The sequence below is a fragment of the Aphelocoma coerulescens genome, chromosome 9 (genome assembly GCF_041296385.1).
Source record: "Aphelocoma coerulescens isolate FSJ_1873_10779 chromosome 9, UR_Acoe_1.0, whole genome shotgun sequence".
NCBI lineage: Eukaryota > Metazoa > Chordata > Aves > Passeriformes > Corvidae > Aphelocoma > Aphelocoma coerulescens.
Genome location: NC_091023.1, coordinates 20005418 through 20144122, shown reverse-complemented (window position 1 = coordinate 20144122; position 138705 = coordinate 20005418). Strand labels below are relative to the sequence as shown.

General features: G+C 41.9%; 5 protein-coding genes across 15 annotated transcripts; 3 read left to right on the top strand and 2 right to left on the bottom strand.

The window, feature by feature from the left end:
- Positions 1-12805: 12805 nt before the first annotated feature.
- ZMAT3 (zinc finger matrin-type 3) lies at positions 12806-28658 on the bottom strand. 4 transcript variants are annotated; one of them, XM_069024136.1, is made up of 6 exons: positions 28492-28658; positions 22861-23186; positions 21272-21391; positions 19361-19527; positions 19149-19249; positions 12806-18150 (listed from the first exon to the last, which is right to left on the bottom strand). In XM_069024136.1, the coding sequence occupies exons 2-6, from the start codon at positions 23128-23130 to the stop codon at positions 17939-17941; spliced, it is 870 nt and encodes a 289-aa protein (XP_068880237.1). In that variant the 5' UTR covers positions 23131-23186; positions 28492-28658; the 3' UTR covers positions 12806-17938. The 4 variants fall into 4 exon arrangements, with proteins under 4 accessions (XP_068880237.1, XP_068880239.1, XP_068880236.1 ...); XM_069024138.1 differs by lacking the exon at positions 28492-28658 and adding an exon at positions 28339-28361; XM_069024135.1 differs by lacking the exon at positions 28492-28658 and adding an exon at positions 26957-27005.
- Positions 28659-28908: 250 nt separating this feature from the next.
- Positions 28909-73582, top strand: PIK3CA (phosphatidylinositol-4,5-bisphosphate 3-kinase catalytic subunit alpha). 4 transcript variants are annotated; one of them, XM_069024727.1, is made up of 21 exons: positions 28909-28962; positions 45628-46029; positions 47591-47800; positions 48471-48721; positions 50264-50509; positions 51347-51432; positions 53236-53341; positions 54383-54535; positions 54640-54774; positions 58384-58508; positions 58869-58950; positions 59413-59577; positions 60140-60243; positions 60943-61114; positions 61448-61554; positions 62064-62185; positions 62717-62795; positions 63614-63784; positions 64021-64138; positions 64305-64456; positions 65622-73582. In XM_069024727.1, the coding sequence occupies exons 2-21, from the start codon at positions 45678-45680 to the stop codon at positions 65890-65892; spliced, it is 3207 nt and encodes a 1068-aa protein (XP_068880828.1). In that variant the 5' UTR covers positions 28909-28962; positions 45628-45677; the 3' UTR covers positions 65893-73582. The 4 variants fall into 4 exon arrangements, with proteins under 4 accessions (XP_068880828.1, XP_068880830.1, XP_068880827.1 ...); XM_069024729.1 differs by lacking the exon at positions 28909-28962 and adding an exon at positions 29356-29406; XM_069024726.1 differs by lacking the exon at positions 28909-28962 and adding an exon at positions 36673-36764.
- Positions 73583-78332: 4750 nt separating this feature from the next.
- On the top strand, positions 78333-83215 carry ZNF639 (zinc finger protein 639). 2 transcript variants are annotated; one of them, XM_069024735.1, is made up of 5 exons: positions 78333-78421; positions 78815-78891; positions 79433-79528; positions 80336-80476; positions 80748-83215. In XM_069024735.1, exons 2-5 carry the CDS (start codon positions 78834-78836, stop codon positions 81893-81895), a joined length of 1443 nt encoding a protein of 480 aa, XP_068880836.1. In that variant the 5' UTR covers positions 78333-78421; positions 78815-78833; the 3' UTR covers positions 81896-83215. The 2 variants fall into 2 exon arrangements, with proteins under 2 accessions (XP_068880836.1, XP_068880835.1); XM_069024734.1 differs by lacking the exon at positions 78333-78421 and having other exon boundaries at positions 78797-78891; positions 80336-80470.
- Positions 83216-84343: 1128 nt separating this feature from the next.
- On the top strand, positions 84344-107384 carry MFN1 (mitofusin 1). 4 transcript variants are annotated; one of them, XM_069024730.1, is made up of 18 exons: positions 84344-84486; positions 85767-85888; positions 86691-86826; positions 87878-88040; positions 88686-88810; positions 90233-90341; positions 92592-92699; positions 93358-93511; positions 93635-93702; positions 98027-98148; positions 99561-99687; positions 100017-100121; positions 101204-101306; positions 102279-102508; positions 102995-103150; positions 103669-103865; positions 105055-105189; positions 105876-107384. In XM_069024730.1, the coding sequence occupies exons 1-18, from the start codon at positions 84425-84427 to the stop codon at positions 105943-105945; spliced, it is 2292 nt and encodes a 763-aa protein (XP_068880831.1). In that variant the 5' UTR covers positions 84344-84424; the 3' UTR covers positions 105946-107384. The 4 variants fall into 4 exon arrangements, with proteins under 4 accessions (XP_068880831.1, XP_068880832.1, XP_068880833.1 ...); XM_069024731.1 differs by lacking the exon at positions 84344-84486 and adding an exon at positions 85212-85350; XM_069024732.1 differs by lacking the exon at positions 84344-84486 and adding an exon at positions 85401-85419.
- Positions 107385-107538: 154 nt separating this feature from the next.
- Positions 107539-138118, bottom strand: GNB4 (G protein subunit beta 4). The gene is made up of 10 exons (XM_069024736.1): positions 138040-138118; positions 122159-122257; positions 117849-117887; positions 117052-117158; positions 116440-116503; positions 115510-115672; positions 115260-115326; positions 114948-115149; positions 113559-113775; positions 107539-112368 (listed from the first exon to the last, which is right to left on the bottom strand). The coding sequence occupies exons 2-10, from the start codon at positions 122213-122215 to the stop codon at positions 112262-112264; spliced, it is 1023 nt and encodes a 340-aa protein (XP_068880837.1). The 5' UTR covers positions 122216-122257; positions 138040-138118; the 3' UTR covers positions 107539-112261.
- Between the last annotated feature and the right edge of the window lie 587 nt (positions 138119-138705).

Genomic DNA, 138705 nt, shown 5'->3' with positions numbered 1-138705 from the left:
ACACTGGACTGTGCTGGAATGGCTGAAGCATGTCCTTCAATGTGCAGCAAAGAAGTTAATAAATGAGACTGAGATTGCTCTCCAGAAGGAACACAGGCCAGCTCCATCACACTTAGATACTTCTGTCTTTTAATTAATGCTAATAGGTTCATTCTGATCTGGAGCAGCCTGCCTTACCTACACGGACCAGCTGCTGGCAGCCCTTGCAAACCCTCTGGCAGAGGAGCACTAGCTGCACTCCTTCTTCCAGATGCTCACTGGATCCAAGAAAGAGAAAAATATAAATTAAAAGGTCACTTTTCCACATGGACAACTGCTATCCTTGCCAAGAGGGTCTTCTATCTACTCAGATAAGGAAAATGGAGAGAGGAGGTGAAGTATAGAGCTCCAAGGGGAAATACTCCTCTCTTCCAAAGAACAGGTTTCTGTCCGCCTCTCTTTCCCACATGCAGAATTAATTCAAATGTACCACGTGGTTGTAAAATACAGTAGTATAAAACACAGTCAGGAGTTTAAATAGTGCAAATGTAATATAAGCTTTGGGGACAGAGGAAAATAGGTGGCAGTCTGAGTTTTCAGAGTAGAAAACAGACCTTTCCAGAGGATAATCTCTATTAGATTGAGGAGGGATGTTACAGTAAATTGCCAGTGCTAAGCAATTTTCTGATTTAAGGCATTGGAGGTTTATAACAGCCCCATGTGCTTTGGTTTAGATCATTCAGTCTGTTTTGCTAGCAAATACCACCATGTGCTGAGCAGCTAATTTTCAGCAAACCTTGGTAGAGTCATCAGGGAGCCAGGTTTGTTCTGTGCTTTAACTTCATCAAAACACTTTCGTTCTTTCCTTTTTTCTTTTTTTCTTTTTTTTTTTTTTTTTTTCCTTTTCTTGACTGAAGCACTGCAAATACTCTGATCCCAATCTGAAGAAACAATCTTGCACAGCAAACACAGGCTTCAGCCCCTGGAACCTGCATTGCAGCGTCCCAGGTCCCCCTTGGCAGGTGCTTTGGAGGAGTCATGATGACACATCAATCATTTCAAGCTCCCTTGGTGCCTCCTCAACATCTACTTCAGTTCCTTGATATACAGCCCTTGGAGCAGAGTAAACCAGCACTGTTATGGCCTGGCTTTCCAACCTGCAGCTTCCCAGCCAGTTATCCTTTGCTCCCATGTGCTGTAATTGGCCTTAGAAACCCCCATGTCTTAATTTCTGGGCCCCAGTCCAGCTCTTAGGGAAAGTTCACTGCATGCCAAGGTTGCTTCAGCCCTCAGCATCCAGCACGGACAAAAAAGGAGGAATGGCTCCCTTTTCTGTTGATGTAATCACATTTCTGACACTTTTAAGTTATTCATTTGATTGGAACAGGGCAATTAAACCAGATGTGCTGTGTCCATAGTTTTGGTAGGGCCTCCCCCTGCTCCTCCTCCTCCAGCAGCATTTGGAGAGCCCATGACCATCAGTGGATTCCACCCAAATCCCTGGGGTCTGGCTCCTGCCCATGATCCCACCCAGCCTCTGTGGACCTGGCTCACTTGGAAGAATTCATACAAACAACAGGGCAGGGCTGTGCTGTGCCTAATTGATAGTAATGTTAAAAGACTGATCGTAATTTGAATGCTAATTAAGGAAGATAGTTATTGATTTTAATGGGAGACAGAGCAGGCTCTTGCACATCTACCACATAATGAGAAAGTGTTGGGGTTGCTGTCAGTGCCGGGGAAACAATCACAATAATAATGTGCTGAGAAAAATGCAGCTTCCTCTTGATAAACCATTTACAGCAGCAAGAGTGGCATTAAAGAAGAAAGGATTTTCTGTTCCCAGCCCTGAGAAGTTAACTCATTTCTTTCTGTAGAATTTACCATAGTTATGACAGCACTTACAAACCCCAGTAAACACAAATATGGATGTTAGGTGGCCACCCACCACTAAGTTATATGGAAAACTGGAGCTTTTAAGATGTTTGTGTAAAATGTCATTCTCTCCCCACTCACAGCACTCAAAATTCTCTTTTTCTAGTACAAAATTTTGATTAAAAATTTCTTTACTTCTAGTGGGTTTAGTGTGAGCTGAGGTCAGCCCTCTGATAGTATTAATTAATGCTTCAACACCCAGCATCCAAAAGTCAGCACATGGTCCATGATTTCAGGGAAATTTAGAGAGAACATTATTTTACAGTGACATTTGGAACTATTTGGTTTACAAATATACTTCCCCAAAATTCAATGCCATAAGATTTCTCCTGAATGTCATTTTTACTTCTATCAATTAATCTTTAATTTATTGCCCCCTTTTTTAATAGCGGGGGGGAGAGGAATGAGGTGTTCAAATTCCATTCTATCAAGGCCCTCACAAATCAATAAGAGCTCAAAAATCCATAAAATTGGCCATTGTCTTTCAGCTGCAAAATCCACATTGCATGCCAAGAATTACCACAATAAAAACTTCTCTGTCTTTATTGCTACAGAGCTTATGATTCATTGCAAAGTTTCCCAGGAATATTTGTATTTATGCACATGACTCCATGTTGACCAGAGAGGGTGGAAAATCTCCAAGCCCCCTCTTTGGCCAAATTAGATTTCTCGGCTGAATCATTGAGATTATACTTCGATTTTCAATGTTGGTGTTGGCATTTTTATGACAGTGGCTCTGGCTTATTAACAGAGCATATTGAAACCAGCTTGGTGATTTTCCCTTCCTTCTTTTCACTCTGTTATACCAAAGAACATTTATTACTTTTTGATAAAAGATGCACACTCCTCCCTTAGGAGAGGGGCACTGAAGCAGGATGAGATGGCTCCTGCCTTTGTCACTGTCTCCAGAGTAACTGGGGGAGGGCAGGAACTGGAGCGTAATCATTCAACAGAGTGACAAAATCCAGGGCTAAAGGAAAAAAGCTTAGATTAAATAATTCTTCGGTGTCCCTTATGTCTTCATCTATTTCTCAAAAGGCATTATGTGCAAAGCAGAAAATGGTATTACTTTTTTGTGTTAATAGCAGAGATGAATCATCTAATGCCATTCAACATTTGGAGCTAATATCAAGATTCAGGTTTCACCGTTGGCTTTGAGAGAGACAAAGAGGAAAAAGTTGCATAGATCAAAAGACGTTCATGTTTTGGGGAAGGTCCCTCTCCAATCACTCAGACTGTGAATTCCTCTGATCTTGGAAATCGAAGCTCTCCCCTTAAAGCCTTCAAATTTAATTCTTGCTCTGAGTGCTAGACATCCAGAGAGCCTTTTTGGGATATGCAAGGAGGGCAGTGTGGGCTTGCTGCCGTTTAGTTGGTCCCCAAAACTGCAACAAAACCGTTGGAAGGATGATGACAGGGTCCTTCTGGGCATCCAGAGCACCTTGTCAGGCCAGCAGCAATCTCCTGGCATCACCATGAAGGTTCCAAAGAGCCAGGTGGCTGCTAAGGGTGCAGCCTACCAGCCCAGCCTGCCAAGGACTCACTGTCCAGGGACCAGCTTCCACAGCCCACCGGCCCCAAGGACCTGGCATGGTCTCCATGCACCTCTGTGAGATTTGCAGGGAGACTGGGGTGAAAATTGGCTGTGGAGCAAGGCATGAGTAGGTCTTCTGGTAATGTCATGTAGTTTCCAAAGATCTGTGCTTTTTGGGATGTGCACTCAGGGTTAGAGACTGAGGTGGCTTCACCCCATGAATAGTTCTCTCTCATTTAGATTCTGCCTGGCCTCCATCTCCATCCATGCCCCACCAATCCCCGAATAACCATGTGAAGTGGCACCAATTTGTTGGTACCAGTTTGGCTAACAAATGAGACCATGAAGCACAGGGAAGCAGGAGCTGTTCCACGTGAGGTTCAGCTGTTCCTGCTGCACAGGTGGCACTCCAGGTACAAACTGCCACAGCCAACTGTGTTTAATCCACCTGCATAACCAGTCAGCTTTTCTGTAAAAAGCCTGGGTGTGAGTCCACTAGGACATTATGACTAATCATGAGAGGGGAAATAGAGGGAAGAGCACACAAGAGTGGTATTGTCTCCAGAGCAGGAAGAATTAATTGCTTGCATCTCAGTTCTTTGCAAGTTGTAGAAGTCAGTGTGAGGGAAGGATGCCCACACCTAGCAGAAGGAAGGTGTGTAAAGCCAGGTCACCTTTCACAGAAAAACTTCATAGAAATTAGATGACAGCCCAACCATGCTAAGAGTTTCTTCACATCAGAGGTTTTGAATTGAGGCAGAATAATTCCAGCATCTGTAATTAGCGCTTCCATTAAATCCTCATTGCTCTCATATTAATTTCAGGAGTTTGGAACTGTCAGGAGCGTTATTAAGGGATGCTATCCTTGTCAGGAGCTGCAAATAATATTTGAGCTTCTGATTAAAAGTTTAGGGCAGCCCTCATTATTTCCTGCATCAGAAGAACAGTCTTTTTGGGCTACCCTTTCAGTCAGTACAGTTTCATTATGGAGGGTCTCTAATTATTTCTGCCTTGGAGCTATTTAAAAAAAAAAAAAGGCAATTTGTTTTTCACATGCTCCTTGGTGCAGCCAAATACAAAAATTCCCTTTTGTTTTCAGAGCTGGAAGGACACAGTGGCACTGGGAAGGTGCTGGAAGAAGTCACTGTTGAGTTTTCCAAATTACCTACCAACTGGACCAACGAAGGCACTGGGAATTGTGAGTCCCACATGAATGGGGATTAACTGTCCCTCTCATTAAGAGCCACGTCCAGGATGTGGCATCCAGGAAACACTCAATAGACTGGGGGCAAACACATCCAGGATGTGTTTCCATGGGATTCAGGACAATTATTTTGGGTTTAAAAACAGACCCAACTTCCTGACTCTGGATCCAGCCACAGCCCCGGCCTTGGGGACGTGGGAGAGGAGATTGTGGGTTTTGCATGGGGAACAGGCATCGTGTGGAAAATCAGGTATGGGAAATTTCCTACAGAAAACCTGCCTGTGCTACAAGGCTGCACTGCCTATGTGCTGTTTGCATACACTGAAAAATAGGTGTACAGGCTGAGAGGGCAAGGCAGGCTGGGGCTGGTGCCAGAGCAGGGATGCTCTGGGGCTGAAATCAGGGCTCAGGGCTGCACACTAGATCAGCTCCATGGTCCTCAGCCAAATATTTGCCAGGAAATAGGGACTTGGATGGAATTAACCTCACTGCAATCTCCTGTCAAGCTTGTGTAATTGTTAACAGTGGAAATGGACATTTGAAAAATTAAAATGCCTTCTTTGGGAAATTACGAAGAAAGATTTCACTCCAGGATGATCTTTTGGTTTGGAATTTATACATTTGGTTTGGAATTTATACATTTGTTGTTTAATACAAACTCTTTCAATTAAAAAAACCCCATGCATTTGGGGGATTGAAAAACATTTACTAAACCTAATTTTTCCAGATTTTTCCATACATACATACACAGTTGACAGCAATTTTTTTTTCCCCGCGGGCAGTAAATAAAGAAATTGACTCTTAATCCAGTGAGCTGAAGATGCTTTTTACTCTGTCTGAAGCTGAACATCTCTGAAGACTGAGTTCTGTATTCCCTTGGTTACTTTTTAATTACATTGCAATAAAATTGCAAGGAATCTAATTTTGCCAGACAAAACCCAGGGACTCTGTGGAAGGTGATGGGGTCCAGCTATTTCACACACTAATTACACCAGCACAGGCCCTGAAATACTGTGCTATTTTTATTCATTCATGGAAAATAAAAAGCTCTCTCGTCTAGATCTGAGTGACTGCTATTTCATTCTCAAAAATAGTCAATGCACTCTTCATTTCTCAAAAAACAGCTACCCTCTTCTGTTTCCAGGGAATATTACTACCTTTCAAAATCCTAATGTGTGTGCTGTTGAAATCAAAATAAAATGCCATCACTCTGCCTGCCTCAAAACAACAACCCAATCTCAATAAAACACTGCCACCTTTCTTAAAACCTCTGAAAAGGAGGCAATATTAAATAAGAGCTGGAAATATGGGTCTAAGGAGGGAGTTGTTCTGGATTTCTAAAAGTATGTCTGCAGTGCCATCAGGAGGTGTGATCACAGCATAGGAAAGCAGGGCTGAGCTGAGGCCAAGCCGGCTGGGTGAGGCAGTACAGCCACCAGGGCAGATGGACACTGGAGCATGGATGTGGGGAGAGGCATCCCACGTGCACCTTTCCAGGGATAACAGCATCCTCAGAGCTCCAGGCACCTGGAAGGGTCACCACCAGGTGTTGCCACCTCTGTCACACCTCTCTGGCTGCATCCAGAACTTCAGAGCCCCGACCCAGCTGAGGACTGATGGGAATTCTGCATCCAGGAGGCTCAAACACATGGAAACATGCAGTCCTCCAAGGGGCTACAAGACTTTTGTCATTTTTTCTCTTGATTTTCTGGAAGCCAATTAGAAAACCACAGCCTGAATCTGCCGTGGATTAGAGGTTGGTCAGTACTGCACAAGCAGCACATCACAGCCCACAGCAAAGCTGCTGCAAGGAGGTGGCAAAACAGGAGCCTGGGAAGGTGGGTACCAAGTAATATGAGTTATTTTTGAGTTATGAATTACTGTGACCCATTTCCTCCAAAACTGGCCTCAGTTCTCTATTGTTCTCACTTTTCCAGCTACCAAAGCCATCCCTCCAAGGAACAAAGATTAAACACTTGTTAGAGAATTTTAGGAGGGTGACTTGTCACCTCACACTATGATTGCTCATTCATCTCCTCTGCCCCATAAAATGCATCATTAAAATGCCTTCTTTACTGCCTAGTAAAGAAAGTTCAAGTACATCACTGCATTTACATAAACGTTCAGGGCAGTCAGATTTGCCACTTATGTATTAGACCTTGAATATTATTTTATTGCCTTCAAACAGGAATTAATCCAGCCATCCCACACTTGCTCTTTCCCCAGAGAGACAGGTAAGATTCCACTGAGACAGAAAAACATAATGATTTCACCAAGGTCTCATTAAAAAAAAAAAAAAAAAGCAGTGGATCAAATAGGTGAAGGTGGAGCAAACAGCTGTTCCCTGTTCTATGCTCCATAGGAAATCTGGTCATGAAGATGCTGATTAAAACCAGCCTTTTCTTGTCCAGGTGGAAATCTTTTCCAGGTAATAGAGCCTGAATGGACTTAGGGCATCTAGCCTTGTACATGTGCCCTAAATGAACAACAACATTGCCCCCCAAAATACTGCATTTCATGGCCCATTTAACTTCATAGCAAGAACCCCCAGTGCAGTTGGTGATTTAGGTTTAGAAAGGTAACAACAGAAAGACACAAAAAAGGGGAGAGAAGCCAGGTGGCTGCACTCCTGCCCAGCTTGGCTCTGGGCTGGCACAGCCCTGGCATCTCAGAGTCCCTGTTTTGTTTTTCCTTCCATGGGTTCTCCATCCACACCACTTAACTTTGCACATTTCCCTGTCAGCAATACATTTCCATGCTTTGAGGGTGTAAAAAACTCTTTGGAAAGATCCTCAAAGAACACAAAGCAGATGAAGAGCTAACACTCACTTCAACAGTTTAGTTTCTGCAAGGTGACAATTTGCTTTGGTCATACAGCAAGTCTGTGGAAGCAAAATGCTGCAGACAGGATTTTTTCACAATGCTGTAGGTGGAACCAGCTGTATTGGGTTAAATGCAGCACTTCCAACATAGATAAGTCGTTTCTAATAAACAGAAATTGGAAAAGCCTCCAGCATTGAAACAATATTAAAGATTGAATCCTTCTGGGAAATACATGTGATATTTGTCTGGCAAAATTGCTGCCAGCCATTCGACACTATAATTGTGGAACATTAAGTTTTATCCCAAATGCCAAGCATTAAGTGATGCTCCTGCATGATGTGACACAGCTTCACTTCCTTCTGGAGGAAATCTAGATCGACTTCAGCAGGACCTGCTGAGCACCAGGTGACCTCAACCAGTCTCCAGAAAGACACTCAAATATTTTCAGTCTGACTGTGGCACTGCAGCATTGAGATGATGGGTTTCTCTATGGAACATGTAGCTTGAGACTGGAACCAGTAATGTACCCTGGCAGCAGCAGGGAACTGTAGTCCTTAATTTTGGTGTAGGCAGTTCAGGCAATTCCAGCTTTCTGCAGGGAATTGCCCTGGAGAGTTCTAGCCAGGCTCAAGGGCTACAACTGCACCCACTGCAGTTGCACAGCCACATGCTGATGACTGTCCTTGTAGGATTAAATTCTGTGAAAGACTAACTCACTTGGGGGTTTAAGCCTTGTTTTCAAAGACAACTTGCAACCAGATATACAAAAACGCTACAGCAATTTAAAACATCCACTGGGGTTGATGAAAACACCCAAGCAGATTAAGGTGCCAAATGTTTTTAAATATTACTCATTACCTATGCTGGTCTTGTGTCCCAGGGTTGGTAGGATCACCCAGGGGAACTTCAGATTTTCTTTTTGTTTCTATTCTTGTTTCTTCCACTGATTATTACTTTCCTTCTGGGATGTGTACATAATACTCTCTCTTGTAAGTATGACAGCCTGTGATCTGGACCCCAAGGTGTATCTTTGGGTCCTGATATTTTAGGGACTCCTGCACTGATTTGGAAGACCTGTGCTGTATTCACTGTGGGAATATTATGTTGTATGCCAATGACAATAAATACTGGCTGGCATTTTCCAGCCTCAAAGCTCTCATGAACCATTGCAGGGAGCTTGGCTGCTCATCCATTTACCACACAGTTCGTTAAGTGGGCAGCCTAACAGTGGCAGTACCACAGCTTCATTTTCTCCTAACAGCTTTAGGACAGCATTTCTTAAATCAAGACAAAGCCTTTGAAGTCAGTGAGCGGAGAAGGCAGCGCTGGCTTTGTTACAGCAATCAGAAATACAAGTTGAAAGCATGTATGCTAATTGCCAAGACTGCTGCCATATAATTAGCATATACAATCTGTACCCAAATTAAGAAGAACTCCCTTGAAAGCTTATTATGCCCTAATATATCCCCAGTATGTCTCTACATATAGCTGTGCTCTGCCCCACCTTTGCATTTCTCAGCAGCTCTGAGGAGCTGTGTGAAGATCAATGCTAACCTAGCTTAACAAGGTGCCTGCAGAAATCTGTCCCATGTGTTAGACACTGGGCAATGCATGAAAAGACTCCAGGCTGATGTACCTGACTGTCAAGAAACCTGTTAAGAGAAGAGATGTTTCTCCCTGCACCCACCCTGACCTCCCGGTGCATCTCTTCGTGTTCTGCTCACACGCAGCCTTCGATGCTTCAAGGGTCCAGGTATGTGGCTACATCTTATGTTTTAATAATGGTTGTCATGTCTTCTGTGCTGACACCAGGCTAACAACAGCCCACCCCAAGGACAAGGGCTTTACCCAGCCTGCTGCTTTTGGCCTTAGTGGCAAGAGAGGGAAGGGGAAGGAGCAGCCTACTTGGCTCTGCAGAATGATCCCGAGCCTCCTGCACCTGCCTCTTGTCTGCAGCTGCAGATCAGCCTCGAGGAAATGCTAATTCAAATGGTCAGCAGTGCAGCTTGGATTTTATCAGACTTTATTTCAAGGGTATAATTGCAAGTATGGCACTTGGGACGGCAGGATTGGCAAAAGACAGATTGGAACTACCCACTGTCACCTCCCGTTCCTACCTCCTCACTTTTGTGTGCCTAGAATCACCACAACCTTGAAAATCTCACTTTTATTTATACTCTTCTTCTGTTAACACTTTTCTTCATACTTTTCAATAATATCCACCAGAAATTGGGGTTTGCATAATAAAAATCTGTGCTTCATGCAAGTAAACGTTAAATGGAGGAGGTGTCCTGTTAACTGCACTTCCGTGACTGTGACGGGTAAATCAAAGACAGACCAGTCAAAAACAGACCCTCAAAGACACAGTCACTAAGAGCAGCCACAATAGGAGGCATGAGAAGCATTCAGCCCTCATGCCTGGGTACCTTGATGCCCACTACAGACCAGCAGAATGCATGGCAGCCCATAACCCCATCTGACATAAATAAATGCAATATCCTGGGGATGAATGACACCATTCCTCTGAGTTCAGAGCTGCTAATCCAAACATGCTCCAAGTATCAGCAGCTTTTACAAACAGAAGCTACTTGTCCAAGACCTCATGTATTGGGTGGTTTGGGCATTTCCTAATTAAGCTGCTGCTGAGATGCTGTGAAGTGTTAGAGGAAGCTGCAGTAAGGAGCTACTGGAAAATGATCTTTAAAAATTAATGGACAATACAAGGAGGAAGAGTCCTTAAAAGGATGTGCAAGCACATACATACATACAAGGCAGAACTTGCCCCTGGAGGCTACTGAGACCATGGCCCTGCCTCAGACAGGAGCTGCCACCTTTGCTGAAATAATCCCCACCTACACAGGTTCACACAGAGTCAAAGGAGCTATTGTCATAAATGACATCTCAGCCCCCAAACTCTCCAGTCAGCTGCAATCAGAGATTTTTGGCATCACTATGTTGTTTTTACAAGTTCCTTAATTCTGAACTATTCTTTCCAGACTCCCCAAAATATCAGGTGTTAATTTATGTCATTGGTGCACAAGGATTTGGCCATTTGACTTTCCTTTTTATTCATACCTATGTTTTTTTTGGTTTTCATGGTGTTGGTCATGTTGCATTTAGTTAAGTACATAGTCTGTCTTCTTCAGGTAATTCCTGCACAAAATTCCACAGAAACACCAAATGCAGCCTATTTTATTTATCATGCAACTCTGTTCACTTCTTTTTAGAACCCTACACCTCATTCTTTCACTCACAGTATCTTTGTACCTTGATACTGCAAAACAAACCTTAGATTAAAACTTTTTTAACATCTTTATACTGTACTGCAAACACCTGCCACGTTCCCTAGTCTCAGATAATACACTGTGGATAATCTTCCTATCTCTCTTTACCCTCATGTAATTCCAGTGACTTTACACAGCTCTGCTCCAGTTTCACACAGGTAGAGAGGTGAAGGAAGCCCAGTGGAATAAGGCCAGTCGAGAGCATGTCATTCCCTGAAGGATAGGCCAATGAATCCTTGATACTATCTGTTAACAGCAGCTCATTACTATTCCAAAACAGAGAAGCAGCCTTCAATCCAAATGCTTTAGAACTATAAGTAGGAATAAAGAGAATTTATGGGAAGGGGATGTAAATAAATACAGAAGAGCCTCCAAACCTGTGCTTTGCAAACCTGCATCCTTTACAATCCTCCTAAAAGCTGTTGTTTTTCCACATCTCCAGTAATTTTTAATGGCAGAAGCAATATTGGAAAATCTCTCTGCCAGGATTCATTATTTTTAAACCACATGCTGAAGTCCTAATGCTTTATAAAGCCACTATATGAACAATGAAAATCCAACTATTATTAATCAAATTGGTTTTAAAATCCAGTCATTTTCATCATTCTGGGAGCAGGGAGGCTGGATGGAGATGAGGCAGGGACAGCAGCTTGGGATTTAAAACCCTTGAGTTCGATCCTCCTTTTTAGCCATAGAGTTTTTAGAGAATTCACTTTTTTTCCCCCCCAAATTTTACTTCCTCAATTGCAAAATGTTGCAGGCCACTTATGTGAAATCCTTAGACACCAGGGTAATTGTAGAAGCAGATGGAGGGCTATTTATGCTTTCAAATTATACATTTAGTCTTTGATTTTCATCTCTTTTTTATCGTACTTTATTTACTGAGTGATTCAGCAAATGCCTGTGACTCTCAATTAGGTTGCCCAGGTATCTGCATGTCACTATGGTTTTTGACTGTACCAAATTGCTATAGAATTGGTAGAAAATACAATTACTACATGTAAGTATTAAAAAGGCAGCGATTTAATACCTGATAATGAGCTGCTTTGTAGGGGTTTGGTTTCCAGGATGACCAAGCCTGGATGAACATAAACAGTGAAGGGCTGAGGTGAGATTTAACATTAAACTGTACTTACAAGTTTTTATGACTCTATTTACTCTAAGTGAGAACACATAAAGCCTCCAGCATCTCATTGTTAGCACAGAAGAAGTCACCTAAGCACTGAGGCAGCTCTCATCCCAAACGGTAAATCAGGATAATTCCACCAGTGTCAGTGTTCTCTGTAAGGGTCCAATGCCTTGGTAAGAGAGGACAGGGGACTGCAGGGACACATCTCTGTTCACAGCTGCTTTTACACCCAGAGCTGTGCCCCAACAACAGTCACACCCCCTTTGGTGTGTCCCCAGGACACTGCCCTTGAGGTCAACAGCTCACTGCACCAACAGCATGGCTGCAGCACCACAGAAGGGCTGTGCTTTGCTCTTACCTGAGCTGAACTCAAAAAAACCCAGATTTTCTCCACTTCCAAGGCCACACTCAGAATGTCCTTTCTGTTTGGAAAGTCACTTACACTGCTTAAGCATATGCTCTTCTGGAGCCCTCAAGTAATGAAAGGGGGAAACAGCACTCTGGTTAAAAAAAATGTATAAATGTAAGGACCTGGCTCAGCTTGTCCCACCTTTTCACAGTTCAAGTTGAAAGTCAGTCCATGGTTCAGTCTGGGGCTGTTGCAGAGCTTGTGATGTCCACTCAAGGGGAAAGCACAGACAGAAACCGAGCCTTTTGTGTCCCTCCTGGCTCCTGTCCTGCCAGACACTGAGCACTCCCAACCCCTCCTGAAGCCAAGACAGCTCTCAGCTGGCTTTCAGTAATAGCTGGAAGTACACTGACCCTCCTCCAGAGTAACAAATTCTGAGTTGTACTCCTTTATCGGTGTGTGAAAACATGTTCACGTAGTTGCCATCAGTGCTGGGCTAAAATCAACTCAGTCATGCCCAGTCCAGCCATGAGCAGTAGCAATACCAAACACTAGGGCTGTACAATGGTAAGAGCAAGAATGGTTTATTATATCATGAAGAAGGAAAAAAAAAAATTCATTTTCATCAAGTATTCCCTCACAGGGGTCAGTACAATATAAAGGAAATAAGGAAAAATGTACAAAACAACCTGACAAGAAGGCTCTAGATGAAACATGTTCAAAGCACTTGCAAATGATGTTGCTGGACAGATGCAGAAGGAAATGAAATCAAGTAATTTTTCCCCTACAAAACACGGACTGAAAAACTGATTTTATTTTCAAAAATTCAATTCTGTCTTTATCTGCAGATATTTCAGGTAAGACAACACAATTTTAGCTGTGATACATTTTTTAAAGGATAGATTCCCAGAACTACTATTTATTTCAAAGTGGATTTTATTTTCCCTTCCAACTTTATGCAGGTGGCAAAGCCCACATCAAAATAAAAGAAGCTTAGCCATTAACTTCAAAGAAACCAGGTCCATACTTCTCCATTTTCTTTTATCCTTTGGCAACCATGGCATTTGTTTTTCCATAATCAGCAACAGATCTCCATCTCATCCAGAGCATCCTTGTATATGTGGTTGTAAAATTAAAAAACAAAAATTCACAAAACAAAAACCCCATATAAAACATCAGCAGTGAGAAATTCCTGAAGGTTTTCAAGGCTTGCTCCTAACTCAACTCAATTCAACATACTTCAAACTATTTTAGCTGGAGCAAGATCAAATCCTTACAGAACCAGATACACGGCCCTCAAAAAGCAAAACTGTAAGAGTGTTGTAATCCAGATGGAGGAGTAAAAAACAAACTTTAGCAATGTACCTTGCCTGGCCCCAGACAACACAGTATCTTTGCCTTGGGTATTTCATTTACTCCTGACCCTGGCAAGATTCCCATTGGTTACAGTGAGAGCATCACTTAAGTAATGCAGCAAAAGGACACCACGCATTAGTAAGCTAAAATATGAATCCATGCTTATGGCAATAGCTTTCCCTTCTAATGCCCTATAATGGGCATCTAGGAAAGGAAGTAAGCAGCTTTACAGAAAAAAAATCTGCGTTTTGTTACACTGGTGACCATCCTAAGCAACTCCACGGAAGTTTTCAGAGTTCCTTTCAATGTGCATGAAGAAAGAAAAAGTCAAAAATAGACCAATGTTAGGCAAGATTATAACAGATTTACTCATTAGTGCAGAATGCAAAACAACAGCTAATTCTTAATACAAACAAAATAGTATCACTTTCATACTCCTCACAAATTCATGGATGCCACATGTTTACTTCCTTGCCTTAAAAGAAATGTTTAAATGAAGCAAGAACTTTGCATCTAAAAATAACATCCCGAGTTAGCAAAGGAATCACTGGAGGAAAAAGAAATTGGAAGTGGACATTTAATAACAAGTTGCAAGGAAATCCCCGTTTTGTTTAGCATGAAAAGAAACAAAGAGTGTTTGGGTTGGATTTGGTTGGGGGGTTTTCGGGTTTCGTGGTTGGGTGTTTTGCATCAAGGGAAAGAAAACAATAGCTATGTGGGAGGAAAAACATTTTCACAAATATAATAAATAACTGTTCTGATCCAAAAGCAAAGTGCGATGCAAAATTTTTCCACTTAAACAAAAACAACCTACAGCATAATGCCTTAAATATTAACAAATCAATTAGTGGTCAGCACAGTAAAATAAATATGAACATATTGATTTACATTTTGTTTCTAGCAGCAAAGGTCATTAACCTACTGGCCAATGTGACAGCTTCACAGAAGTCCTGTTTCTTGGGTTTGGTACTCAGTTTAACATGAGAAAAAAATGAATTGGGTCTGGAAACTGGCACTTCAGCTGCACAGTGTTCTCCCCAGCCCACCTATGTCAAAAGGGTTTGCCCAGGATGTGTTTTCAGTATTTTTTGAACAGTGATTTGGAGAACACCTTTCACAAAAAGAAATAAAATCAGGATCCACTCAGTATCTAATGCTGACAAGTATGAGTTTGGATTGTCCTGAACCCTAAGGATAATGGGGAGGTTGGGTGTTTTCTCTTTGCAGTCAGCAACTTCCTGTGCTGAAGGGGAAGTGGAAGGATCACAAACCATTAAGCAATGCTGAAGAGGGAGAGGAAAGCCTTGGTCGCTTGTAGAAAGGGCCACAACAGAGCACTGGGCCAAAGTGAGTCTCAGCCGCTTCTTCCAGCAAGACATCCTTCCTCCCATGGAGGAAACCTGTCCTATCTTGTCACCTGAGTCCCACTGTCTACTGTACACCTGCTCTACAAGCCACCACTCTGAAATCACCAGCATGACCACATGCACTTGTATTCCCTTGAACAGAACAAAGCAGATTCAGGCCTCTCTGTTCAGGGCAGAACGAAGCCACCACTCCAAACCAGACTCAGCCCCAAGCAGAGAGGAGCCTGCAAGAACAGCCCCCTGCACATCCCTCACACACCCTTTCAAAAGCACTAGCACACAGCTGTGCTGTCACACATCTACACAGCTGGAGCAAACCAGGGTTTGACACCTCCAGCAGCCACTGGAAATGCCAAATGAGGAGTAGATGGCTGGGCTGGAAGCAGGAGCAGCAACCAAAGCTAAGTGGTGAACAGCTGATTTTTGGGACACATGAAAACAAGCAAAAATACCTCCTCATCCCTAGCAATAAGCCAGACAGCACCAGTACCTACAGCTCCTCCAGCTCATATTTCACAAAGGGTTGCTTTTCTGCTGCTAATTGCAGCCTGTGGGAAATGCCACGCTTTAATTTACAGCCAGAGGGATGCTTAACCATAATGCAGGGATCATTGTGCTGAAGCACGCTGTGGTAAGGCTCATCTAACTGCCTCTGTCCCTCTGGACAGTGGTGTCAGACTGGCAAACCAAAGGACAGGACACAAAGAGAAAACCAGAGCCCTTCTGTCAATGCAAACAATGAGGGGGAAAGTCTGATGAGAGATTTTGGAAAGGTAAATGTTCTTCAAGGCTACACAGAGGGTGAGGCAGGGGCAGGAAAGCACAGAAGAAACAGACTTAGGAAGCTGTCAGAACCATTCAGTGAGTGCTCCACAACATGAGCACCTGTTCTACCTTCTCACGTGCCCCAGGGCACAAACCCCATTTAACTGAGTTTTGCACAAAGGAGGGGAGGGAATCCCATTCATGAGGACACCCATTGCTCTGCCTCTATCTGCAGGGCAAGGATCAGCATGGAATGATCTAGGGAGTTTTCAACTACTTTGTAAGCGCTCACCTTGCCTGGATTTAGGAAGGCTGCATTCAGGTTGTATGACTCCCTGATGCTCACTCAGGTAGCTGAAGAAAATAATACCCAGTTTCTGAGGAGCAGCCAAGTGCAACAAACCCTTTGAAGGAGGACTAGAAAGAGGAATAAAGACTATCTGGATTTTTTTTTGTTAGTTTACTCACTCTTCATTTTTTAAGGCAAGCAGAAAGTCCTTCTGGAATGCAAGAGGCAGGATCAGAATGGCAATAAAAGGAGGTGGGGGAAGCTACCTTCAACACCATGCACTAGGTACAATTTATCCCTGGTAAAATCCTACTGAAACTAATGGAGCTGCATCTAATTCCAGCTGCCTGAAGAGGGGTGAGAGATGAGCCATGGTGCTTCCTTGACCCTCTCTCTGTATCTGCCACTGAAGACAGTGAAGCTACACCAGTGCACAGCTCCAGCAGCAGTAGGGGATCAGGTCCAACAAAAGCCACCTAAGGGCTGCACTTGCCACTGGAGACCATGTTTCAATGACACTGTAAACTGGACTCCAATCACAGCTCCTCACATCTACCCAAACAAGCAGAAGAACAAATGTCAGCCCTACTTCTGCTCTTTATCCCCTTCCTACTTTTGCTAAGAAATATCAGAACAAACACACACACCTTTTGAGTTTGTCTACAATTAAAAAGTTGCTTAACAAGTTTCTTGAATACTTCCATGTGGCCAAAAAGCTGTTACTCAAACAACCATCACCCCTAACATTTAAATCCTACATAACTTTGGATTTTTTGATGGTCCCTAGAACAGTCAAGTTCACATCAAGGAATGGAATTAAAACCCATCCTGAGATGGAAAAAGAAAGAGAAGGGAAAAGTCATCCAATATTGGTAGCTCTAGTTCAAAGGAGCATTTCATCTTTGCTCTATAAACACCCATTAGGCTTTGCCCAGGGAATGGCATGGCAGTGGGACACACCAATATCTGCTACCCACAGTCCAGGCAGCCCTGTTCTTCCAAGCAAGGGCTGCAGCCCAGAGATCAACGCTTGCTCTCTTCTACATCAATACGCAAGGAAATTACAGCTGACAGCTCCTTCCATCTATTCTCAACCTGACTCAGTCTAAGGCATAATCAGAGCACAGCACATCTCACCTGAGCAGGTTTGCTTTCCAGTTCATTTCATTAAGCCACTGAGATCCCCAGAGACTCTCTTCAGGGAGATGAGCTACACCCACGGTATATTAAGGTGTCCAGGCAACAATATCAAGAGCAGAAGAGTATTTCTGAATGGGGCTAATCAGCTGAAATCCATGTCAGATGTTCAGAATGGAATCTGTAGAGGAAGCAGTAAGAGGCAAGACCCTCCAAGGAGGAGGGGTATGCACAGCCTTTCTACACAGATGTGGGAAGAACCTACTCTGGACTGTAATGGGGGCCAGAAGCAGCAAAGTGTGGACAAGTACACCACCTAATTCACACATTCACAGGCCCTACTCCTGCCCCTCTTTACAAGCTGCCCAGAGATTCAGTCTGCTGTAGGGAGGCATTCTGGAGCACTGCTCTGTGGTGTGCTAAGAGGGGAGTGGGCTTTGCACATGGTCCACCCATGTGGTAGAACCACAGAAGTTCCCAGCACTTCTTGGGCTTTGCATATTCATGCAGAAGGCTGGGGAGAAGACACAGTTCCTCCCCGCCACTCAACACAATGAAGAGCCTTAGATAATTAGCAAACAAACACCAAAAACACTTCATGTCCTGCACAGCGTCATCCTGCCGACTATGACAGAAAAAAAATCTAACCATACCAGTAAGTTTGCAGGTGTTACATGTACAGCTCGAGAGCATACTCCTACCCAATGGAGCACAAAGCAGGGCATGTGGCAAACAGCAGGCGAGAGACAAGCTGCTCTAGTTGCAAACTACTACCGAGGGTGGAGCGTCATTGGACGTAGCCCAGGTTCTCCATCTCGTTCCTGTACCGCTGCTCGGACACTTTGCTCTTGTGCTGTTTGCTCTCCAGGTGCTGCCTGAACTCCATCTCCTCGCTGGCGCCCGCGTTGCACATGGAGCAGTAGAACTGGCCACTGGGCGTCACACACATGGCCAGGTCACGGGGGATCCTCTGGCGCGAGCGGGGGTTGAAGTAGGGACCTGGGGAGTCAACACAAAAGCCTGGTTTATCTGGGAAAAATCAAAGCTTCAGGCAGCTCAGTGACAATGCCTAAGTCCAATGAACGACTGAAAAGCAGACAAAGATTTGCTTCTTTACCTGCTTAGAGTCAACCCTTATTCTCCCCACAACTGCTCTGCTGATTTCCAGATTTACAGAGGTGCAGCACACAGGGCAGCACTTGGAATTTTATAAAGTAGTAGAGTGGGCTTAGTGACCCAGTCTTATTGAAAATCCAGAGTTTAATCATTTAAGTAATGAATCAATTCTTTTTTTTTCTTAACCGTCTAATTCCAGAATTAGAACAGTCTTTTGATTATAATAAGCTGCCTCCGTTTAAAACTCACAAAATGATATATATAATAGAACTTTAGAAGATTTATCTTTTCCACATGACAGTGATCAGAATGACATGATTAAACCAAGTTTCACCAGGAATCAGAGTTTCAGCTAATGTGTGCTTGTAAAACAACTTAAAATGAAAAAGAGAAATAGATGTCTGGCTGGAGACTGTAATACACTCTTTAAATCATAGTAAAGAGGCAAAGTTAGTATCTAACACCTGAGGAAGGACTCTATGCTAGGAACAGATGGTCTTAGAGGGAGGCTAACATGCTCTCTCATTCTGGTCATGAGAATGCAAGTACAGGTTGATGTGCCACAGTAGGAGTCAAAGCACCTGGCCACCTGCCAAGAAAATAAAGCAGGAAAATTGTCACCACTTAGAGCAGCCTTAGAGACAGGCAGATGGTAAATTAAGTTACAAACTGAGAAAAAGAACTAACAAGCAGGCTGACAAAACAAAGCAACTTTAGCAGCTGAGAAAAAAACCATGCAGACATGAAGGATCAGCAGAGCTTGGACCAGCTCCTTTCACAACCTGGCTCTGATAAAATAGACCTCAGAAACAGAAGAAAAACAAGTCTGTTTATTATTAATTACTATTCCAACTACAGAATAGATGCAAGCTCCAAGTTACCTGTGTTGTTCTGAACCGTGTACGTGTTTCTTCTGTTCTGCATCATCTTATACTCATTCCCTTCTTTCCTTGCCCTTCGTTTGCCCAGTTCTGACGCATCCCTGCAGATTAAACAAATATGAACAGCTGCAATTCAGAGTTTTCTGACAAAAGGACTGCCAGAGACACTGCCACACGCTTTCAGCCTGAGCATGAGGTTGAACAATACCTACGAGAATGAGTTATTCTGTGCCTCTGCAAGACGCAGCCGCTTGGCGTGATTTTTCCCTTGGTAGTGAGCCTGTGCCACAGCCGGAGAACTAAATGAGGCATCACAAAGCTTGCAGTAATCATTCTCTGTAGCCAAGATCACTCGGCCACCTGGTTTACTGGATCCCATCTAGCAGCAAAGGGAGAGACAGCATGTGAAACACAGGAAGGTTATATCGCTGAAGTATTTCAGTCACAGGGGCTGAGACCAGTGTCATCTCCATCAGACAGCAGGAGAGCTGGAATTAAAGTGCATAGATTGGACACTCTCAAGTTCTCCCCAAACTGTTCCTAGAAGATCTTCATTTTTCCTGCCTCAGCCTCCAGGAGAGCCTGCAAGTTCCTGGTCTGAGGTGGAGAGAAAAGCAATCTGAACAAACAGCTCTGCAATAGCCACAGAGGCTTGTTTACATCACAGCAATGATTTACTCCTCCTGACTGCTGGGAGCTGATGAAGAGTGACTTTCATACTGATGAAGACCCAACTGAAAGGTAGAGGTGCTCCTCTCTCCTATTTACAGTCCACCTAATCTCTCCACAGTACCCTGTCTTTACACAGCTCCCTGACCACAGCAAGAGAAAAAAAAACCAGCAGTGAAGCTGCCAAACCTCTGGTCCTTAACCTTCAGGTAGGAGGACACCTGGATGCAGACTTCAAAGGAAGGAGCCACTCTCACATGAGTAGCTCCTGCTATATGAAGGACACCTTGTCTGTGGAATCAGACCACATACAGTGACTCAGGCAGGAACCATGCCTCCTCAACATCCAGGGAACAGTGTTTTGTAAACAGTGCAGCACCAGTGATTCATGCAGCCATGTCACTGCAGCACTTGACAAGCCGACTTTCTTTCACATCTCCTTTGATACTGCTCAGACTTAGAGACACTCGTACACAATTCTGACTTCTAGCTCACAACGTGAACCCTCACGTGGCCCCAGAGTGGTATTTTATTGCCATGGGCCGTTTCCCCATTAAAAACCACACCATCAGATACCCCAGCACGTACAGCAGCCACGTCCCAGTGCCCGGGGCCGGACCCCACCCCATCCCAGTTCACATCCCTGAGCTGCAAAGCCAGATCACACAGGGCCGAGTCTCCCTCTGGCGGCTCCGGCAGCCCCTGGAAACATTTTCTACTCTGCAAATTTTCTCTGCTTCCCTACAGACAACACAGGCTTATGTTGTGGGAACTGACAGGCACAGCTTCAATCCCCGTGGCCCAGCTGTGCTTCCTTGCACAGTCACAGGCAAAAGCCAGGTTAGCTGTCACATCCCATGACAAACCCAAGGGATGAATTCTAGAAGGAGAAAGCAAAAACCATCTCTTTTGCCTCTAACATGCCCAAAACAGAATTAATCTGGATCACTGAGGGAACAATCCATTCACTCTCCACACAGGAATGAGCACTTCAAAAGAAGCAACAAAAGAGGAATTAGCTAACAGCCCTGGGCAATGTGTGTAGGAGCACCAAAGCACTTTTTCCATGTAGGCTTCCCTCACACAACAGAGGGATGAGTGTGCAGAGCGGATGCCACACCCTCACATCCAAATCCAGTTTCAGCAATGTTGTTTTATACCTGCCCTTAAACAGATATAATCAGCAGCACATCGGACTTACCTAGGAATCAAAGTATTTGCCAGGCAGAAATAGAACATTTGAAGTCCAATATTGTGCTGCAAGGGCAGATCAATATCTGCATCTTCAAAGGAAAGCAAACAGCTCACAACAGGCCATTTCCACCATCCTGTGCCATCACAAGGAAAATTCTTTCCCAACTCCTGTGGTAATCCTCAAAGCCTGAGATCTGGTTATTCTTACTGGGAGTTAGGTGACAAGAAAGCATGATCTCAGTCCCCTTCCCATGCCTTACCTGAGTTGGAAGGGAGACAACCTGAGGTGGGGCAGGCTCAACAGAATTACTCATCCTGGCAGGTGCTGGACAGCTGTTGGCAGCATAGTAATTCCGCAGTTTCTTACTGTGGTTTTTACCCTGCAAAGATAACCCAGATTAATCACTGCCCTAATACCAGGATCTTACTCTGAAAGACAAAGGATCCAGAGATTGAAATGAGAAAATGCCCATGAAGGTGGAAGCTCAAGTAAAGGAGCTGTCAGTCAGAAAATAACACCTCTGAATTTAAGAGATGCAGGCATTCCTCCCTTTCTTCCAAATGCTCATTTATTAGAATGACTGGACCTCATCTTCAGCTGTTTTTCTCAATAAGGTTACACTTAGTTTCTCAATCTGTTTGCCATTTCACTTAAAACCAGTATTTTGTATTTTAAGCTTATCAACTGCTTTGCAGTTTCTTGATAAGCCTGAGCACACACACACAGATTTAATGAGACTGCCAGCTTAAGTTAAAACATGATTGAACATAAAAACCCACTTCATATTTTATTTTCTCTTAAAAAACATATGCCACAATTCTTTCTGGTGTTCTGAAAACTTCATAGAGCAATATGAGACTATGTATATGCATTGTGGATGCAAGTTATGTAAAAATTCACTTTCTGTCCCCTCATGGCAGAAATTCTGCAGCAATAACATGTTAAAAATGTAACACCAATTCAACCTACCCCTTCACTAGCAGGATACCACTTTTTCAGGGCCAACAGCAATTCTGAAATCTGGGTCTGTGTGTCCTGAGGATATGGACATCCACCCTTTTGCATTCACTGGTGGAGAAAGTCACTATCTCCAATACTCAAGCACTAGGCAGAGAGGGTATAGGAAGATGGGGTAATGCAAGACTGACGTGTTCTATCTCTCAGCAAAGCATATGCAGAGAGTCCCTAGCAATTTCAGACAAGTCAACAAGATCAGCTCAAACAAAATTAACTTGATCTGAGCAAACCCAGCTGATGAGACTGTTTGCATAAAAGGCCCCACCAGATCAGTGGTGTGCATAGCGTAAGAAAGGAGACCCTGTCCTAATGGCACAGCTGGATCCAGCAGAAAACACCTGTCAAGGCCTCACAAAATCACGTCTGGAATCAGAAGGTCAACTTTCCTGAACTAGTGTAGATGTGAAATACAGGTTGTATAAAACAAAGGAAAAAAATCACAAGTGTCTGCTTTTTCACCCATGGCACCACTTCTCTGTTCCCGTGGACAGAGTTCTTGCAAAAAGCTCCAGTAATAACATCTTAAATGAAAGTACTGCAGCACATCTGGACAACCAGAAAATCCAAGCAGGGTGAAGACATGTCTACAGAGCAGTTCCAGTGCATGAGGTGGTGCAGAGGTAGCTCCAGATGAGCAACTCGAATGCTACTGCTGGTGTGCAGCACCCAAAACCCCCTCGAGAAGCTGAGTTAGTCCTTCTGCATTAGCCCACACTTCCCTCTGTGCTACCACAGCAACGCTGCTGGCAGTGCTCATGCTGGCACGGGAATGTCTCCACAAGCTGCAGATGCAGCAGCCCCAAAAGCTGAGCCTCCTGCTGCTCTCCTTACCTGGTAATGAGCCTGGGCTTGCTGGGCCGAATTCAGAGTGACATTGCAAAGCTTACAGCACAGGGGCTTACATAGTTCCTCCAGCATAGGGTCCTGCTCCACCACCTTGGCAAGTTCCTCTTCTTGTGTGTGATGAAAGGAAGGCCCCAGTCCAAGAGACTTTGGTGGGGACAGTGGTGAGCTGGCTCTTGGCCTTGTAGCCACTGACATAGGAAGGGATGAAGGCTTCTCAGGATGAGGAAGAAGTCCTGCTTGCTGTAGAAGAATCATTGGCTGCAAAGACTGTGGGCATGCTACTGTTGAAGGAGGAGTCTTCTTCTTCAGATCTAGACCAGAAAGACACAAATGCTGAAACAAGCAACAGGAACAGGAACATCAAGGATGCAGGGGCAACTCCTGTAACTCCACTGCCTCTACTTCACGCCTTTTCAAAACGCCATGTGGGATAAAGTCAGTTTGCAACACTTTACCGCCCACAGGAACGGCAGCATCCCAGACAACCAGGGCCAGATTACAAGACACTTATATAAGAAGTGGGTGCCCTGGCACCCTCCTGCAGGTGAAGATTCCTAACCACCCACAGCACCTGACAACAGCACACACTCCCCACTGCTCTATGACCATGAGAAGTGGGGACATACAACATGCACAGCACACAAAGCTGTGTCAGTGGGGGTATACGACCTCTATCCACATCCTCTTTTGTCCAAGGACAAGCTCACTTTCCAAGACCTAAGCAAATATTACAGTGGATCACTGCAATGAACACTTAAAAAGAATCCAAATACTTCAGAGGAGATTTTTTGTATTTAGGTAGATACAAAATACACAAAGACATCTATCCCTCAAATACTCACGAAGACTTTCCTGAGGAAAAGCTTTTCTCCAGTGAGACAATGAAAGAGAAAAGAGTGGGAATGAGCTGGAGCACACCTTGTTGTACACAGTCAGCTCCCAAGGGCTTTCTCCCATGGTCTTCTTGAATGACCTTGAGCTATTTTTCACATTTCCATTACTAACTACAACCAATGCAACATTTAAAGCTACATCTTCTTCTGCAAAATGGAGAACTTATCTCATATTAACCTTTATTCAATTATTTCTCAGTTAATTCATGTTATTAGAACTAGCCTTACATTCCCAACAAGAGGTTCTGAGAGATTTATTTAATTAAAGTTTATAAATCACATCTACAGCCCAGATGAACATCCCTAGAATAATGCAGACTAGTCACATTATGAATTAAGGCACAGCTACTTTTGTTAATGTCTTATTAGCTTCTTATCATAACAAATCCTGTTCAGTGCCACACTGGGATCAAGAGAAGCATTATCTTGGCCTTTGCAGATCATTCCCAGCTAGGGCTGCTTTGGTAGCAACCATGTTTATGCTCTGGGCTTTGTTCATTTGTTTAAGCAAATAATGAGACACATCTGCATTTTAAAACAACACTTGTGGAAAATTAGGGAAACATAAATGAAATGCCACCAAGGAATTTTGTTCCCGAGTCGCTTTTGAAAATAGGGACTTCAAAGGCATTTAGGAACCTGGAGAAGCAGATAGCATTTATCTGTGATAACTTCCGGGATTTTCTATCTGCTAAAATTAGCTGAAGATAAATACCTTCTACACTCAACCTATGGAAAATCCCAGTTGATGCCTGCAATTTTAGGTACTGTATTACCTTTGAATCACTCTTCCCAGAGAGATCTATGTTCTATTAGGAAAAATAAAATATAATTTACAAAAAAAAAAAAAGAAAGCCAGCAGCACTAAAGCATTCAAGTAACAAAAACATTTCTGAAATGCTTATCTCAAACCCAAATTTACACTAATACAAGATTGGAGGCAGCTCAGTTATTTCTAGTAACTACAGGTAAGGAAAAAATTAAAAATTATTTTAAAAAAAGAACAGCATGGACTGGCTTGGGCACAATGTTTTGAGGCAGTAACAGAGCCACCAGGAGTTTTCATGTTTATAATAGTCCTCCAACACCAAGGCTCTGCAAAATTTCAGAGCTGGAATCCACCACAAAGAAGGAAGAGAACACACAGGAATGGTGCTGCAAATGATCCATCAGCAGTGTAAATTCTGTAGTGTTACCTAACCCCTCTCCTGCTTTCAGCACACATGACCCTGGTTAAACAGAACAGAAGACAACTTTTTTATCTTTATTTTCCTCAACTAGGACTCTGCAGACAGTCTAATTAATTTCTGTGGGACTACAGATGGAACAAGTTCACATTCACGGTGCTTAAATACATCATAACACGGGCCTATCAAGGCAGTTTAAATCAACTATGCAAGCAGGTAAGCATGCCAGCTAATTTCAGAGTTTTATTACACGAGTATAACGGGCCTCTTACCTTAAAATGAGAATAAATTATAGCCAAATACTTCACAGAGCAACATAAAGAGATGTACAGTAAACAGCAATTGAGATTCATCTGCTTAATTTTGCATTAGTGTTTGTTGCATCACATTTTCTTGCAACTGTCACAAATGGGATTTGTCATATACAAGAGGACAGTGCTTTACAGGATCTGTATCTACAGGGGAAAAGGTATAATGTAATATCCTTAGAAAATCTTTAATTGTAAGGCCACTTAGTGTTTCTTAAAGTAAGCAGTTGTCTGAAGATAAAATTAAAGCTGCATGGGTAATTTCAATAGTAGGACTTCTTGATTTGGCTTATGCAATATATGTAATACTGATCTTCCTCTGACAGTGATCTTTAATCATTGAAATTACTCAAATTGTGTCCATTTCTCTCTTACTAATATTATTTAAAAGAAAAAAAGAAATCACTCTTATTCAGCTTATTTACAGGTCCCCTTAATCCTCCACTGCTGGTTGTTACAGCTACCCTGCCCAGGAAAAGGAAAAAGGACATTTTTAACTCCTCCTTTCCCTTCACACGAGAAGCTGTAAAATCTTTACCCTACGACACAGCAAAGGAACAAGGCACATCCATCACCAAGGACCCCAAACAGCACAGCCCGAGGCTGGGTAAGGACCTGCAGCTCTCCAGGGTGAGCTGAGGAGCCAGTCTACCTCAAGACAGCACCTCTCAGAGCTCAGCCATGCCTCCTCTGACATCCTAGGATACACTTCCATCCCATGCCAGTCATCCTTGAGTGGATGAAAGCGGGACAGGTGCACAGCCCTTCTCCCTCCTTTCAGCTGGGGCATCCCAAGGGCAGCATTGAAGGGAGAGACCCAGGCTCCATGCCCCGAGTACCACAGCCTGGTACTGCCCAGGTAACAGGGAGCAACCTCCCCAGCTGACAACAGTACAGTGCTGGGAAAGGAGCTGGTCCAGCCTCAAATCTAGGGATGGCGAAGGCACAGTGTGACTTTCCTTGGTGAAAAGCATAAACCACAGCAAGAAATCTACGTGTTCCCACCAGAATTGTTTTTTTAAATGCAGCTGAAGCAACTAACAACAGTGATGAAATCTGTAGAAATGATGAACAAGCTGTGAGCTTCACTGCTCTGTCTTCAAGACAGGAAGCGTTTCTTCTCAAGTTCACTTGTCTATCAATACATGGACATCCCTTAATGTAATTGTGCCAGAAAGTTTCCTTTGGCCACGGACTGGGCCTACACCCTTCAACCTGAAAGGCAGGTTGTTTTGTAACGCTGCAGGGACTGAAGGCAGCACCTAACAAACACACATCACGCACAGCTCTACCTTAAGGTGCACTGACCCTCCGCTGATCAGGATACACATTTAGCAACTCAGAACCATCCCTTACGTCAACGGGGGGTATCAGAAACCACGGTGTAAATCCCGACTCCTCGCAGGCATTCCCGCGAAGCTGCTTGCCTGGCAGTCTGGGGGATGGAGAGCAAGGAAAAAAAAGCAAGCCCTGCTACCTTACTGCCTGGGAATCACCGCAACCTCACGGCACCACCGCACCATTCCGGGAAGGCAGAGACCACAGCGGAGAGGCAGGGACAGGCATCCGCATCTCCCGAGAGGCTCGGAATGCGGCGGCGGCACCAGGGCGAGATCCCCAGCACCGCCCCGACCCCGCGGCGGCCCCAGCCCTGCCAGACCCCCGCGCACATCCCCGCATACCCCGCACCTACCGCGGCCCCGGGGCGAGCGCAGGGCCGGGCCCGGGCTCGGGGCTCGGGCTCCCACTCAGCTGCGGGAAGTGACGGCGGCCGGGGGCGGGACGGGGCTGCGCCGGCCGGGCCGGGGCGGGGCCGCCGCCGCTCCAAACAGCCCCGCACGAACGCGCTCCTGGGCATCGCCGGGGGAAACACCCTTGAGGAGCTGCTTCAAATAGTCTACAGTCCTAGCCCCTTCTGCACGAAGCCATTTAGTATTGTTTTTTCTTTTTTTTTTTTTAATATAATTATCCTTTTTTTTTCCTACAGCAGACGTTACAATGAACCTGATTTGCATATATAAACATCTTCTTATTCATGCTGCTCGTAGCCAAAATGAGTAATGATTTCCCCTCGAGCCATCAAGGCCTCACCCGCGTGGTTGGGCCACCCTGTTTCAAAGTGTATGGAGTTTCTGTTGATTTTTCTCCCCTTTTGTTAGAACAGGAAAAGTGCTGAGAAGTCACTACAGGCTGAAACCATCACCCAGATTTTACAGTAGCCATCAGCCAACCCACTTGGCAATCCATTGGTTAGACACACTGATTGTTACTAATTTTTGTTAGATCTTAAAAAAACCCCAAACATTAATCAGATTCATAGAATCATAGAACAGTTTGGGTTGGAAGAGACCTTAAAGACCATCTCATTCCAATCCCCCTGCCGTGGGCTGGGACACCTTCCACTATCCCATGTTGCTCCAAGCCCTTGAACAATTCCAGGGATGGGGCAGCCACAGCTTCTCTGGGCATCCTGTGCCAGTGTCTCACCACCCTCACAGTCAAAAATTTCTTCCTAATATCTGATCTAAACCTGCCCTTTGTCAGTTTAAAGCCATTCCCCACTGTCCTATCACTACATGTCCTTGTCAAAAGTCCCCTTCTGTCTCTCTTGTAGGCTCCCTTTGGGAACAATGCTACAGGTCGGAATCACGAGCTGTGGTGATGTGGAGCAGAAGCAGCAAAGGGGCAGTTTACCACCAGAAATGCTCACAGAGACTGCTCTGCCCTGTGTTTGCTGGGTGCATTCTGCCATGCCCTGCAAGACTGGTGCTCTCACCTATTGCAGTGTCACCTGCAGCATCTCAGCCTGGCCACGGCTGTGAATATGGTCCCATGCTGGACCCTGGGGCTTGGAGAAGTGTTCCAAGGAAGAGAATTCACCAACGCCCTCAATATGTTCACACCTGGCTCCAAAACTTGCTTATGCCATCTCTCCTGATGAAAGGATAAATATCCCTTGACAGTAGAGTGATTTGCCAAAACGCCTTAACAATTAATCACCCGGGTTTCCCCTGTCCCTCCTCCCTATCACCGTCTCAATGCCACCCTCACTTGTTGCATCTTGTTGGCTCTCACCAAGGCACCCCAGCCCGGCGCTCTCACTTCAGACTCTGAAAATCCACACCACTTGGGAGTGAGTATTTACAATGCTATTTTTCTTCGACCTCTAATTTGTACGGGCATTCACTTGGCGGGCCACTCTTTCAACAAAACACCGGACTCACGTACAGCGACTTGATCCCAGTGGCAGCTGATTGTAAAGAAACCTGGTGATCCAACTGGGAAAAGGGTCAAGACTGGGTCAGACGCGCTGCGATGTGCGCGGAGCGCGGCGCGGCCGCGGGCACGAGGGTGTCAATGACTTCACGGCACCAACCGGGGCAGGACGAGCCCGTGATTCCCCAGCACACCCCGTTCCCCGCGCCCGCTCCCCGCCACCGCCGGGCCCGCGCCCGCCTCCCCCCGCCGCGGTTCCCGTTCCGGCGGGCGGTGCCTTCCCCATCCGGGGTCAGCCCCGCTCCCTTCCTGTTATTCCCGTGCGGGAGGCGGCGGCTCTCGGGAGCGGCTGCCGGCGCCGCTGCCGCCCGCGCCCGGGGCACAGGCACCGGCCGAGGCGAGCGGGGCGGCCGCAGCGGCGGGAGGCGGCGGGCGCGGCCCGGGGCGCGGCGAGCGCGGGCCGGCCCGGGGAGGCCGCGGCTGGTGAGTGAGGCGAGCGCGGCGGGGGTCGCGGGGGCCGTTCCCGGAGCGCCGCTCGCTGAGGGGGCTCCGGCAGCGGCGCGGGGCTGAGGGGCCGCGGGGCTGCGCTCGGCCGGGAGAGCTCCGCCGCCGCATCCCGCGTCCTGGGTGCTCGCGGGGAAGTGACCTGGGAGAGGAAGAATAGCGGCTTGTTGTTTTCCAGCGTGGGTGCCTCCACCCCTGGAGTGGAGCTGTTCGCTGTAAATGTGCTCCAGCAGTCCCGGGAATGGGGCTGGTTGATGCCTCTGGGAGCAGAGCCTCTCCCGATGGGCGTGTGTGTGGATCCTGGCACCCAACCTCCTGCTTCCAGATGCACTCGGCTGACAGGAGCAGTGTCTCATCCCTGCTACCTGTAAAGCCTTCTTTCCTATTTCTTGCTACCCAGAGATCGGTTTGTACTGATGTTAAGTATGAAACTGCTATTTCTTACCAGTATTTGTGTCTTTTCTGGTAGACTCTATATTAGCAAAACTTTGGCTAAACTAACACAAACTGCCTGTTTGTTTTTCTTTGCGGGTTTTGTGGCTGTTTTGAGTATTCCTTAAGTTATTAAGATATCAGGTCAATTACTTCTGTTGCTATTATGGATATGTCTCTAATTTTTTTTTTTGTCTGTATTTCTTTTCTTGTTGGCCAAAGATCTGATTGAACAAAGGTTTCTTTATAAGCGGTGCCTATTCAGAACAAGCAGGAGGCAAGTATATATACTTAAAAAGTAGACAGTAGGGAGTATGAAGCCTTCTTCATTTAATTCTGCAGCAAACTTGTAAAGGAGTGGTAAATTGGGTTCTGAGTCTGGATTTTGTGGAACTTAATAGAAAAAGTCTATTCTGTTCTGTTAGTTATTTGTACCTTCACATCCCTGCTTTGAGCTATACCAGGTGTTCGGATTTATCACATTGGATAAAGTTAGAAACTTTCCCATCGTGATCTGACTCATTCCTTAGCTCCTTCTACATCATAGTTTATAGAGGTGTACTCATACTTGTTGCTTCCATGCTGCAATTCTATAATGCAATGTAATAAACAAAGTCCACTTCTTGTGTGGAAACTTTGTTAGTTCCTAGGAATATTCCAGTACTCAGGGTGATGGGATTTAATGGTTTGTCTGCTATGAGGAACTGACTGGATAAGCTGTTCTATAATCAAGCCCCATGTGAACTTAAAGCTTCACAATAAATAACTTTATTCTCAAACAATAGCATTGGTAAACTTTTTCAGAGTTGTTACTTATTTAGAAGCATATTTTATCCAATGTAGACAAACTACACATCAACCAAGCTCACAGTGTTCACAGAGGAATTTATGAAACCATGCAATTCCTATGGGATCTGTGAAATAGTCCACTTTTTCTTTAGGACAGTAAATGCAGCAAATCCAGCACTGCAGTTGGAATTTGACTGGTGAGATGCCTTGAATTTCCTAGGTGTTAACTTGGTGCCATTCTTAGCAACCTGGAGACAGCATTTCGTGTTTTTTCAGGGCAGGCAAATCCTAGCCTACAAATCCATGCCAAAGTGTTTTAATTGTTTGGCTACTCTAGATTGTCATTCTGTATCAATGACAAATTTGTTCTGTTTCTTGGTGCAGTTTACTGTGTGAATGATGGCTCTGAGAGTGGTTTTTTTTCTGCATTTTCTTTTTTTTTTATTTTTTTCTTCTTTCTCGAGTATTCTTTGGGAAACGGGGTGTAGCTGATTTGTTTACAAAGCAATTGTGCTTTATTGGAAGTCATAAAGTGGTTCAATACTTAGTTAACTGTTTCTCTGTTAATCAGGCTATTCCTGCTTTCTGTGAGCAAATGGGAGATACTTTTTCCTGGATAACTCACTTTTTAGAAGTTGCTGAAAGCTTTAGAATATGAATTTCTGCAACCAGCAAGGAGTTCATGCTTTACCCTCATGCTGTCTCACAAGACCAATCAAGTAACCTCACAAGAGGCTTCCAGTTATTGGAAGAAAATCACACCTTTAAAAGGTGTTGTGATACAAGGAATGGACTTCCTGATCCACAGATCCTCAGATTTTACTGTGGTGTGCTTTTTAATGGCTTGCTCATGCATAATACAACTTTGAACAACCTTGATGACCATCATAACTTTAATTTCTTTCTGAATTAAAACTATCAATAAATGACTAGGCAACAAGCCTAAGGCTGATATGCAGTCTGCAAAAACTGCTTTCTTATGTTTTGTACCTAAAAAGTCAACTTGTTATGTAATCTTTGAGATTTCTGGTGCAGATTTTTCGAGTGTCAGAAATATCCTAAACACCTTGCAAATATCAGTCACTTCCAAATAGAAGACTGTTGCTATTGGTTTTGTTTGCCTGCTTAGGGGGAGAGGAAATTGGAATGATGATACACTAGTTCCAAATCACGCAAGAAATAATAGCACCTCTAGATTGGTATAATGTAGCTTCACTTTGTTGAGTACATTAATGAAGGTTAACAAAGACTGTAGTTAATAGGACATTTGAGGAGTTTTATGTTTGGGTGAGGGGAAGCTAAGATGCTTTAACTTCAATATTGATGCAGGAACTGGTTTTGTTATTTATACCTGGACAAGAATAGTTCTGCAAAACCAGTCTTTCTAGTTTAGTCTTCAAATACCATTATAAAACTAAGTTTTGTCTTACTACTTACTGGTTTGTAATTACTGAAAAATATGTGAGATCTAGTAAATCCTCCCCACTGAGAAAGAGTGGGCCATATGTGCATTTTTTGTGTGTGTGATGGAGCTGGAGGGGGAGCAGTTGGAGGGAAAGGATAAGAGTTTGGACTCTGGCTAACTGGAGAACAGATGTGGCTTCTAGTGTGAGCTAAGGTTTGGGGGGTTTTCAGCTTTTTATGCATTTCATTCCTTGCTTGTGGGAGTTTTGTCTCATCCTTTTAAAAAGCCAGACATCCAGCTCCTCCAAGGGGATGATGCCTGTCTGTAGCTATGACTAAAAGAGGCCACAAAAATATTTTCACTAAAACTGGATGGGAATTTTCTTTTGCTTTTGAAGTTGAACGTGTCATAGCAAAGAATTCTGTTACAATTGTCTCTTTGTAGTATCCTAATCCAAATGGGAGCAGTGGAGAGAATACATTTGTTTCTCTCTATATTTAATTGGACAACAAATGTATGTGATTTGTTTTGATTACAGAGTTGGTCATGATAACCTCCAGAGGTTCCTCCCAACTGAATTTCTACAGATCTATTTCTGAATGGTTAATGAAGTGTTAAATGAACCAGAAATAATACTCTGAGTATTAACTGCTGGGTTTGTTTTTTTTTTTTTTCCTCTTGCAGCACTGGTATAGTATTAACTTTAACAGAATCAAAACAAACAAACCCACGCAATCAATCTAACAAACAAACAAAAAACCCAGCACAAAATCAAGCCCAACTAGGGGGTAGAAGGAATTAAATTGGTTTAAAAAAAGAAAAATAAGCATTTTTACAAATCCTGTATGTTATCTTGTATTCATATGGAAATGCAGCAGACTGAGTGCAGTTTGTGTAACTCTGGGTCTGACTTCTCGGTCTAAGCAATGCTTAATGGTTTTGCAGCACATATGTTGTTTTATATGGCATGTATCTACACTTGAATTCTAGAAAAGTATTTTTCTAGTTAATTCTGGGCACAGATTTTGTGCAAGGCAATCTAAGACGCCTGTGTATTTCAAAGAAGAAATGTGAGGGACAGTAGACATCATCACTTGTTCTCTATTTCCAGTGTTCTTAAAGCCAGCAAAGTAGGGGATAAAAGCACTTGGTCAGTTGTGCCTGCTAAGTAAACTCCTTGGGAATAGGAGTTTATAGTTTATAGTCTGTCTTTGGAAAACAGTGCTCACATACCTGAGCTTCAGAAATGTAAAAACTAAATTCTAAGAGGCCAGCTTACCTTTGTCAAGTTGAAAGGGAAAAATGATGGAGTGCTGGTGAAGCTTTTGCTTGACTCACAGCAATAGAAGTGGCTACTTCAGTCTAGTTTAAGAACAAGCAGTTGGGTCCAACATACAACTTTAGGTTCAGTGATCTCTGGTTTCATGGCCTGTTGCTTTTTACCAGTAGAGGGTCAGATAAATCCCAGAGACTGGGTTTTGTTGTTTGGGGCTTTTGTCTACTCGTTAACACATTTCCATGAACTTACCTTCATGGATTTTTATGCAGAAAAACTTTGGCAGTTTTGCCTATACCTTCTGATTAAAGAAACATTGGCAAATGTAGCTTTTGAGGGTTGTGAACCACAAAGCTTGTTTGTTGAACACAGGAGACTTATTGAATTGACTAAGACTGACTGTAAATTCCCTGAAACTTTGAGACAGCTGAGTCACATTTATTGACTGTATATTCTGACCCTTTTCTAAGGCAAGTAAATGTAGAGAAGCATCCCTTGGGTTATTTTCTCTCCAATAGAAAGGAGAGAAAGCTGGATGGTTGCCTCCTAGATTGTACAACATGTCAAAAAACTTATCTGTCATTAAGACCTCACTGTTTTTCTTTTTTCCATACTCATTAGTCAGTCTTTTGCCAATACTTAATCTAGCAGTTAATGGTGATGAATGACTCTTGCCCAATATGTTCCAAGACTGTTCCTGATTTTTAACTCTTGCTGTTAAATTGGGTCATGCTTCTTGCATGGATTTTCTGCTGAAATTGCATTTGTTGTCGTGGAAAAGTGTCTTAAACTGTCAGCTCCTTCAGAGGATGCTAAATTGGTGAACAAAAAATTACTCCTTGTTGCAACCTTATTCCTTCTCTTAGCTATTAGCAGTCAACAAAGAAACAAATTCTTGAATGTCCTCGAAATGCAAGAAACTTTGAACATTACTGAAAGGAAAATAGTCAAGATTCAGCATTTCATCTGAGACTAATCAGCCATAAGTAGAAATACATGCCTGTTATGTGATCTGAATCTAATAGAACAAAATTTCCAGTGCCTTGGGACTTTGACATCTGACTTGCTGGAAAAGTGAGGCGATTGATCTCTGCAAAGACGTTGGCAAACTAAATGTGGAATGCTTGGAAATACAAGTGCAAAAGAGGGAGAATGAGCAGAGGGTAAAGGCTTGTTTACCAGGCAAGCAGAGTGGAGAGGAATTGTTTGTTTCTCAAACTCAATAAATGTGCTTTCTGTGACGAGGAATGTTATGATCCATATTTGGTGCTTGTGCCATTAAGATACTTTTCATTAAAGCTGGAAAACACTTAACTTGATTCTTGACTACAGGAGCAGTTTGAAAGATGGAAATTAATAGTGCTAACATAAGCTTCTAGATAGAGCTAACTTCCTTTGTTAGGGAAGGGAAAAAAGGGAAAGGGAAGTCAAAACTATCAGTCCAAATACTCCAAAATATGCCTGTGATGTCTTTAAAGTGCTTAGACTATAAAAATACCACTTATTCTTTATTTTTTTAATTTATTTTCCCAGCTCTTAACAGAATAACCAGGAAATGCTGTGACTGGATTATAAAAGTGGAAGTGATACTAATAACACTGAAAATTGTTCTTCTGCCTTTGTGGATGTTGAACAACCAGTTCCACTTACCAGTTTATCAAGGCAGTCTCCACTGGTGGGAGGGAAGTGATTAAAATATTGTATTTTATCTTCTTGCAGTTTCATGCTGTCACCTCTGAAATCTTCAATTTTAAGGTATTAAGTACTGTAAAAGAGCAGTTGTCCCAAGAATGCCTCTGGTGTTTAAGAGCTAGTTTTTAAGCAACAACCAGACATCTGGAATAGTCATGATTGTGGTGTACAATTGAGGATATGCCTGTGAGTTCCACTCCCAGTGTAGCAAGATTTTTCGTGAAGATTGATTTATGCTAAATTACATTTGTATTTTGGTTTAAAATGGTAATACGTGAAATTGTAAGGCTGTCATTGGAGAGGATAAACTTATACAGTTACATGAAGTTTTGGATAAGAGATTGCTAGTTAAAAGAAAGGGCTTAAATTGGTTTTAACACTTTATTTGAGAAGGTAGAGATTAACTCTTTTGCTCAAGTTCAACCAAGGTTGAACATGTAAGATTCTAATAACTTGCCTTCCTCCTCATCTTGCTCTGAAATGGAGGATAAAGCACTGATGTTGTTATCACTGCTCAGCAGCACTCCCTTGATCTTAGATAGCTCCAGCTTGGAATGTTTTGACGGTTGGGGAGCGATGGCAAAACTACCACCAAAAGATAAAGGTGGAAACAGAAGCCAACAAGCAATAAAACGGCTGAGTTTATACATGAAGAAAAGGATAGCAAAACCTATTCCTGACTATGGAAACTCTTCTCAAATATGTTGTCAAATTGCTTTGTAATCCAGCTCTTCAAGTCTTCTTTCATCACCTCTTTTCCAAGCTTTTCATTGTACATCAGCAGTTAGCACAGTATCACAAACAGCTTCAGGGGGATATGAGAAGTGTAACCATGGCTATAGATTCCAATCTCTTATTGTCCTGGTATGTGAGCAAGTTATTTATTTAAACAGCAAAAAAGATGCTTTGCAAAATAGATATGCTTCCCTAATGGTGTTTTTTTATGACTGCTAATTAAATCCAAACCATTTGAGCTTTTGTGGTCTTCTGGTCTATTCTAGGGTTAAACTTCACCAGGTTGAAAACTGATTTCAGTCTTTTTGAATATACACACCTCTGAAAACACTAATGAAATGTTTCCAAAGAACCATCCATGCATTTAAAAAATACTTCGTTTTTTGTACAGATGTGTAAAATTCTCTCAATAGCAGTGGCTGATTACTACCAGTATCTTTTTGGCTTTTTAAAAATAAAGGCCTTTCAATTTAATATATCCCTCTTACAGAGCTCTGATTGTAGTAGTAGGCTGCATGTGCCTTAGTCTCAAACCATTTAATCTTGTTATGAAAGTGACTTTCTAAACTGGGAAGCTGGGAAATCCTGTAGTAACTACTGCAGAGATGTGACTGATAGTCACTGCTTAAATACCTGTGAGCTTATGTCACTTCTTTGGGAAGTTCATGTTCACTACAAACATTATCTATTTAGACAAACACTAGCCATTTCTTTCTGATGCATCAACCACAAATTGCTGGTACCCTGGCCTTGTAAGAGAAACAATTTGGGTTACAGCTTGAAGTGGAGGAAAGGGAGATGCACAGCACACAGCTTCATGTCTCAGTAGCCCCATGCTTACCATGCTTGTGTTGCATAACATGGTTTGCAAAGCAGATGCTGTAAGGAAAGGGTTAATAACATTTGCAGCATCTGGCTTAAGCACTTGCTCAGTGGTGTAGCTTTTTGCAGAAACGCCAGAGCTATCCTGCAGAAGCCACAAAAAGGAACATTTTCAGTTCTGACCAAACGTGATGCTTTTCACAGCAACGCTCCATTGTGGTGTGTTACAGAACAAGTGTGTAACTGCACAAGCCAAGGAGTGGGGTCACAAAGAGAACACTTGGTTTTGGGGGGGATATGTGCCTTGTACGACCCCCAGAGCAGACCCTTAGTGACCACCACAATGAGACCTGACCATGTGTAATGGTGAGGCCACGCCCACTCTGACTCATGCTAATGAGGGACCAAAAACCACTCCCACTCTGCCTTATGCTAATGAGGATCTGGAAAACCACTCCCACTCTCACATCCCATGCTAATGAGGAACCAAAAACCCATCCTAGTCACGCTTCTCATGCTAATTAGGGATGGTATAAAAGTGACTCAGAGTCAACCAAGTGGGATTCTACCACCACTGCAAAGAAGCCCAGGGCACTGAAGGACCACCAGGACACCACGGGATCCGTGGGGGTGACTTATCTCCTGTTTGCACTCTCTCTTCTCTTTCCTTTATATGCTTAATGTGGCAGAATAATGTTGGTACTGTTGAACAGGCATTTGATCTCATTTGCAGCCTAATTTGTGCAGAGGACTTTAACATCAAATCATAACAGTTGCTTCTAACAGTCATGTACTGGAATGATGAACATTTGATTAAAGACTGAAGAACCATGTCCCGGTTTACCAGAGCTGGTTTTGTGCTTCAGGCTGGAGCATGCAGGGCCTACTTACACACACAGTCACAGTGAATCATGTTTGTTTGCACTTGTTGAGCACAAATGCAAATGTATTGATGTCTTGAGCCTCATGATTGTGATATCCAACCTGTAAGCGCAGAGAAAACTGCTGTTCAACCAGGGCCACCAGCTAGAACAAGAATAAACACTTCCTAAGGTTTCAGAGAAACTTTGTTTTCTTTGTAACTTACATGAAGCAGTCAGATAAGTTTACAAAATCGGGATTTTAGTCTTGCAGTGTTGTTTCAAATAGAAGGCCCAGTTTTCCTTTGTGCTTAGGTGCAATACATCCAATGTGATCTGTGACCTTTAGGGAGATGAAGCCTGATGGGAGCAATTAGTGGTGCCAAATTCTTTGCAGATGATTATTATCCCCACTTGGAGTGGGGGGGTTGGCAGGACAGTCTTGGTCTTTTGAAAATATTTTATGGAAAACTGTTGCTGTTTACCTCTCAGCAGGGTTATCATCTACTGCTAAATAAATATTTAGTTAATCACCATTGACGGTATCACAAACAAGAGATAGAGTAGGGCTTCATTTCTGACTGACCCTTTCCTGTTGTGATTGTAGCTGGTGTGGAAGTAGGCAACAGCTTCCACAGAGCAGGGAACTGGCTTTGTTTGCTGCTATCTTACTCCATGTGTCTTTGTATAGGATAACCTGCTAGGAACTGTGTGAGTTTCAGCTGTTTATAGGACAAGTGGATGTAGCTGCAGAATTGAATTTTTTCATTACAGTGGCTGTGCCTTTGTGTTAACTCTGCCACAAACTTCCTTCTCTCAACAAATGGTTTTGGAAAGGGAGTTGAGGAGTAGCTCAGTGGAGAAAGCATTGTTTAAGGTTTTCAGTTTAGGACTTTAAACAAAGAGAAAAATAAAACAACCTACTTCCATGGCTTTTGCTGAGGCATGTGGTTCCTTACTAATCCTCTAACAAAAATGAAGTTGAGTGCTATCCTCTGTTTGCCAGTAAATAAAAGATAATGATTCCTGCTAACTGAATTCAGTAAGTCCATGCAGACTAAACCCATACTCCTGTTAAGTACTATTTGGCTACAGAAGTCAGTTAAGATAGAATAAATGGAAAGCTAATTTATATTTGGATTACAGAACTGAAACTTCAGTTTCCAGTTCACTGTTCTAGGCTTGCTGTTAAAAATCTGTGGAGATGCAAGAATGGTGCTATCCACTGCCACTCCAAAAGCTTTTTCTGGTTTTATGCATTAGTTGCTTTCAGGGTCTGGAGTAACTTCGTACAGCAGAAACATTTGATCTCAATTTAAAGTTGCTTCCAGACTGCATCCTAAGAAATGTTACATGGGAAGTAAACAAGATACTGTAAGTCAGAGTCTGATGTCTTTTTCAGCTGCTTCTTAGTAAAGAACGGGCTCACAGGGTGACTATTTGTGTAAAGATGGATGTAAATTAATAATTGAACCCTTTTGATACTGCTGCTTGTGGCAGAGAGGCAAGTGTAGCTGTGTGAGGTCTGCTGGACCTCCGGAGTTTTATTGCAGTTCTTTCCCTGCCTTTCTGAGTAGGGACAGTGGGAGAGGAAATCTTTCCTCTTCCTCAACGCAACTGGACGTTCATCGTGTTGCAGCAGTTACTTCTAAAAGCCAAGGTGACAAATCTGGGGAGATCAGCACTGGGAAAGGTCCTGGATCTGAGTTACAGGTCTGCTACACAGCTGCTCATGCTGGGTGGGGATTCAGACTAGAAGGGAGCGCAGAACACCTGGATTAACTCTGCTCTGGTTCCTTGTCTATGTGCCAGCACTTCCTGTTTTTAAAGATCCTGTTTACTGTCTGCATTCTAAATATCCCAGGAAGGTGGGAGGATGGGAAGAAACATGGAAAGAAAAATAAACAGCATTATTTAAGGTGGATTTTTTATATATTTTTAATTATATAACCAGCATTTGTTACTTTTCAAACCTGGTTTCATTAGCTACATTCTAGTGCAAGCTTTTGTTTACATCGTCTTGCACTAGTTTCCAAAAGCAGAACTGCATGGGAAAGCTGACATTGAAACCATTAATATTTGCAGCAAGGAGCAGAGTAAGATTTTGTGGTGTGCTTTGGCTTTGTGTTCTTTCTGATGTTCACATAAATCAGTATTTGTCAGCCATATGAAATGGAGTATTAAACAAAAATATGTAATCAGAGGAACACCTTATTTCTATGGGTACAAAATGGCATGTTGCTCTGATTTTGTTGCCAAACTTTAAAGCTCTGGATTTAAACAGCTTGAAAGAATTTGGGTGCTGCTCACTGACCTTCAGAGCTCACAGCCTACTGTGGAGGAACAGCTCTGACCAGCACAGAGCCAGGTGGAAAGGTAGTTCTCATCCTGCTACACTACAAGCCAAGCTAATTGCTGAAATAATGAGTAAGCAGATATGTGAAGTGTAAATAGATGATATGTTGCTTTTCTAATTCTTTGTTGTGCTTTATGACTACTAGTCCTGTATAAACAACAAAATCCTGTCCTTTGAGATGGAGCTAGAGATGGAATTACTGAATGATTTTGGACTAAAAAGGAAAATTTAATTTCAGGCTTTCCTTTGTTTAACAAAGAGACAAAATTCTGCCTTTAGCTGGAAGAAAATGTTCTAGGACAGATATTCTGCCTTCGCTATGTCATGGGTTCCCTAGGGAGAAGGCACAGTCGTAGTGGGAGTTCTGGAGGTCACCAGCAACTTGAAAATGCTTCTTTCTCGTGATCCTGTTTTCATGGCTCCCAGACAGTGAGGGAAGCTGTAAACACTATGCCTGCATGGATGGGGGAGGGCGAGCAAGGGGATTTGAAAATAAGTATTCACAAAGGTCTTTTGGGTTCAGCAGGGAGAGGAAAAAATACTCCAGCAGTAGTAAATCTTTTTAAACTGATCATCTTGGGTTTGTTTCAGCTGTTTGATCCTGTGGTTTTTTCAGCAACATAACACAGTTCTTCTTGGGCAATACTTTGTAGTGAGTTCCTTTTTTCAGGATGACCTCACCGTTAATTTTATTCATAGTATCTGAAAGTCACTAGGAGAGTATTGTATTCTGGAAAAAAAAATCTGGATGTAAGATAACTTTAAAGAGAACAGCTCTGAAATGCAGCTGCCCCATATTCTCATATCTAACTAAAGTGAAACTGCTTTTCACTGATTTCTAGTGAGGTTTTGCATTCACAGGAAATAATGATCTTGTATTTCTGCTGTGCTATTATTCTACAGATGTTGCCAATAATTTTAGGGGGCTTTAGCTCTGCCTAGAACAAGGCGAATGTACTCACTGCTGTTTTTGAAGGGTGGGAGAAGTAGGTAACTACAAATAAAATTGATAGTGTTTGGAAATACTTGCCTGTTTCAGAAGGAAACTAAATGCCAAGATGATTTTGACAGTGTTAAATCCTCCTGTTTGTTTCCCTTGGGCTGCTGTTTGTGATCAGATAAGGAGTTCCGGGTATCTGCACATTTTCTGGGAAACAAGAACGAAAGCAATACATATGAAATAAGACACGACTGCAGTGCAACAGTCTGATGTTTTCTATTCTGAACAAGGCAATATTTTTACCCAATAAATCTGTGTATAATAATTTTTTCATGGAGGACAGTTTCAGACATCTTTGTACTAGTCTTCCTGGATTCTGGAAGAGTGCCAGCTTGGCAAACAGGAAGAACAAAAGGACAGTACTGAACGTATCTAGTCTGGGGCAGTCTTACTGTCACCACACAGCAGGTTTGGACAGCAGCAAAATTAGACAGACTACTCTGCCCAGTTCTCTTCATGTTTTAGAGTGCCTGATTTGTCTGATGGTGAGAATAAAACATTTTGGCATTTAGAAAGGTTGAAATGTCTCTTCCATTTTGAAAAGTGTTGTTCTTGTTCCAGGAACTCATTTATTTGTAGAAATTCACAGCTTATGTTTTGGGGATTCCACAGTACTTTATAAAAGCTTATTTGGGGTCATAGCTGTAATGGATACTTCTGCCAGTGTGATAGAGAATCAGGAGAATCATTTAACCTACACGTGAGTGCACAGTAAATCAAAATCATAAACAGTTGGATTATTTAATGAATAGAAGGCAATGCTAGGAGTCTAGAGGAAACTTGTACGTGGAAAAGAAATCAAATCCAGTCACAAATCTTAATGAGCAGCTCTCTGATACCAAAGATGCCACAAATTATTATAAAACATTGTTACATCCTGTCTATAAAAACAGTGTAATGGAGTTTGTCTTGTGACTGGAAAAACTAATGGACTTCAATTAAAGTGTAGCAGTTTACTGAATGACTCATTCAATTTCAAACGTGGGCTGATAAAATTGTATTGAGTGTTTAGTCTGTCCTTTTGAATGGGTTTTGAAACACTGGCTGATGTGTATAGCAGTGCAGATTATTCAGTTCTCAGTCACTGGGATGTGTGTACCTCTTTGCATAAGCATCCCATACTTTATACTTCAATGCAATATTCCAGCACAGTGCACTTCTTGCTTCCTTGTATGCTTGCTCCGTTTCTTGCTGGTTGGTACTTTAGTATAGGACTTCCTTGCAGAGCCTGAAGAGTAACTGTAGGTGCTCATGCTGATGACAGACAGGCTTAACTATAAGTCTGCTAAAGTGAACAATAATATTTTTTTCCCCTAGATTGCCCCCCTGCCATGCAGAGTGTGTCTTCATCTGTGAGGCGATAAAACTGTCATAGTTTACTGAAACCAAATTTTCTAAACTTGGAATCTCATATTCTTAATAAGGGACTATATCAGCTATATCAGATGATAGCTAATTTCTATCCTATAAGAAAATAGGATATATAAATTAGAATTCATATGGTGTCTGGGAGCAAGTAGAAATCTGTATTATGGAAGGTATGTTGTTTATCTTCCTGCTGTCTTCCCTCATGTATGTTTATTCTTTTGGAATGGAATCTCAAAACCAGAGATTGTTTTGCACTAGTCCAGGTGTCCCAAAGCTTTTGGCAGGGAAAAATGTCTAAGGTGCTTTAGAAAGGTCAGGGATTGCAGGTGTGTCCATTTGAAGTGTTTGCATATCCCCTTAGTTTCATTTAGATAACATGTCTCTAGAATTCCCTTAAAATTACAGTCCTTTTACTGTCGAAGAACATAATTGATTCTATTTATTCCAGGCAACCTTCCAGATTTGAAAGTGTACACAGAAACACAAGCTGCCAGCTATACTTCAAAACTGTTTCTGTTTACATTCTTGCTTTCCAAATCCAAACCCTGGAGGCGTGCTTACATGTGCAAGCGAAATGAATGTGCACACAGAGAGACTGCATGCACCTTTCCAGCACATGCCTGTATCCCAGTTTAAAACAAAACCTGCTGTCTTGGTGCAGTTGCTCTAAAAATTGGAGATTTTGGGATGTCACATTGGACTGTTTGCAAGATTTTAAAGAAAAGGTATTGAGTTGTCATTTAACATTTGAGTTCTTTAAGAAAGCCAAGGTTGACGTTTATTTTGAGGAGATACTTGGCTAAAAGGGTTTACATTTTTGATGTATGTGTGTCCCCCACTCCTGCTTCTGTTTCTGTGTTGGCAGTTGCTGGTGGGGAGGGAGGAAAGCTTGCAGTGGAACGAGGCACTGTCCTTTCAGCTGCTCTTGCCCAGCACTGCTGCAGTCAGGCAGCCCCCAGTGCTGACTCCATGGGGATCTCAGGAAGGAGCTAAAGCAACAGAAGGCAGCACAAGAAAGGGAAAGTGAGTTGTTCTCTGCCTCTTTCATCCATCTGACCCATAACCAGCTGGCTCAGGGAGCCCCAGTGCCAGCAGGGTGAGGAGTGAGAACACACGCCTTGGGCAGGGCAAAACCGGGCTCTCACAGTTCAGAGGAGCCTCAGCAGGATGGTGGAACTGAAATTAAAACGCTGCTGGAATAAACTCAGTCTGTGTTGTGAATATTTAATTTGGTTGTGGTCCATCTATACTATCACTGTGTGTGTGTGGACAGGAAGCTCATATGACTGCATAATCTTGTTTGTTTGGGGGCTTTGTGCTGGTTTGTGCTGTAACAGTGATGTGCTTCTGCCCATGTTTGCAGTTAAGAAATGTAAATAGGCATGTGATTCAGTGATATGGAGGGAGCCTCGTTCATGCTTTGCCTGATCAAAAAGATGCCATATAATTAGTGTATTTCTTTTTATCTTTGAGCTGAGGACAGTTAACGGTGGTTTGGAACCCTCCAAGTTACTCTAAATGGTGTTATTTGGGTTCACTGGTAATGTTTTGTAATTGGTAAGCTTCCCAAGTTTGTCTCTGTAAATACACTGTGTGTGCTGAGAACTTTCCATTTCAGCATCCGCTTGCTGAGGCTATTACAATGATGAGGGAAATGAAACAGCTTCTTTAAGCTCCTTCTTAAAAAGAAGTCAGTTGCAGAGCATTTCTAAATATGCATGAGGTGTTAGTGTAAAAGCATTTTTCTAAATCTGCAGTGGCACTTCAGTACTTTTGTGGATATTTTTAAAAACCCAAACTACAACTACAAAGGAGGGATTAAAAAAGACAACCCTAGTGCTACTCAGAGTTGCTTAGGAAGCAGTGGATTTGGGAAAACATCATTTTCATTCTAATGTTTCTTTGTAAGAGCTGAAGTGTGGCAAAAGCAGGTACTGGATGTACTTGGAAGAAAACCTTTTAGAAGAGAAATGCTAGTGCATAAGGGAGGATCACTTTATTTTTTTAATTATATATAAAATGTTGTATATTAATTTTATATATACATAATTTAGTTAATATATACAGAAATATATTTTTATATAAATACATATTTTTAAAATTTGCTGAGCAAAAGGCAAGCATAGCATCCATTGCTTTTCCACAGTGAGAGCTTTCAGAAAGTTGATCCAATGGAAGAGATGTGAAGCTGTTGGTTTGTGGGTTTCCCTTCCTTTCTGTTGTCAGGAAAACTGAGATACAGGTGGCAGTCCTAAGAGGTTTTGTGACTGTAGTGATAGGACAAGGAGTAATGGGTACAAACAGAATGAGGGTAAATTTAGGGTAGGCAGATATGAGGAAATTCTTGACTGTGGGGAAGGTGAGGCCCTGGCACAGGCTGCCCAGAGAAGCTGTGGCTGCCCCTTCCTTGAAGTGTCCAAGGCCAGGCTGGGCAGGGCTTGGAGCAACCTGGGATAGTGGAGGGTGGCCCTGCCCGTGGCAGAGGAGTTGGAATGAGATGGTCTTTAAGGTCCCTTCCAACCCTTAACATTCTGTGGTTCTGTGGTGGATCTCTCCAAAATTAAGAGCAATGAATGCACAGATGAACAACTTTGTTTCATTACAAAAAGAATCCAGGATACTGGGTGAAAGTATCAGACTTCCAGTAAAATGATGCCATGCACCATAAGGATCCTTATTAAACACCATGGTAAAACCCCCTTTTTCCATTAACCATGTCTGGCTCTTAATTTTAAGACCAGGAAAAGGCATCATAAGGAGACCAAATATTTTCTAACTTGAAGTGTTCTTCAGTCTTGTCACAGGATGCCAACAGTTTGTATGTGAAAACATTCTGAACAAACTGGATTTCTTTTGCAAATACACAAATATTGCCTCTGGTTAAGGAAATTAAAAATAGGTAGGGATTAGGAATGTTTATTGGTGAAGTATCACTGTGTGCCTGCCATGTAGTTCTGCTCTCTTTTGTGGCGTCTCCCCTCTCCCACTGGGCTATAAAACATCTCTGCTCTGTCCAGATTCTGGTTTTCTCATACTCTGTCTCATTCTCATTTTCTCTCTTTGTCATACTCATTTCCTCTGCTCTAAGATGGCATGAGCAGCACAGATAGGAGGTCACACGTGTTCCCCTCTTTTCCTTTGGCTTGGCAGAGACATTCATGCAGCTGCCAAAGGGAACTGGAACAGGGCATTGGCACTAAATAAAACGAGCCCAACTGCAAAGTGTTAGTGGGGCTCAATTCTTCTGTCCCATTCATGGAAAAAAGGGTTTGTTTTTGATGTAAGTAGCTTACACTGATCTGAAACAGCTATGGCCAAGTCTTGCGTGTAAATGGATTCTTAAAATCAAGTTCAGAGGTTTTAGTAAACATTTATAACTATTATGTAAGTGTTGTTTGAATATTTTAGAGGTTTGAGATGAGAAAAAGCAAATACATTTTGGAAGCATTGGTTTAGCTAAACATAAAAGAGCTGATGGTTTGTATCATCCAAATGATAATAAATGCTTCACTTTCCAGATTAAAACTGTGGAGAACTTGGCTTGAGATTTGGTTAAAAATTTCTGTAATAATTTGGGTATTAGATATTTTCATCCCCCCGCTATTGAAGTGTTCTACTCATGAGTTATAAAGTTCAGATAAAAAAAAAACCCTCTGCTTTTAGACTATATGTATACTGGCATTTTTTCCAAATTAGTGTGATTCTATTATTAACTGTTTTGTTTGAGTAGATTTTTAGATTCAAATACAAGTTCTCAGGCTTAGTTTTATCAAGTCTTTTTTATGAATGTAAAATATAGCTATGAGTATTCATCCACAGTTATAAGTGGCGTTTGAACCATTTTATCTGAAATTCCTGGTGATGTTTGTATTTTAAATTTTGACATTTAAATTTCTGATTTTTACTCAGGTTTACAGGCACGAAAAGCTTGAAGTACAAAGTTATCCCAAGACTTAAAAATGCCTCCACGGCCGTCATCTGGTGAACTATGGGGCATCCACTTGATGCCCCCCAGGATCCTGGTGGAGTGTCTTCTCCCAAATGGAATGATAGTGACTCTAGAATGCCTCCGTGAGGCCACCTTACTGACTATTAAACATGAACTCTTTAAAGAAGCAAGGAAGTACCCTCTCTATCAGCTCCTTCAAGATGAATCTTCTTACATTTTTGTAAGTGTCACACAAGAAGCAGAAAGAGAAGAGTTTTTTGATGAAACACGGAGACTTTGTGACCTGCGACTGTTTCAGCCTTTCCTAAAAGTTATTGAACCAGTAGGTAACAGAGAAGAAAAGATTCTTAATAGAGAAATAGGTGAGATTATCTTTTTTTTTTAAACATAATCTGTTTAACTGATTATCCTCCTCAAATATAAAGAATTGAAATGGGTCGTGTTTGTCTCCTGTATCTGCCATTTTTCATAACTGCCAGTTGTTGCATCAAATGTCCAAAGGTGCTGATCACAGTAAAGCCAATATTTATAAACAGTGAGTTAAACTTCTTTTTTCTGGTCTGTTTCATTCACCTTGCCTTTGTGAAATGTATTTGTAGTTGCCTGTGGGTTAGAGGGTATCTTTTTGCTCATCTCTTATTAGCAGGATTTCATATTAGTACAGAGCAACACCTGTTCTATTGTTTGGGAAGTCAGTTTTAATTTATTTTGAAGTTTATAGAATTGTAAATTCTAGATTTAGCTACAAATTTTAAACCATATTTGTGGACACACATTTTAATACTGCTCTAACTTGCTTAGAAAGTCAAATTTCAGAAATGAGGTTTTTTTCAGCTGTCCCCTTCTCCCTTCTGACAAAAGAGCATAGGGAGAGGAGGCAAAAAACCACCTGAGGTTGGAGATGCAGAGGGGAGACAAATTGTGATGTTTTGAATTATCTCTGGAGTAGCTTATCATTTTCCATGATCCATTGAGGAAGCACAGGGAATCTGGCATTTTTTCCAACATCTTGGTGAAGTATTAAATTGAGGCAGTACAAACATACCACTCCTGTTTCATTGCTAACAAATGTGTACTGCAGTGGCAGAGACTTGTCAACTGGAAATACTTGTTTTGAGGTACTACTAATTGTTAAATGATTTAATTGTGACGAATGCATCATAAGTAAATTACTTCTGTTTTGTAAAGCTCACCATGTGCAGGACTTGGAGAGAGCAGTGGTTAGGTAACCATGCAACACGACAATTGAAAGTTTCCATTTGAACACTCATGTATAAATGATGATTTATCCAAGTCATCTCATTAAAGTAAAGGGAATTACATCTGAGACTGAGGACCTGAAAGAAATGCACTGTTATATGAATCTGTGTCAAAGAGCTTAAGTTCAGTGTCTCTTGGAGTGCTTGTTGCAGTTCTTAAATAATGTAGGTCATTAAAAAAAAATTAACAGCTGTCATTCAGTTGTAAGCAAAGTTGATTATGATCCTAATAGCTACCAATAATTCTGGCAGGGTTTGAGAAAAAATCAGATTTCACAGCTTCTCTGGTCCCCTTAGGAAACTCTGTGCTGACTTCAAAGGAAGTTTAGTCCTGGTCCCTTTCCTCCAGGAGGAATGTTGGCTGTGAGAGTGGTGATTTAAGGCTTCCAGGATCTTCAGAGAATGTCCACCTGTTTTCTAACCTTTCCTGTGTCTGCTTGGTGCACTTAACTTTAGAACTGTGTAGTTCTTGAATGATATAAAACAATTATGTGTATGAGTATGTTGTGGTTTGACACGGCTTGCTAAACCACCACAAAGGAGAAGCCAGCAAATATTTTAGGCTGTGTTTTGCTTAAAGTCGGCTTTTTATGTGACTGATTAAGGAAATCTTTAGCTCTACTTGTTAGTTATGATTATTTCCTCATCTGCTCCAATGCTGTAGGTTTTGCTATTGGCATGCCTGTCTGTGAGTTTGACATGGTCAAGGATCCAGAAGTACAAGACTTCAGAAGAAACATCCTTAATGTCTGTAAAGAAGCCGTGGATCTGCGAGATGCCAATGCACCGCACAGCAGAGCACTGTATGTCTATCCTCCAAATGTGGAGTCCTCAGCTGAACTCCCCAAACACATATACAACAAACTAGACAAAGGTAAGGGCAATATTTACAGCAGAAACATAATATATTTTCAGTGTTTGAAATCAAAGAGTACAGCTGTTGACTTCGGCAAATCACTGTTTTCTGTGCTGTATTTAGTATACTCCAGCAATATCTTACACCTTAAATTATTCAGAATAATTTTCTCCATGGACTGTACATTCAAAAGGATATTTAAAATTGTGCTATTCTAACTGAATCTTGAAACATAGCTCAGTAAATAGAGGTGACTTTTTTAGTGGGTGGGAACAGCTTGTTGGCTTTGCAGTTTTCCATGGCATTCAGATATCTGGAATTAAATGATGCTGAATCACTGAGTTACCTTGCGGTCCTCAAATATGAAAAAGTTACTGCTGTTTCCTTGAAGGCCAAATCATCAGTAGTCTTCAGTTACTGAAAATATTCTTAACCTCAGGGCTAAAAGTTTGAGTTTACACTAGAGTAAAAAAAAAAATTAATGCATCTAGTTCTTTGCAGAAGTTATAAACCCTCTCTCAGTTTGGGCTATGAATCTTGTTTGCATCTTTCTTTAATACTAAAAATGAATCTTTGTGTTGGGGAGGCATGGGAGTTGTTTGGTTTGGGGGTTATTTTGGGTTTGTGCTTTTTGTTTGGAAACTGTATTGGAAAGGATAGGCCTAACATTATTTTACATGTATTCCAGGGCAAATTATAGTGGTGATCTGGGTAATAGTCTCACCAAACAATGATAAGCAGAAATACACCCTAAAAATCAATCATGACTGTGTGCCTGAGCAAGTTATTGCTGAAGCAATCAGGAAGAAAACTCGAAGTATGTTGCTATCATCTGAACAACTGAAACTTTGTGTCTTGGAGTACCAGGGAAAATATATTTTAAAAGTCTGTGGCTGTGATGAATACTTGCTAGAAAAATGTCCACTGAGCCAGTATAAGGTGAGTAACATAAAGGATTTCTTTTGAACTACACTAAAATAATCTAAATTTGTGGGGGAGAAAAATGATCAGTACTAAGTCTGGCTTTCTCATTGAATTAATCCAAACCACAGGAAGTGACAGTGTGTGCACCTTTAAACAAATTGGCTAATCCATGAGCTTCAAAAGAGAGAGGGGGAAGAAAAGGTAGTTTGAACTGGAATTTGTATCACTAGTGTCATTTTTCTTCTTTGAATGTTTCCCTCTAATGTTAGTGCTAAATCAGAGGTAGGTGCTTTCAGAAATCTCCTAGATTTTTGATGGCAAGAGATGAACTACATTTGCATGGTGCTGATGTAATTAAACAGGAAATTTGATTAGATTGTAAATTATGAAACAACCATTGCTACTGTAAATCCTGTCCTAAAGGGGTGGTAAAAGAGAACACTGTTTTCCTGTTACACCTTTGTTGTTACTTTAATAAGATAAAAAATGGAGACTTACAGCACTACAGAAATCATTGCTGAGCCTTCCTTGTGTCTGTCTGTCCTTCACTGCCTGGGTTTGGTAGTGCTGGGAGTGTGAGGCAGAACATGATGGGACAGAAGAGCATCTGAGCAGCTCTCTCTGGAGCAGACAACGTTACCCAGTCAACTTCCTGACACCCTGCTGCTGCTTCCTCTTGGAGGAATGTATTGTTGCAATAAACTGCTCCCATCCCTTTGGCTAAAATGGTTGACAATCTGATCTTCAGAGCAGTGGAGGAGAGAAGGAGGGGTGGGGGATCCTGAATAATGGGAAAAGTATCTCTGTACTCTGGGAGCTGGGGAACAAGTGCAGGCATACATGAATAATTTTGCAGAGTCATCTGAAGATCAAACAGCAGATGTATTTGATCTAGCGTGGTTTCTTCAGAAGCATCTGGTCTGCCTTTGCTGTGCCCCAGCAGAGCTTGCTCATTAACTCCAGGGCTGGACCTGTCCTAACACACTGTATTTTGCAGTAGTGTTGCCAGACTAAATGCTCTCAGCACTCAGACCTGAATGGACAGGTGAAGTGTGTCAGGATCAGTGCTGGGTGTAAGGTAATGAGCACAACTGAACCGAAAATGAGCATGTGCTGTTTACCTTGTGCTCCCTGCCTGGGACTGGCAGTATCAGTCACCTGTGAAGCACTGCAGGCTGCTACTGCAGGCTGGTACAGCCCTTGCTGTTCCAAAACAGCTCAATTGCTTCCAGGAACAGTTCAAATCTATCTGCCCTGTGCTGTGCTGTGCCGGGGCTAAGGAGCTCTACAAGAAACCTGGCTGGTGTTTTTGTCAGCTCCCTTCTCTCTCTCCAGTTCAGCCTTCCTCAAAATCCGCATGAGTGCGGCTGTGTGACCCTACCCAGCAATGTGTGCTGGATGCTGTACCTGTTATCAGTGTACAGGGTGTGCATGCAGGACATGATAACTCTCTCAGTATGCTTTCACTTGTGTATCTTCCTGAGTTATCTCTAGGTTTACATTCCCAAGAATGTAGGCTTTGAAAAGACACAGCATCTTGGTTGTGTTTCCCTGCAGTACATAAGGAGCTGTATCATGCTTGGCCGCATGCCCAACCTGATGCTGATGGCAAAGGAGAGCCTGTACACCCAGCTGCCCCTGGACACCTTCACCATGCCATCCTACTCCAGGCGCATCTCCACAGCCACGCCCTACATGAATGGAGAAGCTACAACCAAATCCCTCTGGACTATAAACAGTGCTCTCAGAATAAGGATCCTCTGTGCCACCTATGTAAATGTGAACATTCGAGACATAGACAAGGTATGGCATCACACATGGCTTTTCAGCAACTCGTGGATTCCCTCCTGAGTGCTCTGTTCTGTGTTGACATTGGAAAAGAATTGTTATTTAACACGTTAGAAAATGATACCGCTCTTTACTTAAACTGGAGTGTTTATTTCTAAAGAACGTACCCACGTTTTAGCATCTGGAAACTTTTGTATACTGCTTAAAAAGTGTGAGTTGTGGTAATTAGCTAAATACTCTGCCTGGTAGGAGCACGACTCAGTTTGCATTGCACTTCAGCAGAGTATGTAATGGATAGAAAAAGAAAACCCATGTTGTTATCTGTCTTCTAAGTGATTATGTTTAAGAATGTATTACAGTAATTGAGAGTGCTTTTGATGAGGGAATGCTGTCTTTGTTTATGAAAATAAAGGTGTGGGGTGATAAGGGGCAAATGGCAGGTATAGGGTTCAATCCCATTGAAGACATCTACAACCCTGGCTCTCTTTCCTCAGAAATTCTTTCACAATACCTTAGCATGGGAAGAATTGAGACTAAATTACAGGGGGTTTTCATAGTGTTCATTTCAAGTTTGTTACTGTATTTTTTAAGAACTAGTTTTGCAGTTAATGAGGAGAAAGACAAAAGCACTTTTTCTGGAAGGATATGCTTATAAACTGTGCTTCACACCTGACAGAGCATGAATTAATTTGGGCTGGGGAGTGGTGGGGCTGTTCGGTTTTCAGTTTCGTTTTTGTTTCTCGCTTGCTGAAACTGAAAGGATAATATGTTGTAATCATGGTATGTGTTGATTGCAATGAAAAAATGTGTTTATAGTAACATTTCAAAGACTAATATGGATGTTGTTTTCAGATCTATGTTAGAACAGGTATCTACCATGGAGGGGAACCTTTGTGTGACAATGTGAATACTCAGAGGGTACCTTGTTCTAATCCCAGGTAAGATGAATACCTGAGTGACTGTAGAGAACCTGACTTTCAGGGCATCATAAATGATAGCACTGAAGGAGCAAAACTCAAATTAGCCATTACTCAGGTAGAGCTCCTTGCTGGGAATACTTTACCTTAAGTTTTGTAAAAATATATTACATAACCCTATATATAAAAATAGCATTAATTTAATTCAAACACAAGCATTTTGTCTTGCACATAATAGTAGCATTTCTTTACTGAACAGATCTGTTCTACACGTGCATTTACATTGCTGAAACACAAATATAATTCATATATATATAAATATAACTCATCATTCACACATGCATACTGGGAAATCAGCAGAGCTCTAGGCGAGTGAACTCTGGTTTTGTCTGTGGACCAACAGCAGTTGTTCCAGTTGCAGGTCCAGATTTCACTTCCAGCATGAGGCAGTGTGATGTCCTGGAACCTGCAGATTGGTTTTGGTGGGGTTCCTTCTAAAGGAGAGCCACTGAATGTGGAGAGAGGGTCTCACCTGCTAACATGGAAATGACTGCCAGATCTGGACTGATTATTTTCAGGATGTTTGACAAACCATCAATATTACCTGGAAAAATAAATCACCTGAACCTATAAGTGCAAAAAGAAGTTTTATATGAGCATATAAAAATATTGGGGACATCTTTTATCCACCTGTTCTCATGACTTTAACTAATGAAGAGGTGTGAAATTTCAGCACCTGCTAAGATAGATGCAAAGGATGTATGCAGAAGTAATTCTTTGCTTGCATTTTCTGACTTCATGTCTTTTATAATAATTTTTGAAATTCATTTTTTTATCTGTATGTTTTCTATAAATATGATTAGGTTTTATAATTAAAGGACTAATAATATACATAGTTGGTGAAAAATAGGCTCTCCTTCTGAGTTGCCCTGAATACAGCTGTACTTGAACTGATAGTTTAAACTATTTTAGAGAGAAAATATTGGAAAGGTGGTGAAGGTTATGCCTTGAAATCATGGATATAATCACACAGATCTGTATTATGTGAAATGAACACATAAGAAAAGTGAATGAAAGTTTATCTGCCAATTTCTTTATTCTTAGAGAAGGGCTTTCACAGTTATTTCTTTGTAAAATTGCTTTCAGTAGCTACACTGAAAAATTAATGCTGTCCTTGGAAGCTGCTGCCTCTTTCAACTGAGAAAATTCTGTACGACAATCCGCTTAGGGGAAGAAACTGGATTCAGAAGTTCCTCTTCAAAAGCACAGTTCTACCAGCTGAGAGCTAAATTCTACTTAGATAAGTTCATGAAAACAAAATTGAAGTATCCCTGTAGAACCAATCTGTGCTATTATTACTACAGTAAATAGAAAAATATTTGACTTAGGAATATTGCTTTGGGTTTCCACGTTCTATCCCCATCTTGCAGTTATCTTTTTATGTTCCAACAGTTCAAGTTTAGTTTGGTTTTGAAAGCTCTTTTTCCCAGTTGCTTTTTTCCCCTGAAGAGAAAAGTGTTTCACAAGCTAAACCTTACATCAGTGTAGCAGATATGCAAATCCATTATCTTCAGGTTGCAGGAATTGAACCTAACATGACTTTTTAAACAGTGTTGGGGCTAGAAGGCTGCTGGGGAAGTTTCCATTCCCAAAAGCAGTGAATGTGGTCAAATGCATGTATGGAAACCCTTTTTCAGTAAGAAAGTGTGTTCTGTAAGCAAATACACAGTTTAGGAATATAACAAATGCCTTTTGGATGAGTGAATGATGTTGGCTCCGTGCTCTCCTTTAACCTGGTTCAATTCTGCCTTTTGAATCTTTCAGGTGGAATGAATGGCTGTTGTATGACATGTACATTCCTGATCTCCCACGTGCTGCTCGGCTCTGCCTTTCCATCTGCTCTGTTAAAGGCAGGAAGGGTGCTAAGGAGGTAAAACACCTCATGGATTTATTACACTAATGAGCCAAAGCTACTTAAATCAAGTTTGGGAAGATATTTGGTAAATGCTGTCCTGGCAATGAGTCTTAGTGCAATGTTTGATTAAAATAGGGGTTTTTCTCTTCTTGTGGTTTTTTTTTGTGTTTGGAAATTAAACAACACAGAAAAAAGCTTATCAGTTCAGCACTGTAAATCATGTCCATGCTGCGTCGCCAGACACGAAGACCAGTGTTAGTGTTTTGAGGTGGAAGTGCTTTTAAAATTAATTTTCTAAACCATGTTACTAACCTGTTTATTTTTAAAGGGCAGGTTTTTTACCTTTAGAGTTGAATTTTCAAGTAAAGAAAATCTGTATTCCTTTAGCATTTGATGCAAGATCTCAAACAGTAATTTTTAAGAATCTACATGCAACATTTAATTTTAGCCAGAAGAGCATCATTACATTCTGGGTTTGAGTGTGTGTCACAGGTAATACATAGGGGGTTTGTCTATGAGCAGGTTTAGGAACCTCACAGAATGATTTGGGTTAGAAGGGATCTTTAAAGATCATCCAGTTCCACCTCCCTTCTGCTAGCCTAGATTGCTCCAAGCCGCATCCAACCTGGCCTTGAACCAGGGATGGGGCAGCCACAGCTTCTCTGGGTATCCTGTGCCAGTGCCTGACTACCCTTATCATAAAAAAATCTAATTCTTTTGTGCAATCTAAAAATATTGTCTTCAAAACTGTTGGCCCTTGTTCTGTCACTGCAGCCCTTGGTAAAAAATCTCTTTGTCAAAAAAACTTCTTCTGTCATCTTGACTTACCCTGGTGTGAAGAAGATGTGTACATGTGTTTGCAATTCTTTTGGTATTATTTTGTAAAAGGACTGCCATGACAGCCATTCATAGAAAAATATGGTACAACTTCCACAACCTGCTTTCTGCTAATCTGGGAATGTAACTTGATCTGGGGGTGAAAGTGCTATTTCTCCTGACTTGCTCTTCAGTAATCCATAGATGACACTGAAAAAATCATGTTTTAATCTCTTTAAGGAGCACTGTCCATTGGCTTGGGGAAATATAAACATGTTCGATTACACAGACACTCTTGTATCTGGGAAAATGGCTTTGAATCTTTGGGCAGTACCTCATGGGCTGGAGGATTTGTTGAATCCTATTGGTGTTACTGGATCAAATCCAAATAAGGTATTTGCATGCCAGCTTCCCCCTTAAGAGTGCATTTTCAAAATATGCTATATTCTGGTTGCTATCATTCAGCAGAAAAAGTAATTTGAATTCCCTTTACCTAGGAAACTCCATGCTTAGAGCTGGAATTTGATTGGTTTAGCAACCCTATAAAGTTCCCAGATATGACAGTTATTGAAGAACATGCAAATTGGACAATTTCACGGGAGCTGGGCTTCAACTACAGCTATGCAGGGCAGGTAAGGCAAACTCCCCCTCCAGGATTAGCTATTCAAATATGAAAGTGTTATTTATTGCTTTATTTTACTCAGTATGTCAGTAGCAAAACTTATTTTTTTACATCCTCATTTAATGTAAAATCAAGAAATCAGTGTTTTGTTTTGTGTTTAGTAAAATGGGCAATATATTCATTCTGCTTTCTTTATATTACCAGTGAAGTAATGACCTAATACTTCACTGACCAACCAAAACATTCCAATGAGAAACTGTTTTACTGTGTTTTTGACATTTTATATCACTAATTCAGGTGTTGACCTACTTAGTTTAACTTTTCAAAACCTGTAATTCTCCTTCAATGATACTGTTTTTCTTTGTTGCAGTTTCATGCTTATAGGTAGGCTTTCCTGTGTAACCCAAAGCTGCTTAGAACACTTTCCTGACTGTTTTATGGGCTAGTTATGACCACAAGTACAGGGAATTTTAAGGGAATTGGTGGACATACACATGGGTGTAGTCCTTTATCTCCCTTTTTCCACAAACAGAACTTGTGCATTATAATTGGCTTTTTGATGAAGCTTGGAGCTTTCTTCAAAGCACTTGTTTGGATGATCAAAAGAAGTAAAAACAGAAAAGCAGTAAAGCTAAGAACGCTCTGTATTTAAAGCCAAGGCTGTGAAATTGGTTGGTGTGTTTTACATTTTCTTCTGGAGGCTGGTTCAAAGCCTTGGGTTGCCCAAGAGAGCTCCGTGGTCTGTGTGAAGAAAACCTTGTGGTGGGAGTTTCGCTGTGCTGGAGAGCGCGTAGGTGGCAGTGAGCTTCCAGTTTGGGAATTCTGGGGTTATTTATAGCAGTCCTGTGCCACTGTGTCCTGAACAACAGCTTGTGGGCATTTGAGTTGGCACTCAGCAGGAAGTCCACCATAGAGTAGCATTTCTGCTGTTTATGTTGGGACTGAGCAAGGCTCTTAATAAATGCTTAAGGACAGCTGTCTTCTTGGTAAATAGCATTCCCCAGCCTCTTACCTGGGCTTCTGTATGCTCAGCTCATTGTTTTGTTCCATCTGGCAAAAATAAAAAATGGTGAGGAGGATAAACTCACTTCACTGACAACGTAGTGATCTTTACAATTTAATAATTAAAAAAAAAGCAGAGGTAAAATAAGATCTCAAATTATTATCTTGTCTTTTTTTTTTTAGAATAAGGTCAGTAGTTAAATATGGAAAAGCTTGTTTACATCAGTGATGATGTTGGCAGGGAAACAAACTATATATCACTGCTTTGGTCTCACTCCCTCATTGTTCATGCTGCTTTTCTTTCAGCCCCGCCTTGTTATCTGCCAAAATCCTCTTTTTACTTACCCTTTTGTAAATCATAGTTCATTAAATGTGTGCTCAGTTTGAACATCACTAGTTTTCTCTTACTACTGTATTTGTCCCCTTTGTCTGTCACTGTGGGGTACGTTCAGGTCTGAAGCCAAATTTTCTTTGTTTGGGTACCACACATATTTATAACTGTTTGTAATAATAGCTGTATCTAGGGAGTTAAAAGGCAATGTGTTTTTATTAATTCAAAAATTGGATACCAGCTTGCTGTGTATCATTTCCCATGTCTGAAAGAGTTGAAAATTCCTTGTTTGAAATGGTCAAAATCAGCAAAGCAGTCACAAAGATTGTTTTGATATAATGTTTTTGTTATGATACAAAGAGCATAACTTGTTATTAATCTCAAAAAGCATAACACTGCATTTGAAATCAATCAATACATAAGACATAATTTATAGGTCCATAAACATCTCAAATATGAAAAAATTTACAAATATTAAATCTAATTTACTATCCCACAATTAATAGAATTGCAAGTTTTTGGTATTGACCACAGGATAAATGCATTTTCCCTCTGGGCTTGATTTAAACTATAATCTTTCTGACCCACTGTACAGGTATATTTTTTATACTTCTTTGACTTTCACTTACTATTTAGGATGTCTCTTTCATATTCAAGATGAATGTGCACAACTAATCACTTGTTCCATATGAACTATTTGACCATATGTCAGGAGGAAGGTGATTAAAAAATAATTTATCCAATTATTTCCTTACAGAATGACTCTGGCTTTGCTACTTGCACTGTATCCAGTACCCAAATATTTAAGAATGTGCTAAAAATTTTTTTCTGTGCCACACAGAGAGCAGTTCTGAATAATTTCCCCTCACTTTGATGTGGAGTCCATGTGCTTTAGAAGAGATCACACTATCACACTGCCAACAGGAAAAGGCACTAAAATTCCTGTGAGGTGGTTGATTGATACCTCAATGGTAGATGCGAGCTTGAAGGTCAGAACATTCTTGTCCCATGTAGTAGTGAATCCATCACGAGAACCTATAATCTATATAATTAGAGGTAAAGTAAAACAGAGGACTTTGAGGTAGATATCATATCATGTGGTAAAACCTGGTAACTGTTTCTATAGTTGTGCATATTCTTAGAAATACTCCCCATTTTAAAGGGTGCCTTGATCTCCTACCTGGATATTTCTGATTGTTGTTTTCTTCAGCCTTTTTTTCTGTCAACAAAACTGGCAGACAAAGCTCAGTTCATTTTTGCTTGTTATCTTATTTCATGTGCTCAGTAGAAATTGCCCAGGGAAAGAGAGAACAAGAGAGCAAATACTGTACTTCTGCAGTTGAAACATTTTGAAATTTGAGAAGGGTGGTCTTACTTTTTTGTAGTAGTAGCTATCATACAGATGTGAAAATAGGAATTCAGTATAAAAATGCTGTTCAATTCCTTTAGAATATTTGAGATAGCTTCATCTTAACTGCTAATTGCAGTTGTATTTTAGACTAAAGTCAGTAATACAAGGTGATTAAGATTTCTCTTTTTTTGCAGTGCAATTGATTCCGTATGGAAAGCCTCAGAAACTGCCTCTTTTCATATGTTGCTTTGTGAAAAACATATTAAGCAAACTAAGAAATGGAAAGTGTAGGAACAAAAATGACCTTGGCACATGAGCTGTGAAAAATTGAGTAGAAGTAGTTTCAATACCTCTGCCATTGCTCTAAACTGCCTTTAGTAAATGAAGTCTTAAACAAAATTAATTTTTGCTTGTAGCAGTTCCGTTTTCTGTGCTCTTTGGGGAATGTCTTACATTAACTGTGATTTAATATCTTCCAGTCTTCCTGTTACTCAGGCTTTCCTACAGCATTCTACCCCTTATTTACCTATTTTCAGCCCCCATGTCCTACTTTTTCAGTTCTGAATTTTTCTCACTCTTTGCAGCAGCTCTCAGCAATCTCATGCTGGGGTCAGAAATGACCAGTTTCACTTTGTGCTGCATTGTGTCATTCATCAGATGTCAACTGCTGCTATTTCTCCACACAGCTGATTTATTTGAAATGTACTTCTTCTTGTCCCAGTAGTGACTAAAAGCAGTTGTAGAGATCAAAGGCCTAGTCTTTCATCTCTCTTTCTAAATTTTAAGCTCTCAGTTACAACAAGTGGATACAAGAAGATAGTGTTGCGTGCCATAGGCTGTAGAGGCTGCTGTGCTGTTAAAATACCATATTTCATGTGTGTGGTTTGGCAACAGAAGGAGTTGTGTGGAGGGCTAATGTGCCACTGTCTCTGCAGAGTAACAGAATAGCTCGGGATAGTGAATTAACAGAGAGTGACAAGGAGCAACTGCGAGCCATATGTACCCGAGACCCTTTGTCTGAAATCACTGAGCAAGAGAAGGACTTCCTCTGGAGGCACAGGTACTGCAAATCAAAAACCAAACCACAGAGAAACCCTTCTTGGAGTAATCAAACTTCACCCCATTCACTCCAAATTTGTCATGGGTTTTGCTCCCACTTTTTCCGTGTTGTGGAATTGGTGTTTTGGACAAGGCTTGTAAAGCATTTTGCATTGTGTGATTTGGTTATAATCCTGTGGAGAAAAGTAAGTTGTTGAATGAGTTCCCATTTTCCTTATTACTGCAGTTTTACCTGCATGGATGGATCCTGACAGCACCTTACTGACAAAAGAAGTAAAAGGTGCAAGGCTGTGGGGATGTGGCTGATGGTTATCAAAGCAAAAGTGATGTTTTGAACATGCAACTTTCTTCTCTTTTGCAGACACTATTGTGTGAATACTCCAGAAATTCTACCCAAATTACTTTTGTCTGTCAAGTGGAATTCCAGAGATGAAGTGGCCCAGGTAATACAAAGCACTGAAGAAGTTTTAAATTTTGAAGAACCTTTAAAATACACTATTTTAAAGAAAACTTCTGGAAGTTAAAAACATGTTATGTGTGCATGATACATTGATTGAGTACTTGGAGTTGCCACTATGATTGACAGGTGTCTCTGGTCCATAGTTCTTGTTCTTTAGCTCAGTCTGGGTCTTAAGACTTAAATGCTGGCATTACTTAAATCCCTCTTACGTTGCCAATTTGTCAATTACAGTTAAATGTGAAGTTTTATTTTCATTCTTTTTAGAGTGGATAAAACAACAAAGTCAACTGGCAACTAATACCAGATTGTTGATTGAGAGGACCAGCAAGTAAACAGCTTCTACTCAGATGTAGTTTGTGTCTGACAATACCTTCTAATGGCTGTGTGTTACAGCTTCTTCCTAACCAGTGCAAAGGTGTAACCTGCTTGGACTTCTTGCCCACAGATGTACTGTTTGGTAAAGGACTGGCCCTCAATCAAGCCAGAGCAAGCCATGGAGCTCCTGGACTGCAATTACCCAGACCCAATGGTGCGAGCTTTTGCAGTTCGGTGTCTGGAGAAGTCCTTGACAGATGACAAACTGTCTCAGTATCTAATCCAGCTGGTACAGGTACAGAATGTATTTTGGCATGTTTGTTGTCTTGTGTGTATTTAATGTTCCCAGAGGCTTAAAACACAGCAAAAGTTAAGGTGTTGTGAAAAAGAGGTCATCAAAAGAATGTTTGCTTTGCGGATTATTTAGGAGGAGATGAAATGTTAATTTTTCTGTAATGCTGTGGTTTTGCTTGTTGGTACTAAATGCCAGGATTCTGCAGAGATGCAAAACTGTTCTACCAACTGGAACAGGCAGCTATTTCAGCTGTCCTAACATATGGGAAAGGATGAGCAGAAGCATCTTCTCAAAATTTTGAGCAAATTGAGGCTAAAATATTTGGTAACAGTAAAGCAAGCATCAGATGGTAAGTTCCTGAAATAGAGGCAGCCAGTGCACAGTTGGCATATATTGTTCAAAGCCTAACATATTGCAAGTATTAATACCAAGATCAGTAATTTCAGAAAAAAAATTGTAAAACATAGATGGCTTTTTATTTAACTGCCTTTAGTCTGTATATTGTTCATAGAAATAATAACTGCATCTGATTTTTTAAAATTTTCTCTTTATCCTTGACTAGGTTCTGAAATATGAGCAATATTTAGATAATCAGCTTGTGAGATTTTTACTCAAGAAGGCACTGACCAATCAAAGGATAGGACACTTCTTCTTTTGGCATTTAAAGTAAGCTTAGTATCATGTTAAGGGGGTGGTGGGCTTCCTATGAGCTGTAAACAATTAGTTGTTCTAAAGGTTTGACATACTAAATGTCCTTCTTTATAAAAATATTACCACTTAAAATAAAGATTGGGTTATATTGGTTAAGAGTTTGAATACGTGGTTTGGTGATAGAAATCATGCCTTGCAGTTTCAAAAGCTACTTAATAGTACTAAGACTTGTACTTCATTTTATGATGATTATTCTAAAAACAGGATTGTCTGAGATTGCTGAAAGGCTCCCATATTGTTAGCTGCCTAATTCCCCATCAGGTTTTCCATAAAGTTTTACAAACATGAGGCCTAAAGAAAGCCACCCAATTAAGGTAAAGCTTTGAAAAAGACTAGGAAAAACTTAATTTTTACTTCCTTATTAAAGGCTTGTTATAGAGCATGATAGCTCAGTGTACAACATTTTGGGTTGTAGCTAGAGGTCACCTAAAAATTCTGTTCTAAGCTGGTATAATCAGACACAGAAATAGAAGCAAAGCATCTTTGTTGTGCTCTCAGTTTTCTACTTGCCTTGGTGTCATCAAGGATAAGGGAGGGGATTGTTTGAGGGGATGTATTTTAGGACTGTATGAAGATGTCACAAGTATAGCTTCATTTTTGGCACCTCTAAGTGGTCTTGTCTCTAAGCTGTAACTGTTCTTCCTCCCTGTGTAGGTCTGAAATGCACAACAAAACTGTCAGTCAGAGGTTTGGTTTACTTCTGGAGTCCTACTGTCGAGCATGTGGAATGTACCTGAAACATCTGAGCAGGCAGGTGGAGGCTATGGAGAAGCTGATTAACCTCACAGATATTCTCAAGCAGGAAAAGAAGGATGAGACCCAGAAGGTATCAAAAGCTGTCCTTAAATCAAAACTGTTGCTGTTGAGTCACAGGAATTGCTTAGAACTGTTCTATTTGATTAACTAGGAAAGTGTTAATGCTGATTTCAGTAGGTGGTGTGTTGTCCTAGGAGCTGCAGTGTTTTCTGTGCAGTGCCATTGTCCAGCTCTCAAGGCAATACAACTAAAGTTAAAGAGTTCAATTTGTGTAATATGTAGCTGAGCAAAGTTACTTACATTAGAACTGTGCAAAACCATGCTTGAAAACCAAAGCTAAAATCTGATACCTTCTTTTACATGTAAATAGTGTTCTCAAGACCTGAATGTGTGTATTTATCAGGTACAGATGAAGTTTCTTGTTGAACAAATGAGACGGCCAGATTTTATGGATGCCTTGCAAGGTTTTATCTCTCCTCTTAATCCTGCACATCAACTGGGAAACCTTCGGTATTGTATCCAGTTTTGAAGTTTGTCTAGATACATAAGTAAATGTTTAGTAATGGTAACAATAACAGTGTGGAGGTTGAGTGTTAACTTACTAAATGTTAGTATCTTCAAAGTTAACTGAATAGAATTTGTAGCAGAGTAATCCATAAAGAGTACATCATTTCAATCTAATGATTTAACACATCAGGGGACAACATGACCTTTGGCTGTTCCTTTAAGGTGCCAGGAACTGCAGTCCTTTTCCCAATTGTCAGGAGCTCATACTGCCAAAGGAATATTTACAATATTCCCTTAAACACAACTCTTCTGTTGGTCTTAGCAAATGGTTAACATAGCACTTAGTAATTTAAGTTTGAGTCTGAAAAAATGGTGGATTGTCAGTTAACTTTGCATCTTTAATTTGGTGCTAGTTCAGAGTTTGACCAAAACTGGGAGAACTTAGCAGTATTAGAGAAATATGGTATAAGAATCAAGTTATGCCTATTTCATAGAAATCTTATCTCTTTTAGGCTTGAGGAGTGCAGAATAATGTCATCAGCAAAAAGGCCGCTGTGGTTGAACTGGGAAAACCCAGATATTATGTCTGAATTGTTATTTCAGAACAACGAGATAATATTTAAAAATGGAGATGGTAAGGAAAGATAAGTGTAATTCAAAAGCTACATACCTGTTTATTTTCCTAACCTTTTACATAGTGTTTTTTATAAGCATATAAAAGTACATAAATAAAAAAAAATCAGCTGAGCAAAGCCATTTTCTTTTCCAGAAAAATTAAGCATAGACAAGTAAGTATTTATCTCAGTCAAGTGCAAATTTTTTTATGTTCTAAGATGCTCAGTCTGCCAAGGTGGAACATGATACTATTTAATATTTGTTCTTTTTACTTGAAAATATCTTCAAGATATTACACATGTGTAAACTGTGATTCCATTGTCCTGGTTTTAGTATTTGTTTTTAAAATCACCACCACAAGTTTATATTAATTTTTACTATTTAAAACCTGCTTTTTTCTGCTGAGGGAACAAAACCTGCACTAAACTATGCAAACCTCAGTACCTTTAGATGTATTTAGACACAGTTTTGGGGGGAAAAGTAAAGTAAGGTCTAACTAAGGGTTCTGGTGTTATGAAATTAGCAATCTTTATGTATTTGACTATTTCAGACTTGCGTCAGGACATGCTGACACTTCAGATAATTCGAATTATGGAAAACATCTGGCAAAATCAGGGTCTTGATCTTCGGTAAGCATTAGAGGTCATTCCCAAGCAATACTGATCTTAATGGTTTTGGCGTTGGTTTGTTCCCAAGGGTAATAAATGAAATGCTATAAATAGACGTTTTTGTGCATGTTAGAGCAATATTTAATTTTTTTAGTTAACTACTGGATTTTATAAACATAAGATCATATTTGAAAAATACTTAAGTCTCATTCAAGTGGGTCTGAGTGAGCTACGTACCAGGAATGGATACAAGAGCCAAGGTGCAGTAGCCACACTGTGGCCAAGTGATTGTGTCTGTAGGTTTGGCTTTGAACAAGGTGCCAAACCCTCAACCCTGCTGAGCATTGACTCTTTGTAGTTGGTATCTTCACTTCAGTCCACATAGTAGGTATTGCCCGTTCTGCATGAGCTTCTCCACCTCCAGACAGTCTGTGGGTGCAGCAGCTTCTGCAGGGCATTCAGGATAAACTGTTCTGCTTCTGGAAAACTGATCCTAGGCAGGTTACACCTTCGAATTTGTGATTGCTGTGTGGTACATTTTTAGGTGGGGACAAAGGAGCTGCCTCTGCACTGTCAAGAAACCCCCAGTTTTCATTTCCTAATCTAGACAAAAGGACCTGTTGGTCTATGCTGTCTCTCATGGGTCACAGTTTTGTCTCCAGTACTGTAATGAGTGGCAGAATTATGCCTTTGTCCAAGAATGGTTTAGAGAGTTACAGTTGCCCATGTCTTAAAGGGTAGCCAGATACAGGAACCTGCAAAAATACATCCTCTCCCACCTCTTGCCACCATTGTCTATAAAGGAAGAAAAAAAAAAACGATGAACCTTTGTCTTTCAGGATGTTGCCTTATGGTTGTTTGTCCATCGGTGACTGTGTGGGGCTCATCGAGGTCGTGAGGAGCTCTCACACCATCATGCAGATTCAGTGCAAAGGAGGCTTAAAAGGAGCACTGCAGTTCAACAGCCATACATTGCATCAGTGGCTCAAGGACAAGAACAAAGGAGACATGTGAGATTTCCTGTCCCTTGTTTTTTTTGTCCATGTGGTTCTTCTTGATGGAAACTTCAAGAGAACTAAAGTTCATCAAGTGGGAGATTATATCCATAATTATGTCCATCTGGCTTTGGTTTTGTTTTCTTTTTTACCTGTCCTTATTTGCCTGGTAGCTTTTTTGCAAAAGAAAAATTTGCACTTCTGTGTTATTAGAATATCTGAGGAAAGTGTCTCCTTTTTTGTTTGAATAGGTATGATGCAGCTATTGACCTGTTTACACGTTCTTGTGCTGGCTACTGTGTTGCCACCTTTATCCTGGGCATTGGTGATCGCCACAACAGTAACATCATGGTCAAAGATGATGGACAAGTAAGAGATGTTTTTCTGAAACCGTACCCTAAGGTCATCCTCACTTTGGTATAAGTTTGTTTTGGGGAAAAAAAAAAATCTATCGGAACTATAAATGATCAGTTTTACTGTGACTTCATTTAACCAAGGAGTTATTAATCTTAAAATACCTTTCTGTCTTTCCAAGCTGTTTCACATTGACTTTGGGCACTTCCTTGATCACAAGAAGAAAAAATTTGGTTACAAAAGAGAGCGTGTGCCATTTGTCTTAACACAAGACTTCTTAATAGTGATTAGTAAAGGAGCCCAAGAATGTACCAAAACAAGGGAGTTTGAAAGGTGAGCTTTCTTTTAAGCATTTAACCTCCAGAGTGTTTTGTACCTAAAATGAACTTTACTACTGGTGACCTTTAATAATTAGACCTTTTAATGAAAAGTAGTATTTTAAGTGGCTTGCAGTGGGTATGTTCTAGTTCTTCAGTTGAAGATCAGCCATGCACTTGTAAATCAGTGGGGAATCTTAGCACTTACATGACCTTTGGTCCATGAAATCTCACTTGAGGTTTGCAGGGTCAGCATACAAGTGAATGAAAAATTACCATCTCTAAACATCTAAAATTTCTTTGACTTAACACTTAAAATCCTCTTGAGACAGCAAAACTGCAGCTACTGAGAATTCTTAAATGTTGTGTGCATCAGAGCATGCTGGTCATTCAGCCATACTTTTCTCTCCTATAGCTGCTCTGATATCAGCTCTTCAGCTGTCCTGTGTAGTTTGTGACAATGGCCAGGACCTGCTGAGAAAGAACTTTAAAATAATAACAGTAAAGAAATAAATCTCTTGCTGTAGTCATTCTTAATATCTCTTTCCAGCAATCCAGTCATTGAGAGGTTTCAATTTTAATCTTAATTTCATTATGTTGACGGCAAGAGAAGACAGATTTTGAATTATAGTGTCTGTCTGAATGCTGCAGTGAAGCTTTTTTGCATTTTTTCCCTTCATCTGGGTATTTCTTATCCAGTGTGATATAGCAAATGCCCGTGTTTTCAATAACATTCTTCAGAGTATCTAAGGAGCAACAGCTGCTGCCCTCATAAAACTACAGGAGAAAGGCAACTCTGATAACCAGGAAAGCACTGATTTTAGCAGTGTATCAGGAAATATCTTTTGAAATCTGAAATGTCAGTAGCAGTGACAAAAATGGCTCTGTGAACTGACATAAATTTGCGTTGAACAGTTGCATGAACTGCAGATGGGGTTTAAGACTAGAAAGCCTGTCTTTGGACGTTGTGTTAGTCTGACCACTACTAATTCTTACACCAGTGAAGATAAACTAAGTAGGGAAATGAGTGCATCTTCTCAGCAACATTATGGTGTTCTTACTAGACTAAGACTGTCCACTTTTTTAGTGTCTGGTTACCTGTAAAACTGTTCTGGAGGTGAAGCAGTAATATGCATCTGGTAGAGAAATACACTGAGCTTTTTCCCCCTGGTCTCTTCCAGGTTTCAGGAGATGTGTTATAAGGCTTACCTAGCAATTCGGCAGCATGCCAATCTCTTCATCAATCTTTTCTCCATGATGCTTGGCTCAGGAATGCCAGAACTGCAGTCCTTTGATGATATTGCATACATTCGAAAGACCCTTGCATTGGACAAAACTGAGCAGGAGGCTCTTGAGTACTTCATGAAGCAAATGAATGATGCTCACCATGGTGGCTGGACAACAAAAATGGACTGGATCTTCCACACAATAAAGCAACACGCTTTGAACTGAACTGACAGCAAAGAAAACAAGAACTGATACCCTGCTTTGTGGGTACTGCACTGTTAATACCTGTTAGCAGCAAAGACTGGTTGCATAGGAATTGCACAAACCATGAACAACATTAGAATTTATGGCAAGAAAAGAGATGAATTGTTCAGACAACTGTTGGAAAATAATGTAAAACAGGGTTTCAGATAGCACGAAAATTATACACTTCAAAAATTAAGCTTTAGTATGATGTGTGCAGAGAGACCTCGACAAATTAGAGAGATGGGCAATCACCAAGTGTATGAAGTTTATCAAGGGCAAGTGCCAGATTCTGCACCTGGAACGGGGCAATCCTGGTTGTGCGTATGGACTGGGGAATGAGAGGCTGGACAGCAGCTGCAGAAAGGGACCTGGGGGTCCTGGTTGATGGCACATTGAACATGAGCCAGCAGTGCCTTGCAGCCAGGAGGGCCAGCCCTGTCCTGGGGGCATCAGGCACAGCATCTACAGCCAGGCAAGGGAGGGCATTGTCCCGCTCTGCTCTGCACTGAGGTGGCCTCACCTTGAATATTGTGGGCAGTTTGGGTGCCACAATATTAAAAAAAAAAATCAGCTATTAGTGTCCAAAGGAGGGCCACAAGGATGGTGAAGGGTGTGGAGGGGAAGCCGTATGAGGAGCAGCTGAGGTCACTTGGTCTGTTCAGCCTGGAGAAGAGGAGACTGAGGTCAGACCTCTTTGGGGTCTGCAGCTTCCTCATGAGGGAAAGTGGAGGGGCAGGTACCGATCTCTCTGGTGACAGGATTTGAGGGAATGGCACGGAGCTGAGATGAGGAAGGTTTAGGTTGGACATTAGGAAAAGGTTCTTAAAAAGTTCTTCACCCAGAGGGTGGTTGGCACTGAACAAGCTCCCAGGGAAGTGGTCACAGCCCCAAGCCTGTGAACAGAGTTCAAGGATTGTTTGGACAAGGCTCTCAGGCTCATGATGAGATTCTTGGGGTGTCCTGTGCAGGGCCAGGAGTTGGACTCTGTGATCCTTGTGGGTCCCTTCCAACTCTGCATATTCTATGATTTGATGATTCGTGTTATGCCTTAAGCTCAAAAAGGTAAACTTGGAAGAATGTTTCCTTTTCTCATTTGATAGGATAAATTAGAAGGAAAGAGAAAATAGCGCTAGCATGAACATAAGAGTCCATCACGTATTACCTTAGATCTGGTACAGCAGGTAGACACTATGCTGGATTGTGAAGAGTGGAAAGAGAATTCAAGTGATAGCAAATACTTAATAGCAGCATAGTTTAAAGGGAAGGAGTTTGAAGCTCAAATATCTAAAAACAGTAGTGAAAGGACAGTGCCTTTTAAATGTGCTCGGAGGCATTAACATTTGCGGGGTTTGGGTGACCCTTCGATTTCTGGGTCCGTCATCTGCACAGTTTCTGAAAGCAGTAGGAAATAGGCCCACTCAGTATGGTATTTCTTCTGCTCAGCATTTCTAGGGGTGCAATTCATACTTTCACAAAGAAACTCCCTATCATCCCCAAAAACTGACTAACCTGGAAATTGAATGGTCAGAATTGGGTTTAGTGCAACAGAGAGCTGTAGTGTTCATCTTAGGTTTGCTTTAATCTAACTTGAACTGAATAGATTTTTTTCATACATGTTTTCCAGAACCTAAAGAAAGGTGAGTTATTAAAATTATTGAAAGATTATTTTTTTATAAAGGCTATTTATATAATAGGAACTATTATTAATATATATTCTTTATTTACATGATTTGTCCAATATTAACTCTCTTAATTTTGCAACCCAGTTCTATCTGTCCAAGACTCCCATTTTCATTAACGTCACTGAAGGTGACCAGCCATACTTCTAGGACCAAATTCAGCCCTAGTGAAAGAGGACACAAGTACCAGTGAAGTCGTGGAGATATACCCACTAGAGCCAGAGGTGAACTTGGCCTAAGTCTCTAAAAATATTTTGGGAATCACTCTTCACATTACTTAAGTGATATGCTGGCTATTCCAAGAACGCTCATTTAAACCCTCAAAATTTGGGTCTACTATTTCTCCTCTTTCTTCCTCTTTTGGAAGTGGTTCTTGAATCCAGTAAGATACACCAGAAATAGCAATTTAGATTTTCAATATGATCAATAATTAGCAGTTGAAGAGACAGATATGTTGGCTAGCTCAAAGCATGTGGAGTTACCAAACATTTTATAGCTTTGTCTGTTTTGTGCGTGTGTGTAATATATATTTGTAAATCTAGTTGTTGTCCTTTAACATGATTACAATGTGTGCAATCAATGAAATTGGCACCAGGTTTTGAGACTGTTCAGAGTACCTAGGATTTCAGATTGCCCTTATGCACAACTTCAGGTAGGACTGTTTTTCTAATTCTTAAACAGGTTTAAGTTAGTAAAGCCCATAATAGTTCTGCAGATGATGTTCACCTTAACATTTTAAACTTGCTAGATTGGCAGCACTTGAATTCCAAAGGTTTGGGGCTTTTGGGGGTTCAGCTTGTTCACTTGCAAACACGCACCGAGGTGCCACTCAGAAAGTGCAATACCACGTGTAATATAAAATATGCTGACAGTTGGTGTTAGATTAGAGTATAAGCATATAAATAAACTGTACTTCGTGCAGGCTGTACTGATGAGGTAATGAGTGGTTGGCTTCATTTAGCAAATTGTAATATATTAAAAATGTGCAATCAATTACGTTATGAAAGACTTTGGGGATTGTAAAGCCAAGGCTTTGGTGTTTCAAGACACTTTTAAAGTCAGGATCCTGCAGCTGACTACTGCATGCATGGATACTTGATGTTGTGGGGGGAAACCTGGTTTTGTGAACACTACAGAAGCTCCAAGAATAGTACGGGAAATGTGAAGTTTTATTTCCTTAGTTCTATGAAATATTTTGGAGTAGTCCAACAGACTTCCCATTGCTCTTTTTTTTTTATTGACTGTTACATATTTCTTTTTGTTCATATGAATATTTTAACTCCTGCTAAGCTTGGTTGTACTTTCTAAAGCAAAGTTACCCTTGTATCTATTACTTTGCAGTCGACACACGCTGATGGTTTAGCTCTTAAAATGGGTTAGTTTCAGTTTAAGTTTAGATCACAAAATCTGAAACCCTGTTGGCTATAATTCTTAATTGAACTGAGTAAAACTGTTGCACAGACATCACATTAGGTGCTATATTATCCATATTTATCTGGTGTTGAAACAATGCTTTACCTCATTTATCCAAGAAATGGTCAGCCCTTTCCAGCCTGGGTGAAAAGATCAACTCAAATTTATTGGATGTTATGATCCCAAATTTGTTTGTACTCTGCCCCTTCCTAGCCCTTCTGTAAATATGAGTATAAATGTCTTTCAGTTCAAGCACAGTGTTCTGCACCCTTTTTGCCCAGACAGACGTATGAGGAATTGGGCTCTGTTTCCAGAATTTACTGCAATGAAATGTTGTGCATAAGCTGTAGAAGTTATTATGAGAATCAAATACTAAAAGAAATGTCAGAGTGGTACAGGCATAATACAGTTTGGGGTAATTGTAGCCTTTAATTTTTTTTTTTTTTAAAGTAGGAGAAGCTCCTGGGCTTTAAGCAGTTCTTTGCATAACCAGGATGGGCATTTGAAAAACATTCTGCCAGTGTTTCACAAAAAACAAAAATCCTTTTCTCAGCTTCAAAGTGTTGAACCCTAATTACTGCATCCTGTCACGGCAGTTCTGCGCTGATGTAACTTCACTGAGGATAGAGGAGGTACTGTTTGCTTACCCTGTTGGAAATGAGAGGATGTCATCTGCTCTCTGTATGAGAAAGAAGATCTGCTTACAGACCATGAGAGCACTTGTAACTGAGTCCTAGATTTTTACAGAAGTAGCTTGGAATTTGGCTTATTTTTAACTATTCCCAGTTCACAGAGATTTGAAAATAATTTGGGAATTTGGGAATCAGCTGCACAAAACACTAAAGTAGTTTATTTTGAGCTTGAATTGAATCTGGACACCTTGCTTCTGCAGAACTTCTTGTAAGACTGCCAGAGCAAGGAGCCCAGGACTCAGCCATGTGTTTTATCACAAAGCATTAAGAAATGGTGTTTTAATGAAATAAAATTTAAAACCAGTAACTTTTTCAACTGTGAAACTGTGTTGGATTTAATGACAGAACAGGCTGCTGCTTAGTTTTACTTAGAATTACATTCATTGCTTTCCTAAAGGTAGCAGAAAAAGTACCTGTACTGACTTTATATATGCATACTTCTCTGTCTGAAAGGGTGCATTAGGAGTTTCTTCATAGGTGAAACAGACTTTCAGTGTAAGTTTTAAAATTTTTTTAAAAAGGCTTTTAAATAAAACCAAAATTGTAAGTGGTTTGATATCTTGTGGAAAAGATAAGAACCTGCATATTGAGGACAATATAGAAATTACCAGGTTTGTAAGAACTTTGTATGTGATGACCCTGCTGTTGGTGGTTTGGTGAGTTGTTTGTGGGTTTTTATGCCAATTTTCCTTTTTCTGTAAAGTATTAAATGCCCTTCAGTGGTCAGTAGCCCATGCTTGTTGACAATTTCAAGGTATTGTCTTTGCTTTGTCATTATATAACTGGCATGTTCAAACGTCTGTTCTTAACAGTAATTATGAATTCCTCCTGTTTTGCATGTCTGTACAGGTTGCAGACCTGGGCTGGACCCATTCAAAAAACAAGTATCAGAAAAGCCACTTGAAATTACTATTTTCGTTGATGTCTTTGACATCTTGAAAATACTTCAAGTTAATGAAAATGGTGTGGTATTACAGAAAGAATTGTAACTTGCTGCTTCTAGGATTTTTTTTTAACTTCTTTTTCTTGTTTTAGTTTTACTTGAATGGATGAACCACACTTGTTTTTTAAAAACGTTATATAGCTGTGGATGTTGTTGCAGATTGTTGAATCCCAATTTAATTTTGCAATACATGTTTCATACAAATAATGAATTTGCATCTTTTTATTTTGTGCTGGAAGTTGTCTCAGTTTAGGTAGGGCTCTATCTGTGCAAAATGATGTGTAGCTCACCACTCCTACAGCTGGTGTTGGGGCTGAGTTTTTTTTCAACTCTTTGTTGAGTTTTACTTTCTTTTTACATCTGTGTTAATGAAGGGAAGCCAACTGGAAACTGGCTATAGAAGTTCTCTATTTGCATACACTAACCAAACCTATAGGTGCTTTGCTCTTTGAGAAATTCTGATTTCACTTTATGCTGATACAGCACTAACTTCATCAGAATTGCTCTGGATTGATGACAGTGTATGAGATCAGAATTAGGCTATATGTATATCAAAGTTCCAGATTATTTATTCCTATGATTCAGTATGAAAGGTTCTCATAAGGAGAGGAATGTTTACTAGCAACCCAGTTAAACACTTAATAATTTTACTTTGAAATAGTCTTTATTAACAAAGTAGCCTTTTCAGCTCTCCAAAAGTACAGTAATCTTGTCTACAGTTTGTTTCATTCTTGAGACTTCCAATACTTTTGTTGCTTGCTAGCTTAAATGTTTCCTCTTCCTACTCTTCTGTAGCGTACAGACTTGTTGAACCCACACTCAGGAAAAATCCTTGTTCTTCATTTGCCATACAGTGTTCTGGACTTCTGAGCTTTATGGGCTAGACTGACAAGTCTGAGGTCTTGCTGTGTTAGTGCTTCTGACTCTAGGCCAGAGGTGAATCCCTCTCTCTCTTCTCTTCTCTCTCCAACACCTCTCTGGGACATGCCCAGAGCAAAAGAACATCATAAAATATTTGTAAGAGAAGATCAATTGAAGCAATGTTCTGCCTGTACTTTGAAGTTACTGTCCCCCCTGGTTTGTGTAAGTGTGTTTTAAGTGTCCTTACTGTCACTTCTGTATGTGATGCCATATTCCTGCAGCAGAAGGAAGGCAAAAAATACACTATTCTGTCTTGATTCTTCTTGAAATTCTGGTGCCTGGTTCCCAGTAGTTATTAAACAGCTTCAGGAGCCATTCAGTTCAGTGTAACTGCATCCATTTTGTTAGGCTCCTGTTCCTGTTGCAGTAATAAAATTAATCACAGCTAAATCTGACTTAATTGTATTGCTGAAGTTACTGAAAGCCTAATTCAGGCAGAAGCTGTTTCTTTCAAGTGTCTTTATGTCTGTTGTAGTTAATTCTTGTGAGCCAAAATATGGATATTCATAGTTGGAATCTCATTCTGCCTTGTTTCTTTAACTATTTTATATCTATTTTGAGGCTTTATTAATAGTGTTCTATATCCTGAATTATCAACTGCCCCAGGCTGTCCAAAGTTGTCTTACTGTTTCATTTGGGGCTGAGAAAAGAAAAGGAATAGATTAATCTTCTTGTCTTACAGCAGCTGTGTTCCAAATTCTTTTGTCTTGTGAAGATAAATGTGTAATTCATTATCTGGGAGTATCATCCTTTCTCTTTGCCCCCTTGCACCTCTTCAAGTTTTAACTGTGAATATCCACTACACTATCAAAATCTACTTCCCTGGTGGAGAAAAGGGCTTTAAATATATATGGCTGCAGTCTGATGTCCTGGATTCTTGGGTTTGAAATTTTAAGTGTTGTTGTCATTGTAAATGGCAACACAACTGCAGAATTTTCACAGAACCATTGGGGCTGGCAAAGACCCTTGGAGGTCACTTAGCCCAGACACCCTGTTCTAAGCAGGGTCAGCAACAGAACAAGATGCCCAGGACATTGTCCAGCTGGGTTTCGAGTCTGTCTGAGAAAGAGGAATCCACAGTCAATTTTTTTTTTTTTTTTGGTAATGTTTATATGAAATATTTTCTATTTCATCGCCTGATGTCCTTTCAGTGGGCAGCACTGAGCCTTGTCTGTCTTTATTCCTCCCTATCAAGTATTTATGTACATTGACCACATGCCCCCTGGGCTTTCTCTTTGACCAGGATAACAATCCCAGCTCTCTCAGCCTCCTCTCCTATCCATCACCTTTATAGCCCTTCATGGACCCATTCCAGTACCTCCACGTCAGGTTCCTACTGGGAACCCCGGTGCTCCAGGTGTGGCCTCACCAGTGCTGAGCAGAGGGGCAGGGTGAAGGCTCACCTCCCTTGACCTGCTCTTCCTAAGGCAGCCCAGGATCCTGTTGGTATTTTGGGAAAATAGAGCCCAGGAGGGTGCCAGTTCCCGAGGCCTCTGTGTAACTTCATTGAAGGTGGGAGCAGCTACTCTCTGCATCAAAGGGAGAGTATAAACACCCACCAGTGCTTCAAATGTCTTTCAAAAATGAGACAATTACCTTTGAAATAACCACTACTGGGGCAGGGGGGGACGTTGCCATATGTATGTCATTCTGTGATAAAGGTCTGTGGTAAAGTAGATAGAAAGCAAGACATTTTTAGTCATAATGGGCCAAAAAGTATTTAAGATGCAGCAAGATGCATGTGTTGTCATACTGAGAATAGTCTTGCAGTACTTTAAATAAAAAAAACCCACAACCCCTTTTTTAACCCTTCTGCTGTGCTACTCAAGTAACAAAAGTTTGGCCTATGATACTTATTGTAGTTCATGTTCATGGGAAACTGTAAAAAGTCTGCTTTTTATTTATCTTCGCGGTCTGTATCATGCTGTTTATTAAAAAAAAACTACTTTTGTTTGGTTTTTATCACACTTTTGAGTGTTAATGTATATACTAACAACTAAATTAAAATGATATGGTTGGTACACTTGTGAATTCTGAAGTGAGAATTTAAGGAATATTCAGTCTTGGTGTGTGATTTGGTGTTGCAGCTCTGCCTTCATAAAAAGCTAGAAGAAAGGAGATGGAAATCGCATACCTCAGTTAATTTGTGGGGAACAGAAATAGAATTGCATTATTTATGGGTGAAAAGTCCGAGATGCATGTGGCATTTGTTCTTGTAAGCGCTGATCCTCAAAATAAGTAATTTTATTTTAGTTTTAGACGTGGGCTGTAAAAAGCTGTGACAAGAGAGATGATGTTATTGAAGTGTTTCAGCTGGATGGTTTACAGTCCCTGCTACATCAATCTGGTTTTGAAAAATATGCTTTCATTACCAAAATTATGTTTTAAAAAAACAAACAAACAAGGTTATATTTTTGTATCTAATAATAATTTTGAAAGAGTGACAAACATATTTGAGGAAATTACTCACTGGTAGTATAAGAGCATGAGGCTGCAAAGGAATTTCTTCTGTGGACATGTTGGCCTACTTTGGACTCCAGTTATTAAACTGGGAGGGATTTGAGTTCTCTTGCTGGGGATTTCACTTTTTTTTTGGAGTGATGAAGCAAGTGTCAGGGTTTTTAATCAGGCTCCTTCAAAACACTTTTGTCCCCAGTCAGCTCTGAACTTTGTAGACTGGTCAGTTCTGTTTCAGGTCACACTGCCCAGCTTTGAGAAGGGCTGTGTTCCAGCAGGTGCTCAGTCTGTGCTGGATCAACTCCGTAATAAAAGATGGGCATCATCATCCTTATATTGAAGCTTCAGCAGAGCTGTGGCCTGAAAAGTATGGCTAGGGGTTTGGAAGTAGCTACTTCAATAACCTGAACTAACAGGTTAAACTTGTGTTTATTATACATAAGGTGAGTTTTACCTTTCCTAATAACTATGAAATGGCTGTGAGTGGCTGCAACTGTGTGTTAATCGCACAGGGTGGTTCAGGAAAAGGTGATCATCAGCTCCTGTTCAAATACAGATTTTAGACTTTACTGCCATTTAGTGCCAGGGTGTGATTTTTGTGGTAGTTCTAAGTCTAAACATGAAAAATTACCAGAAAATTTGCAAAAATAATGCTGGTGAAACAGAAGAAAGATTTGCAATGTGGGTAGTTTGCTTTAGCATGGGAATCTCAGCCCTCCTGATTTTCTGCTCAGAAGTCAGTCTGTTTTCCAGCCTGCCTTGGAAAGACTCCATCTAGTCTGAACCCATGTAAAAAAAGAGCAAAGAACCTGATTCTGGACAAGATATTTCAGGCAACCTCCTACATGTCCTTTTAAACACTAAAGAATCTACCTCCAGTGAAGGTTATCCTCATGAGCTATGCCTACTGCTTTCATTGAAGAAAGCATTTACCCCATGCTTATTTTGGTCAGGATGCATCCCCACTAATTGAAATGAGCATCATCAATGTTGCCCATTTAAACAAGAATGTGGATATCACATGGGCTTTTCTGTATTTCCAGCTGGAGTCTGTTCTGAGTGATTAAAACCTCACCCAGAGCTGTCTCAACATCCCAAGCACATGGTGGTTTAGAAAACAAGACTAATTTAGGCTTTTCTGTCTAAAGCATTGATAGCTGTGTTTGATGCGTGTGCCTTTGAACTGGATCTGCAGCTTCAAAGGGGATCCTCCTCAGATGTTTTTCTTTCACTTAAAGCCTTGTCTTTTTATCTGACAATAAGTGGTGTTGGGCTGTGCTGCTTTGGGTGGAGAATAAATCACTCAAAAGGTACAGAAGATGCTTTGGTCCGTCTGAGTTTGCTTCACAAGCAGGAGTGAATTCAAAGCAAAAGCTTGGGCTTGGGTTTGGCTTTTTTTCCTCTCCCGTGGCAAAGTGTGGATTTTTACGTTCTCATCACTGCCCTCCGCTGGGAACTGGGGAAAGTGCTTTTCTGGAACACTTGTATGGACAACGTTTTGGTGAATAGAGGGAGAAGTGTGTGGGCCATTTGGATGGCTGTAGCCAATTTGTGAGAGCTTTAACACAAGCTGTCCTGGGGAAACCTCAGCAACCATGGCTGGAATAAAAAGCAGAGAACAAAATGAACTGGGAGACCAGGGTCTTGTTTGATTGGTAACTCAGCGCAGAAGATCATAGACATACATTTAATTTCTGAGGGCTCAGCAGTCTGCCAGCAAAAGGACGCCTTTAGTTCTGTTTTGCTGCTTACACCCAAAACTCCTATGTGATCACAGGATGAAGCTCTTTCCATCTGGCTCTAAGCAAATCACATTACCCTAAAGGCGTGTTTCCAGCCTCAGGACAAAGGCTAAAGGTAGGATTTTATAGACAGAGTAAGCCCAGTTTCATCTGTCAGCTAATGATTAAAACTAAGGCCAGAAAAATAATTTCTTTTTTTACTAATCAGTGGAGCAACACCATTAGGCATATTGTGGGTTCTCTGCTAATTCAAAACTTTTTCTTAGAACTAGGTAAATTCAAGCTAAGCCAGACCAAAACAATTCAATGAATGAAACACTTAGCAAAATTCATATGTCGTTTTAAGTCATGGAAATAAGGGACTGTAGTGGCCTCCCTCATGTCTTCAAAGTTAATGAGGAATTTTTCAAAATAGGAAGATGCTGTTTGAAATGTTCTGCTTTGTGAACCAATACAACTTGGTGCTTTTTCCTGTGGCATGATAAAAAGTGAAGATGAAATCAGCCATAAGGGATGTGATTATAAATTTGGAAAAGGGAGAGTCTCTTATTTTAATTTTCAAACCCTTATTTAAACATGCATATTTCACAGAGTCATGGAATCGTTCATTTTTGAAGTGGCCTCTGGAGATCATCCAGTCCAAGTCATTGTCACCTGGAGCAGGTAACACAGGAACACGTCCAGGTGGGTTTGGAATGTCTCCAGAGAGGGAGAATCCATGACCTCCCTGGGCAGCTGTTTGGTGCTCTGCCACCCTCAGTGTGAAGTTTTTCCTCATGTTGAGGTGAAACTTACTGTGTTTTAGTTTATGGTCATTGCTTCTTTTGCTGTTGCTAGGAGCCACCAAAAAGAGTCTGGCACCATCTTCTGGCCCCTGCCTTTGAAATATTTGTGTGCATTGATAAGATCCCCTGTCAGTCTTCTTGTCTCCAGACTAACCAGACCCAGTCCCACTGTCTCTCCTCACAAGAGGTGCTTCAGACCCCTCCTCACTTTGTGCCTCCACTGGACCCTCTCCACTAGCTCCTTGTCTTGTATGTATATATTTCTTTCTTGTACTGTTTATATTGATAATACACTTTATATTGATTCTTCTATACAGTAGCTGTAAGGGACAGCTTCTACATTGGCACAAAAAGTAAAGTTGAGCTTTATGAGGTTCCAGCTTTGACATCACCCTCTCATTTGTGTAAAATCTGAACATCTGTGTGCTGACACTGCTCTGAAGCAGGCTTACATGCTGCCAGCTGCCTTACAGCCCCTGGACGAGGCCTGTAGATGAAAACGTGCGCTGTGCTGACGCTATCGGGTACGGATGAAATGTAGATTAAAGGTTTATTTAGGCCCCCTCGCCGTTGCTATGGCGACGGGCGGGGTGCGGAGGCGGCCGCGGCCGGCAGGGGGCGCTGCGGGCGGCGGCCGCTCGGCCCTTTCGCGGCCCTTTCCCGCCCCTTGCCCGCCGGGCCCGGGCTGAGCGGGGCGGGCGGAGCGGCCGCGCCGGGCCCCGGAGCAGCGGAGCGGCGCTGGCGGCCGGCAGGTGAGTCCCGGCGGCAGCGCCCGGGGAGCCGCGGGGCGGGAGCCGCCCCTGTCCCGACCCCGCCAGAGAGGTGAGCTGTGACTCACGGCCTGCCCCGCGGCTCTCCCGGTGCGGCCACGGGCCGGGCCCTCTCCCGCCACCCAGCGGGGTCGCGGCCTCCCCCCTGCCCGCGGTCCGCGGCTGCCGCCGGGGCGGAACGCTGCCTTTGCCGCGCTCCCGTCAGAGCTTTCCCGTGCGGCCTCCGCGCAGGCCGCGCCGCCCCGGGGCCGATCGGGATCCCGATTCTCGGGGCCCAGATCCCGCTTTTCAGGGCCAGGGAGAGCCGCTGGAATAGAACAACCTGCCTTGCTGCCCCGCGGCCCGATCCGTGGAGAAAAGGTTGAGCTTTTCAAGTGCCTTACCTGGAGTGAGACTTGAGGTGTCAGTGCTCTGTAGGTTCTTCGCTTGCAATCACAGAAAACGGTGTGGGTACTGATCCTTCTAGATCATGATGTAATGTTAAAATCAATGATTTTTCCGTCCCTTGAAATAAAATTTTAGTTCAGAAAAATATTTAATCTCAGGAGAACACAGCTGACTTGATCAGGGCCCCTTTTTTTCCCCTCCTTTCACCTCTGGGGCATGGCACTGACTGCAGAAGATCCTGGGCCTGCAAGTGCTCTTCAATTATGGCAACCCACATCACATTCCTTGTTTGCAGCCTTTTCTTCTTTAAGACTGTTTGTCCCATATATAGCTCAAGTGTTTTTGTTTTGTTTCCAGATATTTTTGTGCTCTCAGGAGCTGCCAAGTGCAGTGAAAACCAACTAGACTGAGACAAAAGAAAAAAAAATACACCCGTGCATCCACCTTACTAATTTTGATGGTCTAAACCGAAATTAATATCAGCTTCTTATGTTGCTTTCTAGCTTCAATTTCCATAGATTCTTCTTTGCAGTACTTGTATCACTTGTATCCAATTCTGTGTTTTTTCTATTTTGTGCTAAAGTTTTAAGAGGTTTAAAGTGCTATCACTCCATAGGTGAAAATCTTCTTGAGCTGATGCATTCACTACGTTTTGAAGCTGTACCGCCATCGGCTTCTTAGCTGCTCTGCTCCTGATACTGAAGAGTCTAGGATTTTTGGTAAGAAAGCGTGACTGTGTTAGTATTTTAAACATTAAAACTTGTTTCTGAAGGGCTCTGCCTCAGAATGTCCTGTCTCTGACAAAAAGGGTGCGGGAGAACAGGCTTGTATATGACCCTGAGTGCTGCAATACCTGGAGTTCTGACTTGGCTGTCTTTATGGTGAACCTTCTTTTGCTCCAGGGCAGGAATGCAAAACTGGACTTGAGCAGTTGTGTGCACTTAGTGGGTTCTTAACTGTATCAAAATGGGCTGGGGGGCAAGAAGGGGGAGTAGGAAAAAACTTTCGTATTTGATATGCAGGTTTTCAACATGCTTGTATTGTTCCATAAGGTCCTGAAAGATAAACTAGATACCAATAAGTCTTAATTCTTTAATATTTTTACTTTACAGTTCATTGAGACTGTTCAAAATGAACGAACATCCTAAAAAGAGGAAAAGGAAGACTCTGCATCCTTCTCGTTACTCAGGTCAGTCTAGAGCTTGAGTTATGTACACTTTAGTAAGTTAATCTTTTTTCTCAGAATAATAACTTTACAAGAAGGGACCACATGTGCCAATACATGGAAAAGCAGTGACATAAAGGGTGGGAAAAGAAATCTTGGCTCAAATGGGCAGCACCCACTGTGCAGGCTCCCTTGCTGGGCCACTTTGAGCCAATGCACCTGAACAGTTTGTTCTGTCCTCCCTGCACATGGAAGAAGAACTGGCTGAAGCTGCAAATGAAGGTGATTCTGCTTCCACAGAGGGGAGAAATTCTGTAAAAGTTGGGATGGGGGTAGAGAGAAGTGTTCAGCACTGAATGGACGATGCACTTGTCAATGTCCTCAGTGGGAGTGAAGACCTGATACTCCAAACATCAGGGCAGCAGCTAGAAGGTGTAAATCACAACAGGAATGCTCCCAAAACAACAAGCAGAAATGTGAAAAGAATTTTGATGAACATGAAATATGTCTGTAGCTACACCAAGACATTAGTATATAAACTTTTTTTGTTGATACTTTGGTTTAGATTCTTCAGGTGCAAGCAGATACATAGACAACAGTGGAATTTTTTCTGACCACTGCTATAGTGTCTGTTCCATGAGACAGCCAGATATGAACAGAGGTAAGACTATGTTTTGGGGTCTTGTTCTGCAATTCTTTAATGTGTCATGTTCCTATTCATAGAAGGAAATATATAGAGGGTGATTTCTGAGCATCCTTGTGATCTGATGGGCCTTAGACTGGTGGAAGGTTGTTTCAGTTGTTACAATTGAAATACAGTTTTCAAAGTAGAAACAATGACAACAAAAAGATCCTTCAATTTTACATCTATAATGGTGATTAAACTACTTCAAATAGTCACTACCTAGGTAACAAAGTTGATGAGTTCAGATGGAAATTACCAGCAGTTGCATTGAATTGTACTTGTACCTGGGAAAACAAAATGCCTTTTTATAAAACATCAATAGTGGGTGGAAAGTTAGCAAAGCAAATGTGATGGTGGATTTTTAGTCTTATTTATTTTTCTTTTCACTTTAATAACTTCACCAACAAGTCTGCAGAAGTCTAAGAAAGTATAATATTTTAAAATGCACTGTCCAGAAATATTGAAGAATACTTTTTTTAAGTTGTGTCTTTTAAATGTAACATTTCATTTAAGGATTTTAAGTTTTTTTCAGTATAATCAGCTGACTATTTTCTGCTGAAATCTTAGAGTGGCTACTTTTTGAATTCTTTGTTTTCCTATGCATGTATGAAAATAATTTTTAAGGAATTTATTGTTACTTTTTTTAAATGTAGGTTGTGACGTGCTTAGTATATAAATTTATGCAAGTAGAATAAATAAATAGTAAATAAGATCTATGACTAAATCAGAGAATCAGGATCATGGACAAATGATGACAAGGAAATGCTTCCCTTCCCCTTGCAGGTAGATTCCACAGTCCTGTGCAGAGCCTGGACACAGATGATGATGGGAGTCCGGTGCATGCCGGGAGCTCTCACTGGGGCGGGGCACATTCAAATGCTGGGATGCACTGTACAGACCCTAAAAAGAAGGATAAAGGTAAAGGTCAGTGTGTTTGCAGCTGAGGTGCTGGGAGGTTGGAGAGCACAGCTGCTGCTGGCTTTTCGTGTAACTTCCTTGCTTCGATAGAAGAGGTGAAGGATTTATAGTTTCTGGTATTGCTTTGTTAGCTGAAAATACAGCATAGTCTGGCAGGGGAAAAATAACTGGTTTTTGCATTTCAAAGCTGCTGCAGCTGACTGAAAAGTTAAAAATCGGCCCAGGTGTTTTGTAGGTTTTTTTTTTAAAACCTTCTATGCTGTATTTCCTCCTGCAGATAAAGGTACTAACAATGGAATGTGCAGAGACTTATGTGACTCACCTATATTCAGTGACAGCCCCACAGAAGAAGAGAAACCTCTCGATATCCAAACTGTAGAAATTTCTACAACAGAAGTGAATGCTGTAGAAGTTCACGATATAGAAACACAGACTGTGTCACCTGAGAAGCTGGAAGCTGAGGACCTGGAGGAAATCCCTCTGGAGACCTGTAAAATCTTTGAGAAGAACCAGGCTTTGAATATCACAGCTCAACAGAAATGGCCCTTGCTGAGAGCCAACAGCAGCGGCTTGTACAAGTGTGAGCTCTGTGAGTTCAACAGCAAGTACTTCTCTGATCTAAAGCAGCACATGATCCTGAAGCATAAGACATGTACAGACACTCACGTCTGTAAAGTTTGTAAAGAAAGCTTCTCCAGCAAAGTGCAGCTCATTGAACACGTCAAACTACATGAGGAGGATCCATACATCTGTAAATACTGTGATTACAAAACAGTGATTTTTGAGAATCTGAGTCAGCACATAGCAGACACTCACTTCAACGACCACCTTTACTGGTGTGAGCAGTGTGATGTGCAGTTCTCCTCCAGCAGTGAGCTGTACCTGCACTTCCAGGAGCACAGCTGTGACGAGCAGTACCTGTGTCAGTTCTGTGAGCATGAGACAAACGACCCTGAGGATCTGCACAGCCACGTGGTCAACGAGCACGCGTGCCGGCTCATCGAGCTGAGCGACAGCTACAACAACAAGGAGCGTGGCCAGTACAGCCTCATCAACAAAATCAGTTTTGACAAATGCAAAAACTTCTTTGTGTGCCAGGTGTGCGGCTTTAGGAGCAGGCTGCATACAAATGTCAACAGGCACGTAGCTATTGAGCACACCAAAATATTCCCTCATGTTTGTGATGACTGTGGGAAGGGATTTTCAGGTATGTTGGAATATTGCAAGCACTTAAGCTCTCATTTATCTGAAGGGATTTACTTGTGTCAATACTGTGAATATTCAACGGGACAGATTGAAGACCTTAAAACTCATTTGGATTTCAGGCATTCAGCAGATTTGCCTCATAAATGTACTGATTGTTTAATGAGGTTTGGGAATGAAAAAGATCTTTTAAGTCATCTTCAGATACATGAGACAGTGTGATTGCTTTCTTTCCCTATAATCAATTTGTTAGAAATGGAATTAATTTCCAGTCACTGGAATGTGATATTAAATACAATTTTAACAGCAATTGTACATTTCTAATGTTTTCATCTTTATATCAGCATAGCATGTGTAGTGCTTGATGGTGTGAACTTCCTTGTCTAGGGGTTTCAGTAGGAATAATCACATTTTCAGTGTGATTATTATCAGATTTTGGGGGGAGTAATTGCATGTTGTGATACCAGTTCTGATGGTCATCCCGCTCTTTTATGTCTAGTGTACAGGACCAGCTCTCTTGAGTTTAAAAAGGCACAAAAACAAAGCAAATATCTAATTCCATGCTTAAATAACCCAATACTGGTCTCAGTTCCACATCCAGCTCATGTTACCCTCTGGCAGCAGGTCATTGCACTGGTGTTTAGCAATAGCACTGGCCTGCCAAAGATAAGGGTGTTCCAAAAATTCCCAGGCATGGACATCTCCAAATTCACATACCAGCCTTCATTTCCCACCTCATGCTCCTGATAAGCTTTTTAAATTGTCCTGTTTTTCTCTTGGGGTACCTTTCTGACCTTATTGTTCACTTTGTTCCAAGTTTAAATCCCATCTGTGGGACTGTCCAGCACATGTACAACACACTTTTCCACAAATGTACTGCATGACTCCCACATGATACTCACTTTATTTACCTTCAGTTCTTGTCTTTTAATGCACTGAGGAGACACTCATTGCTTGGGTTTAGATTGGATCATGCTCTAAAGAGTAATTGCAAAAGGAATTTGTAGTGATCCTGCTGAGAATGTACAAAATTAATTTCTTACATAAAATCGTAATTTATATCTCACTGATATTATGTATGTCACCAACCTTTGACTAGAGCAAACCTCTAGTATCCTATATTATTGTAATAATTCTGTATTAGCTTTCCACCACTAGTAACTTGAGGAGTGTTCTTTGAACTCTGTAAATTTAAACTTTTATATACAGGCTTAAAACACCACAGTACATTACAAAATTTTTACTAATGACTCTCAAATTATTTCACACATTTGCTTCTATTATATATAGCAGTGTCCTGCCATTGGAATCATTGGAAGTGAATTTTTACAGTTCATTATGTAGCTCTTATTTCCAAGAGGATACTTGGACAGATAAAAACAAGAGTGGGGTCACTTCGATTATGCTAGATATCATGGTGAAAATACCCATAAATTGCTGGTGGAGTTTACATTTCTTTCTGCATTGATTGTAAATTTGTAATGTAAGATTGTCTAATGCAAGCTTTGTATAGAGATAATTAATGTATCAAACATTTCTTGATCAGTGACATTTGCTGTTATCAGCTTCAAGGCATGCAAGGGTCTTTGGATTTGAATCTTAAAGCTAAGGATAAAACTTGGCTGAATGTTACCAATTAATGGAAGTTCTGATTTCCAGAGAAGTATTTCTGGAAAGAGTATGAACCCATTAGTGTATATTTTGTTGTAGAAGGCAAGACCATTTCTGTCACTTTGAAATGCTGATGTACTACTAAATCTTGTGTTTTGTCGTTGAAAAGGACAACCTGAGGGTATCCTGCTGTATTTTATTAGTCCCTTGTACAGTATCTGTGGTAGAATTCCTGATTTCCTATTTTGAACCCATTGATCCTGGCTGGCTTTAAATGGTAGCAGTAATATAGTTAACAAAACACTAAGATGAATTATTTTATATATGGAAAGTTAATTTTGTTCATATATCTGAAAGGGGGAATGCTGGTTCTCTGAAAACTCTGCTCCTGCTGATGGGTGGAATGGCACAGCTGAGCTCTGCAGAGAAAGCTGCTCCAGGAGACAGTGACAAGAAGTGGAAAAAGGCATTTTAAAAAGCCCCAAAATAAATAAGGGGGCTTAAGAAGTGTGTGTATTTGTGTAGACCAGCATTGTGTCCCCTGCAGGAAAGGTGGTGTCCTGTGCCAGCACAGAGCCCTGTGACACCACAAACTTGCTTGTTGACATGAGTAATTTCATGGCTGTCTGAGTTATTTCTAATCTCTAAACTGGGAATCAAAACAATACCCCACAGGAACGTTGTGAAGCCAAATCATTCCAAACTAAAATGCAGTGTCTAAACAGGAAATGTATCCATGGTCATTTTAAGTTGGATTTTATAAAGGAGGGACTAATGTTAGTGGGTTTTTTTTAATATCTATCAGGGAGTAAATGGAAGTGTACAGGAGTAGCATATCTCGTTTTAAAATTTTAAAAGGGAACACAAGTACACTGCTGGCTTCCATATGATCTGCATGTTAAAGCAAGAAAGTTACTAAGTGGTAGGAAAACTAGATAATGAGTCTGCCTAGAATCTGGAAGGCTGAAAGGCATGGCTGAGCATGCCAAGGACAGCGTGGTGTTCCCAGCAAAGGGAAGACATTTGGGTTATTTGTGTGAAGCGCATAAGTGGAAGGTGAGTGCTCTGACCTGAGTGCAGCTGCTCTGGTACTGCCACACATCTGCCACCCTGGAGCCTGAACAGCTCATCTCGTCTGGAATGGCAGAAACGAACTGTAGGAACCAGGATTGTGCCAGTATTTATTATTTTTCTCCAAAGCAGTAAGTATCAAATTCTGGTTGTTCACTGGTACCTGCAAGGTTCAGCTGTTTCAGGAACAGCATTCCAAGCAGAAGCTATGCCAAATCATGAGCTTGGTTTTGGTAGTGTCTTGTACTTGTGAGAAATGTGTATTTGACTTTTTGCTTTTCAGACATTTGAACCCTTAGTTTCCATGTGTAACTCGAATTTAGGGGTATTTTCCAACCTTAACAAATTTCTTGTGTGTCAAGACACACAAGACACAAGACACACAAGACACAAATGTGTGTCAAGACACAAGGCACATGTTTCTTATTGAGAAAAAGAACTTTTTTTATGTGAAAGATTGTTGACTTGAAAACAAAGTTTACATCTCACAAATTCATGCAAGATCTTAAAATACAGTGGATTAGTAATCCTCGACGTGTTCTCGAGAATGCTGTTGTCGCCGATTTTCACAGTGGATCTCATTTCCTAATGCTCCTGTATCAAATGCATGCGGTATCAGTGCGCTTTAACTCCTGGGAGTCGCCAGCGCTGCCCCTTTGGCAGACTTTGGTGAGACCGCGGTGCTGTGGATGAACCCCTGGCTGATGATCCCGGTGCTTGCCCGGCTCCGCTCGGCTCCATTTCGCGACCTGCCCGCGCTCAAGATGGCGGCGGCCGCCCTCAGCCCGCACTGAACATGGCGGTGCCCGGGCGGGCGCCGAGCGGGGTCACGGGAGGAGGAAAGGGAAGTGACGCCCCCCCCGTCCCGACGGCGGCGGTGACGGGCACGGCCGGAGTCAACGGGGCTCCGTGAGGGACTGGGGCTGAGCCGGGGCTTCATGCGGGACCGGGGCCGAGCCAGAGTTCCGTGAGGGAGCACGGCTGAGTGAAGCTCCGTAAGGGACCGAGGCAGCCGCGGTCTCTCGGCCTCACCCCGCCGAGACGGGGCTCCATGAGGGAGTGGGGTCCGTCCTCGCTGGCCGGCGGGACAGTCCTGACCCGCGGGCGGTGGGGAGGCGGGAGCCGCGTTTGATGAGGGGAAAATCTCGTGTTTCCGGGACAGAGAGCACCAGATCGGTTCGAACCTGTCCCCGAGTTTCGCCGGCCGCCCTTGGCGCCTGTGGTTGAGGGGACGAGATCAGAGTAAACAGCGCAAACTGAGCTTACTGCCCTTTGGAGTTTGGGGCTTTGGCATGGGGCTTTGGACGCTTTTGTTTTGTTTAGCTTTTTAAGGGGCGCGTGAGCAGTGTATGAATTTTCGTTAGCTGGTTGTACCGAGTGTTTGGTCACTTTTATGTACCTTCCCTTGCAGCTGCAGCATGGCAGAAGCCTCTGTCTCTCCACTGAAGCACTTTGTGCTGGCCAAAAAGACCATCACTGCCATCTTCGACCAGCTGCTGGACTATGTCACCGAGGGAGCAGCGTTTGTGGAAGGTGAGCTTTCCCCTTAAACACAAGGGTCCTGTCCTTTGCTTTGAGTATGTTTTATAACAGCGTAATGTACATTATGATATCTGTTACTGTGCTGTTTCTACAAATATGGACCTTCAGAAATAGTCACATTCTTCATTTGACACTGGGGTTTTTTTCAGCTTATGCTGGAAGAAATGCCTGGCATGGCTACATACCTGAGAAGCTGATTAAGTCACTTGGATTGGCAGCCTGGCTTCCTTTCCATAAGAGTGAAAGCTTAACCACTCTGGCCTTACAGTTCTGTGGTGGTTCTCCAAACAGGTTCTCCCATTTTTCAGCAGAAAGGTGCATCAGTGATGTAATGCAAGGATCCAGTGGTCACACCCTCAGAGGTTTTAGCAGCGTGGAATGTGTGTTGAGAAGATGCAGAGTTGGTTGCTCATCACCCTGCTGAGCTCTGCAGGGGGAGGACAGCCCAGCTTAGCTGGTGTATCCATGAGAGGTCCTGGCTTTCCTTTCTGAAGGAAGCAGGTGTCCCGAGGCGGGTGAGCCCAGCAGGCCGTGTTCACAGGGTTAGTGGATCAGCAGTTGGATTAGCGATTGATCTGAAGTGATTTATGTCATGATTTCACCAGTGCTTGTGGCAGAGCTCTCAAATGATAAGGCCTGGTATCAGTGTCTGTAGTGGGGTTTTGCTTGTTTAGTTTTACCACTGTAATTAAAATTTGCAGTTGGCATGTTAAGTACTGATTACTTACACCTTGTATCACGGAGCACATTCTCTGTATGTGATTGCTTTTATGTTTTTCATTTCTATATGTAGCCACATACAAGAATCCAGAGCTTGAACATGTAGCCACAGAAGATGAACTAGCAAAAATACAAGCATATAAAAACAAGTTGGCAGTCATTGGAGAGGTGCTCTCACGGAGGCACATGAAAGTGGCATTTTTTGGCAGGTAATGAATGAAATTACCGGTACTTAATTTCTTTTTTTTTTTTTTTTTTTACCTTGGGAAGGTCTAAAGTTGTCATCTCCTCCAGAATGGCTTTTCTTTTTTCTTTTTTTTTTTTTTTTTAAGATGGTGGTTTTGTTTGTTTAATGTATTTTTTACTGTTCCTGCTAAGGACTTTTTTTTGTATTTGGTCAGAAGTGCTGAAGAACTAAACTTGGGGCTGTTCATGTTTCTGTCTATAAGCAGCTGAAGAGAAACAGAGATGGTTGCCTGGTTGGTTGTAACATCAGTCTGATAGATCTGTGTGATGATTTTAAGGATAGCAGTAACATTGTGGTCTGCTAGTCCACTTTGCTTCAGGGAGATTGATTTTTCTGTGCTTACATTTAAACATGTGGTTACATATTTTTTGGAGTATGAATCTTCACGGTTGAGTTCTAAAAATTCTGTAATAGTATTGGAAAAAATGTGGCAAAGATGATCTTGCCTTCATTTTGCTAAAACTAGTTTAGTCCTTTAAAGAAAAACTATCAAAGGTTCTGAAATAAAAAAATTAATTATATCTCACCCTTGATGTTTCAAGAAGTTAAAAGTTGAATACAAACTGTGATGTGTGATAAACATTGCTTTTGCAAAGGGAAAAAGCAGGGAAAAGAGAACTCAACTCTCCCTCTAGCATTTTGAATAAATTTGTGAACTGTTGTACAGTGAGCACTGAACTTTTTCTGGAAGCAGCTCAAAAATGAGTTACAGTCTACATAACTTCATGCTGTTGTGTAATAGTTAAACCTCAAATATTTATGTGTGAGGGGTAGAGGGTTAGTGCAAAGTAGGACACTGCTGAGGACTTCCAAGTTCCTGCAGAATGTGGAGCTGGTGACGCGTTCCTCTGAATGAGCACTCCCCACTCTCTTCTGGCTGGAGCTTTGTCCCCAAAACAGCTTGTGCTCTGTGGAGCTGATGCACTGCAATGGGGGTGCATTCAATTCAGCACAAAGATGTGTTTAATGCTGCTGTGCTCTGCTCAAAGTGCTTTTATTTTCTATCCCTCTAGAACAAGCAGTGGGAAAAGTTCAGTCATTAATGCAATGCTGTGGGATAAGGTACTTCCCAGTGGGATTGGCCATACAACAAACTGCTTCCTCAGTGTGGAAGGGACTGATGGAGATAAGGCTTATCTTATGACAGAAGGATCAGATGAAAAGAAGAGTGTCAAGGTACTTTTCTTGGATGACTTCATGCCAGTTTTCACAGGAACTGATTCTTAAAAGGTCTCTTTTTTTAACAACAATTTCAAGTCCAACAAAAGTATAAGGCTCCTTCATTCTGCATTTTTAAGTTCTTACTGAGGAGGGAAGAAGAAACTAATGAAAGTGCTCTGCTCTGCAATTTTTCTTGGCTGTTTCAGAGAAACAACTAACATGTGTCTCGTAGCATAGCATATGTTGAGCACTTTATTTTTATAGGACTGAGCAAGTTGTGTTACTGATTAAGGATTTGGAGTGTGTCCCTCATTTGTATTTATGGTGCTCAGCTTATTGAGCTGCTTACATCGACATGTTTAACCTCTGAGGCAAATTCATGGTGATGCTCAGTATCAGTAGCACACAGTCCAGTCCTGTAGGGAACATTTGTGGCTTGAAAGAAACTCTTGTCTGAGTTTCAAGGCACAACTTGTTCTTTAGATGCTGGTGAGTCGAAGAGCTTAAAAAAAAAATCACAGCTATTCACCAGAACAAAGTATGAACTCTGTTACCCTCTTCAAGATAGATCCTGTCCAAGTTTGAGAACTGAATTATACTGGTTTACAGACTTGTTTGAGGTGCATATTCATGTTTGTCTTCTCTTTATGCTCTCTCTAGACAGTCAACCAGCTGGCTCATGCACTTCACATGGATAAAGATTTGAAGGCTGGCTGTCTAGTCCATGTCTTTTGGCCCAAGTCAAAGTGTGCCCTGCTGAGAGATGATTTGGTTTTAGTGGACAGGTATCTTTTCTGTTTTAGTAAATGTTTTCCTAAGGATATGAGGCATTATAATGTTTAGAAAAGAGATTGGTTTAGATTCAAAATTATTGAAAGGCTTTTTTGTTTGAAAGGACAGAGTTTGTTCTTTTGTATATATACTGCTAGTCATCACCCTCCTGATTCTGCCCTTGTAGCAGTTGGAACAGACAAGTGTCTTGTGACTGAGCTGAATAAGGGAATAACTTTTGGCTGAGGATACTCTACCTTTAAAACAAACAGTATGGAAGTGTGAATAGGGTTGTTGCAGCAGCAACCTTTTGCCCATTTCCTTTCTTGAAACGCTTCAGACTGATCATGTGAAGTATAAACAATGTGGACTTCATTTTTAAAAGCTTCTGATAAGAGTTGCAGTGCCTACATACCAAAGTAATGGGTGGCCTCAAAAGGTAGTTGTGACAGCTGTGTGTGCTCCGTGTTAGGCTGACATTTCCTACACGTTGGTGTGTTTAAAGGATGCTGGAAGTGGTTGCTTTGTCCATGCCAAATGCCCTTACTTCTGGCCACTGCAGTATAACCTGGTAATAGCTTTTCAAACTTTCAGGTGATCTGTACCTAATGTGTAAATCAATAAATACTGAATTTGAAAGTAATTCACGCAGGTGTCAGTAAATCTTTAAGTATGATTTCTTCAACAAAACAACACTCAGAATGTGTTCTAATAAATTGTAGTGGTCTTTGTTCCATCTTTGTCTTGTACTTTGAAATCACTGGGAGTTTGTAATTTTCTTCAGTGCATTTGATCTGCACAGCCTCAGTTGCTAAAGGTGAAAAAGGGAAAAGAGCATAGATTCTGAGAGAGCAGGTACTTGAAAAGAGCAAATCATCCTTTTACTGTTAAATAGAGAAAATTTGTACTAGCAATAATTTAGGTGCTGCAAACATGACTTAATGCTCATATTCCACTTTATGTTTTTTTTAAACTGACAGCCCTATAGTTTTAGCTTCATTTTCATTTCCTATTAGACCTATGCACAGCTTGTGTAGCATATTGCTTTAAACTTGGACTTTATTAATGAAAAAAAAATTTTATGAACAACTCTCTCTCTTCTGATTAAAATTACAGTCCAAGGAGGGAAACCATTGTGTGAGCCTGTCTGGGTTTCTGAGGGACGGCCTGTCGCTTCATTTGGCAATTACTTACTAATCAGAAATTTCATTTTGAATGAGTAGATGGTCTAATGATCAAGTGACTGATAAATTCTAGATGGTAACTGGTTTTTGCAGTGTTTACCTTAAGTTTGAGGTAGGCATCAGCCTCAAGATACAAACCTCTGTAACTTCTTGCAAGGCCCTTAGGCATTTCCAGTCTATTTTTATCAGTTTATAAAAATCAACTAGTTCTTTGGTGTGTAAATAGTAGTTTGTGTTTTTTGTTCTTGACAGCCCTGGCACAGATGTCACTACAGAACTGGACAGCTGGATTGACAAGTTTTGCTTAGATGCTGATGTGTTTGTCTTGGTTGCCAATTCTGAATCAACTCTCATGAACACGGTATGATGTGCAATGTTTTTATGCTACTTCTTTATTTAAATATTCAGCAGTTCCATAACCAGAATAGCTGAGACCTTTACAGATGGTGAATCACTGCACTTAGATCTTGTGAATAGGATTTGGGGGTGGGAGGCAAGAAATAATGTATATCCCTCACTAGGAAAAGGAGAATGAAATTCGGATTTTTTACTGGCTTGGCTTTCTCTGCCTTGAGCGTCATAATTGTCCTTTCCATTTCAGTTGGTTTTTTGATAAATGGATGATGGAGTGCTTGTCTTGCCATTCAATTTGTGGGTATTTGTCACCTGAAGACACTTGTATTACCAGAGAAATTACGGAGTATTTCATATCCAGAAGTTCAGTAGAATACACAAAATAGGTGAAGGAAGTTGAGTTCCTGTCTTGTTCCTCTCTGAGGAGAGAGTTAATTCCTTTGATACACCTTGTGTTGAGGATGAGTGCTGCAGGTTCCCTTCAGTGGGCTGTGTTTCTTCTGAAGAATGTGTTAACAATAAGCATTCATGTTGCAGGGTTCTGTGCAGTGTGGAGAGCTGAAGATATTTTAATGTCTTTGTTCTGTAAAGCTCTGTTCAGGAGAGAGAAGAGTTCTCTGTACTTTGCAGCCTAAATATTGTATGACTTGTAAGAGGAGAACATTTAAAGTGGCCAGAGGAGCTGTTGCAATAATCAAAATACAAGACCAGAAATTTGGTGTAATTTTGTAGTGATCTCCAGTTTCAACTAAACTAAGTATTGTGGATGCAGACTATAAAAGGTTTCTAAGTTATTAGAAGTGTAACTGCCAGAATGCAGAGTAATGCTACTGAGAAGATTCCTGATGACTTTTATTAAACCTGCTATAGACAAATAATATGCCCAGGTTATTCTGAGCATAGTTCTGACCTGAAAGGTCTGAACTTTCTAAATACTGAGACAATTTTTAATACAATAAGAAATTAAGTGTGCAAAGACAGTATTTGTTTGCATTCTATCAAATTAGAATAGTTTGGTAGAAGTCTGAGAAGAATGTGAGTTTAAAGACATGGCATTCCATCTTCTGAGCTGAGTACACAGAGTCAAATACAAGGGATGTGATTTAGAAGAAAAAGAAAATTCTTAAAACATTCAAGACAAAAAGGATTTGGCACCAATGTGGCCATATCTTCTCTATTATGTCACATGAGTGACACTTTTTGGCTTTTAGTATGGACAAAATCTAAAGTTGTTTACATTGTGTGTATAACACAGTTGTTGGGGTCTGTTAATTAAAGGAAAAAGAAAAAAAATATTTCTGTGAACGTCTCATTGCTATATAGAATAACATAAATTATCCTGCAGATAAAGCATATGACTACTATGTTCTCATCCTCCTTAAGCATTGTTTTTGCCTCTTGCCATAACAGGTTTGAGAATACTTGGCATTATTCTGCTACACTACCTGGGATTTTTCTACTATTCCCTCATAAATTATCCTCAGACAAAGTTCTGATTTGTGCAGCAGTGATCTTGTTTGCACATGCTTATTCCCAGCTGATGGGGAATAATGGATCTCCAGTGCTGTGGCCAGGATATGTCGTGGTGTCCTGCTGCAGTCTGGAAAAGTTTATGGCAGCACAGAGATCTCTTCTGCTTCAGCTTTGCTGAGTGGGGACTCACTCCATCACGACTTACCCATTATGACTCTGTAAACAGCAATAATGGGTGGTAGGTGCAGGGAAGAGACCTAAATACACTTAATTTTGTTAAATTAAGACATTCATCAGTGACTTCTTTGTCTGTGTCTCAACCATACGTCCTCATGCAGGAAGTGTTACTTCTCTATAGTTCAAGCTGTTGTCGCCTAGCTGAAGAATAGTTAGATCATGTATTTTGTGGATATAAAACCAGATTTGACAAGGTTAGCAAGAGAAACTTGGTAGTTCAGATAAGAGAGACTTCATTGCTTTCACCAGACATTAGTGTTTTTTGAACTGCCTTTTTTTTTACGTTTTCTTAGTTTGTATTTGTACCAAGTTTTAGAGGAAGTTGCTGTGTCTTTGACTTTTAGCACTTGCATCAGTTTTAAGACATCTGATGACTTTTGAACTACCCTAAGCCTGTTATGTGCTGGATATCTGTGGGTTTTAGTACTGATGAATTCTTTATAATAAACTTTTAAAAAGCTAGATAAACTTCAGAATCTGTTACAGAAGAATGTGTGACTCTGGTTTGGATGTCTGGGGACATTTCTGTTTGTGCTTTAATTCTTAGGAGAAACATTTTTTCCATAAAGTGAACGAACGACTTTCCAAGCCAAACATCTTCATCCTGAATAATAGATGGGATGCCTCTGCTTCAGAACCAGAGTACATGGAAGATGTGAGTGAACTGATGGCTCTTATATGTGTTGACAGTTAGTTAATATGTATTAATATGGAAACACTAGCTTTGTTTTATTAGTAAAAGGCTAAGTTACATGGTCAGGAAATGGAAATAACCTATTCCTTGTTACAAGCAAAAAGCAAACCACAATTCAAATGACAATATATGCAGGCAAGTAATAAAATGGGAAACTTCTTTAGAACCTTTTTCCTCCACAGTTAAGCTTGTTTTTTAATCTTATTTTTGTATTACCTTTTGTTTCTGCAGTGATAGTGCAGCCTGAGGGCACAGTTTATACATTTATACCTGCATAGAGTAGCTGGTAAAGTGCAGTGTTAGATGGGAACAGTTTGAATCTTCAGATCTTCCCAACAGCAGCCAGCTTGCAGTGAGAATTTTTTCTCTGTGTATGGGGAATGAAGCGTTTACCCCAGTGACTGGCTGAGATCTCTGACTTACATAAATACAGTTGTAAAGGGAAGTATTGTTGTGTCCAGGTCTGTTTAAAGGAGTGAAAGCAGCTGCTGCCTCTGTAGGATTGACAGGCATCTGCTGTCAGAGGGGTGGTTCAGCATCTGTTTCTGACTCTGATGATGTGATTTGTTGACAGCTCAATTTTTGCCTTTTTTTCATGAGCTTTTTACCTTTTCCTTAGGTGCGTAGGCAGCACATGGAGCGCTGTCTGACTTTCCTGGTCGATGAGCTCAAAGTTATTGATCCTGTAGAAGCAAGGAATCGCATCTTTTTTGTTTCAGCAAAAGAAGTTCTGAGTGCCAGGAGACAAAAGGCCCAAGGAATGCCAGAGGCTGGTGTGTAGGAACTCCTGCTTTTCCTCAAATACAGAAAAACACTATAAAACCCGATAACTATATTTAAGATACAGTCCCTGCTGTGAGGTACTGCTGTCTCCCTTATGGTCTGTTGTTTCACAGGTGGAGCACTTGCTGAAGGATTTCAAACAAGATTACAGGAATTTCAACATTTTGAGCAGATATTTGAGGTATTTATGATGGGCTTTTTAGACTGCCTGATTTTTATTGCAAAGGTAGCTTTTTCTCTTATGCTTAGCTTAAATTTACAGAGCATTACCCACATTAGCAAGTGGAGGAGTGTGTAAGGTATTTAAACCATCTGCAGCTTTGCCTTTTCTGTGGGTTCTGTTCATACCTTCTCACCTTGAGTAGCAGATGGTTGGAAAGGAGTATTATTTAGTGAGGGAAGGGACCCAAACTCTTAGCTCGTGTTTTGAGATGTCAATACCAACATAGTCTGTGTAAGAAGAAATTATGGTCTTGAAATGTGTGTGTCACTTAACAGCCATGTGCTGGTGAATGTTTGCAGTAAGAAATTTGGTTTCATCAGTATATATGAAAAATTTACTTTCATTTCTAAAGCCAGAGTTTTGAATTTATTACCATTATATACCTCTTAGCTCTGTTACTGTGAGCATTAACACTCTCCTTGCATCCTTTGTGCTGTACAGAATCCACTCTTTCACCTCAGTTTAGCCATATTCGTAGTTGGAGTTCACAGTTTCTACAGAAGTAGGGCTGGCTAGACAGTTGAGTGGTTTCTTTGTGATAGGATCCATTTGACTCACCTAATTTGATAACTTTAATTAATTGAAACCGTTCTTGGATATGTTAAGGAGTCCTCTTGGGTATCCCTCAATGGTTTTGTGTATGAGTATTAAAAAAAAAACTGCCTCTGAAAAGTATTTGTTCTTGCATTAAAACAAACCCATTTAACCTTAGCAAAACTGCATTATGTAATGATGTGTGTATATCAGAAAGGTTTTAAAGTAACAGCTTGATTCGGTCTTGCATAAGCAAGAAAATGTCAGACTAAATTTAATCCTTATCCACACTCTTACGATAGGTGATTGAACTGTAGAAATGAAGGGTTCAGGGTGCTGGCAGGACCTGGCTCCCTGAGACATGACATTTCTAGTGTTACTAGCTGTAGTCAAACATGCATGTTTGTTTGCAGTTTTTGTCCTCAGAACTATAGTAGGAGACTTTGAGCCAGCAGGTAAAAAGTGAAAATTGAGCTTCTAGATCAGTTATTGTTCTTTAATGTATTCTGCCATCTGCTGTACCCAAAGCTTTTTTGAAAAAATATCTTATCATTACAGTTAAGCACTCAATGCTTAGAATATTTCAGTATGAAGATGGATGATGATCTATTAAATGATGCAGTGCTGTGAGTGCTCAGCACATCTGTAAATCAAATGTCACAGACTCAAGTTGGCCACCACAATGAGAAGTATCTGTCACAGGGTCACAACCATGACGAGTTTCTGTGGCAGAGGCTGGGACAAGGAACAATTCTGTGACAGCACTGCATGGCCTTAAATCAACCTTTTTTCTTCTTTTACAATGTGTTATATTTGCTGCACACCTGACTCCAACAGTGAGAGTGGATTCTGTAGTGTTTTTCCCTGCTCAGCTGTGATTCATCCTAAAATCTTTATTAATGGCTTTGAATAGGAGTGTGATCCCATCATTTAAAGAGAATGACAACTGTGCTGAATTAAGATTGCCAAAGCAATTTAGATTTTGAGCTGTTGCAGCCTCTTTCACATTTAGGTTTTGTGGCAATTTCCTAAGTTACAGTGGCAGTTTATGTGCTTTTGAAGCAAGGCTGAGACTAAATAGTTCACCAGGTCTGGAGTCTTCAGACCTAATACTCACATTACTGTCACCTGAGCTGATAATGTAGTTGACATCAGCATACTGTTGTCATCAGTTCTGCTTGCCATCTCTAGGCTCTGTATTAATGAAGAATATCATACTGCAGGGAGAACTTTCTGTGTGAAATCCTCACTGATACTGTGCCTCGTGCACTGGCAGACCAAACTCAGATGCTCTACAGCCTAAGCATTTCTCCCTAAAGCACTTTGCATTTGCTCTGTTTCCTGACAGAGGAGCTTCAAGTCCCAAGACTCTTGGATTACACTCCAGTGTGTGAAAAGGAAGGGATGAGAGCACAGATGCCTCTGTCTGTCTTCATCAGACACTGCCTCCTCCCCTGCCTCAGTCTGTCTTGCCTTTAGCTCCTTGTCCCTGTAGAGGTGCCCTGCTCAGACTTCCCAAATTTCTCTCACTTTTTTGTCCAGCTCACATCTCTAAGTAAGCTGCCACTTCACTTACAGACCTGTCCACATGTGCCTTGTTCCCCCTGGCTCTATCTGCTGGGTTTGCTCCTCCTGGATTCTCTTACCCTGCTTTTGTCTTGACTAAAATTGGACAGCTTTTTCCTCTTTTCCATATGGGCTGAGAAGAGGAACTGTTACTTCTCCAGTACTTCCACATTCCTGATGTTAGTATCAGTTCCCTGATGGGAAAGCCTGTTCATTCCTGAGGACTGATACGAGCTCATTATAGCTAGAATCTTAAAAAAAAAATCTAGACCCACCAGTGCTGGTCAGTTGTGATACAAGAGAAATTTGGACTATTTTTGAAAGGCTTGTATGATTTATGTAGACTTTTGTGTGAGGGTAAAAATCTTTCCAAAACTAGATGAAGCATGTTTGCAAAGCACAGGGTGGTTGAAGTTGCTAAAAGAAAAACTGGTGCAGGCATTCCTTGAAACACTTGTAGGCAGTGGGAAATTAAGATTTTAGAGATTCATGTAGTAGCTTTAAAAAGTGATGCTATTATATATGTCAGCTGTATTGCAACAAAGGAAAGGGAGGGAGGCAGTCTTAAAGCATTGAATTCTTGGATCAATTCTGAATTTTTATGTTGGGGAATAACAGAAAGTAGTTGGTGTATTTCCTGAAGTTCTGCAGTGAGATACATAGAATGCCTTATTAAAATAGCAAAGAAATGCCTGCACCCTGCACTGTGTGCAGTAGTGCTTAGTGGATATCCTACATAAAACCAACCCCACTGTGCCTTAGGTTATGGTACTTCTCAAGTTTCTTAAAAATACTGGCAGCAGAAGTGTTGTGGGAAGTGGTGGAGGAGGGAGGCAGGGTGGAAGAGTACTCCTGGCTGTAAATGGGAGCAAGGCAGAGCCAGAATGAGGCAGCTGCTGCAGAGCCCTTCCCCAGCACTGCCCGGGGATGGAACACGGAGCACACTGAGCATGTAATGACTGTCCTGTGATACAGGCAGTGGGCTGGAAGGTAACTGGCTTTGGTTAGGCTGTTGAAACATACTTTAATCTTTGTTTCAGTAAATACTTACATACAGACTAATGGCAAAACTGCTGCTGTGCCCCTCTTACCTTTCGCTGTCATTTAACTAACCTTTGTGTTTTTCCTAGTGCTCTAACTTGGATTTTCTGATTGTGTTGTGAGTGACTGTCACCCTTTTACCTACCACATACTAACGTTGGGAAGACTCTTTGCTCTGTGCCTAGTCTAGCTCTTACAATGTGCTGATATTTAAGAAACTCTGGCTTTTCATTGCTGATTTCTAGATCTGCTTCATCGAGGAACAGGGACAGTTTTACCCATTTTTTAATTTTGTTTTCATCTATTATTTTTACATAGCTGAAATTTGTTATTACAGCATTTGCTAAGGTCATAGGCAAATCTTCTAAAAGTAATCCAAACCTGTGCCATGAAAGGTGAATCCACAGATGGAGAACAATTTAAAAATCCCATAGATCTGATTTAAGGAAATAGCTGCTTGGTTTCTTCCCCTCAAACACAAGATCTCTTCAGTCACTGTCCTGTATTTCTGAATTTCTGTTCAATATTGAAGATTGATTAGAAATTGTATCGTTAGAGCATTTTCTACCTACTCATTTAACACTTCAATAATATACAAGCAAGCTGATATTTTAAGGACTACTTACCTTTTGTTTATCCCATGAGAAAACCCTTGTTTGTTGTTCCTAATTGTGTATTTTGTTCCTGGATGATCAGTATTGATGTGAGAATGTCACATTTTATTGACAATTGCCTCTTGAAACTAGGTGTAGTGCAACAAAGAAAACTCAAGCCAGGCCATATTGCCAGCATTCATATTTGACATTTGTAATTCCAAAAATAGATAGTTTTGAAAATTCCCTGAAGAGATAGATTTATGTATTCATCTGAGTTTTCTTTTTCTTTACATTATTCATTTATTTTAAAAGAATGAAAACCTATGCACATTACTGTGAATGGACATGAAGGCAGATTTGCTGCTATAGACTCATTTGAGATTTCAGTTTCTATTGTCTTTTAATTTCCTTATACTTTCTTCCTTTTTACTTCCCACTGGTTTAAGTTCATGGTAAAATTGGCAGCATGTGCTTTCTGACAGTGAAATTCCTGATTGTGTTGGCATGGAATTGCAGTAATGTGTTGTGGCTTGGGCCCCTCGCAGGAGTGTATCTCGCAGTCAGCCGTGAAAACCAAGTTTGAACAGCACACTATCAGAGCTAAACAGATAATAGATACTGTGAAAAACATTATGGACACCATAAACGTGGCAGCAGCAGAGAAAAGGTAGGTGGGTCAGAGGGCTGGTTGGCTTTGGTTTTTCCAGATGATCTGAGGAGACATTTCTGTGCTGGTGATTTTCTTGGGCCATTATGGACTTTAAAATTCCCTTTTCTGCTGGGTAAGAAACAGACAATTTCCCTGGTGTGTCCATATGTCGGTCTTACCATTGTTCATGTGCCCACTCAGTTGTGTTCTTGGTCTGTGACTTCTGTACAGGGATCTTGGTTTACTTTGTTGTTCTTCATTACTGACTTGCAATCTGTGTGTTTTCAAATGAAATATCTAAAATTTTAAGGTTTTTGAGCTGTACCCAGCATTTCAGAGGTGATGTTTGGGCCTGCTTTACTTTCATTACAGTCACACTGAAGGAAAAAAATGGGAGGATGTAGATGCTTTAATTTGCAAGTGATTAGAATACTGTAAGGAATGAAATGAGCCCAAGCTCACAGAGGCTTGGCCTCTGGCCCTTTCCAGATTGCATCCTTAAATATCTTTATTCTCTCTTTGCTCATGGAATCCTTTAGTAGTAATGATAGCAGCTCATCTGCTGTGTCTGGTAGTTTCATGTATCCTTTGAGGTTTGCATATGTGTGCAGTTTTTTCCTCACTTTTGTTGCCACCTTGTCTCTTGTACACAGTGAACTTGCTGTCATGATTAATCCTTCCCATCCATCTCCTTCCTGCCTGTCAATAATGTGTCTTTGTGTTTCAACAGACTTCACTGTGCTGTCAAACACGCTCATCCCCCTGAATATGTCAGCTTTTACAGACTGCCTGTTTACATACTGACTTGTCTCACGTTGTCAGATCCCATGAAAACATGCTGTGAAATGTTTGAAAATATTCTGATACTCCTTTCTGTCAGTGGATTTAACCAGAATGTCTGTGGTGACCCCTCTTAGCCTGAATTGCTGTTTGTTGTTTCTGCTGGCCCTTCAAGATGAAATTGCTCTAGATTTTCAGGAATTTTTGCTTAAGTGATAGGTCAAGGAATTGTAAAGATACTTGTTTGTGACAAGGTTTGTGACAATGTCCCCTTTCCGTTGTAGGGTCATCAGATCATGTCACTGTTAAGGAGTAGTTGAGTGCTGTTTGTGAGCAGCAGTTTGGTCAGATTTTCCCCTTTTCTGAATCAGGGTAGACGAGTTATTAAAGGCCTATGATTACCCACACCTTTTGTAGTTGTAATGATGTGATAATACAGTGATAACAATTCTGACTTGAAATGCTGGTTTTGAGTTGTGTTTGCTCAGCACTTCTGGAGCAGTGCCTCTGCTTTGGGCAGCCAGTGTCCCTTGGGATACCCTCTGGCTGCTTGGAAGCCATCAGCTGGATGATCCATGCCTGGTTAAGGCCTTGTTTCCTTCTTGGGAGAATACATGGTAGTGATGGTGATTTCCTTTCTGCTGGGTTAGAGTCCATTCCATGGAGGAGCGAGAAGATCAGAAGGACAGGCTGGACTTCGTTCGAAATCAGCTGAACATTCTGACAGAAGATACCAAGGAAAAAATCAAACGTGTTACTGAGGAAGTCGAAAGTAAAGTAAGTAAAGGCAGTGGGAACAACCTCCCAAATCCAAGTGTTGCCTCCTCTCTCAGGCACCTCCTTTTGGAGCCCACCCATCTCAGGAGCTATGTTTGAAATATCTAGAATGTTCCTTTTTCAAAACAAAAACAAAAACAAAAACAAAAAAACAAAAACAAAAACAAAAACAAAAAAAACAAAACAAAACAAAAAAAAAAAAACGAACAAAAGCTTCCTGGCTGTCAGGTGATTGAATCATTTCTTGGGACAGTTCATGCAGTAGTCTATTCTCAGTCTGTCTGGAAAAGGTAGCAGAAACATTTTATGCATTTCCTGTGTTCTTACAGGTCTCCTCTGCCATGACTGATGAGATTTGCCGGCTTTCAGTTTTAGTTGATGAATTTTATTCTGATTTTCACCCTTCTCCTCAAGTATTGAAGCTCTATAAGACAGTAAGTTTTTTTAAATGGTTTGAAGCCATGCTCTTTGTCTTTCCCTTAATTTCTACTTCTGTATTTTCATAAATTCCATAGATTTTATGTGACTGTCTGAACATTCCAGGATTTTTGCTTGCTGACATGTGCATATCTCTACCCAAAACGGAAAAAGGTTGAAAATATTTTCTGCTTTGTTTTTGGAAAGAAATTAATTTTTGTTTCAACCATCTTTTTAGGAGTATAGTGGTTCCTAATTTCTAGTCTTCGCTTCCAGTAAATAAGACTTTGCATAAATAATTTTTACTACTCCTAACATTAAATAGATCCAAAAATAAAATGAGCTTGCAAATACTCAACACTTTTAATAAAAACTGGTTTGGCTTTTTTTAACTTTTATAAATTCCTCCTCAAACTTAGTGCTTTAAATTAAGGCACGTATACCTGTGTTGGCCTCTTATGCTCAGACTTTGCTGGTGACAATGACTGCCATAGCTCCCCCTGTAATCACAGAATGTTCTGCGTGGGAAGGGACCCACAAGGATCACTGAGTCCAGCTCTTAAACAAATGGCCCATATGGGGATCGAACCCCCAACCTTGGTGTTGACAGCACCATGCTCCAACCGCTCGAGCTCATCTCAGGCTGTTCCAGCCTGGTTGATCCCCTGGGAGTGCTACATTTTCAGGACAATCTGTGCTGTTTCACCTCAGCAGAGTATCCTGAGCAGGCCCCCATGGGAGTTGGTGGGATGGCTTTATCCCTGTGCAGAGCAGTGGAATTGGCTCCCATCAAATGACACAGGAAGGGCTTTGCAAGGCAGTAGGTGTCGGTTTGCTTTTCACTGTCACAGGTTATTGAAAGTAAAGACTTTTCCATATGGTTTTTAATGATTACAGTCCTTGGGAAATCTTTCCTGTGTCACTTCAGTTATGTTTTCAGTCCCAGCGTGCAGTTGGAAAGCATGGTATTTCCATGGAAACATGCTTTTCTTCCCACTGTAAGTAACAGTGCTTGGTGTGTAACATATTCCTGCTCCATATAATGTAACTGATTAGCTAAATACAAATTGATGAGCTTGTGTTCTTTATAACACTTCAGGAACTGAACAAACATATAGAAGACGGTTTGGGAAAGAACCTGGCTGAGCGCTGCTCCAGTGAAGTCAACCAGTCAATGCACCAGTCCCAGCAGGAGATTATTGGTAAGAGGAAGTAGGAGGAATGTTAACACTTTACATTTAAAGGAAGAAAATTTAAGAAAATTCAGTTTTAAAATAATTTTCCTTCTGATCATGCTTAACGTTGATGCTATAAATGATTAAGGAAAAGCCATGATAGACCAGGACTGAGTGTTCAGCTCAGTCACCTGTTTCTGATACTAACCAGTAACACATGCTGGGGGAGAAGAATAATGAACCAGGGTAAATATAGCAATCCCTCTCCATTTTAGGGACTTCTGAGCTGATACACTGCATCTGGATTAATGTCTTAAGCAAGTAGTAATGGACCTGTCCTCTAGAAACTCATCTAATTCTTTTATAAACCCATTTAAAATTTGGCTTCCATAAGAGATACACCAAATACACTAATTACTAGAAAATGTTTCTGCAATATAATGCTCTCCCTATGTCCCTCCGGACCCAGAATGCAAAACAGTTCATTTCACAAAGAATTTGTGCACTTCCCCCCCCTTTATTTTTTCCTTTATAAATGGTATCTTTATTGCACATCCATCTCTATTGATCTGTTCCTGGTAATAAGAGATTCAGAGCATGATCATGAAATTATGTGAACCCTTCCATCCTCTTAGTAATCATGTTGCTGTTCCTGTGTGGCACCACAGAACTGATGGGTAAATCAGTTTTTTTTCTTACTCCATCCTTATCTGTTGACCACTGATAGAGGTCTTTCAGTTAATTTGCATCTTTTTTCCAGCAGTGCTTCCTTGGTGAGTTGATTTTCATGACTGTTTTCTTGTATCAGAGCAATAAATTCCCTGCTCTGTTAGGGTCAATCCTGCTTAAATGCCACTGATTTTACAAATAAGTAAATAATGTACTGGTCAGTTTATATTCTCGAAATTGACAAAGTTGGTCAGCAGTGCAGGGATACTGCTTGTGAATAAGATCTTCTTCTAATGTTAACTCATCTTTACTGTTTGTTCTTATTTCTAGAAAATCTGAAACCATTGTTGCCTTCTAGTGCTCAGGATCAGCTCCACCTGCTAATTCCATGCAGGAAGTTTGACCTTAGCTATGATCTAAACTGTCATAGCCTGTGTGCAGATTTTCAAGAGGATATCATGTTCCACTTTTCTTTGGGATGGACTTCTCTTGTAAACCGTTTCTTGGGTCCTAAACAAGCTCAGAAGGTACTCCTGGGATTAGCAGATCCAAACCTACATGTGAGTCCTTTGGAGCTTGCACTGCCATTGAGTGCCTTGTTTTACCTTGATGAGAATATATTGATTTTTACTCTTTGCCAGTGCTATTTACATGCCTCCTGCTACCTTTCCCTAGACCCATTGTGTGAAATATTTCTGGTGAGGGTTGTTTTTATTGGATTATATTCAGGATTAGAACGGAACTGAAAACATCTCCTGAACTTTCTGCAGCTGTTGCACAAGTTGGTTTTCCTTTGGATTGAACCCTTTGGGAAGCCTGTTCCATTTGTAACATTTGGATCCTTAGTTTGGAACCAGCCCTATGCAGACACTTATTCTCTGTTGGAGGAGCTGTCAAAGCCTCCACTGCTCCTCAGGAGTCTTGTTCAGATTTCTTTGCTGAAGGGTTTCCTTCAAGTAAATCAAAGCCTGAATATATGAAAATAAAACCCATCTGTGTAGTTCCTTAATGCTTTTGACTCAGGCTGCCATGTTCCCATCTTCTAGATCCCTGGTCCTTTAGCCAGCACCCCGTCTGCCGCCAGCCTTCCCGCCATAACTCCCGAGAACGTGCCCCAGGATGACTTTATGGTTCCTTTGGTGTTGGGTTTAGCCTCGCTGACATCCCGGACCTCCATGAGCATCATCGTGGTTGGCGGAGTGGCAAGTAGCACTGACAGCATTCCCTGCTGGAAGGGGTGGCAGAGGCGGAGCTGCTCTGTCCTGCTTGGGGTGTAAAACAGAGTGTGCCCTGGATTTGACACTGGGCCAGATGAGCACATGCAGTGCCCTGGATACCCACAGTCAGTTCATCGTGTGAAACCAGGCTAATCACTCTGAGGATAGCTGGGCATATTCTCTGTGCCATAAGTCTGTGTTCAATGCCTGAATTAAATGGTGATCTGATGGTGGTACCTCCTTCAGTTTGAATTTAGTTGGAGCTTTGGTCCTTCCCTCATGAAAGAGCAGGAAGGCTTCTGTAACCTGCACGTTCTTTTTGCCATTGGGGACCCGCTCATGTGAGTGTAGCTGTATTGCTCCTCAGTAGTATTATGGCAAAAAATTATTTTCTTAAATAAATCCAGTGGAAGGGCTGTGAAGATGATTTTAAAAAAGATGGGTGGAATTAGATTTTACCTGTAGGGCAACTTATTTAAGCTAACGAAGATTTTCTTTTTCAGATCTGGAAAACCGTAGGCTGGAAACTGATCTCGTTCTCCCTGAGCATGTACGGGCTGCTGTACCTGTACGAGAGGCTGACCTGGACCACTCGGGCCAAGGAGAGAGCCTTCAAGCAGCAGTTTGTGAACTACGCCACCGAGAAGCTGCAGATGATTGTCAGCCTCACCAGCGCCAACTGCAGCCACCAGGTGCAGCAGTAAGTGTCACACAGGCTGGCCCCTCACTGGGCAGGCCACTGTCACTGGCCCTGCACCATGTGGGAAGGCACCTCTAGTGTCCCTTGGCACTTAGTGGGAGAGGGTTTGAAGGGAGTTTAAAATGCCCACCTGAAAAGGCCAGTACCTGCATCTGTGAGTGGCTGATTGAGGTGCTCTGAAGATGGTGGCTCTCTTTGTCCAGTGCCACGTGAGAGGTCATTCTAGTGGAGGCCAAGTTGCTCTGCCCTTGGAGGCCCTGTAAGGATGAGCAGAGCTGCTGCCCCAAGGGCTGTTATGGGCAAGTTCTGAGCAGCCAGTGCTGGCTCTTCTGCACTGCAGGAGATGAATTTGAGAGCCTTTCTGAATGAGCTACACGGGAGAAGTGTTCTGCACCCTGGGGGCTAGAGGGCGCATTAGCAGGCCTAATTTTCTGAAATAATAATTTAATCAAAACACGTATTTTCAACAAGAGGCTAAGGGAGACAATCAGCTGGACATTGCTTAGCAGAGACAGGTGGGAAAGTGTTTTGGGAAGAGAACAGAAAAAAAAGTGGAATAGTAAAAAGTTAAGCTTCAATAGAGGAAAGAGATCCATCCCTGTGTCCAGCAGCTCTGTGAGGACATGGAAGAGTTGGACTCAAACCAATGCTCCAGTAGAGAGGAGAGGGTGCTTCCTCTCCTGCCTGAGAGCTTGGATGCTGGCCCGGGCTGGTAACTGGGTTTGTTTTCCCTTTGTGTAAGGATGAGTCTTGCAACTGGGGCTGGGAGCATGTGGCTAAGGAGGGACATAGGATGGGGTGCCCCAGGGGGCAGGTCTGGGGCACTCCTCACCCTGCACAGGACTCACATTCATGTGGCACAGGGCACTGAGCTTGGGGGTGTGGGGCTGCTCCAGCACCTCCTGCCACAGCCAGAGCCCCATCTCAGACTTGTACCTGTTAATGTTCTATGAAAATGGCCAGGCACGATGTTGGCATAGACTGAGGTGTGTTTGGCATGTTGAGGGTTTTGTTTTCTAATTTAAAAAGTACCCAGTTTTCCTGCTTTCTGCTATTCTCTAATCCCATAACAGCTGGAGGCTTTGATTGCTCTGTTCTGCACACTGCAATGCCATGAGATTTTATTTCTTACTATTTTTTTTAGCATAAGCTTCTGTGAATCGTGACTGTAAACTTGTTTTCACTTTAGGGAAATGGCCACTACCTTTGCTCGGCTCTGTCAGCAGGTGGATATTACTGAGAAAAACCTAGAAAAAGAAATAGCTAGGCTTTCCAAAGAAATAGATCAGCTGGAGAACATACAGAGCAGCTCCAAGCAGCTGAGGTAAGTCTTGGTGTGACTGGCCACGTGCATCTCTTAGCCCTGCTGACTGCAGAGTGATCAGTGCCTACCATTACTCTGGAGTCGAACTAGGTTAGCTCAGGTGCAGAAGGGGATGCAAAGATACCCTGAACAGCTCAGGGTAAGTTAAATAAATGTATGCTGTTGCCTCAGTGAATTAGCTAACCTCCAGAAATACTATTTTTTAGATAATCTTTACCCTTGTCTCTCTTCAGTGTATGAGAGAGAGACCTTTGACCAGAATTTGAGTCTCCTTGAGGGTGGCACCTTCCCAAAGCCCCCTCCCCAGAGCAGAGCAGGAGAGCAGCTGTGCTGTGTCGAGTTGTCCAGTGCAGTACTGGTGGTGCAGTAGCAGGGGTAGGCAGAGGAGGAGCTTCCAGGAGTTGGTGGTTCAGGGACTTGGCAGCAGCCTCAGCCGTAGTTTCCTGTTCTTTCCCCCTGCTGAAAGGCTGCCCTGGCTTTGGGCTGTTGCCTTCTGGCCTTGGGCATCCACCACCACTGTCAGGTGAATATCTGCCCCCCACAAACCTCTTCTAAAAACCTGCTTTTAGGTTTTATTAGTGCTGGAGGGTCGCAGTAGAGGAATAGAAATGAAACACTGATGTCAGTCGTGCCTTTGGGATGTTCCCAGCACTGAAGTAAATGCCTTGCTTTTGTTTGTTTTACAGAAATAAAGCCATTCACCTTGAGAACGAACTAGATCGCTTCACAAAACATTTTCTTCAAAAGAGTAAATAAAATGTCATTGTGAACGTTCCTGGTGCTCCTTTGTAGGGCAAAGCAGAAATTTTACAGGTGACACTTCTACTCTGTGGAGTCACTTGAAATAATTTACATTTTTAATGTTACTTTGGGTGGCATTTTTTGTTGTAAAACTTGGACTCTGATGGTGAACCAAACTGAAGAGCTGTGGTACTCTTGAGTGTTATGTTTGTTTTGCAGATTTTGGGTTAAAAATTACCTTTAAACACTAAATTTTTTTGGGCACTTGACAATAAAACCCCAAATCCTCGCTGGTTTTCCTGAGTATGTAGCAGTGGCAAGTCTCGCTTCCTGGCATCCAGGACTTTAGGCAGGGAGAGAGCTTAGCCCAGTCTCCTGCTTTCACCTGCTAATGAATTGTCCAGGGATGGAGAGTGCTGGTTTTCCATGTGGGTTTGATTTTGTATAGGGAAGTACAAACTCTGGCATGGGAAAGGACTCCAGGCAAGTTTGGAAAGCAGGTGCCAGTGTGTCGGGCAGCAGTTCCTCTTTAAAGCACAGTGAAAGATGGGGGGTGAACTGCACTAAGGAAATGCAGTGGGCCACCTCCTTGAGCCAAGAGGGCACTGGTTAGGTAAAAGTGGAGCTATTTTTGCAGTTGGTAGCACAGTGAAGTGGTCCTTTGCCTGTGAGCACAGGGCTAGAGCCATGGCCCAGTGAGCTCAGGTGTGTCACCACCCCCAGCTCACAGCCAGGCACAGCAGGCTTTGCTGAGATGGTCTGGACAGGATTGGTGCAGGTTGGGTAGGGAAGCTCAGGGTGTCAGGATGGACCTGGAGCTCCTGCTGCTGGCTTCAGGGAGCAGGACATGGTGAAACCCCATCACTCCCTGACCAGTGCAGCTGTAGGTTCTGCTGTAGAACAGGTCTCCTTTAGGTCAGACTCCAGGCAGCTGTGCTGGAGTCCTTTCTTGCTCACCTCCAGCAAAGCCTCTTTAAAAAGCTTCTGCTGTTGCTGTCTGCAGTCATTCAACATCTACTTTTTTCTAAACTAGACTTTTTAAAATTATTTTAAAAGAAAAGCCTTTTCAGAGTATTTATATATTTTTATGGCAGTGTTAACATTGACTAAATTAAAGATTCAGCTCTAAGGGATAGGAACTTGCTATGTTCCAGTAACTAAGGGCTATCTCATCAAGAAATAGATGTAAGATGTAATGCTAGAGGCATTAAGGGAAGACAACAGTTCCAGTGTGTTCAGGTGTTTGTTCTGACTGTGCATGGGGAGTCCTGGGGGTTTGAAGAAAACTCTGGCATCCACCAGTGAGTAACAGCCCAGCTTTGGTGTGGGTGAGGGCACAGCTGTGTGTATCAGTGCTCTGTTTGTGGAGCATTTGTATTGACATTGTATCAAGATAAAACTTTCAATGCATGTGTTCTACAGTTATTTATTAAAAAAAAAGTACTACCCCTGTGCTCTGGTAAGTTCTTTGGCAGCTCTGCCCCAGGTGAGGACCTGCACCTCATTCCCACAGGTCCTGGCTGCTGCTGTGTGGCTGCTCCATCCCCATCCCAGGGACACCTGCAGGCCAAGGGCTGCTCTAACACAACACTGACAGCTGACCCAGGCTGGTTAAAAGCACTTGTTTATTGGTTACAATATCAACTCATGGCAACATCTTTCACTGAGCCACTGTACAAATACAAAGAAAAAGATCCATCGTGGAAAAAAAAAAAGCTATAAACAAAGTTCATAGCAAGTGATTTTTTTGTCACAGGGAAGTCTTTTTACAACAGCACTGTTAAAGAACAAATGGCACAAGTCCCTGGTTTTTTAATAGCTTAAATAAAAGCTTTAAGACTGTTTCTGAATACATACACAATCCAAAGGCAGTGCAGAATCACTTCATAATTGGTAACATTACCGAAGTTTTCCAAAGTAGTCAGCAACAAGTAAAAACAAAACAAAACAAAACAAGCTGATGAGAGGTGCTGGGAACTAAAGGCAAAGTAAAATTAAGCATGTTTAGAAGCACTTTGTTTTGGACTCCTTTGGATGTAATATGTACTACAAGTGTTCAGATGCTTTTATTTAAAAAAAAAAAGAAAACACAAAGAGAGCACCATTGTGTAAGTAAAACAAAGGCTTGAAATACCTAAGACTATTCCACCGAAGTCCATATTAGTTAAAACCTAAACATACTGTGTGGTATAAGAATGTCAGGCACATGTAATCTGTTATCAGTTATATCAATTAGTAACACTGTTCACACATTTACCATAACAACACTGCATTAACATTCTGCATGTATTTTACATAACCAGCAATTGGATAAAAGGCTCTGGTGCCTCTGAAGTGTAGGAGGAGTGTGACCAGCATGCATGCCAGAGTACTGGATACACAGTGCACCATCAACCCATGCTAAGTACTTGTACAGGAAATGCTATCTCAAAACCAGCCATTCTGCTACACAACCATTGATACCAACTAATCCAATTAGCCAAAACTCTCACCAACATCTTAAAGCACAGCACTAAACCTAGTGGAGGTGACACTGTCCCCAGAGAGGACAGACTACAACTCTTGGAATGTTTTCACAATGTTTTCATTCCACCTTGAAGTAATTAATGCGAACTTCATTGTGGGACAAGCAGTTACACAACTGAAGTAAGGAGTCAACTACTTCCAACCCATGCATTACAGTAAGGACACACTGGGACCTGCTGCTGCTCCAGCTCAGCTTTGCCAAGGCAAGGTCAGGCCCTGTCCTCTTTAATCCATGTTCCCTTTGGAATGGTACAAATCCTGTCAATACATGGAGCTGCCAGCTCTGCCAGCACTGCCATGGATCTGCAGTTCAGCACAGCAGAGGACAGCAGTGTTTGGAAGGAAAAAGGCTGGAGACAGAGGGAACCAGGCCCCATTACTGAAGTACACGAGCAAACATCAGCACGAAGCCACAGCAGCTTTCTGTGGTTTCCAGAATCTCAACCGCTTTCTCCACCAATAAACAGCCATCCAAGGCTAGATGGGAACACACCCAGGCTGGGCACTTGCCTGAAGGGAGAACTCTCTATTGCAAAGTCAAATCACATTAGAAAATGCTGACAAACTACCAGAATAAAATAAATCTTGTTACACCAAGCACATGGTTCTGCTTCCCGAGCCATAACCGACTGCCTTTAGAAGAGAGGCTGGGCAAGAGTTACTCTGCCACTGTTTGGCACAATGCTCTTGGTTACTCCAGTTCAGTAATGACACAACTTATTTGAAATTCAGCTAAGGATGAAGTTTGGCTGCAAACTTTTAAAGCCAGTGAAGATGTGCCCACTCATGCTGCAAGACCTGCTGTGAGCGAGTTTGCTGTCACAGTGCAGAGTCAGAAGTCACACAAGCTGCACACATGGGCCCACAACAACTGCAGGCACACCAGTTTCCTTGAAATTCAAAGCTGGTGTAAAACCTTTTAAGTAAAACCTATCAAGGGTCATTTTATTTCCTTCCTTCTTTTAGGAGGAGTTTGAGCTTCTACCATAAAAGCCACCTCCACTTCAGCTGGGGCATCAACCTCAAGAGGTCCCTGCCAGCCGTTTGAAAAAGGGAATGCCAGAGCCTCAGTCATTCCATGGCATCACACAGTACCTGTGGTACTGGAATGTGCAGGCTTGAAAACTAACCCACAGCCAGGGCAGTACTGGAACAGCAAACGTCACCTGGGCAGGATCTATCACAGGCTTCCCACAAGCTCCAAAGCCACACCAGACGCCGTTTCCCCCGTTGTGCTCAGGTTTCTCCCGGGTCTCACGTGTACCGACACCAGAGACCCTCAGACCTGGGGTGACCGAGGAGCAGGGGCAGGCAGAGCTCTGGGATGCTGTTGGACACCTCAGCAAATAGTTGGCATTCCTTAGTATTTATTTTAAAAGCAGCTGAATCCAAGAGGCAAAAGCCATCCAACAATGACAGTGAAGTTATTGGCAGTAATACCTGTACAAGAGCCACTATCACTGTGACAGGCTACCTGAACTGGTAAGAAAAGTTATATACAGCTGTAAAATTGGTTTTGGAGTTTCACAAGTAGAAACCAGTTTTAATACCAGAATGTAAAAATGGCACCGGTCTTGGCAAAGGTGTTGACTAGGAAATTGGTTCAAAACACACTTCTACGGAAAAAAATTTTTTTAGAAAAAGAATATTTTCTTAAAATTCCTTAGTAACAAATTTCCAGAATGATTCACTCAAGGCAGCTGTGAGTTAAAAAAAAAAAAAAAAAAATCAAGTGCACCACTAAAAAATAAACTGAGTCTGCAAGATCCCAAAGAGCTGCTCACTTAAGAGAGTTACAAGAATTCCATAATAGTTCTGTTAATGCAGAGAGATCACAAAGCAAAATGCTGAGGAATTCCTGTGAGACACTATACAGTGGGATTTTGGTCCTACACCACAGGCTGCTGTTAGGAAATGTTCCTTCTCCAGTATAAGAAGCGCCTTTTTTCTTACTTTAAAAGTGAATTTACCGTGATTGACTGGTACATTTATTGGCACCTTCACCATTATAGACATGGCAAGTTTACAGGCACAGTCTGGAAGTACTGAAATTTAGGATTAAAAAATACCAGAAACTTGACAAAAGTCATCTCAGCCAGAAATCCATTTGGATATACTACAGGATTCTGGGCCCTTCTCTTTACTACCTGACCCAGAAACACCCAGACTCCCCATCAGTTCCAATGAATGATGACTAATACCATCTTCCAACCTGGTGATTTAAAATTCACGTTATTTTTAAAATAAGTCACTTAAGAGAAGCCAATAGACTTAATCCCCCATTCCAAAATAGCCACAGACGTTCAGATTCCCAAGGGAACATCCACTGTGAGCGCAGACATGCTGCCAGGCACCAAAAAGTGAAGCAACCTCCCTGGGCAGTTTCAAATGGGCATCAGTCACTTGATTTTCCTGTCTCTGCACTGAACTGTACTTGGTCAGATTTCTCAGCAACTGACATCAAAATCAGAATCAAATCAGCAAAGGAGCAGAAATGGCTATTTACAGTGTCGGAGCTGCAGGACAGCTGGCACCTAGAAACACCCATGGCACAGCCCTCAGTGACCACACAGAACAAGCACACCCTTCAGGTTATCCTGGGCAGTTCTCAGGGGTCACACAGGCGCAGTTAAGTTACACAATTCCTCTGGTAATTCACACTGCACAGAACTGACAACAAGCACTTTTGGCTGCGGTGTGCTTTGGCAACCCCTGAATTTGGAGGGGGATTACAAGCAATTAACTGCACAGTTAAATCCTCTTTAGGAATTTAAGCAAAGTCCTCCTGAAATTCTCAGTTGGTGTGGAATGAGCAAGCTCTGCAGAGACACTGCTCTGGGCTCTGAGCAGCAGCCAAGTCACTGTGAGTGCAGATCAGCTGGAGCTTGTGAAGGGCCAAGCCCACCCATTTGGCCAGCGCTGAGCCAAAGGGAAAGCACTCAGCATTTGGCTTCTGTACCCACAGACTGCGTGGAGTAACTGATCAAAATCCTGCAGGGAGGAAGCTAAAACTTCTGGATTTATTTTATTTTCCAATTATTTCTGCTGTTGGTGCAAGTCTACCTGGCATTAACTCCTTGGTGTTTGGAGGTCATGACTGCCAATGGATGAACCAGGAACCACTGGCTTGAAGGAAGAACCCCCCTGATCAAAAACAGGCAAGCAGGTCAAGAAGTGAGTGAGTAAGGCGGTAGGTATTAACTGGGAGTCTCCAGGGCCTTTAAAAAAAAATTCAAATGCCTTCCATTATAAAAAACACATACATACCATTGGCTTCACTTTATCTACAGTAAATTCACAAAAACATTTAAAACAGCAATCTAGTTCACCCACTACAAAACTCAGAAGTGACATCTCGGGTTAAAAGCAAAGCTATAAATGTAGTTCCTTAAAAAACGCAAACATATTTCTTTACATACAGACAAATGTTACATGATTGGCTGCTATAATGTGTATATTCTGTTATGTACAAAAAAAAAGTACAGGATTAGCAGACTGAGCACAAGCAAAAACCCTTCAAGGACAATCTAACCAAACCACCAAAAACAAAAAGACTGGCTCTTAGTTTGTCGGTCACCATGATTATGTGTGCTGGCCCCTTTTAAAAAGTCAGTGATTTCTTCCCCCCTCCCCTATTTCTTCACTTGATTTTTTTTCTAGTTTACAGAAAGCCTTTTTGTGTAATAATCAGTGAATAGAAAAACTTCACCTGCAAATACAAGGTAGAAATGTTATTTCACAGCTATAGGCTGCAGCATTGATCTCTCCAGATCTCAAATGGAGAATGTACATGTTTGGCTCCCAGTTAATTCCAGATTCTGAGAAAACTGTCCCAAGACCCTGTAGCTACAGCCATGCCGTCATCAGTAACACCTAAACAGCTGACACGGTTGTCATGGCCAGCCAGGACACCTGGAAAAGAAGAAGCAATGGAAGTTTAGTGTCTGCAGGATATTAAGGACTTCAGTTGTTACTCTGTTCTCCCAAGCAAGTCTTAAATTTACTGAAGAAGATGCAATGCAAGATCTTAATCCTCCTTTTTGTTTTTTACCCTGAAGAACCATATAGACTGTAACAGCCTTATCAAGAAACCCAACAATAAGGTATGTAAAAATGTACACACAATATTGCCTCCATTTTTCTCTCTGCCCTTATGACTTCTCCTTCCTGTCCCAAAGATGTCCTCCTCCCTAATCAGGCTCTCTACTGGCTTTCCCCCCTTTTCTGCCATGCTGTCCACAATTTCAGCCATCAAGCACTCCCAAAATCAAATGTGATGTCTCCTGACAAAGCCCTGGATACATTAACTGCCTTGAGTTTCCTAAGTTTTGCAAACCCTAGGGATTGCAAATCCCCCATATATTGTGACAAAGAGAAGAGCAGCATCATCCTGCCTCCTTCCTGCTTTGGTTCTGCTTTCCCTATACCCCTTCTTGCCCTTGTCTGCCCTCCCAAGGTTCCCCATCCAGGTCTCATAGAACTAAGGAAAAGGATCTATTTTCAGTCTGAACAGCAGAACTGATGTTCAGAACAGAACCAGGCCCCAGCATTTAAGGTACTGTATGAAATGAGAAAGAAATAGCTGTGCTATAAACATGCTGTGTCCTGACCAGTAACTAATTCAAGGACCAGAAGTTTCCACTTCCCCTCTTTCCCAACAGCAGGGTTTGCAAAGCAAAAAGACTCCTGTAGCTACATGTGAATTACTGCCACTCATGGGTGCAAAAGTCAATGCAAACATGTAATTTTGCACTACTTAATTCCATAAATTTCAGTGAAGTACGTTTTCTGTAGATGCAGTTTTGGAGGGCATTCCTCAGCCACAAGAACTGGCATCTCCCAGCACACAGATCTGTAAAGCCCTAGAACAGGCCTGTTCTCCTGACTCATTTACTGCTCACACCACGGAGATGAACTGGAAGCAGTGTAACTTCTGGAAGATACAACGAAATGCAATAAAAGGATGCCATTCCAAGAGTGTTAAAAGGAATCAAGCAGCTTCCACACCATCAGCACCAGCACTGGCAATGCCCCAGCTCTGCATTCTGCACAGATTTTGGCTGTGCAGGCCCCGGAAGAGCTGCCAGCAGTCGGGTCCTCACCTGCCCTCTCCCCTTTGAGGGTGTCCCAGACGTTGCAGTTGAAGTCGTCGTAGCCCGCGAGCAGGAGGCGGCCGCTCTTGGAGAAGGCGACAGAGGTGATCCCACAGATGATGTTGTCGTGGGAATACATCATCAGCTCCTGGTCCGCGCGCAGGTCGAACAGCCGGCACGTGGCGTCGTCAGAGCCGGTGGCAAACGCGTGTCCGTTGGGGAAGAACTGCGAGGTTTAATGGAGAGACAAGGCTTTGACAGCAGAAAAATACACTGGTCAGGGGTTAGTTCAACAACACCACGGGATTATTTCACCAGGGTGACCAAAGGCAGAATGTTTTACTTTGAAGGAATATCTGCATGTTAAAAAATGCATGTACACAGCTATGCAAGGGAGCGCCTCTGGAACAGCACTGGGGACACCTGAGTGACTGGAATTGTACCCAGGCGGTTCCTGCGTGTGCTGTAGCAGGAGTCACAGGGCAATGCCACTGACTCCTACAAAATGGAGCAAACCCCAGTTTTGCACATCCTGGCTGAAGTGGAACACAATGTTCCATCCTGAGCTGGCCAGCCAGGTTGGCTGAGCCAAGACAGAAGACTGAAAACAAGCAATTCAATTTCCTAAAAAATCTACTCCAAATCCGAGTTATTCTCTCAACAGCGATATTGATTGAAATGGGAATAGAGAGAGCCCAGCACATCTCAGGGTCCAGGTCTAAGTATAGGAACTGCATTTTTGTACTGGTCATGTGTTTGGTATTTTCTCAGCCTCAACAATTTTTCATGTTTATCAAAAACAGATGCAGCTTCGACTTAGATTTCTTTCCCTATTTTCCAGAGCTTGGACCTTGCAGATCAGAACATAGTGTTACTATGACAGAGAGGAAATATAATGCAGTTTCTAAATATTACCAAATTATTCCAGGGAATATCCAACATCAATACTGATTTTAACTTTGCCTTCCAGAATATTTCACTGGAAGCTCTTTTTGTTCAACAAAAATCTTTAAGATGAGGATGCTTGGCTGTGTTGCACCCTCTCAGTATATTGCATTTATCTACAGTTTTCAGTTTTTAACACACTGCCGTGCTTCAAAAAGTTTCCCTAGTCCATTCTTCTTAAAAAACAGTGATGTCTCAGTTACTGAATAAAAACACAGGTGAAACTATTCCTGGAACAGCGCAGTACATCACAGACAATGGCAATAATAATTCAGTTATAAAGTAGATTTTAAATTATTACACAACCTTCTCCATTACATACACTTTAACATTCTCTATCCTAACTAATTGATTTTAAATCAAGGTAGCTCAGTAGAGTCTAAGCTGAATTCATGCAAATGTAGCCTTTATCCTCCCCCTTTCTTCCCACGTGGAAACAAGAGGATCACTTACACAAACTGCATTAATGTCTGACACGTGCCCTGTGAATGACTGCCTGCACATTCCATCGCGGATATCCCAAAGCTTCGAGGAGGCATCGCAGGCACCCGAAACAAAAGTCCTCATGTCTGGACTTAGAGAGAGGCTCATCACATCTCCAGTGTGCCCAGTGAACGTGGTGGTCTGCTGGCCAGTTTCAATATCCCACAAAGCACTGTAGATAAAGTGACACCATTAACATAATGTCCGTCATTATCTCAGAGTTCGAGAGAAAAGAAGAAGAAAGAAGGGGTGAGGAAAGGCCAACAGAGCTCAAAAACTCACCAAGTGGTGTCTCCTGAGCTAGTGACAATTTGGTTGTCATCTAGGAAGCGACAACAGGACAAGTATCCTAAAAACAAAACAGTTATATAAGGTTTTCATCCAAGAGCAACGACTGAAGGTTAAAATGCAAGAACAGCATCCAAGTTCCCCCACAGCCAGTCCATAACCACCACAAGCATTGCCCTGCTCAAAGCAGGACTGTATCCCTTAGTGCAGTACCACACCAGGTGAAGCACGAGCACAGCCCTACCTGTGTGCCCCGGCAGCTCCCGGCTCACTCGGACATTGCCCTCCCTGGTTTTCAGGTTGTAGATGGAGCAGATGTTGTCCAAGCCTCCACAGGCCACGTAGTTGCCAGAGGGAGCATAGGCACAGGTCATCACCCAGGAGGACCTCAGGGGGATGGCGTGCATCTGCAGAGACACAGCTCGTCAGCAAGGCACCAACGCGGCCCGCGGGGCAGAGCACGCCAACGCCGCGGGCACAGGACAGCCCCAAGCCAGCATTTGTCTGGGTTTACAGCATGTTACCTACACCTCATTTACACATCCTCGGGCTACAGATACCAGTAGTATCTGCAGGGTAGATACACAAAGCTTCAGTACCTTACTTCATAGCAAAGCTATTGTAAACTTCAACATTTGCAACATTTGTTCATTCTAGTTAGATTTCTCTGCCCAACTTTTTTACATCTTTGAACTATAGGTTGTAAGACAGGATGGTTGTCCCCATAGAGACTGGGGAGTGTACAGAAGCACAGCTCCACTCCACACTACCTAAGCTTTCCCCCAACAGCTGTTTTTCTTCCTTCTCTTTTCTCTGCCCTCAAACCCAAAGCTTGTAAATTCTTGTAAATTCTAAGGTTGTGTATTTCTACAGCTCAAAACCAAGCTAGTTTCAGAAACAATACCCCACAGGCAGAGAGCAACAGCTATTGCCCCAGCAAAGTCAGAGTGACAATGTTACATATTACTGTGTAATTAACTATTGCTTCAGATGCAACAGACCTACAACATATCACTAGTGCTCAGCTAGCCATGAAAGGAACAAAAAGAGATTATGTCTGAATGAGAAAGACTGCTTTTGATTTTTCACTTGCAACCATAGGAAAAAATAGACACAAGCCCACTCAAACACACAACTTATACATGAATTATTGATAAGGATTATAAATAACTACCTTATTTGTTGTATAACTATCCCAAATAATTAATTTTCCATCTTGAGAAGCACTGACTAGTAGCCTAAATATGAACACAAAATAAAATATGTTAATATAAAACAAACAAAAAAATCTCAAAATAGACATACATCATGCATGAGTATCAAGTGAGTCAGAAGTTTCATAATTTTTTACCCTCTGCTTTTTCATTTTTATTGGAGGGGTGCATTTGTTGGAAAAAGTCTGCAAAGATCTAGATCTCCATATTACCTGACAGGAATCACATGGGGACTCATGATTAGAAATGAATACAAGCAAACAACTTGCTGAAAACACATTTTATGAACTCTCTCCACAACTGCTTTCATTATTCATGTAACTACACAGTTACACAAAAGCAAATAAGGATTTATGTGAAAATAAATCTTGGGAACAGATTCTAGGAGAAGGCAAAATACCTATAACAAGCAAAATACCTCTTCTCTCAACCCCCCCAGCAGTGGTGGTCTGTGATCCCCTGCAAGGGCACCAACACCACTCCACGAGGCTCCCAGGACCTGACATTAACCTCAAGGTGCCAATGTGATCTCCAGCCCCTGACTGGCAGGTTCCAGGCTCCCCTGTACAAACCTGGAGTCAGATCCCCAGTGCATGGCATAGATTTTGGCTAAGTGACCTCTGAGCGTGCGCCGGGTTCGCATTTGGATTCGACCCACCGAGTCCAGACTTGTTGTGATCTAAAAATAAATAAAACAAACCCCTGAGATACTGGGAACTATTTTTAATGTACAAGATAACAAAAATACATTTGAACTTTGATAGAACATTATCTATCTTGGCACACAACAAAAACCATAAAAAAATAGGATACTGGTGTACACCCAGCAACACCGACACAAACAGATTTTACAGACAGACACAACACACTTCACAGTGGCTACAGTGAACTTCAGGAAGCTCTTTTAAAATACTTCTACATTATACTAAGACTATTTCAGATTATTAAAGCTGAAAGTTTGCAATTTAAACCAATGAAAGAAAATGCTCCAGTATTTACTGCACTGTTACTTTTTAAAGCATGGCAGAACTTTACATGCAAAATAATTCTGTTTCAAAAACACTGCTAAAAATGTTTATTTAAGTCTTTCTAAATATGTTTAACACAATAAACATACTCTACTTAAAAGGTAAACTGGAAGCAGGATCCATTAAGATGGTGGGGGTTTTTTTTTGCTGTTTTGTTTATTTGGGTTTTTTTGGTGGGGCTTTGTTTGGTCTTAAATAATTGTATAAATACACATGCATTTCCAAAGGTTTCTTTCACTTTATTCTTTCAGTTACTGAACAGGAACATGCTACAGTCACAAATTGGTATTTTTATTTTTTTCTCTCTCAAGTAACAGCCTACACAAAGAACAGGAACATACCTGAGCGAGAGTTGTGTCACTACATGCTTTCCTGGCATCCTGAAACAAAAGAATGGAACAAGTTGAATTGGAAAGGCAACACTGAGCATCAGCTGAGAAGGACTAAGGGAAAAGTAACTCTTGAGCTAAATTTCAATACACTCAAAGCCACACACCAACACCAACTGACATGCCAATATTCCTTTTGTCACCCTAATTTGTTTTATTGTTCAAGGAATCTAAAAAGCAATGGCACACAAGGGGTAGTGGAGGAAGAGGGACTTAGGAAGGGCCATGCCCCAGCAGCCTTTGAATTTCCCTTTCTACAGACTATGGGATTCAAAGGCATTTGGAGCCATTCTGAAGTCCCAATGCCTACCCTTTTCCCTGTATTCCTTCCCTGGGGTGGATGTGCTTGCTCAGGGAGTGCTGAGCACAAGGGAAGAACTGATCCACCTGGAAAAGCAACCACATATTACACAGGGTTAGCAAGCTCTGTGCCACACAAGGCTCTTGCACAAATTAACCTCCTTGCTGGTTGGTAGAAGCAGGATGAAAATCAACAGGCAGGATCCAGGGAGCAGGACAGACAGCAGGATCACCAAAGCTTAAAGTGATGATGTACTTGATACAAATGGGAGGAAAAAAAATGGCCCAGTAACACCCTCACCCATTTCAGGGAATGGGTGGTACTCAGATCTCCACACAGACACTCCATGGTTTTCTCCTTATCTCAGACTCTGGACACGGGACTTGTTTCCTGCATATGATTCAACCTGACCTAGAAAACAGACTGGACTTTCATTTGCATAATCAGAGTTCCAGACTGAACCTCTGACACAGGTGAGCTTCACTGAGCCTCACCTGCAACACTCTGATTGTGCAAGACCTGGTTTTAGTCACAGCTGTGACTGCATTGCTCTCCTGCAGCTCAGGCCCCACCTGCAGAAACAGCCCTCTGGTCAGCAACTCCTTCTGAGAAACATGGTTTAAACTGCCTTGAAATTAGACAGGAACTGAGCAGCAAAAGTTGAAGTTAAAACTAACAATAGCTGTATTGAAAGATCAGGCACAGAACCCTCTCAAGTCCTGGCAATTTCTCCAACTTGTGCTACCACTGAAGCAGGCACCCAACAGTGATGGTGCCTCTTCAGCAGCACTTTGTGTCCAGTCTGTGTAGGAATGGCAAGGTCCCCTTTGAGAGCAGGAACAGAAATATTTGCTCACACATTTTGGAGCTGCCTCAATGCATTCAGGACAGGATCTTCAATTTTCTTCCAAGCTCTTGCTTGAGAGTTACTTGACATTGCAACTTTAACATTTTTTAAGTGCGTGTTTATTTTGCCCACCCTTTGTAGCTCTCCTCCCAAGAAGCAAGTCTGAGAGTGGATTAAGTCATCTCAACTTATTTTTATAATGTCTAAACTGTAGAAATATTTATAAGATGTTGACGTCTAGAATCAGGAGGGGTTTAAAATACCAGAGCAGCAAATCCCTTAGAACTCACGACTTATTTCATCCACAGGAAGAAGCACACTGGATTTTTAAATGACTATTTGTTTGATTTTCCTGAAATACTTGAAGATGTTCAACATAAAATGAATTCTGAATGCAGTCTGAATGAAACAAAGCATTTTCTCTCTTTAAGAGCAAGCTCTTAGCAACTCCTATATTTGAGGCTGTCTAATATTTGCCATACAACTGGCAAAATTGCAGGCAAAGGAGAGTTTCAACAGGCTATTTTAATTCTTACATTGAAACTGTATTTCTACATATGCACCATCAAAACAGAATCATTATTGTCAGAACATAAAAAAGCTCTTCTATGTAATTGCAGATTTTTCTCAGTTCATGCTGCAGACAACGCAAAATTTTTGAGAAAAATCTAACTGCTTGATCAGTGTGCAACCCCCACACTTTCCTAGCACACACTTCAGATTGCAGTTTTTTCCCCAAACTACATGTATTTTTTTTAATACAGTGTGTTATTTGTCCAAAATGTTCGAATGACACTGTACCAAGTAAGCAACACTTCTAAAAATCATTATCCTCAATTTCAGTTCTCACAGTGAGGACACACATATCACATGAGAACTTCATCACAGACAGAACTAGGAATTAACTTTAACCATCAAGTCATCTGACAGATATCTGACAATTCATTGTTCAGTGTTCCAACTTCCTGCACTAAAAGTTCCTGCAGGCTTATGCTGTACATTGTCCGTGCACAGACCAGAGCTTCGGCTGCAGTAACTGCATGGGGAGACACAGGTACCCACATCACCTAGATACTGCAAAAATAAAATTAAAAGTCATGAAACACTTCTAAAATATTGCAGGCTGAAGTCCACTGGGGAATCAAAAGCTCTGCACTGCGGTTTCTACACCTTAGGAAGCCATTAGGTACAATCTTATCTGGACCTCACGTCTAGGCACAAAGCTGATTTTTTGGGATTGTATTGTTAGAGGAAACAATCAGACAAAACCCAAGAGTTGTCAACACCTAAGACAGCAAAATGCTAGCTACACATAAAACATCAAATGCTGTTAGTGACCTCATCTCTTTTTAGGACTGCATCAAAAATAATTCCTGGAAACTACCAGTGCAGTAGATCTTCTCAACACTTAAGACTCCTGTTTTTCAGATCCTGGATCTATCCTCTCATCCATCCCAAACAAACAGAAAATGTACAGTGATTTAGTAAGCAAGGTAAGTAGTAATCTCTACAAATATGAAACTGAATTATTTGGTCAGAAGTTTCATGGACATTAAGTCATCAGGGGCATTTTTAATTGCCAAATTATCTGAAGTTAGAATTAAGCACAAGGTACCCAAGCCTGCACTCAGATCCATAGAAGCAATCACCAGTTGCCACTGCTGAGCCCAGGGGACTCCAAAGGCAATATAACCATGGTTACTCAGCTACATCTGACAGATCCAGTTACAAGTTTGGGTGGTCGAGTAAAAAGGAAATGTTAGATCGACCTACAGCCACAAAATGGAGTCATTAACAAAGGGCCAATCAGATTTTTATGCTCCAAAATTTAAAAAAGAAGCAAACATTCCTGCAGCACAGTGTAGCCCTCTAATGTGCCTGGTAGCTCTTTCTTCACACAATTTTGCATGAAACCACACTCATTGATTACCAAGACTGAACAAAGACTTAACTGGCTCCCCTGGACATAACATAATGACAAAGTCTTTACACAGCATGCAGAGAAAGAACTGAAAAACTATGTACCCCTTTTAGCACTGCAATTCTGTAACAAAGCTTAACTTGGAAAAAAAAAAAAAAAGTTTTTTAAGCTAAAAATTATTTGTATCCTCTACAGAGCTGGTGGAAGGGGCACCCAGTGCCACAGCACTGCCTGATCCCCACCTTGTCTTTCAACACTGTATTAAGTGAGAACAGGACACGGAGCTCTCCTTGGATGGCACTGAATGAGCAGCATTTGCCCCCAGCACAAGTCCTGACACATGAAGTGTGTTCAGCACATGGCTGACACCACCAAGCAGCCTCACACCTCACAGGAGACACCACAGAACAAGTGCTGCCAGCAGATGCCACGCTAAAAAAAGCCTGTGTGCATGCAACATATTCCAAGAAACCTGTACTGTTCACTGATAGGAATGTTTGCAAATAAGGCATTCCCATATAAATCAGATTTATGAATGCTTCATGCTTTGAAAATGTTGACGAAAAATAAACAGACTTTGAAGATCCTTATACTTTACTGAAAACTGCATCACTGAAATATAAATGCATGTTGCAAAAGATTCCTGGAAAACTGACTTTGGGCATGACAGCTCATACTTGGTTTATCTTCACTGAGTAAATACAACAAAAAAATAGCATGTATGGGGGCATCAGCATTTAATAAAAATTAAGCCAAGAAACAGTGCTTGTTGAAAATGACATCCACCCTGGAAGGCTCTCTCATACTCCCTGCTTTGACCTCAGTCTTCTCAGGGGTCACTTTTAGCCCAGGACTAAGCTTTTCTAAGACCCTTAAGCCCAACTTGACATGCCTAGGTTCTAGAAGTTTGCTGCTCCCTTCTGTTTTTAAAAACCCAGAACATAAAACTTGCAGAAACACATACAACCCTAGCACCAAAACTCAGCAAACTTCAACAGGAAATAAAACATTTTGTTCAACAAGTATTACAAATTTACTCCATTACACCAATGGCTTTTCTGATTTTTAACCAAATATTCTGAAAATATTTCAAGTTCTGCACATGTGAAACAGGAACAACTGATAGATCTTTACAGTTTATTCCCTTAAAGGAGGAACTTTATCATGGAAAACAAGTAATTCACAATTCTTACTCTGATTTGGTTTCGCAGCTGCTCTGCCTCCTGCCGCAACTGCTCCAGCTCACTCATCTTCTTCAGCCTCTATTTCTCACACTCCACTGTGAAGAAAACCTGCCAATAAGAGGGAAGAAAGAGATACTGAAAGTTATTTTTCTCCTCTTTAAAAAACAGAACAAAAAATCTAGGAACTTGAGTACATATATTTTTTATTCTGCTTTTAGAAAGGCTTCCAAATAGACATTCCCTTTAGTACACCGTGCTAATGAATTTGGCAAGACCTAAGTGATTTCGATTCCTGAATTACCACGAAAAGCAGAATTAAGTAAAGTCTATTTTGAATATAAAAGAAACTGTCAACAGAACCACCCACTGTACTTTATAAACCTGTTTTGTAGCAGCTCCCTCCTGCTACCCTACCCAGAAATCTCAGTCTGTGCCCCAGGATGGCAACACAGAGCAGAGGCTGTAGGTCCCCCCAGTATTTACAGGCACCTTGCACAGGACATCCGGGGCAGACTTGGTTTTAATCAAAGATGAAATTTTTTAATCCTAGACTACAGCAGATTTTCTCCACCTTTTTCTCATATTTTTCTCAGGCAAGGCACAATGATCCTGTCATTTCAAAAGCACCCACGAAGTGAGAAAGGACAGCAAAGACCAAACCATCCCTAAAAGCATCCTTGTGCTGATACAGCCCTCAGCTTCCTAAAGCAGTTGTCATCTGAACAAGGACTCAAAGCAAACCTAATAAAAAGATCAATTAACAGTAAGACTGCATGAAGGCACACTTTCAGGTTAGTCATTTTTTTCAAATCAGATTTTTGCATCTGATTTTTTCAGTGTGTTGAACAAAGTTTCCTCTGATCAATTTTCAATTTTTTTATCCCCAGCGTAGCAGTGCAGCCAAACACCACTAGAGACCTCTTAAGCCTATTCACACACATGGAGATTTCAATATCCTTGCAGTGAAAGCAACATCAGCAAGTAAATTGCTCACAAACAAGCCAGGCACTTATTTGTAATTTTTTCATGACAGAAAAAGCACACCAGAAAAGTGATGATTGTGGTCCCATGACATTATCTAAAAAGCCAAAACACTTCTAGCTTATAGCAGAAGACAGACAAGTCAGACTATTACTCACAAAATAAAAATTGAGGAAGGAAGGAAAAGAAGCAGGAAGAACCTATTCAAAACGTTAGTCTATGCTTCCTATTTAGTCCACTGAAAAATGGCCAAAAAACAGAGGAAAAAAGGTCACAGTTTGTCTGGTAAGTTGTAGACCTCTAGGGAAACCCTTTTATTTGGTCTGGCTACTGGTTCTCTGCAGTTCAGTAGTGATGTGCTCTAAAAGACTGACTCTGGAAAGCTTTCTTCCATCTGTAAAATACGACACTCTAAAGGAGTGAGAAGCTTTGGTTCAAAGCAATTTGTAATACAATAATCATCTTTGGACTAACAGTTTATACAAGTGTTTGAGAGCTACAAAGTTTATTGCTGCTCAAGAAGAAAACTATCTTCACTAATTATCCATCTACTTCCTTTCAACCTCAACTTCTCTGCTACCCACAGGTATCACTTCAAGTCCACTTCAGAAGCAACTCACAAACATACATACGTAAGTTGGATCATCTCCAAATCAAAATACATCCTCATCAGTAAGAGGGATGGTGACTCAGCTCTTAACTAGTATTTCCAGCTATGTGTAAGCAAACTGGGAGGTTCACAACTTTCCCTTCCTTACCTGTGCTCTGTTCACTACAAAGATGTTGTAATTTATATGGGAATTCTCTAGGAGACTACTCTTATTTCCTACTGTGTTCCTTTTTCTGAAGCCCAGATTATTTAACACTGCTTAATGCACAGCAGGCATAACATACAAGTCATCAACACTGGTGTCCAATTTTAAAAACTAAGCATTAAAAACATGACTTTAGACCACACATTAATCCCATACCTTTATAGGCTATCAACTTTAATTACAACCTTAACACGTTTAATGGGGATATCTCTATGAAATACAGCCCCACTTTCAGTTCTGACAGTGTCAAATTAACCTTTTCAGTATGATTTTCCTTTTTATTCCAGAACCTACTCAAAGGTAACACAGACAGAACAATGGTCTCAAAGGTCTAAAGCCAGCCAGCCATGCTGTCTGCCAATGTTTGGTAGTCTTGTGTGCTATTTTTAACAGGAGATAAAGATTCCTAGCAGAGAAGTTGATGTATCTCTAATTTTGTGAGAAGGGAAGTCAGCTTCTGCCCTGTGATGTGCCACACACTTCAGTGCTCTCTAGACAGTCACTTCAAATTCTCACAGAGAACTACTGATCATAAAGAAAGTGAAATTACTCACAACTGGAAGCATGCATGGCCAGTCACAAGCACCCAACGTTAGGGCATTTTTCTATTCATAGGTAAAGCTGTGAGCAGATTTGAGAATGAGCTGTAGCATTGCACTGGCATTCAAAGATCATCAATGACCATTCTGCACATAAAGTTAATCTTAATTAATGTCACTCGTATCAGCACTGTTCACCCACTAATGCCATTTCTGTACCAAGCTGCACCAGCAGCTACACAGCTGTTAAACTTCACAGCTTTAAATCGTGTTACACTTCTCCAAGTTCCTACATGGACAAACTCCAGAAGCCTTCTCACTCACCCACATGTATTTAGTTTAAAAATAATTCTGAAGTGAATAAAAGGACAATGATCCTTCATATTTTTGAAAGAAACATTTTTTAGTAGTGGAAAAGCCCTAGCAGCACCAGCATGTTCTAAATCTGCAAAGCCTTAAGCATCACTGCTCAGTAAAAATGTGTCAGTGGTCCAAGGTCAAGCTATACCTCAATGAGCAGAACTGCCTTCAAACCAGCACACGCTTCCACAAAATCCAGGGTCACTTTAGAACTGGATCACTATAGCTTTAAGCACTGAATTCCTTTCCAGTACACAGCATTTGAACAGCAAACTCTGAAATATTAAGCTGTGTATAAACACCAAGATTCTACAGTAAACAAACTAAGTGCAGTTCAACTGTTAAATTGAAGTGTATCCAACAGTGTCACACTGCCTGGCAGCAGCTCCCAATGCAAAGGCCTGTGTGTTCAGATCATCACCCACCACTAAGTATCTAGCAGAACTGGGAGAAAGATGCTTCCACTTGGGATTTTTACTTTTTTTCCAAGCACTGTTTTCATGTGCCCACAGGAAGCTACAGAAATTGAGTGGGTAGGGAAGGAAGCTCTACAGATGCATTTCCAGATTCACACTAACTCTGCAAGCAGCATCTCTGAACTCCTGTCAAACTCCTGTGGGAGCATCTTAGTGATGTCACCAGACTCACAGCAGCAACACAGGAAGATAAGCACATGCTTGGAAGCTTGGAACCCGTGGATGCACCTGTGTCTGTTTTAATACTTCTGATGCCACAGCAGTATGGTTAAAGAGAAGTAGCTTTGTGCAAAGACCATTACCCAGGCTAGATTTACTTGCTGTAATATTGTTTCTAAGCCTATCAGTGAGGTAACCAGTGAAACACAGAAGAACACAGAAATGAGATGCTTGGCAGCACTGGCAAAGCAGAGGCTGCATCCTACAAACCTGTCCTCAGTGCAGAGAAGACACCACCACAACCTTGAAGTGTGCTACCATGCATCAGGTAAACAACTCGGGTTTTATCAGATTAAATGCCAGGACTGCTTTGGCAGGGCTTACAAGGATTGCCAAGAACAGAGGTGCTCTCTGTTCTTGCAGATTTTTCCTCATACAAATTACTGAAAACCTCAGTGGATTCAACACCAACCCATACTAGGTTACAAAGGACACACAATGCCTGTTCACTCTCCCCTCCAAGATCAAAACACTACAGCCAGGAAGGAGTGCAGGTTCACAGCCCAGGAAAATCTTTATTCCAAACACAAATTTCCCCAGGAGCCCAGCTGTACCATGCTCAGCCATATACACAGCAAAGCCACCAGCTCTTGCACCTGTATGGGCAGAAAGAGTGCATGAGGATTCCTCCTGCATCTCAGGAGACTGGGGTAACATGATACCTACTTCCCTGACTTAGACATATTTTTAATAATGTTGAATCAAAAAAAAAGTATTTTGAGTTCACTGAGATGCAGAATACTTGTGGTATCTGCTTTTCAGCATTCAGAGGTGGCACCTCTGATGAAAGAGGTCAGATGCTTCTCTTCAAACGCAACTCATGATGTGCACGATGCACTATGAACAATTTCACCTGCTGAGGCCTCGAGGGGAAGAGCAACAGGACAGGGAAGAACTTTTCAGTACCTTTGGTAGCCAGGGGTGTGCCACTGCAGGACACCCAAACCAGAAGGAAATGGGGTCAAAGATACAAGATGCTTCCATCAGCAGCAACAGCACAGGGAGCTCACTGTGCATGTTGACTTTGTGTAGCCAGGGAGGCACATCCTTGCCGTCCGTCATTTGCAGGCTGAACTGCACTTCACTGCAATTTCTCCTCAGTGGACTTGTACAAGTGAATTTACTGATACCAAAATAAAGTGCCTCCCAAGGCAAAATAATTAACTAAGTCAGATTCCACAGTATATCTAGTGCCAAAAAAGCCACGGGCAGGCTTGAGTGCTCCACAGATAAATCACTCCTTACATTATTCCTGATTCAGTAGCAACATCATTTGCTAAGGGTTTAATTCTTCATTATACAGGAAGGCAGTGACAAATTATCCCAGGGTCTTGTCTCTCTCTGTACTCTCTCTGCAACCTCTGGACTCAAAACTTTGTGGCTGGAAAAACACCCTTTTCTCTGCAAGGGTTACTAGAGATGTGTAAATATGCCCCTCCCCACAACAAAGCATTGCTATTTTCGTGCCAAATATATAGAGATTAAAGGGACCGCAGAAAGAACAGTCTGCTTGACTGGATTCTTAAAAGCTATCACCCAGAGAATTATTTAGGTAAAAATTTCATTTTGTGTCAAAAAATCACTCCTTTAGAACTGAAATAAGTGCTTATCAACACCTACCAACTTCAGGTTTTCAACTCCTATGCAGCAAGATCTCAAAGTGATCAACAGACAGCAGGAGAAAGGAGGTTCCATGGCTTTCATATGATCATCCCTACTAGTGATCACACAGGTGGCTAAATGTAAGGAATGCTAACCATAGCACTTTACTAAATATAGGGGAAAGACACCAAGAAATACTCCAACTCTCTCAAGGGAGATACATTGGTAACTCACAGACACTCAGGCTGTGGACAACAGGTTCTGGCTCTGAAGCTGAGCCCTGCCAGCACACACAGACCAACACTTTACACATACAGGATGTGCCACAGAAGATTTTGATAAAGCATTTCTTCATTTAGGGACACTAAACAAGACTTTGGCAGCTTTGCCCAGTCATTTATGTCTCCCCAAAGCGATAAATAGAGAAGAATAGAGAGAGGTTTTATTTCTTACAGCCTGAAGAGAATGGATTCAACATATTCAAAATCTACAAACTTGGACATGGTAGTCAAAGCCTTACATCAAGTGAAATCTCTGTCTGCACAACAGTCATTTAAAGTAAGTGCATTAATGCTGTGCTGCAGTTACATACCTTCATATATAAAAGGTATTTCAGCTGGAATTTTACATAATGTATTTCCTATGGTAGAGCTGTTTGAGAACCACACATATACTCAGCTCTCCACTGAGGAAAATTAAACATTTAATGGCTTTTTTTACTATACCTTGGCCCTATACTGCCTCTCCTTTGTTTCTCAGAGACCTTTCCAGCTATCCATTCTCCCAAGCCTTCTTTGTTCTGACCTGTAGCAGTACTGCATCAAAAAACAAAGACAACAAAGCAAGGAGCTTTTATCCTGGTCAACTAATACTCGAATCCCAGGAGAATAATGTTGGTTTAAGTTGCAATAACAGTATCTAAGGGCTGTAATTGCCCCATTACGTACCTTGGTCTTTCTCTCTCCTCTCAAACCTCTTCAGTCTATCTCTATCCCTTCTTTATCTCTAATGTATACTTTTGAGGAGCGCACTAACTGCAGAACATCTACCACACATCAGTTAAGTAAGAGAATAATGGTTATTCCCTCAAAAAATGGTTACCACTTAGAAAATAAGACTGGAAATCCTAACTGAATCTTTTTCTTAAGACTTTAAAACGTTCATTTTGTCAGAAGCAATTAATTGCCCCTCTGATTTCCGATCCCCAGGCAGATGCAAAGGAGAGTTCTCCCATGCTCAGGGCTTCTGGTCTCCCCAAGAAGAAAACAGGAAGCAGCCTGGGTGTGACCCCACTCGCTGAGGTCAGTGCTATTGTTGTACTTCTGCACATTTTGGAAGTGTTTTAAAGTGATATGTCTCCATTATAGCTTTGGTACAAAAACAGGAAATAATCAACCAACGCCTCTCAAGAGGAAGGGTATGAGCAGAACTTACTTGAACACCCATTCCTCTAAGAGATACCATCCCCAGTTTTAAGGGACCGATGAATTTGTGTGCTCAAAACTGCACGGACAGCTGGAAAGGAGACATCACAAGAAAGGCTGAAGCAAACCTCAAATGAGTGGGATTCAAGACTTGTCTCTAGGTGTGCCCACACGCCCCGAGCAGTTACATCAGGGACACAACCCCACCCACCAACAGGGTGGCACAAGCAGTTTCAAGGCAACAATACTGCTCCTTCCTCCCTTCGCCAAAACACCTCAGACCTACTCATCATAAAGAACAGGAATATGTGCCATTTTATACACACGTACACACTCAGCCGGGGATTTTTAATAGGACTTTGAAAGAAAGCCTGCCACATCAAAACACTTCTATTTACCACAGTAACTACTTGGAGTTATGAACAGAATATAAACCTCTGTGTTCACCTTCAGACTTGAGGACTGTAAACATCACCCTTGAGTGTTTTTCAGCCACAGAGGGAAGCAGAGGAAGCAGCAGCTCGAGCATGTCCTGCGGTGCTGCCGCATCTCAAAGCCGTCACTCAGCTCACAGAGAGTGAACCCACACAGGCCAGGCTGGAACTGGGTCATCTTCAAGGTCCCCTTCCAGCCCAAACCACTCTGTGATCCCACAGGGACCAGCCTCAACACACCAGGGCACGGCCCACGTTGGGTTTGGTGACTGGTGTGATTGTGGTTTCCATGGAGGACAAACAGACCAACAAACACTGACCTTGTTGACAGCAGTCACAAAACAGACAAAGGAGATCGGTTTAGAAATTAAAGTGAAGTGATTCTTAAGTTTACTAGTAAAAAAAACATCACTGACTTTAGACTGTTACCCTTCATTTGGATGACAGCTCATGAGACTGGTGTCTTAAGCTCAGAGATACAAGAGTTTATTTCTAAGACCCAGCTAAAGTCTAAGCCAAGTACATTCATAAAACACATACAGAAAGGCCTTACTCTTCTTAGCCCACACACACTAGATTCTAGAAAAAAAGCCTCAAGAAATTCAGTGTTAAGCATAAGGCTGAGAAAAGCACAGGAAGGAAGGAATTTTTTAAAGTCATGAATATTTCACAGTCCAACAGTGATTTTTCCAAAATTAACATTCTTGCATCTTATATTCATTATGTTCATTTCCAGGTCAAAATGTTTTGGTACATAAGCACAGATTTATTTTTATCACATTCCCTGCAAACAGAACCTAATGTAAAATTCAAATTATCTTGTCTTTAGTGACTATAATAATGATTCCCCAGTAAAAACTTGGTTCACCAACCCTGGGACACTCCATCACTGAACAAATTATTATTGGTTTTGCAATTCAAAACATGTAAGAAATGGCAAGAAAGATCTTAATGAAGCAGAAAGATATAACCCTAAGTAAGAAGACAGAAATGGTTCCAGTCCAATTTCTTCCTTGGGGACAGACAGGTGGACAGACATATGGAATAAGCTGAGGGCTTTTGTCTCTTCAAATACCCAGCCATACCCAGAAGCTATTCTAACATTTTACTAGGAAAAGTGTACTGCAGAATGACAATTCAAAGTCATTTTGAAAGACCCTCATTTACATTTAAATCCATCTCTAAGCAAGTTTGACTTTGGATTTCTTTTAAGGGGCTAATGCACTGGTATTTACTGAAGTGGCATCATGTAGGGCCAAGCAGTGCTATGCATATAAAATCTGGTCTGGCACCTACAGGCACAAAAGATTACTGAAGCAGCCTCCTGTTATCTGAGAGCAAGCAGACTGCACAGTGTGCATAAAAAGCACCAAGTGCACAGAAAATTTCAGGTTTAAAGTCAGCAGAGAAGATACACATTAAGAGAAACTATAGTGTCTACAGGAAAAGTGCCTACATTCAGCTCAGATGACTGTTCACTCAACTGCACTAATTCCTGGCTGACAGTTTTTGAAAGTGGAGCATTCTCACAGTGTTGAGGAGCAGAAAGCCCAGCAGTACCAGTTACACATACACACACTGCATCCTTTCAAATGCACCATCATCTCGGGAGAAGCCATGCATTCGATGTATACATGGTCCCCAGCACCCTGCCCTCCTCCCCATCCAGCACCACACGCACTCCCTTGGTACCGGAGTCACAGCGAGGCATTATGTCCTGCACATCCCCACACAGCTGAGCACAGCTTACAGCTGCACCCTTTCACAAGAAAACAAGGCAATATAAACATTTGTGCTTTTTTTAATACCAAGTATCCAAAGGTCAGATAAAACTGCTGCCCTCAGGTCTAATTTTAATTTTGCTTTTGGTTCACAATGCATTTCTGGTCAATTACTTGTGATTTGAAGCCACAAAAATTAAGTTCTCTTCCAGACTAGAGTTCAGGCTACTTTAGTAGGCTTTTCTAAAAAAAAAATCGGGTTTTTTTCTGAGATTCACATTTATGAGATGCATATACTTTAAAAAAATCTGTTAAAAACCTCACACTACAGAACGATCAGAAATCCAATGCTGGACAGTAAAAACCCTATGTACTGTTTTTCACCCCTACTAATGCAAGTATGGGATTAAGAGTACATGGGCTATGTAGCTACTTCTGGTACCACTTGTGATGAGGCTGATATATCCAATCTATACTCCTTGGAATTGCTTCTGATGTTTCTCAAGCAGTAATGCCCGTTTTCAGACAGTCACTTATTAAAGAAGACACTACATCCAATATTTAAGAAAGAAATTATGTTAAGGAAATCAGTAGCACCTGTGTAACTGTCTCCACAGTTGGAGGGTTCTCAAAATAAAGGCTGTCTTTGTACAAGTAATTTTTAACTGGTCAAAAGTCAGAAATTACCTATCTGCCTGGAAAGAAAATGGCCCTAGATAAAGTTTCCAACAGAAGAGGATAAAAGAGAAACAAACTGCTGCTGCAAAGAAGTACAATATTCCCATCTGTAGCAGTCTTCCACAAAGTATAATTTTTTTATATGAAAACTTTTTTATGAACAAATGATGCTCTTTAGGTTATAAATAGCAGAATTCCCCTGTGGAAACAAAGCTTGAGGTTATAGACAGGAATAATCAGCAATGGCCAGGAGAGAGCCCATGGCTGCACAACCTGCTTTGCTCAAGGGTCTTTCCAATCCACTGGAACTTCTGTTCCTGTAAATGCTCCCTACATGTCTCAGTCACAGTGAGCCAGGACAGCAGCTCAGCTAAATCCCTGTCTGTTCTAGCCCTCACCACAGAGAGGACACTGCTCTTGGAAATCTTTTGGGTTTAATGGTTGAGACATGCGTTCCACCATTTGAGTTCTCCTTAGCAGTGGTGACTGACAGATTCGTAAAAATGGCTAAAGATTCTTCAGCTTCTGCTTCCAGAAGCTGCAAGCAAAGCACAGGGATGCCTGACTCAATGAAAAGGCAAACACAGCCCCAGCTCTGAAACTGCAGCAATTTAACTGTTTGCTAAGGTTGTTGGCCTTTCAGCTCTCATCCTGTCACAGTTACCAAAGCCCTTCGATTCAGGGTCATGAGGTTTCTGTAGAGATTGAGAACAGAGAATTCCTCAAGCTTGTGAAGCAGCACCGCCAGGAAAAGTCAACTTTCTTCACCCCTTTTCAAAGTGCATGTTTGGCTTTTGAGGCCCATCTATCTGCATTTGTAAAAAGTAACAGATGAGCAGGACAAAAAAAGCCTTAATGACTTCCCATCTCCAGCTACCTGACCTTCCAAATTAGCTGCTTTTTCCTAAAGTGTGGGCAACTGCAGTGAAGTGCTCACATCATTAAATACTCATTTACTTTGGACTAGTATTTTATTTTTATTCTTCTGTAAAAAAATAAATAAATAATCCAGCTCCCTCTTCTGGGATGCTTCCAAGACAAACAAGGAGTTTCCCCTTTTCTGGTGCATATCTGAGAAATTAAAGATGTGTTTGTAGCACCAAAACCATAGCTTTACTTTTGGGCCACCTCATTCTCCATACTTTCAATTAGTTTTTTACTTAGACACCTTGTATTAAAACTACTTGAAAAAGCAATGAAGAAGTTTCTTGTCCAACAAGTGTCAGTCAGTGAGACTGAAAACAGGCATTCACTGTCCTACAAAAAGCTGTAACACGTCCCTGTGGACCACTACTCTTCTCCCCTGAGACGTCAGGAGCACCCAACCCCCCCTGCTATGTCCTTCCTACCATTCAATGGAAGGAAAATGGTACTAACATCATGATTAATTTCTTGAAATTCTAGGGCATCTGGACTTAATGCTGTCATGGAAACTTTGCTGTGCTGTTTTTTTAACTCTGCCTAATGTTGAGATTACAACAAAACTTGATCAGATCTTCCCATCAGCACCACGCACAAGCAAAGGAAAGGGCTCCAGTCTGCCTTCTCAATAGCAACACAAGATAAAACCATGGTCCTAAACCTAACTCATATTTTTCTGGGGAAGGGGGAGGAAAGCTTTTATAGAATTTAACTAGCTATGCCCTAGTGTACTCCAATTTACTTATTTTTAGTACCGTAACATTACATTGCGCTGTCAAAATCTTAAAGTCAAATCATCAAAACTGATCAAAATCACTAGGTACACACTAAATTTAGTGTGTGAAATCAGATTTTGACAAGCATAACATCTATACATGGAATCTGAATACTTCTTTCAGCTCAGTTAACAACTAAGCTCAACTCAAATCAAGAATCTGAAAGAAGAAAAATGTCTTCCTTTTCCAAACTAGGAATAAAACTGGTTTATATGAACGATCACCTAAAGAAATCAATTATGACACAAGGGGTAGCCAGAAAAATACTGAGATAAAATATTTCTTTTAAAGAGAGCAATTTTAAATATCACATTTCAACAATAGATTGTAAATGACCATCTTTAATTTTAATGCAAGACTTCAAATGCACACAAATACCACACTAATTGCATTTCAATATATAAACAAACTTACACAAGTGTAATTTATGTTAGAAACAGTTACTACACTAAAAGATAAATATATATAGGGCAGGAAAAACATATACAAAAAATAATCCAACAAGATTAAATCAAGTTATTCTGAAACTGCCTGGATGCTCTGTGCTAGACTAGATGCTGACCACCTGAATTAATACCTGCATGATGAAAACAAACCAGGCAGGTCCAAGAGTTCCCACTGCTGATTGCAATGAGGTGACTTGTTCTTGTAAAGCTGCCAGGCCAGTCACTGAGAGCAGCTCCAAGAGTTTCAATCTCATTTAAGAAGCACATTCAATCCTGGGATTGATTTGATGATTTCATTTTGTCCCCCTCCCCACCCCATTTGGAAATTAAAACCTTATAAAATAATTTTAATCTTAACATTACTCAGCTTTTTTAATGTTGCAAAACACCAGGATTCACAATGACTCAAACATTTGGCTTACACTGAAAATCCATATGATTAATATTTGTCTGAGATCTAACGTAAGGAGGACGAAAACAGTTCATGCAAATTGTCAAGCCTGTTTTGCCCAAAACAGCTAACTTTATGTAATAGGTGGGACTTGAGAGTGCCTTGTGCTCTACAATACAATCAGGCACTTTCATCTTCCCCTTCTTTCCAGTTTAAGCCCTTTGAGAAGGCAAGAGATTGCAAGAGTTACAGTAAGTGAATCAAAATTTGGCTTAGTGCATGTCAGCATTTCACAAACTTTTGGAAGCTGAGACATCTTAAACGAAATGAAACTGTCTTCAATGAACTGCATGCATTACTATTTGCCAGCCAATGTCCCTCTATACTTGCATTAATTCTGGTTTTTATAAACCCTCAGCCCAGCTCTCACTGTGGCACTGCTCCACAGTAACTACAGCGACTCACAATGATCAGCACATCGAGTATCACTGGTGGCATCCAAGCTGACATTCACTCAAAGCATTCAGAAGTTCCCCTCTTGCTCTTCTGTTTCAGACTCTCTGCAAAGACAATTCTGTTGTTCCAACACTGCTAAAGACATGACCCCAAGCCTGAACAGTGCCATCCTTTTAATTAAAGCTGCAGCTTTGTCCAGCCCTGCCTCCTGTTATCCAGAAAGCTCCATGAAGTCTTCTGCACTGGTGTCAGGTACCAAACCACAGCCTCAAGAGAACAGCACACATTCTGTGTTTTTCAGGAGCATTTGTTTTAGTTCTGTTTCAGATCTTTCATGTAAATTCTATTACAAAACTCTGGGTTGCAAAACACAGAAGTTTCATACAAGAACGAAACAATAACAACTAAATTTAATTACACACTTCAGAAGATGAACTAAGTGACAGGTCTGCATCCAATTAAGAGAGGAGAAAAATTTTGGTGGAACTTAAAAAATGTTTTCTTGATTAGCAATACTATGCATATTTCTAAACAGCCGGTTCCAGGCACTTGGGAGCTGCATTAATCTGAGCATTGATATTTCCAGACAGTATTAAGTACAAAACACAATCACTGCATTATCACTGTCCCGAAGTATTTACATTCCAGGACCATGCACTGCACGTCAAGCTCAGAGATTCTGAATTTCTAACTACTTTGATAAGACATTTCAAAGTGACTTCTGAGATATAAAAATATATAAATTACTGCCTTCAGTAACAAAACAGTCATAAATTAAAGACTGGCAGAAAAGAGAGATCACTTCTCTATATACTGTGGGGATTTATTTATTTATAGCTCTTATTCACCTTCAGAATCTTGTATTTATAATTTTTGTGCCTTTTTTTTAAAGTTCCATAGTGGTCCAGGAGAGAAATACTCAGTTCTGTATTCAAAAATATTTTTTCCAAGATTTTCTAGTGAGGTTTTTAAGAAAGTGGAAAATTAGAATAGCTGGACAAAGTAAACACTAGATGTATTAATTCTCAAGTAAGCAACATGAAGATACAGTTGAAACTTTCATTATCCAACATAACACATTACATCTGTGGCCAGAAATTTTTTTACTTAAAATTTAAATGACCTGAGCAATTAATCAAGACCAACTTTACAAGCACTCAGAAAAGGGCTGAAGTAGAGATAGAGCAGCAGCTATTTTCTGTAACACTTTAACAATACAGAAGAGAGAAAAAGACACATCTGTAACCTGAAACTCAATTTTTTTTATGATTAACAGACGAAAGGTGTTACTATATACTATTATACCCTTAGTTCTCAGCCTATTAAATCTGTATAACCCATCTACATTATTCACTGTAAGAACTGCTCATTTTAGAGAAATAATAATTCCAAACTATAGTTTGCCATAGTAGACACACAGCGAGACATATCCACATATTTACAATCTCCCTCGTTTCCCTAGCCCCCTTCTTCCAAGATAACATCAGCCTGTTCTTTGGAAGCACAAATTAACTTCACCACAGCTATCGTGCTTGAGAATCACAAACAAACACTGCAAAAACCCACTGAAGATTCCCATCCCATTAAGAGACTTCCAGGACAGTGTGCGCTTGTCATGTGGTTTGTTTCATCTTAATTTGTTGATACAGTTATTATTCCTGTTAGCATGGCTTCAGACTTCCCCCAGCTCTAACCAGCAATTGCATCTCCTTTAGCTGACACTTCATTGTCAGGTTAGTGACCATCTTTTACATCACTTCCCATATTTCTAACAGAAATCAGGAAGCAGCTTCAGGTTTTCCTCTGAACACTCCCATGACTTTGCAGACTCATGTCCCCGCTATTCCCACGGGAACCGTTTTCATCTCTCCCAGTGCTTTCACAGGGGGTTTTAGAGGCTGGTACCTGTCTCCTCGTTCTGCATCATTTTCTCATTCTTTCCCCTTCCCTTCCCAGTACTCTCCACCCAGCAGAGAGCAACTCCTCCTTTGTTTCTTCAGAAACTGATTATACCTAATTAAATTAAGGACCTTTTTCCTCAGCTCATACTTAGCCTTGAGACTTACCCTGCTTCTATTTCAGAACTGAAAACCATCCTGGAAAATCATGTACTTTCCAAGCTACAATAACCAGTCTAATAAAAGACAACATTCTCAACTGTGTAATTAACAGGAGGGAACGTATCAGAGGCTTATTTTGAATTAGTTCAGATAATATTACAGTATAAACTAAACTTGTCTACCACATCTATAGCTGTTAGCAATTTGGATGTTCTTCACAATTTCCAACAGAAATCAAATTAAAAATTAAAGGACGTGATAACCTCAGCAACAAGTGCAAAAATAAAAAAGCAGATTCAAAAAAATAAAATAAATCTCGATGGGAAAACCAGCAATACCTACAAAGTACGACACGAAAAGCACCTAATGACTTTGCACTTTTCCTAAAGAAGGGGAGCACCTTCCGATTCACCTTTGCCACACAGTCACGCAAGGCATGCAAGTCACAGCCCCTCGCCACAAAGCCGACATATGGAACGCTGAAACCCAAACGAGGGTTGGGCTGCTCCAGTCAGGTACAGAACCGAAAGCCGGAGCTTCCGCAGCTGTTCCACAGCCCGGGAGCCGCCTGTTGCTGCCCGCTGTACAGACCTGGAGCCCAAGGGCCGGTCCAGCTGATGCTGCTGGCGTGGCCGGAGCGCTCTGCACGCCCCGTGCTCCGGCCGGCACGGCGCACCCCGGGCTGCCCCTGACGACCCCCAGCAGCTCCTTCCCCGGCCACAGGGACCCCGCGGGGCCCCGCATCCCCGCCGGACCGGACCCGGCGGCACCGGGGGTCGCTGCCCGCGCCCCGTCCGCTCCTCGCCTCCCAGCCCAGGGTACCGAGCCTGTCCCTCCCTTCCGCAGCCCTCGTCTCCGGCACCACCTCGGGGGACCCTCCGCGGCCCTGCCCCGGCCCCTCCCTTCCCCGCGGAGCCCGGGCGTTGTGCCCGCGCCGTGCCAGCGCTCCGGGCCGGGCGGGACGGCACCGGGCGATGCCGCCCGCCCACCCCGCCTCTCCCGGCGGACCCCGGGACCGCGCCCTTGTCCCGCGGCTGCCCCGGCCGCTCTCCCGCGGGGCTCTCCTTACCGGGGGCTTCACTTGCCGGGGTCTCAAGGCGCTGGGGCCGCTGCCGGCGGCGCCGCCCGAGCACTGCCTCCCTCCCGCCCCCCGCCGGCGCTGCGGTGGTGCCGCCCATGTCCCCCCCCCACCCCCAGCGCCGCGGATGGGGCCGCCCAAGGGGCGGGGCGGGCGCGGCGCTCCCGGGCGGCCCCGCGGGGGCAGCGCCGGACGCGGCACCGGGACCTCCCCGGGACCGGCGAGCCCGAGCCCGCCCCGCTGGGGCCGAGCCCGCCCCAGGGCTCCGCGGCCCGGGCGGAAAGCGCGCTGGAGCTGCCCGCCCGCCCGCAGCCCCGCGGGAGCGGCCGGCGCTGCCGCCCCGCCGGGAAGCGCGGCCCGTGGCCCCCACGCGGCCCCGCCCGGCCGAGGCTCCCCGGCCCCGGCGCGGTGAGCGGAGCCGCGGGGGGACCGGGCACCGCCCTGGGGCGGCCGCGCGGAGCCGCGGGGGACGGGCAGAGCCCGGCCGCGGGGGCATCCCCCGGGCGGAGGTACCTGCGGTGTCCGGGCGGCCGCGGAGCGCGGTGTCACCGAGCCGCCGCCATGGCGCTGCTGGGGCGGGAGCGGCTCCGCCCCGCCCGCATGGACCGGCCAACGTGACGGGCCGTTGCCATGGCAGCGCCGCGTGACGTCAGAGCGCTCACAGGGCCACGCCCCGCTGCGGGCGGCGCTTCTGTCGCCCCGCGTGTGACAACCGTGAGAGACGGGAGCGGCGCGGGGGACACGGGGGACACGGGGGACACGGGCAGGGCGGGCCTCTGCGTGACAGCCCTGGGTGGTGGTGGGACCCCAGGGCATGGGGACCCAAAGGATGTGGGGACCCAGAGATTTCACCTGAAGTTAGGATCCCTGGGGATGGGGACTTGGGGGTGGGGACACTGGGGGGCATCAGTGACACGGAGATGGGGGTCCAGGGAGCGGGACATGGGTGATGGGGACCTGTGGGGACGAAGGGTGAGAATGGGGTTGTGGAGGTGGGATGTGGGGACCCCGTGGAGCCAAGGGGAACACTGCCTTCCATGAAGCCTTTGACTTCCCGAGCATCCACAGGGCAGGGGGCCCCTCTGCTGCCCCCAGTATTCCATGGCTGATGCTCCGCTGGAGCGGCCTGGGGAGGGAGCTGGGGGGGCTCAGCCTGGGGAAAAGTAGGCTCAGGGGGGA

Bases quoted from the DNA above. Each gene is read 5' to 3' on its own strand.
- ZNF639 (XM_069024735.1), top strand. From the start codon at position 78,834: ATGAACGAACATCCTAAAAAGAGGAAAAGGAAGACTCTGCATCCTTCT. The intron at 79,529-80,335 runs GTAAGACTATGT...TTCCCCTTGCAG, and splicing joins ACAGCCAGATATGAACAGAG to GTAGATTCCACAGTCCTGTG. The intron at 80,477-80,747 runs GTCAGTGTGTTT...TTCCTCCTGCAG, and splicing joins AAAGAAGGATAAAGGTAAAG to ATAAAGGTACTAACAATGGA.
- PIK3CA (XM_069024727.1), top strand. From the start codon at position 45,678: ATGCCTCCACGGCCGTCATCTGGTGAACTATGGGGCATCCACTTGATG. The intron at 47,801-48,470 runs GTAAGGGCAATA...CATGTATTCCAG, and splicing joins ATACAACAAACTAGACAAAG to GGCAAATTATAGTGGTGATC. The intron at 54,536-54,639 runs GTATTTGCATGC...CCCTTTACCTAG, and splicing joins CTGGATCAAATCCAAATAAG to GAAACTCCATGCTTAGAGCT.
- MFN1 (XM_069024730.1), top strand. From the start codon at position 84,425: ATGGCAGAAACGAACTGTAGGAACCAGGATTGTGCCAGTATTTATTAT. The intron at 85,889-86,690 runs GTGAGCTTTCCC...TTCTATATGTAG, and splicing joins GGGAGCAGCGTTTGTGGAAG to CCACATACAAGAATCCAGAG. The intron at 93,512-93,634 runs GTGTGTAGGAAC...GTTGTTTCACAG, and splicing joins CCAAGGAATGCCAGAGGCTG to GTGGAGCACTTGCTGAAGGA.
- GNB4 (XM_069024736.1), bottom strand. From the start codon at position 122,215: ATGAGTGAGCTGGAGCAGTTGCGGCAGGAGGCAGAGCAGCTGCGAAAC. The intron at 115,673-116,439 runs GTAGTTATTTAT...GTGTCTCTGCAG, and splicing joins ATAGTTATACAACAAATAAG to ATGCACGCCATCCCCCTGAG. The intron at 115,327-115,509 runs GTAGGGCTGTGC...TTTTGTTTTTAG, and splicing joins GGAGCTGCCGGGGCACACAG to GATACTTGTCCTGTTGTCGC.
- ZMAT3 (XM_069024136.1), bottom strand. From the start codon at position 23,130: ATGATTCTTCTACAGCAAGCAGGACTTCTTCCTCATCCTGAGAAGCCT. The intron at 19,528-21,271 runs GTAAGGCATGGG...CTTTGCTGCTAG, and splicing joins TTGTCTCCCTTCCAACTCAG to ATGGGATCCAGTAAACCAGG. The intron at 18,151-19,148 runs GTAACTTGGAGC...TTGACTCCCCAG, and splicing joins CACGGTTCAGAACAACACAG to GTCCCTACTTCAACCCCCGC.